General features: G+C 39.2%; 8 protein-coding genes across 12 annotated transcripts in view; 4 read left to right on the plus strand and 4 right to left on the minus strand.

Annotated features, from left to right (window-relative positions):
• Positions 1-11,844: 11,844 nt before the first annotated feature.
• LOC114350547 (protein arginine methyltransferase NDUFAF7 homolog, mitochondrial) lies at positions 11,845-14,071 on the plus strand. The gene is made up of 6 exons (XM_028301388.1): positions 11,845-12,327; positions 12,435-12,575; positions 12,733-12,852; positions 12,995-13,255; positions 13,468-13,659; positions 13,828-14,071. Exons 1-6 carry the CDS (start codon positions 11,896-11,898, stop codon positions 14,005-14,007), a joined length of 1,326 nt encoding a protein of 441 aa, XP_028157189.1. The 5' UTR covers positions 11,845-11,895; the 3' UTR covers positions 14,008-14,071.
• A 2,068-nt stretch (positions 14,072-16,139) lies between these two features.
• LOC114350555 (RNA-binding protein 28) lies at positions 16,140-25,179 on the plus strand. Of its 2 annotated transcripts, none has more exons than XM_028301397.1 (12): positions 16,140-16,333; positions 16,420-16,684; positions 16,897-17,016; positions 17,106-17,363; positions 17,562-17,729; positions 18,325-18,505; positions 19,306-19,483; positions 19,978-20,137; positions 21,854-21,959; positions 23,237-23,401; positions 23,887-23,986; positions 24,569-25,179. In XM_028301397.1, the coding sequence occupies exons 1-12, from the start codon at positions 16,313-16,315 to the stop codon at positions 25,124-25,126; spliced, it is 2,280 nt and encodes a 759-aa protein (XP_028157198.1). In that variant the 5' UTR covers positions 16,140-16,312; the 3' UTR covers positions 25,127-25,179. The 2 variants fall into 2 exon arrangements, with proteins under 2 accessions (XP_028157198.1, XP_028157199.1); XM_028301398.1 differs by having other exon boundaries at positions 16,432-16,684.
• A 247-nt stretch (positions 25,180-25,426) lies between these two features.
• On the minus strand, positions 25,427-34,400 carry LOC114350557 (uncharacterized). Its single transcript, XM_028301402.1, has 8 exons — positions 34,084-34,400; positions 33,366-33,433; positions 32,902-33,044; positions 31,891-32,056; positions 31,184-31,311; positions 30,021-30,158; positions 29,195-29,372; positions 25,427-26,118 (listed from the first exon to the last, which is right to left on the minus strand). The coding sequence occupies exons 2-8, from the start codon at positions 33,417-33,419 to the stop codon at positions 25,963-25,965; spliced, it is 963 nt and encodes a 320-aa protein (XP_028157203.1). The 5' UTR covers positions 33,420-33,433; positions 34,084-34,400; the 3' UTR covers positions 25,427-25,962.
• Positions 34,401-35,200: 800 nt separating this feature from the next.
• On the minus strand, positions 35,201-60,385 carry l(2)k09913 (transmembrane protein 53-like lethal (2) k09913). Of its 3 annotated transcripts, none has more exons than XM_028301399.1 (9): positions 60,118-60,385; positions 59,040-59,135; positions 51,898-52,037; positions 51,109-51,274; positions 50,306-50,436; positions 48,299-48,436; positions 44,846-45,005; positions 44,275-44,292; positions 35,201-38,075 (listed from the first exon to the last, which is right to left on the minus strand). In XM_028301399.1, exons 2-9 carry the CDS (start codon positions 59,109-59,111, stop codon positions 37,935-37,937), a joined length of 966 nt encoding a protein of 321 aa, XP_028157200.1. In that variant the 5' UTR covers positions 59,112-59,135; positions 60,118-60,385; the 3' UTR covers positions 35,201-37,934. The 3 variants fall into 3 exon arrangements, with proteins under 3 accessions (XP_028157200.1, XP_028157201.1, XP_028157202.1); XM_028301400.1 differs by lacking the exon at positions 44,275-44,292 and adding an exon at positions 41,677-41,810 and having other exon boundaries at positions 35,201-37,941; positions 44,828-45,005; XM_028301401.1 differs by lacking the exons at positions 35,201-38,075; positions 44,275-44,292 and adding an exon at positions 41,498-41,810 and having other exon boundaries at positions 44,828-45,005; positions 60,344-60,369.
• Positions 60,386-60,600: 215 nt separating this feature from the next.
• Dbp45A (putative ATP-dependent RNA helicase Dbp45A) lies at positions 60,601-67,659 on the plus strand. Of its 2 annotated transcripts, XM_028301394.1 has the most exons (10): positions 60,601-60,773; positions 60,870-61,063; positions 61,240-61,451; positions 61,735-61,870; positions 62,200-62,369; positions 63,061-63,288; positions 64,561-64,654; positions 64,926-64,959; positions 65,891-66,044; positions 67,324-67,659. In XM_028301394.1, the coding sequence occupies exons 1-10, from the start codon at positions 60,698-60,700 to the stop codon at positions 67,643-67,645; spliced, it is 1,620 nt and encodes a 539-aa protein (XP_028157195.1). In that variant the 5' UTR covers positions 60,601-60,697; the 3' UTR covers positions 67,646-67,659. The 2 variants fall into 2 exon arrangements, with proteins under 2 accessions (XP_028157195.1, XP_028157194.1); XM_028301393.1 differs by lacking the exon at positions 64,926-64,959 and having other exon boundaries at positions 64,561-64,688.
• Positions 67,660-67,850: 191 nt separating this feature from the next.
• Positions 67,851-77,918, minus strand: LOC114350546 (toll-interacting protein-like). The gene is made up of 7 exons (XM_028301387.1): positions 77,841-77,918; positions 77,436-77,547; positions 76,591-76,705; positions 72,698-72,784; positions 71,964-72,012; positions 70,141-70,259; positions 67,851-69,669 (listed from the first exon to the last, which is right to left on the minus strand). Exons 2-7 carry the CDS (start codon positions 77,534-77,536, stop codon positions 69,559-69,561), a joined length of 582 nt encoding a protein of 193 aa, XP_028157188.1. The 5' UTR covers positions 77,537-77,547; positions 77,841-77,918; the 3' UTR covers positions 67,851-69,558.
• Positions 77,919-79,370: 1,452 nt separating this feature from the next.
• On the minus strand, positions 79,371-86,744 carry LOC114350545 (toll-interacting protein-like). The gene is made up of 8 exons (XM_028301386.1): positions 86,438-86,744; positions 85,205-85,318; positions 84,452-84,527; positions 84,047-84,158; positions 82,592-82,706; positions 81,588-81,674; positions 80,550-80,723; positions 79,371-79,548 (listed from the first exon to the last, which is right to left on the minus strand). The coding sequence occupies exons 1-8, from the start codon at positions 86,483-86,485 to the stop codon at positions 79,438-79,440; spliced, it is 837 nt and encodes a 278-aa protein (XP_028157187.1). The 5' UTR covers positions 86,486-86,744; the 3' UTR covers positions 79,371-79,437.
• A 4,894-nt stretch (positions 86,745-91,638) lies between these two features.
• Positions 91,639-144,179, plus strand: part of Mtmr6 (Myotubularin related protein 6) — an 89,388-nt gene continuing 36,847 nt past the window's right edge. The window contains exons 1-2 of the mRNA XM_028301385.1: positions 91,639-92,098; positions 141,219-141,335. Coding sequence (XP_028157186.1) covers positions 91,979-92,098; positions 141,219-141,335 — 237 coding nt within the window. The 5' untranslated portion in view covers positions 91,639-91,978. The remainder of the gene's footprint in view (positions 92,099-141,218; positions 141,336-144,179) is intronic.

Raw genomic sequence — 144,179 nt, forward strand, 5'->3', positions numbered from 1 at the left:
ATCATGTTGTATGACCATAACCATAAATAAGTAATTTAACTTCGGACACACTGTGGGTCCTAATTAGACTAAGTAAGCAGAGCTGTTAAATGGAGAAAAAGATCAATTATTCTTTGTTCTATTCAAGAAAATGGTACGTGTAAGAAACTACATACAATAGGTACCTACGTAAATCATAAGGTTTGTCTTTCGTTTGCGAGTTAGACCCATCTCTCCTACGTACGACCAACTAGTAGGTGATAGTAGGGTACCTACTATGTTGATAGTTGAAACATTCTTAAACAAATAAAGTAAAATAGTATTTTTCTTTTCATGTCGACAACAAACCTACACAGTGTCAGCCGAAAACACCGCCACAAGATTGTGAGTGTGAATAATACTAAGTAATCAACAACCATAACTTAAGATTTTAATTTTGTACTACGAGTAATTCACATCGTGGATAGTGAGTAAGTATAAAAATAAAATATGAGGTTGTTAGCAATGCATCTTGCCATAACAAGACATATACAGGGTGTCCCGTAATGTAACGTCAAGCCGGAACTGGGTGTTGAGGCAAGTTGCGCTGGTTATCAGAAAAATATAAAAAAAAATCTATGTGGCATATTTTAAAAATAATAAGTAGGCATTTAAAAAAAATCAAAAATTTCTACTCCAGGTGACGGTCCTTTTGCTCGTGTTGCCACAAATCTTCACTTTTTCCAAATTTTTTTTTTGTTATGTAACCCTGAATAATGCTTCTCTTAATTGTTATCAAAATTACAAAACCAGCTGCTCCAGCTTGGATGAAAAAAATACATTCTTCTCAAAAAAAATTTCAAAATAAAAATTTTGCCTAGTTTAAACTGACTGTACTGAAAAAAAAGTACTACGCGAGTGTGGCAAGTGACGTCATAATTTGGCGCATTTAATAAGGATTCCAAAGTGGTATAACACTTGGTAAATTTATTGCTGTAATTGTCGACAATTTTTGGATTTTTGGAAATAGTCCCGTTTTTAACTTTATTTACCTTGGTTAAAAATTATTATTCTAATGTGCCCAAAATTCAAGTTTCTGTGACTGACTACCGTACAGCTATCATGGCTTTGAGGCGATTTATAGCTAGAAGAGGTACCCCCTCGCTCATCTACTCCGATAATGGGACTGCTTTTGTTGGAACTAACAACAAGCTAACAGAAATATACGACTTCGCTGCTAGCAATAAAATCGTATGGAAGTTTATACCACCAATAACTCCATCGATGGGAGGAGCGTGGGAACGGCTGGTGAGGTCCGTCAAGACTGCGCTATCGGTAACCCTAAAAGAACGATCACCCCGCGAGGAGACGCTGCACACGCTTTTACTGGAAGCAGAAGCGTTGGTCAATTCGCGTCCACTTACTCATGTTCCCGTGGCGCCGCACGAAGATCAGGCCCTAACACCATTCCATTTCCTTATTGGAACAGCCACGAATGAACCAGTCCTGCGTCCTGTTTCAGACACAGACCTTTGGGGACGCACCCAGTGGAAGAAAGGGTTAAGGTTAGCTGACCATTTCTGGAAGCGATGGGTTGATGAGTACCTTCCAACACTCGTACCAAGGCGCAGCATACCCCCGCAGCCAAAGGTTCAGCTGAAAGTTGGCGACCTTGTCCTAATTGGTGATGGAGCTCTTCCTAGAGGAACCTGGCCCCGAGGCAGAGTGACCGCCGTGTGGCCTGGATCAAGGGGAGTCGTCAGATGCGCTGACGTTGCCACGAAAGGAGGCACATTACGTCGCCCCGTCAGGAAGCTGGTGCTGCTGCCGACTGTCGCCTGACTGCTTTATGGTTGCTTCACACCGCGGGGCGCCATGTTGGCGACAGACCTTTTTTATATGCGTTTTTTGTATTTTTTCTTTTGGAATGTTTTTTATATTTTGACGCTTTGTTTTTTTACTTTTTTACTTCAGTTGTTCATTAAACACCATTAGACAAAGACGTGTTTCAATATAGTACAAAGTGAACATCTCCAAATCAATTAAATATACAATAGGTATAGTAACGGGCACACCCGGTGCCCAACACTATGATAAATACCCTCAAATCATATAGTAGCAAAACGGTTCACAGATTGATAGTTTTTTTTAATCGAATTACTAATAATTAGAGAGAAAATGATCATTCAGACAGTTGACTTAAGTATAGACTTTGAAGACTAATAACTTAAAAATTACTTGTTTCTTTCAGATTTTTTTTGTTGCACATTATAATTTGGAATGTTTACTTTCAAAATTCATCAGATTTAATGCGAAAAGAACATATTTAGTTTTTCACCCTCGGTAACATTTGTCATGGAATGACCCTTAACCTATTGTACGCAAAATAATAAAGTCTGTATATGTATAATAAAAAGATGATAAATAAGCATTTTATTTAAGCAAGTTATTCATATTTTTTTTTTTTTTTAGAAAACGAACATCATTTTATAAAACTCATAGAATTACTAATTAATATTAATTATAAGCATGGATAACTTGTTACTGAAAGACAATAAAATTAAATACTTAAAAAAATATATCTGCACATATAAATAATTGCAACTGACTGATGCAAAGACATAGCATAATTTAATTGTTATTAAAATCATGGGTTCGATTCCCGCCTTAGGCAGTTCGATTTCTCAAGTTAAAATATGTTTAAAAAATATAGCACATTACTTTTATTAGGTTGTTTATGGTATCAATTTAAATCAGTACCTTTTTTATTATCCCAGCCTAGATGAAAAAAAGCTTTTTAAATTGACAATTTATATTAATTACAAGTCTTAGCTTACTTTATGAAATACTAGCTTTCCGCCCGCGGCTTCGCGCGCGTGGACTACATTATCTACATATTTTACGGAACCCTATTTTTTCCAAAATAAAATTTAGCCTGTTACTCGTGGATAATGTAGCTTTCAAATGGTGAAAGAATTTTTAAAAACGGTCCAGGAGTTTTTGAGCCTATTCATTACAACCAAACAAACAAACAAATAAACAAAATTTTCCTCTTTATAATATTAGTGTAGATTACATTAGGGAAAAAGTTAAATTGTATTTTGGACAAAGTAGGTACCTACTTAGTACCTAGATAATTGTAGCAGCCAGATTTATATTCCTACACTACAGTTTTATGGCACATTTTATTGATAAAAACAACTGAAACTTGCTTGGTTTATTAACTGGTATAATCCAAAATGTAGTTCTGATGATATGCACACACAGTTAATGTGAATGTTTTCAACCTGGCAATAGCTTGATGATTATGCATGATGATGATGATTAAATCAAGGTATCTATGAGTTTCATGAAAATCTAACCCTAGGTTGCTATAACAAACATCAAAAGTACAAAAACACCAGATAAAGTTATAGTTATGGTTAAAGTGATGCAAGTCAGCCTAAGTAATTATATTGCCTTACATTCTGGATATTGCATATTTAGATGTATTTAGAAGTTCACGGGACATTTGGACATGAAGATCAGATGTGACCAGAGGTGGAATTGTGTAAAGCAATCATAATCATTTGACAGTTCATAACGTATGATTATTCTGTCAAACGCTTTGTATAACTGACTTTATCGTATGTTATGAACTGTCAAATGATTACGATTGCTTTACACAATTCCACCTCAGATAGAATGCAATTGGTAAACCAAAATTAGTAACATTTCTTGATTGTTTATTAGAGGTGTTAGAAACAAAGTTGATTACAACTCTGAAAATCTTTGTTGCATTTACTGTGAATTTATTGCATTAAATACTAATGGCGGAATTTACAAATATTGTCCAATGATAAATCGCCAGAAATCTGGTAAAATCTGGTTCGACTCATGAGAATAATGGAAACGCGAAGGTCGATAAGAATAAAACTAAAGTGAAATCATAAACTGCAATCTGATATCGAAAAAATGTTTGAGTGCAATCAGCAATTACACGCGCTACGAGTAAATACTGAACAACAAAAGAAAACGGACGGTCTCACCTTCACTTTCGCGAAACTGTTAAATCATCCAACTGTCACAAAGAAACCAACAATACAACGGACGGTGTTCACAATCCACTGAACAGTTTGTCAATATCATCAGTTTTCATCAAGTTCATCACAACAGAATCAATTTTTTCACGATTATTGGCACGAATCCACGGCTGAATACGAAAATTTTGACACTTCATCCAGAAACAGCGTGATAATCAAAATTAAATTCCAAAAGTTTTTCCACACAAATAAAGGGAATAATCCCAATTTGCTAATTAGTCACTTCATAGGAGTCCAAAACTAGCGAAATTTTGAGATTTCCCAAATTTTACACAGTAAAAATAAAAATAATGCAATCCCATCAGCAGGCAGATGATCGACTGCATAGTGATGTTATTAAAGAATCCGGTTTTATTATTTTACACATAAAATCCGGTTTTATAATTCATTTATTTTAAAATACAATATTATGAATCGTTACAAGTCAAGAGATTAATTGTTAAAATTTGCATAAGATTATTAAATGACACAAAGTTTTTGTAGAAAGCAGTTAATTGCTTTTTAATTTATTTAATTCCTTTGAAAACCGGTTTTTAAACTTACTTTCTGATACAACTTAGCTAAACCATGGAGGTATTATCTAATACTATATAATTAATAATGAGCTAAACTATTCAATTCAAAGCGTACTATTTCAAAAATAATTAAAGTACCTAGATCTAAAATAAAATTAATGTCTTTTAATTTTACTACAATATTTATATTTTCATATTGTTTTGCTAATTTTTAAACTAAAAAAAATTTACCCTTTAGAGATAGGGATGTTTGCTTGAAACTGCCAATAAGTATCGATAATATACATAGACAGTGGTCACTGGTCATCACCATGAAAACAATCGCACGACACGACCCTCGCTCTATGTAGGCGCGCGCGAACACATGCCAAGATTCTAAATATAATATTATATTTTTTTATTAGTAGGTCCTTTTCAGGGCAATAATGTAAATAAATTCAAATTTATTTATTTTGCAAATATATTATAATAGCTCTTTTACCATAAACTGGATCTTGATTGGATGCCAACATTGCCAACCCAACCACTCTCTATCGGCTTATTAAAATCTGTAGTCTGCGAAGTGTCTTATTTAAATAGGTTTGCCTAAACATGAAACCCGGCACACCCGGCACCCGCATACGCGTATGCTCCACATCCACCACAGCCCCGATTACGGTAATTTTTAACGTCTCCAATCCAGACGCGTTTCATCGATTCTGAATAATAAATAAATAATAATAATAAATCTTTGGACAATTTCACACAGCGCCAGCTAGCCCCAAAGTAAGCAGCTTAATGCTTGTGTTGTGGGTGCTAGCTTAACGGATATACCTACTACTTATATACTTTTTTTTTTAAATACATACATATTATACAAAGTAACACCCAGACCCGTCATAGAAATTAAAATTCATCATTTCAATTTCTGCCCGGCCGGGAATCGAACCCGGGACCTCTCGGCATAGTAGTCCGCTCTGAACCACTACACCAAACGGCCGACACATGAAGCTACAGATAAAAATGGAGGCCACACTCCGAATACATACTTGAAGCACAAACTAAGTATCTCTATCTCGCTCTCTGTGGGCAGACTCGCTCTTTCTAAATAAACAAAAAATATAAAATTGCTCAAATTCAATGAAACCAATGTAAAATCTTTATTTCTTCACATAGTTATCATTAAAAATGATAAGTGTAATTACTGGTAAAACGTTTTAGGAAGAAATTACTGTAAAAAATGTGAAAAATGTTTACAATGATCCAATGTCGGAAATCACGAAACAAACACTTACGCGTGGAATCTTATGTCACTTCCAGGACACCACGTACTACCGCAACCACGCACTACAAAATTTTGCACCAATTCTTGTGATAAAACAATGATTATTTCCTGTAAACAATCTCAAACGAATTTAACTGCTTAATAAACAAAATAGTAAACAACCGCCATGATGGGCCGGATTGGGCCGATGTTGCCACATGGTACCGATTTTTTGGTTTTAAAATGTTTGTCGTAGTCCAGGGTAGGTCTAAACGGTGAGCAAATACGCGCGCGATATTGTTTTTCTGTAATAGACAAAATTCCACGCGAGCGAAGCCGCGGGCGGAAAGCTAGTATGTAATAGAAAGAGAGGTCAATAAGTCAAAATGACTAGCATGCAACTACTCGCGTATAAATTGTAATCACGCACTTATTACAATACATACATGATTAGTCCGTATGCGTACTGGCGATGTATATTTTGGAGGAAGATAATTGACCTAAGTCACTACAAAGTATACGCGAGCAGTACGCAGCGTATGCGTACTGGTCGTGTATAGTTTGGAGGAGCTTAGTAAAAAAAGTCATATCCAAACTATACTCGATTAGTTTCACACCCTTGCGTTCTGGCTATGTATAGAATGGAAAGACGCCTCTCCGTCCCGCTCATACCTTTTAAAATGGCTTCTCCACCTCACTTAAGCCAGAAACTTAAATTTTGGGCACATTAGAATAATATTTTTAACCAACTAAGGTAGATAAAATTGTCGACAATTACAGCAAGATTTTACTAAGTGTTATACCATTTTGGAATCCTTACTAAATGCGCCAAATTATAACGTCACTTGCCACACTCGCGTAGTACAATTTTTTTCAGTACAGTCAGTTTAAACTAGGCAAAATTTTTATTTTGAAATTTTTTTTGAGAAAAATGTATTTTTTTCATCCAAGCTGGAGCAGCTGGTTTTGTAATTTTGATAACAATTTAGAGAAGCATTATTAAGGGTTACATAACAAAAAAAAATTTGGAAAAAGTGAAGATTTGTGGCAACACGAGCAAAAGGACCGTCACATGGAGTAGAATTTTTTGTTTTTTTTTAAATGCCTATTATTTTTAAAATATGCCACATAGATTTTTTTCTATATTTTTCTGATAACCAGCACAACTTGCCTCAACACCCAGTTCCGGCTTGACGTTACATTACGGGACACCCTGTATACGTAGAACGTAGATAAATAGAACTACGTAATAAAGTATAGTTTTTGAGATCGAGCAGCTTCGCACTTGAAACTAAACCTTTTTGGGAAATCAGGAATCAGTACATTATTTCATGTGATAACCTTCCAGTGAGTACTTTCTGAGCCTTCACTTAAACTATTTAAATTCACTAAACTTAGCTAAAAAATAAAACTTATTTATTTCAAACCTTTTGCATTTCAGTCCACAGCATAGAGGAATTAACGGTCCACAGGCGTACATTTCTGAACGAAAATGGTTTTCATCACAGATATGGATTGTTTTCATGGTGTCACTTTGACAGCTGATATCTGTCAAAAAAGACAAGTTAGAACAAAAATAAACAGTGCATTTATAAGGAATATAATAAATTAATTAAAATAAATGAACTTGATCTAGTAATATACGTGTGATCAATAAAAAATAGGCTCTATGGCGCTCTTGATATAAAAAATCTATGCATTGGACTAAATGTTAGTTTTTACTTTGAAAATCGCACGTGGGGAAGACACGTTTTTAAATTGATTTTCGAAGCAATTATTATTTATTGAATGTTGATAATCGGTGCTAATTTCAAGTCTATTACTTACTTCAGTATGGACTTATAAAATAGATCAATTACCGATATTATTTAAATTATAACCTAAAAATTATAGACTCAATACTCAATACTCAATAAGTTTATTGCTTCGGTAACTTGTGTTCAGTTCATAATATACTTAATAACAAACACAAATTATCTTTAAAAACAGAACCACCATGGTAGAAGCTGAAATGTAAGTACCTATTATGATGATAAAATTAGTCTAGAAAGAAATAAAATATAATACAAAGTTTCATCATCCATCCTTTAGTTTTTATAAAGTTTAACAAGCAACCAAATCTTTTCTTTATATCATGGGTTTCTTCCTTGATGTGTTTTAGTATGGAGAAGCCGTCACCTAAGAAAACTGTAACAAGAAAGAGGAAGAAGAAGACAAAATCTCCCTTAGAAGAAAAGACCATGAAACTGGACGTGATTTCCGAGCCAGTGGTGCTTACAAAGCATAATGCAGGTACTGTGAAACTAGCAAAAATTATTGAGGATTGAATAAACAAGCAATGGACGGCCTACGGCTGAGATGATGATGATGATGAAAAGCATAACAATCATAGTCTGAAAAGTGTAGATATAGTACATTGTTCAAAATTGTACATTTTGTACTCAGTACTCAATACTTGATAAGTACTCAATAAGCCAAAATGACAATGTTAATAGAGTTGGTACTTTAGAGATAGGAATCTGGGTGTATCTTTGTCCTCATCACCTCTAAAAATCAAACAACATTGTCACATCTTATGTGCCTGCTTATGATGATTATGGCATTCTTCTAGCTAAAACATTACAATGAAATGTACAATTAATTAAAGTTTAAGAATTTAATTTAATTAACATCTTAATTGTAAATTGTACCTAATCTTTGCAAATAATACTTTAAGTTTGACTTTACCATTAATTTCCACAGGAGTACAGAAAACAGAATGCCCCAAAGTGATGTTCGAAGGCCTGTCAATGGATGAGATTGGCGAGAGGTATCCAGTGCTGAAGAACGAAGAGTTGGTGCAACGGTTCTTGAATGTACCCATGAATAACAATCAGAAAGGTATGTTTTCTCTATACTCTTAATTACCTATTAATCTAAATTTTTTTTTTTTTTTTTGCGCTCATCTGCAATCAGTCCCAAACTATAAGCAGATTTGTTCCATGCAGTTTTGACATGTTGAAGGAGCTCCCCAGCAGGATACTCCTCATTCACCATCTGTCACCAAGTATATCGTGGCGCTTCAGTCGTTTAGTGTAGCTGATGGTTGCCAACGCAGTAGCCAACTGATTTGGGTGATTTTCCAGTCGCGTTTTATATTTATTCCCTGTCAGCTTTAGCTCCTCCCTAACAGTTCTCATGCTCAGAGCTTCGTGGATTTCAGTGTTGGTAATGAACCATGGTGCATTTGAGATGGTTCTTAGGATGCCATTCTGCAGTCTCTGCACTATGTTTATGTTAGAGTCACTAGCACTTCCCCACAGCTGTGCGCCGTACATCCATATTGGTTTCAGGATCACTTTGTATATCAACAGTTTGTTGTCGATCGACAGTTTGGAGTTACGTGCCATTAGCCAGTAGATATTCCTAAACCGTATATTCAGCTCGTCTCTTTTTGTTTTGATGTGTTTTTTCCAGGTCAGCCTTTTGTCCAGATGCATACCGAGGTATCGAACAGATTCACTCTGTGGCAATACATTGCCTCCCATTTTCACTGGAGCGCAGCTTCCCCTCCTTAATGTGAACGTGACATGCACGGATTTAGTTGTGCTGGCTTTTATTCTCCATTTCTGGATCCATTCGTCGACTTTGTCAAGGCTATTTTGCAAGACGGCGGATGCTGCAATTGGATCCTTGCTGCTTGCTAGGATTGCAGTGTCATCAGCAAATGTAGCCGTTGTTACATCTTGTGTTTCTGGGAGGTCAGCAGTGTAGATAGTATATAATACGGGGCCAAGCACAGATCCTTGTGGAACTCCCGCCATTACATCTTTTATAACAGACAGTTCTCCGTCCTCTCTCACCTGGAAAATTCTGTTTGTGAGGTATGACTCCATCAATAGGTAAAAACTATGCGGTAGGTATGTTTTTATTTTGTAGAGGAGGCCTCTATGCCACACTTTATCAAAGGCTGCCTGGATATCCAAGAATACAGCGGAGCAGTATTCCTTTTTTTCGAAGGACTGTCTTATTCTATCACACACCCGATGCACCTGTTCTACCGTAGAGTGCTGCTGTCTAAAACCAAACTGGTGTTGAGGTATTGTTAGGTTTTCATTGAGTATGGGTGATATTCTGCTCAAGAGGATCCTCTCAAACACTTTAGACAGCACAGGCAAGAGGCTTATGGGTCTGTACGACGAGGGGTCCTCCGGGGGCTTTCCCGGTTTGTGTATCATTGTTACTATTGATACCTTCCATAATCTGGGAAAATATTGTACTCGAAGCATACCGTTAAAGAGAACGACCAGGAAAACCAATGCCTTCCTGGGGAGTTGCATGATAATTTCTTTTGTAATGAGATCGAATCCAGGGGCCTTTCTGTTTTGTAATCTGTATACGGTTCTCTTCAGTTCCCCAACTGTGACCGGTCTTGGTGGAATGGACAGTTGCAGGTCCTGCTGCAGTGTACATTCGACCTCATTTTCAAACTCCGCGTTGCTGCCTTCATTAGGTGTAAAAATGGTGGATAGGTGTTTTGCAAAAACGTTGGCTTTTTCTTTACTTGTCCTAGTCCAACCAACCTGTGCCCTTAGGGGGCATTTATATTGCTGTGGCCTATTCAACTCCTTTGTAAACTTCCAGAGAGAGTACTCTGTGGATTTTGTGGCAGTTAAATTTTCCAGTTTGTCCCTCAGTGTGGCATCATTTATAATATCTATTGAGTTTTTCAACTCTCTAATGGCTTTGTTTAGTGCAGTCTTGTCACTTTTATGCCCAGTTTGGTGCCATATCCTACGTAGTTTTCTCTTCTCTAGTATTTGGCGTTTGATCTCGAGAGGTAAGTTCCCACCCACTTTGCAATTTGATTCTTTTTTTAGGGGAGTGTTGATCCAGCAAGCCCTTTGTATTAGATTAGTAATATATTGGGTTGCGTCATCTATCTCGTCTGGTGTTTTCAGGGATACTTTTATCTCGATGCATTCGTCAATGTATTCTCTGAAGCCTTCCCAATCAGTGAGGTTGTTGCACAAGGTTTCAGATTTCTCATGGCTAATGATAGTCGTACTAATAGTAAGAAGAACAGGAGTGTGGTCGGAGCTACTGTCTAAGCTGGATTCCGCCTTCATGTAATTTGCCGAAAGTCCCTTTGTCACGAAGAAGTCCAACAAATCTGGTTTTTTATTTGGATCTGAGGGCCAATACGTTGGTTCTCCTGATGAAATGCAGTTGAGGTTGTTTTCGTCGAGGCTTAGTTTTAGTTGCCTGCCTCTAGTTGTTGTTAGCCTAGATCCCCAGTATGTATTTTTGGCGTTCCAGTCACCACCAGCCACATATCTTCCCCCCAATGTTGAGAAGTATTCCGTGAAGTTTGTTGAACTTATTGTATGTCTGGGCGGACAGTATACCGCCGACAGGTTAAGCTGTCCACAGCCGCTTTCCACCGCAATAGTCGTAGCCTGAATGTGATTCGTTTTAAATTCTGGAAGCACTTGGTGCTTGATGGAATTTCTTAAGATAGATATAAGTAGGTATTTGACTCAAGTTTTTGTTCCAACTTTGCCCTCCATTTTTATCTTTAGCTTCATGGGCCGACATCTGTTTACGTCAGCTGTTTTGACCAATCGTATCGCAGAATTATGAAGCGCGTCTGGATTGGAGACGTTAAAAATTACCATAATCGGGGCTCAGTGCCCCGATTGCGCTAATTTTTAACGTCTCCAATTCATTAGCGCTTCTTCTCCTCCAGTTGCACTCCGTTTTTTATTTCAGCTGAGGTGCAAATTCGGTATCCCGGTAATAGACGTACCTTCCTAGTATTTTCATTGTCACATGAGATATTTAGCTAAAATTGAAGGTCAATTTCAAAAAGAATCAGGGCCCAGCACAGCATTGAATAGTGATCGCTCGCAATGCTATGAAATGCTAGCTAGGTAATTAAGTACGAAAAAATCATAGTTTATTAGGAGGAAATTATATCGATACTTTCGCCCTAACCTTATAGATGCACATCACTAATTAATTATCAGCTGATTGTCATATTTGTATGTCAGTTTCATTCATTCAAATATTTATTTTCTTCTCTTTTAATTTATTTTCTTGATTTTCTTCTGCTTGAATGATTTCGATTATGAATACTAGAAATATATTTCGAATGTGCAATAAAATGATAATACCATCAATATCGTCGAGGAGCTACGGCTACAAAGTAATAAAAAGACCGGATCCTAAAACATTGAAAATGCCTGCACCGGGCTCGGCTCCTAGTTTAATGGAAATAATTAAAGAGAAGATCCGTCTAAATGGGCCTATAACAGTGGCCGAGTACATGCACATAGTGATAACGAACCCTACTGAAGGATATTACATGAAGAAGGAAGTGATTGGCGAAGCAGGGGATTTCATAACCTCTCCAGAAATAAGTCAGCTGTTTGGAGAAATCCTAGCCATCTGGTTTTATGCAGAGACGCAGAAAATGGGTTTCGGCAAACCCTTGAATATCGTTGAACTTGGTCCCGGGAAAGGAACTTTAATGGTCGACATTTTAAGGGTATAAAAAATATCACTATCATTATTCCATACTGTTAAAGATAGAAATTATAATGTAAAGTATTTCGTTTTAGTATTAATTTCTAATTGTATTGGTTTTCGTTCAAGGTTCTTAATCGTCTTGGCTATGAATCAACCAATGTGAGCCTACACTTAGTTGAAGTCTCATCTACGATGCAAAATGTGCAAGCAAACAGGCTTTGTATATCACACAGAGCTACTGATATTGAATCTCCATATAATTATGAGGTAATCATGATTTTTGTATAGTATTCTAACCCTGGGTTGCACCATTTTACTTTAGTTCGGTCTTACTGTTATGGTTAAAGCTAAAGTGGTGTAACTGAGGCTTAGTTTTGTAATTGTAACTTACATCTTACTTAATAAATGAATATTTATTTTTCAGGGTGAAACGTTAAGCGGTATCAAAGTATACTGGTATAATGACTTGAAAAAGGTGCCACATGAATTTTCCTGGTATATAGCCCATGAATTCTTTGATGTACTTCCCATTCATAAGTTTCAGGTATAGTGAAGAGATACATAAATGTTTTGTATAAAGATCATACTTAGTTTTTTTTTAAATACATGAATGTTTAGAAATTTTTGACAAGTTGCAAATATTTCTAACACTATTGGTTAAATAATTAAACTATCCCTTGTTCTAGAAAACTGAAGATGGCTGGAAAGAAATATTAATAGACATAGATGAAACTGGTAAACTTTATTATAGAATATCAGCAAAAGAAACACAATCAGTAAAGGTATTACTGCGACCACCACTGGACTCTGGAGACCGAACTGAAATTGAAGTCAGTCCAAGAAGTCTCGGTATCGCTAGACAACTTGCTCAGAGAGTTGATGAGTGTGGAGGAATAGCGTTGATCGCTGACTACGGCCATGAAGGTGAAAAAGGAGACACATTTAGGGTATGTATATTTAGTGTAATATAAAAGGTTTTTTAATAATTAGATTAAAAGTTGCAATAGTAGTCTGTCTTCTGGAAAATTTAAACCATATTGCAACCTCTCTTAGTAAATATTTTGACCATACAGCAATAGTAGGCAATTTAAGAGAAACAAATCTTCTTTACCCGGAAGCTTATTACAAAATTTACAATAACCATTCTTTAACCTTTCAGGCGTTCCATAAGCATAAAGTGGTAGACCCATTAGAGAACCCTGGTGCCAGTGACCTCACCGCTGATGTGGATTTCATGCAGCTTAGAATCGCAGCTGCCAAAACTCCAAGCGATGACAACTATGCCATAGTAATGGGCCCTGTGCAACAGAACGATTTCTTGGAAAGAATGCAGGCACGAGTGCGTTTGCAGGTGAGATTTCGTGGAAGATTTGATACCTGAATATTATTATTCATTTTCAATGGCCTCCATGGTGCATTTAGCCAATGTTGAGTGTTTAAACACACACAGTGCCAATAGAAATGTTTATAGATAAAAATTGATAAAATACTGTCAATTAATAAACAAAATATTTTACAGGTACTGATGGACAATGCTAAGACAGAAGAAGAGAAAGAAAAAATCAAAAGTGCATACGAGATGCTAGTGGATCCTAAAAAAATGGGCGAAAGATTTAAATTTATGGCATTGTACCCATCTTCCATGGAAAAGATATTGGAGCAGCATCCGCCTTTAGGTTTTTCTGTACCTAAACCCTAGTTATAAAATAATTGATATAAATACTGTAAATATTATTTAAAAATATACATAACGTTTGTTTTTATTAAAAGTTTTTTTTTACTATCAAATTACTATAATTGAAATCTTTGACTTTAAATACTTTTAAATTTACTTTAAATATTAAAAGTCAATTTAAAGTGCTATTCCAAAAAATATTTAGAAATGGACACAGAGTTTCACTCGTGTACTTTATTTTATTAATTGGGTTGCCTTTATGAATGATATACAGGGTGGAATTTTGTAATGCCACCTGGAGGGAAAGTACTCTTAATACTGTACATAAAATTAACTTTAAAAAAAAATAAAACCGACTTCAAATGCGTGAACACAAAAAAAACTGAAAATTGCGTATAAAAAAGTTCATCCCCAATTTTCCACCCTTGGGGGTATATTGCGTATAAAAAAGTTCATCCCCAATTTTCCACCCTTGGGGGTGAAATATTTTCTTCAAATTCGCATGAAACCACCCTTTTGATAATACCTATTCAACAAAAAAATAATCGTTCAAATTGATTTATAATCGGCGGAGATATTGCGTATAAAAAAGTTCATCCCCAATTTTCCACCCTTGGGGGTTGTTTTTTCTATTATTAAATTTAAATGGGACCACCCTTGAGGTATTACCTATACGCCGAAAAAAGATTTGTTCAAATCGGTTCATAATTGGCGGAGTTATCGCGTAACAAACATAGAAAAAAAAAAACATACGGGTCGAATTGAAAACCTCCTCCTTTTTTTTGAAGTCGGTTGAAAATTTACTGAAAGAAAACATTCCTTTATTTTTTAAAAGAAAGAGAGCTGCATTCAAAGATTTTCGAATTTTTTTCGAAAATTCACTACCATACCATACAATTTACTGCACATAATTAAAATAATTTAAGATTTCATGGTTTTCCTTTCATTTCATGTATCAAGTTTGTTAGAAAGATTTCATCCTTATACTTAACCATAACGATCGATGCAATAAAAATACAGGGTGTAATTTTTAACAGATTTTAGTTGGTTCGGTTCCCAGGTGTGGCAAGCAAATTTTTTTGAAATCTTTCTATTTCTTTTCAAAAATAAAGGAATGTTTTCTTTGAGAAAAAAATTCTATCTACAATATTAGGAGTACTTTCCCTCCAGGTGGCATTACAAAATTCCACCCTGTATAATGTGAATTTGTGAATGTGATGACTGATGATGATACCCCTGTCTGTGCCTCCATATCTGTGGTGCCTCCTGTTCCTATCCTGTGATTTTTCTCTATACCAGTAAAAGGTTAAAAAGTCTGCTAAACCTTTTTTCTGTGTTCGATTCAACAATTTAATTGAATTTTATAGCCTGACCAGGAACATAAAAACCCTGGCACAGAGGCGCGTCAATTGCATTTGATAGTGCAACACTGAGTACAGTCGTACCTGTGTTAAATTAATAGGCTAACTTTATGTATCAGGATTCAGTATTACGGGCTAATTTGATATTCTCATAAATTAACGAAAAAATATTATTATAGGTAACCTGATTTAAATAAATTAAATGAAACCATCAATCGAGCTAGTACAATTTATTTTATTATTCATTGATAATCAAATTCAGAACTTGAATATTCAACTGCAATGTCTGCTCATGAACGCTTCAAACTCGGTACTTCTTTCCCAACCCCATAAAATTCAACACTTAGAAAGTGACAAAAAATGTTAAAATAGGTATTTGAAACAAACCACAGCTAATTTTCATAGTGGACTGTACTATACGATAAACATGTCAGTCAATTTGACAACCTTTGTCGGAAACATTATTCAATGAAAATATTGTCCAAACCCTTAGTATTTCTCTTCGACAAATACTTTAACACATTGTGAACCACTTTTCTTTCACGACTATAAAAATATTTTAGCAATTTAATTCATAAAACCAATTGCGCACATTTAAAATATACTTTGTTTACACTTTGACAGCAATAGACTGACATGCAAGGTGACATGTCAATGAAGTTTTCAGTTACTGTTGCCATTAAAAGAAATTAGTACCATTAGTTTTCCGCAACATGGCGAGGGTTTTTATGTTCCTGGTCAGGCTATAAGAACGATTATTTACCACTGCCCCATCCCTAAAAAGAGCTGTCAAATCTAGTTAAATAATCTGTCAAATTCTCAGACGAAGTGTGAGAATTTTTATTTGCAGTTTCAATTAATTTTATTTTGTTCTTGTGTTTCTGGGAGTATACGGTCTAAATATTATTACTTACAAAATATAGTACTAGTAGTAATACATGTTGAAGAGATAGTGCGCAGTCCATGCCATGCGTTATTTTGTGGCTATGGTAGGTTATGTTTTGATTTGAACGTATACTTAGAACGTTTAAAAACCGCGTGTGGCATTTAAAAACACACTAATAAAATGACTCAGAAATTTCAACAGGAGGCAGAAGCCAGCGAAAACACAAAATATAAGGATGGAGTCAACAGGAACGCTAGGCTTATTGTTCGAAATATATCCTTCAAGGCGACTGAAGACAGTTTGCGGGATCACTTCTCCCAATACGGGACCGTGGAAGAAGTGAAACTGCTTCGGAAGCCCGACGGGAAGCTGGTGGGATGTGGCTTCGTGCATTACACACACGTGCCCATGGCCAACAAGGCTATAACTGCTACTAATAAAAAACCATTTCTAGGTAAAGTACTTATTTTATCTTGACTGTGAGTTATTTTCACTGTAAATGCCTTAAAAAAGTGATCAAAACTTAATTTCATACCTATATTAAAATACCACATGCTGCACATTATTAATACTGTTATTCTAACTTCTGATTGATTGCACGGTACAAGAAGAAGAAAAACAATGTTGTCAATCAGATGATAATATTCGATAACAAATAAATTTCAGACCGTCCCATTTACGTCTCTTGGGCAGTGCCCAGGCATAAATATGGGGAGAATGCAGAGCAGGACCAACCTCCCAAGAAGAGTGCAACTTTTGGTGATTACGAAAAAATTACAGTTAAGGGTAAGTTACGGAATACTTTCAAATATCTTCAAAATTAAATGATGATGTCTGTTAATTCAATTTGATATTTTAAACCATTTTTGTTTTAGATGAAGATCAAACCAAATCAGACAAGGATAAAAATAAACAACGTATCAACCGCAATGCACGTCTTATCATAAGAAATGTGAGCTTCAAAGCCACTGAAGAATCCTTGAAGGAGCATTTCCAAACCTACGGTGATATATTGGAGGTGAAACTTCTCAAGAAACCGGATGGCAAACTGGTTGGGTGTGCGTTCGTACATTTCAAGAATGTGCCAATGGCCAAGAAAGCTCTGTTGAGCACTAACATGAAGCCATTTTTGGGTGTGTATCAAAAATTCATCAATATTATTTAAGTTTCATCATCTTACTTATATTTTCTACATTTGATAGATAGATAGTGTCTGTCTTATCCCACTGCTGAGCTAAGACCTTTGCAGCTCCAATAAACGTAGTTTAATATCAATACAGTCTCCTCTATCTTGTTTTAGTTAATTTTCATCCTCTGCTCCATATTTCCAGGCCGTCCAATATCCGTGGACTGGGCGGTGGCCAAGGACAAGTACATGCAGCACATCGTGAACCAGCAGCTGGAGATGCAAGAGGATGTCAAGAAGGAAGACTCCGACAGCGACGAAGATGAGCCTCCACTAAACATCTCCAATGACGATGTGAAGGCTGAGATTAAAAGTAATTTTACGTTATACTTTAGGCCAGCGGTTCCCGAATGGTGGTCCGCGGAACCCTGGGGTTCCGTGGAAAGGCCGCAAGGGTTCCGTAAAAAATATTATCCCACGTTTCGTGACCGACGTTGTTCGCTCGCACCGACTTGTTTACGCACAAGGGAGGGGCAGGGCGTGCGGGCGGAGTAGTACGGGGGTTCCGCTAGGAAAAGTATAATCAATTAGGGTTCCTTGGCAAAAAAAAATTGGGAAACCCTGCATTAGGCAGTCTTCATCCATTGATTTATAAGGTTACACACCAACGCCGCCAAGACAACTAGGAGTCGGAGTGGTCGCCATGGCCGAAATCGGTCGGATGGATCACTCACTCACTCACTCACTCACTATAAGGTTACAGCCGAAAGACGTCCACTGCTGGACAAAGGCCTCCCCCAAGGTTTTCCACATAGACCGGCCCTGCGCCCGCAGCTCCCGCGACCTTCACCAGATCGTCGGTCCACCTAGTGGGAAACCTGCCCACACTAACGTCTTTCGGCTCGTGGTCACCACTTAAGAATTTTTCTGCCCCAGGCAAGATTTGATCATTTTTCAATCAATTTTAGGTGAATCAGATGGTGATTCTGTAAAAGAAGAGGATGATTCTTCAGCAGAAAGTGATGATGAAGACGATAAAAGCGATGATGAAGATAGTGATGATGAAAAAGATGATGAGGACCAGGAGGAGGAAGAAGATGATGTTGATGATGATCAAAGCCAAACCAGCACTAAACCGGAATGGAAGCGGTAAGTTCATGATCAATATTATGGTGGTTTCTTTACTCTATTGCTCTATCTTGACCTTCATTCTTCCTTCCTGGGTGGGATAATTTTTATAATCATAAAACAGTTATTGCTAATAAACATTGTGCCAAAGTTAAACAAGAACAAGGGGCTAATGGGACTTTTAGTAATTTGTAAAACCAAAAATTAATAATAATCTTTTTTTTTAAAGTGGTTGCAGGGAAAACTGTTATAATAACAGCCCCTTAATAATTAGCCCCTTTTGAGGGCACTCATACATGTCCCAAATGTAGTTTACTTTACTTTTTAACAAGGCTACTATTCCCTCCACTCATTCCCACTTTGCAACCTCTGTGTAGTCAGGATCTACAGCTTGACAGCCAATAAAAACTTAAGTGAAGGTCAAGTTTGTCCCAAAAACTACTTGCGACAACATATGGTTGGTCCTGAAAAGTTGGGAAGCTTCTCATGATACAGTAGAATCCCGATTATCCGGATAATCGATTTCAAAGGAAAATCAAACAAATATTTACTTTTTACAATAGAAAGGGTTTTCAATACATCATTTTAGACCATTGGATGAATCCATTTCTTATAACAATGAACCAAGACGACGTCTGTACCGTGTTACGGTGGCGGCGCCTTGCCGTTTTGATGGGTCCAGACCCTAAATCGGTAATTAGAACCGGGAAGAATGAATGAATCCGGATAATCGATATTCTACTGTATAACTTTTCCGACAACCACCAACATATCGGCTGAGAAGCAGCAGTAGTCAGTACCAACTATCTCTATCTCGCCAGGACCCAGCTGAACGATGCAGAGGACGGCTGCACAGTGTTCGTCAGCAACGTGCCGTTTAGCGTGGACAGCGCACAGTTGCGGGAATTCGCGGAGGGCACCGCGCCCGTGCGCTATGCGCTCGTCTGCGTCGATAAGCTCACCGAGCACTCCAAGGGCTCGGGCTTCATCAAGTTTACCGTGAGTCGCTTGTTCCTTACTAGCATCTGCCACATATCTCAACAAGTTCACAAATCATCAGATCCATCTGCCATATTTGCCACTCTCACTTGTTTCCACGGTTGGATCATTTGAGTCCAAATGGGTATGTGCAAATACTCCACTGTAAATGAGTGTTCAATTTAATATTTATATGAGAGAGGTCTCTCAATATGATTGTCTACCTAACATTATTATTGTTTTCTTTTACAAATAGCTTCGCTGTTCTTCGTTTCAATGAAGCGATTTCGAAATGGTAACGTGTACGCGGACTATTTCCTCGTCTGACGTCTACAACAGGTCATATTATTATAGCATCCTCTGCAGGGAGTACTATCATATAGTATCACGACATAAACTTTCTTGCCGCAGAACACGGCTTCCGTTCGGATCATATAGCATCTACTGAAGGAGTGCCGCAGGCAAACTTGTATACAGTGAAGGACTACCGTGACGTCACCCGTAACCCTTTGCAGAACCAGGAGGACGCGGACAAGTTCCTGGCACTGCCGGCGGCGTCGCTACGACTGGATGGACAGACGCTGCAGGCGCGGCCGGCGCTGCGCCGCGACAGCCTGCTCAAGCAGCCGCGCCAGCCCAAGGACAACCGCAACCTGTACCTCGTCAAGGAGGGCGGTGAGTGCATGCTGTAGCGACTGGACGGACAGACGCTGCGGCTGGAGGGACAGACGCTGCAAGCGCGGCCGCAACCCGTACCTCGTCAAGGAGGGCGGTGAGTGCATGCTGTAGCGACTGGACGGACAGACGCTGCGGCTGGAGGGACAGACGCTGCAGGCGTGGCCGCAACCCGTACCTCGTCAAGGAGGGCGGTGAGTGCATGCTGTAGCGACTGGACGGACAGACGCTGCGACTGGACGGACAGACGCTGCGGCTGGAGGGACAGACGCTGCGGCTGGATGGACAGACGCTGCAGGCGCGGCCTCAACCTGTACCTCGTCAAGGAGGGCGGTGAGTGTACTGCTGTAGCGACTGGACGGACAGACGCTGCGGCTGGATGGACAGACGCTGCGGCTGGATGGACAGACGCTGCGACTGGATGGACAGACGCTGCAAGCGCGGCCGCAACCTGTACCTCGTCAAGGAGGGCGGTGAGTGTACTACTATAGCGACTGGACGGACAGACGCTGCGGCTGGAGGGACAGACGCTGCAAGCGCGGCCGCAACCTGTACCTCGTCAAGGAGGGCGGTGAGTGTACTACTATAGCGACTGGACGGACAGACGCTGCGGCTGGATGGACAGACGCTGCAAGCGCGGCCGCAACCTGTACCTCGTCAAGGAGGGCGGTGAGTGCATGCTATAGCGACTGGACGGACAGACGCTGCGGCTGGATGGACAGACGCTGCAAGCGCGGCCGCAACCCGTACCTCGTCAAGGAGGGCGGTGAGTGCCCCATGCCATGTGCAATCAAACCTTTACATTATAGGAACATTTCGACATCATTTTTGTTCAGAGCAGCCCAAGGACAATCGCAACTTGTATCTCGTCAAGGAGGGCGGTGAGTGCCACGTCATGAGGCGCCAATAATCGTACCTTTATACTATAGGAACATTTCGACATCATTTTTGTTTAGAGCGGTTTATAACAACCGCATCTTGTACCCGATTAAGAAGGTGGTGGTCACTACACTAGTGTTCGGACTTGGCGCTAACAATCATACTATTATGGTACGCCGCAGGCACGGGATTCTTCTATTGGTCTACTATTGAAAATATTCTTAGCAGTCATTCCATTGATAACAGAAACCTTCAACCACACCAACGCGTAACGCGCAAGTTCAGGCGACCTGTCATTTCCCAATGATCGCGTCGGCGAAGGCGATCTGCACGCGTTGGTAAAGCATAACAGTTAGGCTAAGAACTCACGGCGCGAATTTCACCCGCGCCCGCGGCGGTTGTGGAATTGCGGTTTTATTTCAAAACTCACGGGAGCGGTTATTTGCGCGGTTATTCTAAGAACGCGCCCGCCGCGGGTGAAAATCGCGCCGCGCGCTAAGACACTGGTCAAAAATGGTCGCCCACCGATCGGGCGGTTATCCCGACCCGCGTGATTCTTCCGCGCCCGTTGTGCATTAGTTTTTACGTATCTGCATTCTACAGAAACTGCGGGCCCGCAACATGGGTTCTTAGCCTTACGAACTTAATAATGGGAGCACGTTCACATCGCCTGGCAGCGTCAGCTTACCTGACCTCTCGTGGCAGCGTCAGCTGACCGTGACTTCGTGTGCTGCGTGTCTCGCTAATGTCGTGTAGCTGCATCAGCTCTCTTGACGCTAAAACCACGTACGTAGCTTGTACTGGATGCCCTAACTGACGTGTCCTTGTGTCCCGCAGTGGTGGCAGCGGGCAGCCGAGCGGCGCTGGGCGTGTCGAGCTCGGACATGGCCAAGCGGCTGGCGCTCGAGCGTAGCAAGACCCAGATGCTTAAGAACCTCAACAGGTATGTATTGTAGACTTATACATATTTACTTTTGCTTCATAGTGAGACTATCACAACGTGATAATATTACACTCAACATCAAATAAACCGCACCTTCCGCGACGCGAACTTTAAAGATTTTCTTCTGAAACAATCATGGTGCCCCAACAATATTTGAAAGCCCAATAAATAAACATACACATTTAATTTTTTCATAAACACTTAACAGGTACCATAAATATGACTTGAAAAAAGGCCTCACTTGGGGCTCACCTATGGGATCAATTAGACCAATTTTTGTGGTTATAAAACCAAATAATCATCTTACGTGTCTTTTTTAACAGATGGATAGCGATTAATCCCAATTTAACAGTTTTATAGCCATAAAATCCTTCTAAAAACACATTTTTGGGGTAAAAACCTTTCCTTTAATGAAATTAAGTTTAGAACTAGGCTTTCAAATGGTACCAATGTTGGTGGGAAGTGGGGATGCACACGTTTGATAAGTGCTTGTCGCGGGAGGTGCGGTTTATTTGATGCCGAGTGTAGTATTTGTAAACACCTATGTTTCACAATAAATAATTTTGAATTTAAATGCACATCACCTTTACCCCAAATACATTTCATTCATACTAACCCATGGATCAACTGTAATCTGATTAATAAAATATTTGAATTTGAAAATAAAGACTGAATTTTTTTGTCGGCCGAAAGTCCTAGAGAGAAAGAGAGACTAAACATTTTTGGGAGTCTGAAATTCACTGAGATTTAGATATAGAGGTATAAACTACCAACTCATGTATTGTATTCTGTACTTTTTGCGTGAATGAGTAAAAAAATAGTCTCACAAACTGCAACACTGAATATACCCGTAAAGGGAAAAAGTTACAGAGACTGAAAACTACTTCGATTTTCAGGGCTAGATGTGTTTTACAAAGTGTCTACTACAAATGTTCAACTGTGACGTGATACAATTTTAGTCCATTTTTGACCCGGTTCGCCAGTGTCGACTCTCACAGTGCGGGTCAGAAGTGCGGCTTAGTAATTACTTTTTTTCTAAAAAAGATGTCTCGTTTACTTCTCCAACTAAGCTAAAGTCCGGTCGCCGAGCACGTAGAATTTCGCACACTCACTGTGACCGCTCGTCACACATTCGCGACAGCGATATAATTACGCGCGAGCAATAAGAATGGGTAGCTTGGGGTCATTGGACGAAATTACCCGTGTTCGGCGACCGGACTTTTAAATTATGCTTATTTTCGGAGTGGTTTCAGCTCAATAGAACATCGTTTTTTCAGGTTCGTGTCCCGCTACCGGCTGGTGGTATCCAACCTGCCTCCCTCGTGGAATGACACTCGCTTGCGGCGGGTTTGCGTGGCGGCTGCGGGACGCGCCGCCGTCGTCACGGAGGCTCGTGTGATGCGTGACCTGCGCGCGCCGCTCGGGACAGACGGACAGCACCCGTGAGTCACATTACAGAATAGATCATGTTATTCACGAAGACGCGCCCCACCATTCTTCCGCTAATGTTTGAGTGTTATCGGTAGGTACACGCTAAATCATCTATGAGTGCACACGCACACTACAATAATGACGCTCGGATTGCTCGAATCAAACTCCCCGCACCCCGCGCTTCTCTCTCGACCAAACATTGGTGGGGCGCGTCTTTGTGGATGAAACTATCTTAATAATATGTACAACGTAGTTTACAAAAGTTTTACGATTTTTCTTCGCGAAGGTATTAAAAAAATATCTACACAATACCGTCAACAATATGCTGTAATTTAGCTTGTCTCAAGAGTCGAGCACCGTTTCGTTTACTTATGTCAGTGATCGGTATAACTGTGCCGATGCGATACCGACACAAAATAGGGATTATAAAAATCTTTTTCAAATACCATTTCAATATAATTATTTGGATGTCATTAAAACTGTACGTTTTTTACAGGTCAAAAGGCTACGGCTTCGTAATGTTCACTCGACACGAAGATGCACTTACCTGCCTGAGAAAGTTGAACAACAACCCAGACATTATCGATCAGAACAATGTAAGTAACTTCCTGCCCCATACAACCAAACTGTGGAATGGACTGTCGACTGCGGTGTTTCCGGACGGATACGACCTGCAAGCTTTCAAGAGGAGAGCGTATCTTTACCTTAAAGGCCGGCAACGCACCTGTAACGCCACTGGGTCTGCTGGTGTCTATGGGCGACGGTAATCACTTACCATCAGGTGATCCGTCTGCTCGTTTGCCTCCAAAAAAAAAAAAAAAACAAGTTTATAAATATTCTTCCATGTGTAACTCTTACTGATTTAAGTTTATTTGACACAAAGCACAAAATAATCAATCTGACTGTAGTTGTTGCAATTCTCAAAGGCGAGTGAGCTTTACATGTGTGGTGGCTCGCTACTAGCGTTTTGACAGAAATGTCTATGCTGACACTATCGTTATGTGCATGTACACGTACACACACACACACACACACACACACACACACAAGTAAAGCTCACTCGCCTTCGTGAGTTGCAAGAACTATAACTGGCAATATTTTGAAGTGCTTCTTTCTTCTACTATTACCATATTAGATGGAGCTTGAGGTGGTTCTCTATCAAAAACATTATTTTCCAGAGGCCCATCGTCTCCTTTTCCATAGAAGATAGAACCGCGCTGAACGCCAGAAAGAAGCGTCTGGAAAAATCCATCGCCAACAACCCAACGGCCAACAAACCGGACAACGATAACCAATCGAAAAACAGGAAACGCAAAAACATGGCCCCGCCGGACGAGAGTTACGTGAAAAAAGGCAGATTCGATAAACCTAAAAACCATAATGATGACTTCGCTAAAAAGAGGTTAATGGGGAAGAAACATCAAAACCAAAATGAAAACAGCGCAGGGAAATTCGTAAGGAGACCAAGAAACGACGAATCTAATGAATACACTGGATTAACTGCTAAAGAGGGTTCTCAACACAAAATGAGGAGCAATCATAAATTGCGACAACAGGCGGACGTCCATAGACAACAGGTCAAAATGGAAAAGAAAAAAAGTAAGAAGGCCATGCGACTCAAAATGGCGGCCAAGGAAAGGGTGAAGCAGCCGAAACAGAAAATTAATAAAGCGCCCGGCAAGAAAAATAAAAGGAAGAAGTTCAAGTCGAATAATATTAGGGATATACTTAAGTAAATGTACATTATGTATTATATTCGTTTTTAAATACATTTAATTGTAAATATGTATTCAGTTTTTTTATTAATCATTTCTTTGGTAAGACCCGATACAAGTCATTCTTGAATATCATCATCATCATCAACAGCCCTTTACAGTCCACTGCTGGACTATGAGCCATAATCTCCACGCTAGGCAGGCGGGTTGGAGATTGCAGTTTAAAAGATTGATGTTTTTCAGAGAGCGCTGCTGCCCATTCTCTGTTTAATGTGTAGTCCCTAAGTCGCCTCTTACGACACCCGCGGGAAGAGTAGGAATATAATATTGTTTATTTAATAAAACAATTAAATAAGTACAAAATGTATTTACATGAATAATTATGGCGTCATTAACCAGCTATATTGAAGCTGTCTGAATAAATCTGTATAATAACCCACTATTTTATCTTTGTCCAGCAGTGGACGTCTCTTATTTGCTTGAAACTAACGAGCAGTGGCCGATTTACATATTTCCATCTTAGTTTTCTATCTAGTCCATCTACGCTAAGGTATTATGCTGCGGCGAGGCCACGACAAATATTTCTATGTATTGTTGTCTTTGTGTGATATCCATTTTGTAATAAATGAGTCACATAGAAGCAGAGCCAGCGACATTTTTTTTTGTTATGATACATTCAGTAAAAAAGTGGAGGCTGCTTCTATATGACTGAATCAAATGTTTTTTTCTTTTTAAATCACGGTACACACTACCGCAGCATTTTATAAATAATTTTAATTTCTATAGGGCAGAATTAATCCTAAATACCAATTTTATTGGCAATCCTATTGGTGACTGCCACTGCTCCCGAGGCCCGGTCATGACGTCATGACCGGGGCACGCGCACGCATCTTATCCGGGTGCGCGAGCAACTCCCGCGCAGTCAAATGGTCGTGCAGAAGTTGGAGGTACTCTTGCTGGTGTTTGTTGTAGTGCAGCACGTGCGGCGAGCGCTCCCAGCAGTGCCACGTGCACTGCAAGTATAATAAAGATGTTTAAAAACATAATCATCAGACTAAACCAGGGGTTCCCAACCTTTTCCACCCCGCGGCGGAGTTACTTTAGTATTTTTTTATCCCTTTGAAAAAGATACAGCCGAAAGAAATAAGCATATTTAATGATAGTAGTTAGGTTTAGGTAGATAGGAACATAAATTAAAACATCTATCTACAATATGAAATTTCTACGGCGCCGCACGAGGGCGCCCCAGGACGCACACTTTGGTAAGCCTAAACAGTTTTGTTGCATCTCTATTATAACTACGTAAAAGATAAAAAGACCTCAATATTTATGTGCTCTATTTTGTACATCCACATTCTACAGTGCTTTCAAACCTGCCTGCGAAACCTGTATGCATAGGGGTTCAATATCGGTAGCCTAACATCTTGGTGGGTACTGCACCATTCTTGGGTCCACCCCCCCATAAATACACCTATAGGGACTGCCGAACTGTCAGAGCATAATGCGTCCTGTGGATCAGTGTTACCTTGACGCCTAGGTTGACCCAGCTATCGTGCACGCTGCGGTTACTCCGCTCGGCGCCTACGGGGTCACTACGGGACAGCAGGAACAGCGCGGGCGCACGGCACGGGGTCTTGTGGAAGAGATCCGAAGCACGCAGGTAATGCGACGTCGCAGCGTCGTGGAATTTCTTCAAGTGGTATCTAGTATAAAAGTTTTCAATTATAATGCAACTCAGTGTAAAACGGCCTGGCCTGGATGAGGGCGATTCAAGACCGGTATTGTGGAAATCCTTGGGGGAGTTTTGTCCAGCTGTGGACGTCATTTGGCATTTGGATAAAACGGCACATAGCTCGTAGAGCTGATGGCCGTTGGGGCAAAAAAGTTCTTGAGTGGCGACCACAGGCCAGAAGACGTGGGCAGGCCTTGAACTAGGTGGATCGAAGATCTGGTGAAGGTCGCGGGAAGAACCTGGATGCCGGCATCGCAGTACCGGTCATTGCGGAAATCTTGGGGGAGAGCTTTGTCCAGCAGTGAACGTCATTTGGTTGAAACTAATAAACTGTATAACGAGTAAGTGCGACTGACGAGGCTGCTGCGTAAGTGCTGTTCGCACCTTGACAGTCGTTCGAAATTGTGCGAGAGAGAGATAATAATTTATGCGTTATGCGATAAAGAAAGAGGCAATATAGCAACAGAGGGAGGGCCTCTCCTGACGTAGGTAGCTACTTGTGCTATGTGGTTAAAAAAATTGAATGGTTGTTTTTCTATATGACTGTGAAGTTTATTTTAGATATGATAGATAGGTCATAAATCAGTATTGTAATTTGTTTGACAACCAACCACATTACTTACTTGGTATAGGTCCTTAGAGCGTTCTGTAGGAACATATTCTTCGGGAACACAGCGGAGGGGAAGCCGACGGGAATCTCGGTGATGTCGGCCGCCGAGTCCCACACTTGAGCGCGCACTCGGTCCAGGACAGGTTGGTATCTGAGAAGAAGTTTTATACGTCTTAAGTGATGTTTATCCCGATGGATTAGCAAGCTGAAGTGGCAATGGGCAGGGCACATAGTACTCAGAACTGATGCCCGATGGGGCAGCAAGATTCTGGAGTGGAGGCCGCGTACCGGGAAACGCAGAGTAGGACGTCCACCAACAAGGTGGACCGACGACATTGTATAGGTAGCAGGGAAGCGCTGGTCGCAGGCCGCTACCAATCGATCAACATGGAAAGCATTGGGAGAGGCCTATGTTCAGCAGTGGACGTCCTATGGCTGAAATGATGATGAGTGATGTTTTGTGTAACTTTCTAAACTAATTAAACTGCTAATGACAGCTGGAATAAACTGGATGCAAGTGACCAGGGACAGAAGTTGGTGGAAAGTTGAAGAGGAGGTCTATGTTCGCAGACGAACTCCTAATGCTATAGATAGATAGATAGATTGGCAGCAGAAAAAAAACTGAACGTAGGAAAGTCAAAACAAAAAATCTTTATTTATTCTTTAGCACTGGTCCTTGGTTCTGACGGAAGAAACTGAAGACTGGTACTGGCAAGGTACTGTACTTTACCGTCCGTGAATCGACGCTGAGATGTGCCGTTTAAAAGTTTTATTTCTTCTAGGTTGTGTGTAGGATGCAATAAAGATTTATCTTTTCTTGGATAGTAAGTATTCAACTAGAAGGCCTAAGTTAATGTAAGAATATACTGTATATTTTCCTGAAATAAATACTAAACATTGCTCACTAGTGATTTAATTTTGTTGACTTGATGTCTATTCCCACCTCTCGTTCCCACCGCTGCAACTCCTGTGTAGCCAGGATCTACAGCTTGACCGCCAATAAAAACCCAACCAGTGAAGGTCAGTTGATGTCTATAGTAGGTATTACATATGTATGCTGAGAAGATGATCTTCTGTGTCCAGTCTACTCACTTCTCCTTATCCTTCATCGCGTAGACGAGAGCCTCGGCCCAGACGTAGGCGCCGACCGAGAAGCCGTGCAGCACCAGCGGCTCGTGCCCGTTCGCGGCCATGAACTTCATGAGGCTTGCTCCGACCAGCTGAAACACGAAATTGTTTTATTCAGTATCAGGTTTAAATTTTTGACAGGGGTTCTATCTACTAAATCTAAACTAATCTACCAAAAGATGAATGAAAGAAAGAAGATGTTTTCAGCTGTTTCTATTGTCAGCCTAATGGTTTAGGCATTAGATCAGTCTCCTTTAGGCGATTATCACACTGCACCGCGCTTCACCGCGGTACGCGGGACGACAGATTTAAGGCGATTAGAGTCCTCAATGACCTTGGGCGTTTGACCTTCACGCCGCGAGCAACACCCGCGTACCCCGCACCAAAAACTCCGATTTGACACCGATCAAAAATACACGGGCATAGGTAGATACNATTGTACATCCACATTCCACAGTGCTTTCAAACCTGCCTGCGACACCTGTATGCATAGGGGTTCAATATCGGTAGCCTAACATCCTGGTGGGTACTGCACCATTCTTGGGTCCACCCCCCATAAATACACCTATAGGGACTGCCGAACTGTCAGAGCATAATGCGTCCTGTGGATCAGTGTTACCTTGACGCCTAGGTTGACCCAGCTATCGTGCACGCTGCGGTTACTTCGCTCGGCGCCTACGGGGTCACTACGGGACAGTAGGAACAGCGCGGGCGCACGACACGGGGTCTTGTGGAAGAGATCTGACGCACGCAGGTAATGCGACGTCGCAGCGTCGTGGAACTTCTTCAAGTGGTATCTAATACAAGAGTTTTCAATTATAATGCAACTCAGTGTAAAACGGCCTGGCCTGGATGAAAGCGGTTCAAGACCGGTATTGTAGAAATCCTTGGGGGAGTTTGTCCAACAGTGGACGTCATTTGGCCTTTGGATAAAACGGCACATAGCTCGTAGAACTGATGGCCGTTGGAGCAGAAAAGTTCTCGAGTGGCGACAATGGGCCGGAAGACGGAGTGTGGGCAGGCCTACCATTAGGTGGATCGACGTTCTGATGAAGGTCGCGGGAAGCACCTGGATGCTGGCAGTACCGGTCACTGTGGAAATTCTTGGGGGAGAGGAGGACTTTGTCCAGCAGTGGACGTCACTTGGCTGCAATGAAGGAACAGTAAAAAAATCTGCGAGAAAACTAGTATGGCCATATTATGTCAGTGATTGTTTTTCTATATGACTGTCGTCCTTCTTTGCATTTATAGATGTGCTCGCTAGCGAGTTCGTAAAAAAATCTATGAAGATTTTAGAACACTTGAAAGTAGCCGCTAGGGGCGCTTTTTCTTGAATTTTTTTTAGCAGTCCCTAGCGAGCATACATAATGTGTGAACTCATGATAACCACAGACGTCATAAACAGTACTGTATTTTTTTAACAACCAAACAAATTAGGTACTTACTTGGTATAGGTCCTTAAGGCGTTCTGTAGGAACATATTCTTCGGGAACACAGCGGAGGGGAAGCCGACGGGAATCTCGGTGATGTCGGCCGCCGAGTCCCACACTTGAGCGCGCACTCGGTCCAGGACTGGTTGGTATCTGAGAAGAAGTTTTATACGTCTTGACTGGTATTATGGTGTTTTGTGTGACAAAATCTTAACTTTCTAAACTATTATTATACTCATCATCTCAGCCACAGGACGTCCACTGCTGAACATAGGCCTCCCCCAATGCTTTCCATGTTACCCGGTTGGTAGCGGCCTGCGTCCAGCTCCTTCCTGCTACCTTTATGATGTCGTCGGTCCACCTTGTGGGTGGACGTCCCACGCTGCGTTTTCCGGTACGCGGCCTTTTTATATTACTGTTAAGCTATTGACAGCTGGAATATGCTGGATGCAAGTGGCCAGAGATAGAAGTCGGTGGAAAGTTGAAGAGGAGGTCTATGTTCGCAGACGAACCCCAAAGGCTGCTATATAGATAGATAGAAACATATTGAGTATTAAAATAGATTGGCTTTAGAAAAAAAAACTGAACATAGGAAAATCAAAACAAAAAATCTTTTCACTGGTCACTGGTTCTGACAGAAGAAAAAAGGTATGGTTTACTGAACTTTACCGACCGTTAACCGATGCAGAGATGAGCCGATTCAAAGTTTTATTTCTTCTATTTACTAGTTTTGTGTCAAGTATGCAATAAAGATTTATTTTATCTTTTCTCGGATAGTAAGTATTCAACTAGAAGGCCTAAGTTAATGTAAGAATATACTGTATATTTTCCTGAAATAAAAACTAAACATTGCTCACTCATGACTTGTTGACGGCTACCTAAGTAAACTCCGTCAAACGTTAGTTCGACATTACGTTACTCCGACACTAATGAATACACTACTCAGACAAAGGATATTCGCCTTTGTCTAAGTAGTATAGTGTTGAAGTATTTTATTTCCCTTTTTGACGGGACTATTCCCACCTCTCGTTCGCACCCCTGTGCCTGCAACTCCTGTGTAGCCAGGATCAACAGTTTGACCGCCAATAAAAACCCAACCAGTGAAGGTCAGTTGATGTCTATAGTAGGTATTACATATGTATGCTGAGAAGATGATCTTCTGTGTCCAGTCTACTCACTTCTCCTTATCCTTCATCGCGTAGACGAGAGCCTCGGCCCAGACGTAGGCGCCGACCGAGAAGCCGTGCAGCACCAGCGGCTCGTGCCCGTTCGCGGCCATGAACTTCATGAGGCTTGCTCCGACCAGCTGAAACACGAAATTGTTTTATTCAGTATCAGGTTTGACTTTTTGACAAGGGTTCTTCTATCTATACTATCTTTGAAATAAACTATTGTATTCTATTCTACTAAATCTAAACTAATCCACCAAAAGATGTTGTCGTCGTTTTCAACTATTGCTATTGTCACCCTAATGTTTTAGGCATTAGATTGGACTCCCTTCTTATCTAAGACTCCCTTAGACCGCTAATGCCGCTAATCTACTCCCTAGACAAGTGGCAAAACGTGACAGTTATAATTTCTAAATCGCTTACGGATTAAATGTAAACACGCCAGAGTGAAGGGGTAGTATTTATTTTTTATTGAATATTGGTTTACCAACAACTTATCCACTGTTTCGAAATTACTTCTACTGTTTTGCCTACCATCTTATCCTGATACTAGCCATTTGGAGTGGCCTGATCGCATATTTAACGACATCCGCTGAAATATTGGGGCTGATTTTATTCAACTCTGCTGGATTACTCATAATGACGATGTGTAGTGCATTACTATAACAATATATTAGCCTGAGAAGAACTCAGAAGAAGCAAAAAGATATACAAACCTGTGATCCCTTCAAGGGCCACATGAGCTGCCACGGCGAGCAGGACACGGAGACCACGTCGAAGCCTTGCTCCAGGTATAACGAGGCATACTTCTGGACGTGCTGCGGCCGCGCCAGCATCCAGTTCATGATGATACATAGAGGTTTGTTGGGCTCCTTGTCCAATCTGAAAACAAGCGCAGGTTCTTAGTATTTTCTGGCTTCTATTGAGCGTCGTTTCACGCTCAAAACTCAGTTTTGAATTGAGTAAGGCATGGATTATGTAGATGATTCGGTTAAATACATTCAACAGTCAGTTGTAAAGAGATTGAATCAGGTTTTGAACATTGAAGTATAGTTAGTAGGTACATTTTTTTTTTTTTTTTTTTTTTTTTTTTTTNGATTATTACCAATTTGTATTACCCAAATTACTAATAGTCCCATTAGCCCCTCATGGTAAGCTAAATAAGCTTGTGTTACGAGTGGGCTCACCACAATACTCGAGCGGCGGTGGGATTCGAACCCGCGTTCCTCGTATCTCGAGTCGGCCACACCGACCCCTTCACCGTTCGGCTATCGTGGTTATAATTATTTATAACTCAATGGTTTTGAATGACTTCTCGTGCATGGCGCACGAGACAATTCGAAATTGTTTTGAACAGTGTACATTACATTTACGGCCAAGGTTGATTTTTTGTTTCTATTTTTATTTTCTCAAACTTAAACCTTGTACTGTAAAGAAAATTGCAACAAAGGTAACTACATATTATGTGCAAATACAATGTCAACTATTTTTTTATGAATGCTATGAGTGAAGATGATATTTTAGCAGGAAGATGGATAATTTTACCGATTATAAACGTACGAGTACGAAGGATAAGATTAAGCGACCGTAGGTACACACAACTATGCCCTGACCTGTAAATTTTTTTGTATGGAGTTACTTCGCTCCGTGAGTGCAGGGATTCGATTTTAGGAGCAATCAAAAAGTGCCACTTGTCTAGAGCCCTTTGTGTACATGTCAGAACTTACTTCATAGTTGTAGGATCCGCAGTGAGCTTGACCTTCTCATTGCTGATATACTGCAGGTTTTGACTGAGGGCTTGCGAGTGCAGCAGCCGGCTGCCTTGATTGCCCAAAGCTGGCGGTAGAACCAACAATATTCTGGGGCATGGCTGGAAAAAAGAAGTATTTGTTACAGACAAGCACCACATAGTTTCGGGTGGATAAAAGTACATGTAGTCTTAAAGTTAACGGTTTCGTTAATACTTGGGATATCCAAGTGGAATGGAAATAATTGTTGTGTAGTTTAATATTTGTTTTAAATCCCGCGTAAATTATGCTTGCTACGTTTGTCACAATACTTAGTCCAGCGGGCGACGGGGTTCGAACCCGCGTTCCTCGGATCTCGATTCGGCCAGCACGACACCAACATCACTGGGATATTATTGTCGCTAATTTTGATTATTTACGCTAGGAATTAAAATTTTACTTACTTGACTCCTAAATCTTTTGGGCAAGGCGAATAAAGAGGAACGTAGCGCAGCCATTATTGCAGATAATCCTAGAATTAAATAAAATTAGGTATAGTAATTATTTTATAAAATATTATCTCAAATTATTATTTCTTAACTCGAAAATATCGGATTGCCGCAGTTGGGAATTTATCCTACGACCTTTCGCTTGCTGGGCGCCTACGCACCTGTCTGATTGTCTCTGCAATCCGTGGGTTCAATTCCCATCTGTAGCAATTTGATGTTTTTTTAAGTTTGATAAGAATGATGTACCTACCTACCTGTAGTTTTAAAGTTTTAGGTCATATCTAAGTGCGTAGATAATGCTACAGATATTCATTCCTTTCGTTATAGATTATTAATTCATTAACATCATTTATGCGATCAATTGGTCGGTAGCAACAATTGAAAGAAGATCTATGGGTATAGATGTCCTCATTTTAATTTAATTATAGGTAGTCGACAGAACTAGCAATAAGCAATGAATAGAGAAAAAGTTTTTGAAATTTGTATAGTCAATTTAAACTCGGCACCCGGTATATTTTTTTAAATAGGAAACTCGATTCCCATACGTATTAAGCACGCACTTAGTTTAAAAGCAATGGAAAGGTAGGTAGGTACATTATATGCCGTAATCTACTTACTACTTTAGTGTTAAACAATAATAATTATTATAATGACAACATAAATATGTACTTACATTCGAGTGTCCCGGTTCGTAATGTATGCATCTTTTCAAACATACATTGTATACAAATCAACCATTAGCATTTAGTTGAGGCATTGAGGTCATACATAATTTACCACACACAATAGTTAGTTGTTAAGCGATATTTAGTGGTTAAATTGACGAAAACAAACTAAAATGAACACGCGCGTTCTGTGTGTTTTACAAGAATAAACTGACTGTGTTTATTGGTAAGCCGGCCGGCATCCACCGACCGCGATATGACATCATATGGGGGCGGCGGGTCATTCAACTGTTAGATCGATTGCGGCTAAATGACCTTTGTATATGAGCGGGAAGCTTCAAACGACCTTGCTTTTTATGTAGGTAGGTGCTGGAGATATGCAAAATCAGGGCATGGTATTATGCACCTTAATGTTAGTGCTATTGTGGTTAATTTTCTGACGATATAGTACTCGTACAAGTAAGCCAATTGACGTTTTATTTATTGAAATCTTATCAAGTAGATTAAAAGAAAAATACCTACTAGTTTTATTCCTTTCAGTTTTCGTTCATTTAACTTTGACCCGAATTAGCATATTTTACAAAGCACCACTCAGTTTTTTTGTTAATATCGCTGACGTAGGTTCTGTTACTATGCTATCTTTGAATCTTATCGCTCCAAGTGGTAGATGAGCTTTATTGATAAGTCTGCTATGTGATGTGGTTGCGCGGAATGAGGTCAAATTAGGCTAGAATTAATGGAACGAATTCCTTACAGCGTCTAGTTTTTCTGCTCTTCACGCAAAATATTGTATTTGTAATGTACTGGATTCGACTTCATTTATAAGAGGTATTCACTCAAAAAGACTTTAATTAATTGGCGTAATTAGATGGTCCGAAAAATATGTACATACATTCATGTACCAAGTACGAGTAGGTATATCAGAAGGATAGATGACATAATTATCCAAGATAATACGAGTACACCAGAGGTCACCGGTTCGATTCACGAATTAATGGGCGTTTTATATGTATATCAGTTGTCTGGAAATATGATAAAATTGCTTGGTTTTGGACTAGATGGCGCTGTAAGTGTCCAAGATAAAAAAGACAATAATCTCCACGTCCTCAATAAGAACACATTTTATGATTTTACAAAAATGTATTTATTAAACTAACTCATAGTGCGTATATAAATGTTAACTAAATATAAAAGTATCTTATAATTAAAATATTATTATATCCATCTTCGCCATAAGGTGTTAACAACCATTTCTTTCGATGACAATTTGTATACGAATTACGAATATTCGACTAATACCTACCAAGTCTTTGAATTGTACATTAAATTGACAGTAACCTTTGCCATTTAGTCTTAAATTATTAATTTATGTCGCTTACAATGTCGCATCCGAATATAGTAAGTATACTTAACAAAATACTAGTTTACGTATAGTCCACGCCGATATCATTTAATAAACATAAAATCTGTTGGTTCGACCCGCCAGCGGTTCGCGTTAAGTATTTTAAGTTGTTACAACGTTCATTTGTCTTGAATCAACCGCCATATTGATTTGCGCCATTCCCTGATTTTTCAATTTATCATAACCAATATACAAACCGCTGCCTTACCTATATTTTTTCTCACTCATATAATATCAAGCCTAAAAGTTGCACTTAAGAGTAGATCTTATTACGCTAAAAATAAGAGCGATATTAAGATCAAATGTGAAGTCTAATGTGCTTATTTGTGTACAATAATGTTTGCATTAATTTATCAATTCCTTAATACGATACGAAACAAAAGTTAGAAGAATCGCTATGGGCTGTTTTAAAAATTTTGACTAAATAAAGTGCGGCTAATTCTAATCAAGTCTTAATTTATTCTTATTGCATCTAAATCGACACAAATACACGTGCAGTGAAATATATAATTTAAATAACAATGCTCATTGTCTTGTAAATCGTTACAAATAATAAGTAAATAGGTTGAATTTACATCATGTATTTTAGTTCGACGGTCTATCTGTCATTGTCGCTCATGCTGGCATTTCGCTTTGCGTGAGAGGGATAGCAACATTCGAAACGTTTTTCGAAGTAGTTGCTTCCACTTGACACCATATAACTCGGTTCTCTATGATGGTGTGGAAAAGTTTCTACGTTTGCGCAGTCCCATAATATTAATTTTATGAGGCACGCTCAGTGACGAAGTGACGATGCATGCCATAAGAATTTGATTTCATAAACTCCAAAATAGGAACTATAAGACTAATGCTGCTGCACTAGTGACAAATAATAGAATTTCCTCCCAAAATATAAGAAACAATATAATTTTAAATTTACCTGCCATATTTAAGACACCTTATTTTCAGTCACATCAAATCAACTACGATCTCTTGTTTAAAAGCCTGCGTCCGTATTATAAATCATAATTTGCCAATGTTAAAAAAATCAGTTTTTCAAATTGTTTATTATTAATGTTCAGAATAAAGTTTTTCTAGTTTTGTTATGTTAGTAATATTGCATAATTATTCCCAACGGTATAACTTCGAATGTATCGCTTTAGTATTCAATAAAAGTTCGTTAGCAGCGATATTGAAAGTCGACGTCATAAGCAATATTACTAGAGAAGAAATATTACCATGGCTGTTTTAAGAGAGTACACCGATGGAACATAACACCGTTTAGTCCCTTAAAAGTATAAAGTTACTCGAATCGCGACACAAATATTCTACTTTGGGTTTCGATCTTTTGTTCGTTAATTAAAAGCAGGCTATACCATCCGCTTTTGCATTCGCATTCATTTCGCAGCCTTGGCTTTATGCAACATATTTTTCCATTAAGTAAGTTTTCATTCTTTTTGAAACAGTTGTCGGTAGGTAACAACTTCTTTTAGGGTTTGTTAAAAATCCATATTCTAAAACATTTCCTCGATTTCATCCAAAAACTCTCAACTCAAGAGTAAAATAAGAGTAAAATTTTGACAGATCAACTCATTATGTGAGAGTCTCAGAACCTTTCAAATGCGGCGGTTACGTTCCATTTTGTCCAGAAACCCCGCATCAAAAACATTACTTTGTTCAAAAATAATCCTTAGTGCACACCACACAAAACTGATAATCACAATCACAAGAAAGGTCAACCTTTTCTTCCATTAACTTTAGTATAAGAATACAAAGATTTCCTTGAGGATTCTTACGCTAAGTAAACCATAGAGAAACTTAGGAATACAGCGGGGTTATTACGAATCTTAGCATGTGACTGCGAAAAATGTATGAAAACTAGCGCCATCTATAATTTATTGGCGTAGCATACGCGTTGCATTCAATAGGGAATATGCATCGATTTTTAAACTTTAGTTAAATCATAGAATTTCTCAAAAACCAGTATTGAAATCGGACTGGAAACAAAAAAGTTACAAAGTTTTATTTGTATGGAAATAGCTGAGCGTGACGTCAAATGTCACCCGCCCATAGTAACTTGTATGGGACTCTGCGTGTCGCTCTAACATGACCAATGACGTCATGAGATCTCTAACGAGATAATAACTTAAGCGGCCAAGACTACTGAAATCCTACTAATATTATAAATGCGAAAGTTTGGATATCTTGATTTTTGTTACTCTTTCACGCAAAAACAACTGAACGGATTTTGATGAAACTTTACAGTATATATAACCCATAATAACATATAGGCTATAATTTACGACGATCTGTGACAAACTGAATTTCACGCGAGTGAAGTCGCGGGCAACAGCTAGTGTGAGAAATAAAAAATCCTTGCATATTCCCTATTAGCAATCGGTTGCTTATTCGTAATAACCCCGCGGGTGTACGGTTTCTGTACTACATTATGTAGCTTACAAGGTTATTATTATATTATTATAACCTCTGACGCATCTTCTCCGGCTGCGAGAGTAGACCGTAGGCGTGGAGATGGTTGTACAGGGCTTCCACGTATTCCTTCTTGTGGTAGTTGTAGTGTTGGACGTGTGGTGAGCGGTCCCAGCATTTCCATGTGCACTGCGAGAATGAAAATAATGCTTTTAGAATATTATAATCAATAAATCTGTAAGTTATGTCATTTTGGTAATAAAAGTTCTAATAAAAATGACATAAATCGTTACGGACCGCAGGGAGAACCAAAGTGACTGACAGAAGACATAGCCCGCAGAATCGCTAAAATCAAGTGGCAGTGGGCGTAGTAGGGAATTTAGTGCAAGAACCCCTCCACTTTGGTATAGAAGGCTCATTTTTGCAACAGTGGTTATTTGGGTGCTCCTGAGTGGATTTCCGTCGGTAGACATCGGGAGCCCCCCCTGTGGTAGCAGGGGGAGGGGGGGCAAGTTTCCTTCCGCCACGCTTCACTTTAAAACCCATATCTTCAAAACTATGGGTATTAGGGCAAGTGTGGTATCATTTTCGGATAATTAAAGGATGGCGAATTCAATTCTAGAACAAACTTTTTGCCTTTTGATACAAAAAAACAGAAATATTGAGTAAAAATCACAAAAACCAAAAAGTATTTTTTTAAATAAACGTCGTTTACTTTTAAACCACTGGAGATAATCTAATAAAAAAAATATGACCTGAAAGCTACATTTATCAGGATTATAAAAATATAACATTGTATGGTACTTTTTTCGCAAAAAGTAGGTGAAAAAAATTTTTTCTTCAGGACACAGCGGGCGAATTTTATTGCGCATCGGAAAAAAATATTTATTTTATCCATGAATTCATACTATTTGGTTCATAAGCAAGCAAGGATTATTATTTTAGAATTTATTTGCTGGCACATCAATCTACCATAATTTGTATTTTTTTGTCAATTGATTTTGAACTCTATGTGTGAGACATAAGCTTAAATGCATTTTAATATAGAAAATATCATAAGAAGAAAGCACTAAATAAAGAACTTTAATTTGTCTAAACGTCTTAATGATTATTATTATTTTAATTAACACTTTTATTTCTACATAGTACTATTGTACCAGTGATTTAACGGAAAGGTAAGTGTGAAGAAAATGAGGTTTCACAATCATAGTACGGGAGATATTTTTAGCACAAAGGTTACGGCTGTGACCGTTTTAGTTGTTTTTTTCAGACATCACCAGATTCTGCACTACTTCTTGCACTTACATCTCACCATTTCCAGGCAAGCCTCGGCAGCTACGGGCAAACCGGTCCATGTAGGCTCCGTCTTGCTATCGGCTCTGGTCCACCCCCAACCAGTCGGGTAAAGGGAAGACTGAGTCGGTTGCTTGCAACTAATCCTATACGCGAATCCCTTGATATACTGCCAGTAGCCAAGGCTGATACAAAGCTGCTGCTGCTGTCTGGGTTATCTTATGTAGGGCCTAAGCTAAGCTAAGCTAGGTCTAAGCGTAGTCCACAGCGACCCATTAGGATCCATATGCTCCATTTTTTTTTATCTCTATCTTCCAAAAAAATCCTATCCATTAGGTGAATTAAGCGTCTGAGTGAAAGCCTTCTAAGCCTTCTGATGCCGGTTATGCTGACCCAAGCAGACCCATCCTTACAGTATTGATTCATGGACCCCACATGTATTCCACATGCTCGAGAGCTGTCTTCTGTTGTTAGGCCCATTTTGTGAGACATGTGGTTCGTTCCATAATGCCCAGTTTGCGTACCAGTAATTGCTTGGGCTTAGGTACCTTTTATTTCTTTCAGGCTTTCAGGTCATATTTTTTTTATTAGATTATCTCCAGTGGTCCTTAAAGTGAAGCGCGGCGGAAGGAAACTTGCCCCCCCTCCCCCTGCTACCACTGGGGGGGCTCCCGATGTCTACCGACGGAAATCCACTCAGGAGCACCCAAAGAACCACTGTTGCAAAAATGAGCCTTCTATACCAAAGTGGAGGGGTCTCCATACAAATCATTGCACTAAATTCCCTACTAGCGGGGCACATAGCTCGTAGAGCTGATGGCCGCTGGGGAAGAAAAGTTCTCGAGTGGCGACCACGAGCCGGAAGACGTAATGTGGGCAGGCCCCACACAAGGTGGACCGACGATCTGGTAAAGGTCGCGGGAAGAGCCTGGATGAGGGCGGCGCAGGACCGGTCTTTGTGGAAAACCTTGGCGGAGGCCTTTTTTCAACAGTGGACGTCTTTCGGCTGAACCGAACGAACGAAATCGTTACGGGGTTGCTACGGGACAACTGTAACAGCGCGGGCGCGAGACCCAGAATCCCGTGGAACATCAGTGTTACCTTGATGCCCAAGTTGATACACGCTGCGATTACTACGCTCGATGTATACGGGGTCGCTACGGGACAGAAGAAACAGCGCGGAACATTAGTGTTACCTTGACGCCCAGGTTGACCCAGCTATTATGCACGCTGCGATTACTACGCTCGATGTATACGGGGTCGCTACGGGACAGTGGAAACAATAATAATAATATAATAATAAAGTTATTTATTCGCTCCAAAATTACAGTAAGTCTTAACCTATTTAGAGATTACAATTCAAGTGAACTATTGGGTTAGGTTACGTCGGCAGCCGTACTAGTATAAACTGTGTCACAGCTGCCTGCGCCTTCCTCCCGAGGATCTGTATCATAATTCTTTTAACAGGAAAAGAACAAAACAATCTAATTAAATTAAATTAAAAAAGTAGGTTTAATGTTTGTTTACCACAGTCAATCAAGTATGTGTGAGGTAAGTATATGTGTGTGCGTGCATGCAAAGGTTTGGTTTATGTAGGATATTGGAGAATTTTCTCCGTCTCATCGTAATTTAGATTTAATAACCAGTCACGTATTTTGTCTTTACATTCTTTCGATGTAAGGGGGTAAATATTATTTATTTTATTAGCAAAATTATAGAGAAATGAGCCCATCACATAGAAACTGCGCCCAGCTAAAAGTGTCCGGTGGGGCACGGGAGAGCATACTTTACTCTTGTTGCGCTTATATAAAGGTGCGTACACGAGGCTCTTATGTTTCCGCAGAATGGTATTAACAATAAACAGTTGTCTCACAGTCAGAACTACACATTCTTGGTAAATGAGAGATGTACTATACCTAAGTGGTTTTCCTAACATGACTTTGAGAATTGAGCGCTGAGCGCGCTCCAGGGGAAGTAATGTACTGGTGGAGGAGCCACCCCACGCAACAATGCAGTATTGGAGTAAAGATTGCACAAGAGCATAGTATACACAAACCAATGTATCACGATCAGCAGAGTTCCTCAGTTTACGGAAAATGGGCATTAGTTTTCTGATACGAGATGTTAAATTTTGGNTTAGTACTAAACAGCGGGGTGTCAGACTGAGCTAGCTAAGACGCCCCGTTGCACTACTAATATTATAAATGCGAAAGTTTGGATATCTGGATGTTTGTTACTCTTTCACGCAAAAACAACTGAACGGATTTTGATGCAACTTTACAGTATATATAACCCATAATAACATATAGGCTATAATATACGACGATCTGTGACAAACTTAATTTCACGCGAGTGAAGTCGCGGGCAACAGCTAGAGTGAGAAATAAAAAATCCTTGCATAATCCCTATTAGCAATCGCTTGCTAAGATTCATAAAACCCCGCGGGTGTACGGCTTCTATACTACATTACGTAGCTTCAAGGCGGTGTTATTATAACCTCTGACGCATCTTCTCCGGCTGCGAGAGTAGACCGTAGGCGTGGAGATGGTTGTACAGGGCTTCCACATACTCCTTCTTGTGGTAGTTGTAGTGTTGGACGTGGGGTGAACGGTCCCAGCATTTCCATGTGCACTGTGGGAAGAATAATATTTTTAGAATACTATCTAAATATAAAACTCAAAGGTGACTGACTGACTGACATAGTGATCTATCAACGCACAGCCCACACGGATCGGGCTGAAATCTGGCATGCAGTTAGATACTATGACGTAGGAATCCGCTAAGAAAGAATTTTACGAAACTCCACCCCTAAGAGAGTAAAACGGGATCCACGCGTATGAAGTCGCCGGGCGGCCGCTAGTCATTGATAAATCTGTAAGTTATGTAATTTTGCTAATAAATGTTCTAATAAAAATGGTATAAATCGCGGTACGGGGTCGCTATGGGACAACTGTATAAATCGATTCATCCACAAAGACGCGCCACCATTTTTCTGCGAATGTTTGAGTGTTATCGGTACACGCTAAATGATCCATGAGCGCACACGCACACTACAATAATGCCGCTCGGATTGCTCGGATCAAACTCCCCGCACCCCGCGCGACCGAGACCAAAAATTGGTGGGGCGCGTCTTCGTGGATAAAACGATCTATAACAGCGTGGGACTTTAGTGTGTCCCGTGGAACATTAGTGTTGAAGCCCGGTTGACTTAACTATCATGTACGCTGCGATATTAAAAGAAATCCGCATCAAACAGCGCCTATCAACCACGATTCAGTCACGCATTTTAACCTTCTTCGGCTATGTATTTCGGCGCAGTAATGACTCCATAGAGCGTCTCGTACGTAGTGCAGGGAAAAGTTGAAGGCACCAGACCACGTGGTAGATCACCAATGAGATGGACGGACCAGATTAAGGCCGCAACTAAGTGCTCGGTTAGCGAAAGTACCCTTAAAGCTGCAATCCGCGAGAAATGGCGCCGTATTACGAGGAACATCACTCTGAATCGTGATTCACAATGATGGCCACGACCACTCTGACAAGAGTGTACCGACTGAGAAGAAGCGCTGCGATAACTACGCTCGGCATCTACGGGGTCAATACTCGCTACGGGACAGTAGGAAGAACAGCGTGGGATATTAGTGCGTCCTGTGGAACATTAGTGTTACCTTGACGCCCAGGTTGACCCAGCTATCATGCACGCTGCGATTGCTACTCTCAGCGCCTACGGGGTCGCTACGGGACAATATTAACAAAGCGTCCCGTGAAATTCAATTCAAAAATTCAAATTCAAAAATTCAAAATTTCTTTATTTTCTTATAAGACACATTTACAGGGGTTGGGTGTCTCCTTTTAAGTTTAGAAAACCTGTATTAGAAGACGCCCGCTCTTTCGATCAGTTTTATACAATAAGAAAATAAATAAAATTACATGATTTTTTACTTACAAATTAATTTGTACCAAAAAGTTGTGTGAGTATGAGATATTGTGTGTGTGGGTTTGTGTGAATGTGTGCATGCGTTAGTTACCTTGACGCCCAGGTTGACCCAGCTATCATGGACGCTGCGATTGCTGCTCTCGGCGCCTACGGGGTCGCTACGGGACAACATTAACAAAGCGTCCCGTGAAATATTAGTTACCTTGACGCCCAGGTTGACCCAGCTATCGTGCACGCTGCGATTACTGCTTCCAACGTCTACGGGGTCATTACGGGACATTAGTGCGTCCCATGAAACATTAGTGTTACCTTAACGCCCAGGTTGACCCAGCTATCATGCACGCTGCGATTACTGCTTCCAACGTCTACGGGGTCATTACGGGACATTAGTGTGTCCCATGGAACATTAGTGTTACCTTAACGCCCAGGTTGACCCAGCTATTATGCACGCTGCGATTGCTACGCTCGATGTATACGGGGTCGCTACGGGACAGAAGAAACAGCGCGGAACATTAGTGTTACCTTGATGCCCAAGTTGACCCAGCTATCATGTACGCTGCGGTTACTGTTCTCGGCGCCTACGGGGTCGCTACGGGACAGCAGAAACAACGCGGAACATTAGTGTTACCTTGACGCCCAGGTTGACCCAGCTATTATGCACGCTGCGATTACTGCTTCCAACGTCTACGGGGTCATTACGGGACATTAGTGTGTCCCATCCCATGGAACATTAGTGTTACCTTGACGCCCAGGTTGACCCAGCTATCGTACACGCTGCGATTGCTGTTCTCGGCGCCTATGGGGTCGCTACGGGACAATATTAACAAAGCGTCCCGTGAAATATTAGTTACCTCGACCCCCAGGTTGACCCATCTATCATGCACGCTGCGATTGCTGCTCTCGGCCCCTAGGGGGTCGCTACGGGACAGAAGAAACAGCGCGGAACATCAGTGTTACCTTGATGCCCAAGTTGATACACGCTGCGATTAATACGCTCGGCTCTTACGGGGTCGCTACGGGACAGAAGAAACAGCGCGGAACATTAGTGTTACCTTAACGCCCAGGTTGACCCAGCTATCATGGACGCTGCGATTGCTGCTCTCGGCGCCTACGGGGTCGCTACGGGACAGAAGAAACAGCGCGGAACATTAGTGTTACCTTAACGCCCAGGTTGACCCAGCTATCATGGACGCTGCGATTGCTGCTCTCGGCGCCTACGGGGTCGCTACGGGACAATATTAACAAAGCGTCCCGTGAAATATTAGTTACCTTGACGCCCAGGTTGACCCAGCTATCGTGCACGCTGCGATTGCTGCTCTCAGCGCCTACGGGGTGGCTCCGGGACAGCAGGAATAACGCGGAACATTAGTGCGTCCCGTGGAACATCAGTGTTACCTTGATGCCCAAATTGATACACGCTGCGATTAATACGCTGGGCTCTTACGGGGTCGCTACGGGACAACAGAAACAGCGCGGAACATTAGTATTACCTTGACGCCCAGGTTGACCCAGCTATCGTGCACGCTGCGATTGCTGCTCTCAGCGCCTACGGGGTGGCTCCGGGACAGCAGGAATAACGCGGGACATTAGTGCGTCCCGTGGAACATCAGTGTTACCTTGATGCCCAAATTGATACACGCTGCGATTAATACGCTCGGCTCTTACGGGGTCGCTACGGGACAACAGAAACAGCGCGGAACATTAGTATTACCTTGACGCCCAGGTTGACCCAGCTATCATGCACGCTGCGATTGCTGCTCTCAGCGCCTACGGGGTCACTACGGGACAGCAGGAACAGCGCCGGCGCATGACACAGCGTGCTGTGGAACATCTGCGACGAGCGAATGTAGTGTGTGGTGGCCGCGTCGTGGAAAGTCCTCAGGTGGTACCTGAAAATAAAATAAAAATACTATTACAGTTCGTCCGCTAAGAGAATGCAGCACTACAATCCGGACGAGTTAGCTGCGTAACTAGCGGCTGTGACGTCACTTCGACGCTTTGGTTCGGACGTGGCAAACGTGGAGAGGTCCGCACACCTCTCCACGTTTGCCACGTAGAGTCGCATTCCATCGAGATACACACGGCCACAGTGTTAACTATCCATTACCGTTTTTGCTCCCGCTCTCATCAAATGGTGATTCTTTGCGATAGAAAGAGACGACATGGCAATGGCCAGTTAACACTGTTGCCGATAGTACGTTCGCAGTTAGCTCGATCAAGTTGTATAATCAACTCTATTATGATGATGACAGGTAATAATTTTCAGCTACAGGTCAGCAGCTGAGAGAATGGGTCCCTGACATCCTTCCTGATATTGTTTATTACACGCTCGCTACGTTTAATATCACCGAAAAGGTCACCTTTTGACATAAGCATAATTCATATTAGAGTAGGCACACACCGTTGATTTTTAGTTGGCCGATAGTTGTGCCCGATTTTAAATTGTATGAAGAATCGGCCAAATCGAATCGTATTCCCATACATGCCCATACTGATCAACTGCCCGACTAAACTATCGGCCGACGAAAAATCAACGGTGTGCGCCTATTCTTACTGTGTTCAGTAGGTAATTCAGAAAAAATCTGGCTGAATGTCTGGTCCATTCAATCCAAAGTCCATTGCCGCTTTTTCGAGTTCCGTCTAATTTTGGAAGATCAGGCGATATTTTTAGATTACCTACTCAATGCCAAAATAAAATTCGGCAACACACGTTTTTCACAAGTTTTGACTACACGTGTCACGATAAGATTAAAATTACGCAATCAAATACGTGACGATAGTATTTTCAAATTTCCTGTATCTTATTTGATTACAAATGTATTATCTTTATCTCTGAAACTAGCTGTCCCCGCGACTTGGTACGCGTGAGAATAGTTTGAATAATATTTCCAATATTTTTCTTTACTGCTCCGCCCCTATTGGCTGTAGGGTGATGCTATAATAGCCTAAAGCCTTCCTCGATAAATGAGCTATCCAACATAAAAATATTTTTTTTTAAATCAGACCAGTTAGTTCCTGAGATTAGCGCGTTCAAGCAAACAAAAACTTTTCAGCTTAATAATATTAGTATAGATAGTAATATGTATAGTATAAAATGGAAGGTTTAAAATACAAAAACAAACACTTTGTCGGCCTTCCACATGTATTATACAGTGTGAGTCACGTTAAAGTGTACACATGAAAATAGATGAAACTAGACCTATTTTTATCGACAAAAAAGAGGTCAAAAAATTTTTTTAATTTTTTTTTTATTTTTTATAGAATTTTTTTTCTTCCAATTACGTATTGTAAAGAAAACGTAATAACTTTTAAACTAAGCGGTATATCCTGATAAAATAAAAACAGTAATAATGCTAAATAACAGGCAATACTAAAAAAATACATAAAATACACAAAAAAGGCCAACAAATAAAAAAAATGATACTTTTTGAAAAAAATCTGCTTTTAAATTCGTGTTTTTTTGGTTATTTGATAAATTCCTCAAAAAAATGCCCATATAACCGGTGGTTTTTACTACTTTGTATTATTCTCTATCGTATTACCTTCGTAAAACCAAAAATCGCATGTCTCTATCCCTATCACAACATTTGCAATGATCGTTTGAACTAAGCCTCTCCGGGCGCGCTATTCAACGCTTCGTTAACAACGAAACTGAAAATGGCTCTAGATTTGTAATTTAGATAAAGACAAGTTAGATTTCAAATAGAAACAAAAGATTTCGAAGTAAAATAAGCATTTTAGTTAAAATTAAAATTTTCTCTACCTGCAGCGGAGAATAATGTTGTGGCAGGCCTTTGTTCAAACACTTATAGCAAATGTTGCGATAGGGATAGAGACATGCGATTTTTGGTTTTACAAAGATAATACGATAGAGAATAATACAAAGTAATAAAAAGCACCTGTTATAGGGGCATTTTTTGGAGAAATTTATCAAATAACCAAAAAAACACGAATTTAAACGCAGATTTTTTTCAAAAAGTATCATTTTTTATGATTTGTTGGCCTTTTTTGTGTATTTTATGTATTTTTTTAGTATTGCCTGTTATTTAGCATTATTACTGTTTTTATTTTATCAGGATATACCGCTTAGTTTAAAAGTTATTACGTTTTCTTTACAATAAGTAATTGGAAGAAAAAAATTCTACAAAAAATTAAAAAAAAATCTCAAAAATTTTTTGACGTAATTTTTGTCGATAAAAATAGGTCTAGTTTCATCTATTTTCATATGTACACTTTAACGTGACTCACACTGTATTGGGTCGATCAATTTATTGATAAACAAAGCTTAAACTTCGGCGATATCATTACTAAATCCATGTTGTTAGTTCCGAATTAATAGATTTCAGCAATATTTATTATACTAGAGATAATTTACTGATATTACTCATAGTGACAATACTAAAAAAAAGTCAGTTGTAGGTAGGTTACTGTTTTGATACATATTTTAATGCAAAAATTAAACAAAAATACCTACTTTATTTATCTTTTGTTGTGATACATTTTAAAATAATTGGTGTTTTGTCTTCCCAGGCATTTTTATTACAGAATATTTGATTCATGCAATGTAAATATTTGTGACGTCAAATGGTGGAGCGATAAGTTTGGAAAAATAAAACGTAATAGCAGCAACATATCACTTTAGGAAGTAAATTAAGATAAATCTAGATATATTATGTCTAACATGCTCATAAAGAAATTGAATTTGTGAAATGTGAAGGTAAGCATTGCTTGATTGGCTCGTTAACCCATCGCTTCCTATCCTACAAGTCGTTATGTCATACGCCTATACGACCAGCTTCGTAATGTCTAACACCAAGTCTTGAGTTTGTTCCGGCGTTTCTTCTCAGCACTTGCCATAATGTTTGTCTCGAAGCGCTAGTAGGGCCCAAAAGACAAGGAAACATAAAGTGCCCCTTAAGGGCTACCTTTTTTACTGTATTTTGACGTTCATAAGTGCCACTAGTGGTCTAAATTGAATAAAATATTTTTGATTTGATTTGATTTACTTATGTAGCAAGGCTACTCCGAATCACTGTTTACGTAGTTTCAGGTCTATCTGTCTCAATCGCTCATACCGGCATCTCGCTTTACGTGAGAGGGATGGCACATACATTGAAACCTCGGATAACGTTTATCGGAGTAACCCCGCAGCCGATAGAAGTAGTATTGACTGTATACTCACTCCATATACGCTCGGAGCGTTTTCTGCATAATCTTGTTCTTCGGGAAGACAGCAGCCGGGACACCTATGGTCAGCTCGCTGATATCCGCCGCGGAGTCCCATATCTGGGCCGACACGCGGTCCAGGACGGGTTGATAGCTGAAATAATAACACCCTTAATAAAGTCATAAGACAGAGAATACGAACAACAATATGGGTTTAAATTAAAGCCGCCGCCGGCTAAACTAAATGAAAACTAAACTCAGTGAACTAAGCTAAGCTAAACTAGAACTACGTTGTCCGTCCACCAATAAATAAGCTAAAACTACGTTAGTGATGGTCAGTTTGTGCTAGAACGTCGAGTTAACCGAACTAAGTTAGTTCCACTTAGCTGGGGCATTTCACGTAGCTTAGCTGGCATAGTTTGCGGTGGACGCACATGTATGAAAAACTGGCTCAACTATGCGAGCTAAGCTAAACTAACTCAGTTTAGCCGGCGGTGGACGTTCGGCTTAAAGGCTTCGATACGCTGATTTAGTACGCACTCAGAGGTAGACTTCAGAGGAAGTCTACCCCAGCCATACAGAAAATAAGTGTACCACCTACTACAGGTCTACCGCTAACTCAGTCAGTACCTGAGATATGGGAGCGGCACATGAGTGTTTTTGTAACGTCAAACGTCAGCGAGATTTCAGATCTCCTGTTTTCTTACAAATTATATGCTTTGTCACGTCATAATGTCAATGTAAACCTTCCCGTGCCGCTCCCATACCTCAGGCACCTCAGATCATAGAAGGGAATAGATGTGAAACGGGGGCGTGGCGCGTCTCCGCGATATGCCCAGAAACGAACATTGGCCGCGTAGCTAGGTTAGTCGCGATTCAGTCGTACTAAGGAAATGTTCTCCGATATTTTGGATAATGCGTCGTTACGTGCAATAAAACAAGTGAAACGAAGAACTACAGGAACAATGGAGTCATTTACTACATGTAAGTATTGCAAATCCATTGGTATTTTGCTTATAAATAAAAAAAACTAAACATTTTTACAAACGAATTCAGTGCCGTAACAGTTACTGCGATATCGAAATCAGTGGTGATAAAAATTCTAACACGCGTGTACATTGACGATTTAGTTAGCAACCACTTTATGTCATGCTCAACTACTGCGCAATGTATTTAATTTCTTTCGATATCCACTGTCGTGTNCTGACTGAGTTAAACGCTAGACTTGTAGTCTGTCCCAGTCATATAAAGTCTATAGAATAAAAGCTTACTACCTAGTGGTAAATACATTACGCCTAAGTTCAGAAGGTATGCCTTTCATTGTACCTTACGTGTATTTCGTCCTTTTGGTCAATGTTATTATTTTTTCGGGCACAGAGCCAATTTCACATGTTATATTTTTAATCATGACATGCAAGAAATTCCAAAACACTAATAAGCTTTGGTAGCTATACTCGTAGTAGTACTATAGCAATTTTGGAAGTATGTTTTTATGTTGCTAAAACGACATAAGCTTTTTGGGATGACTTTCAGTTCAGAAGAACATAGGAGGAGTTCGAAGTTAAAGTTCGACTTCCAGTGCAAAGCGGATGACAAGTGACAAAACACACATTTAGCCTAGGCGCAGACCTTCGACTTTTAGTTAGCAGATAGCTGGGCCCATTTCTAATTTGTATGAAGAACATTAACAGGCCGACCCACCAACTATCGGCTAACTAAAAGTCGCTGGTCTGCGTATCACACTAAAGCCTGGTCCGTGAGCACGTAGAATTTTGTCCAATGACCGCGACTGTGCAACGGGCGCCCGCAGTGAGTGTGCGAGCGCGACAGCAACATAATTACGCGCGAGCGATAAGGATGGGTAGCTTGGGGTCATTGGACAAAATTCTACGTGCTCACAGACCAGACTATAACATCAACTATGGTGGCCTATCTTGTGAGCTAATAAGCTATCTGCCAATAACTTAGCTAACTGGGATCTTTGTCCCAAATACACAATCTCAACACTTCTGGGATGACTTACAGAGCCTTATTCCTCATGACGCGGACGAAGACCTCGCCCATCATGTACCCGCCGACGGAGAAACCGTGGATCACCATCGGCTGGTCGTTTTCGTTCGCTGCCATGAACTTGATCAAGTCCTCTGCTACCAGCTGTGGGAATAAGAACAAGTCAGTTAATGTCACACCCAGATTGTCTAGTGATAAGTGATATGTACTCTTTTAACCTAGAGCTACTATTATGTATTCTGTGCCTAGAGGTTCTGGGTTCGATTCTCAGATTGAAAACCTACTGTATGATTTTCCCCAGTATGGTTAGGAGTTGATCAATCAATCAGGTTATCTAATCAAAATATTTCTGCTCAGGATGACGCCTTAAGCCGCCAGTCTGATTGAGTCGTGCTCGTGGCTCATGGCTCATTCAGTCTGTCACCAACAGTGGCGGCGTAGCATGGGTTGGCATCCGGGGCGGTACCGATTCGAAGATTGAAAGACAATCGCACCCCCCGTATCATGAGATAGACCGCAGACTTGTCATGCATATGCGCTAATCAGCTAATCAGTATTAATTTGCGCGACTTGTGTCACCCCCTGAGGCTTGGCACCCGGGGCGGACCGCCCCCTTACGCCGCTAGTGTCACCAGGTGAAGTCAAGAAGACGGGAGGAAGGGATGTCACCATTTGGTGACCAAGGAACAAATATGCGAATACTATGCCTCTCTGACCCGTCTGGCCATGGTTTGAAGTTTGAACTTAGAGGCTAGGAAAATATAGAGTCACGCTTCTTTAGTGGAGACTAAGTGACCTGATGATGCTGATACATACCTGCGATCCCTTCTGCGGCCACATGAGCTGCCACGGCGTGCAGGACACGGAGACCACGTCGAAGCCCTGCTCCAGGTACAGAGTGGCATACTTCATGACGTGTTTCTGCCGCGCTAGAAGCCAGTTAATCATTACGCAGACCGGCTTGTTCCGTTGCTTGTCCAACCTGGAAAGGGGCAGCATTAGGGTCCAGCTCAGGAAGTCAAACTGGTCTCAATTGGCAGTTGGCACCAATCATCTAACTGTAACGCGGCGCAAGCCGTGAAGCCAAACCGTGTAGGTCTCTAGGCCTTGTGCCTGTCTTTATGGGTCCATTTCCATTCTCGTTCAAAGCAGGTATTAACTGAAATCACGTGAGATGCAGTCTAGGATGGTACATACCTACCCTATGCCTATTCACTCTCGCCTTGAAGAGGCCCAGATTATAGTGTTCGGGGAAGAGCAATGAATTCCAGTCCCTAGCTGTTCTCTTTATAAAAGAGTAAGCAAAGCGCTTAGTGCGAGCTGGTGTTATGTCGACAATGTAGGGATGGTACGCTAACTTGCATCTGGTTCCCCGGTGATGGAAGGGGGCTGGTTGAATTAGGTGTCTTACGCCCGTATTCACAAACATTACTATGAGGTCTCAAAGTGCGCGTGGACGCACAGGGTGACGCACGAACCAATCACAGAGCTCCATTCAACGCAGTTCTTTCAATTTGCTGCTTCACTTAAGCAAGCATTGTTTGTGAATACGGGCGTAAGTGTCTTAACCTAGTAGACTGTGGAAAAAATGAGGAAGTAGCTCACTTCATGGTGGCAGGGTCGGCGGTCAGCTTGAGCTTGTCGTTGCTGATGTACTGGATGTTCTTGGTGAGGTCCTGCGTGTGCGCGTTGCGGTCGAAGCTGACCATCGCCACGGGTGCGCACGTCAGCAGCGGGCGGAAAGACTGGAGACAAACCAAGACAAACATTTTGGGTTAGTTACAATCAAAAGGCACCTAGTATAATACTAAACTATAAAGAACTGCCATTTTCAAACGAAACATCTACTGCTGGACAAAGAATTTGTATTGCGCAAATTACTAATAGTCCCGTTAGCCCCTCGTGTTAAGTTAAATAAGCTTGTGTTACGAGTGGGCTCACCACAATAGTCAAGCGGCGGTGGGATTCGAACCCGCGTTCCTCGGATCTCGAGTCAGCCAGTCCGACCACTTCACCGTTGGGCTATCGTGGCTATTCTGCAACCTCGATTCACGGAAACGAAAGCCTGCTTACATTACTTCTTCCGGTGTATGGTTGCCACTAGAGAACGTTTCTGTCTGATCCCTTCTAAGAACTATTGGGATAACTTATAATTGATTATTATTATTTATTATTGTTGCTCCAACGACATTACATCAAGCTTATTTTGCAACAAAAAAGTATTACGGTATCCACATTTCATTTGAAATATCCATTGCTGTGTGTAAACTGTAAATTACTAACGACCAGTGTCCTGCACACTCAATTGTAAGTCATCCGGACAGCGATCTAGGTCTCGAATTATCTGAATCCGTCGAATTGTTGAAGAAGAATCATCTTCACAGACATTGACTGTCGTTAGCACATCAGACTATACCTACTTTTGTTGCAAATCACGCCATATTGTGACGACATAAGATTCAATTTTGATTTATGCGCTGACGTCTGTACAAAATCAATGTTTTTGTAGTTGTCAAGTCATCCGGCTTGTCTTTTTTCAGTAGTTAACATGCCGTTGTTTTTTGTTAACATTTTTTAGCAGAAGATAGGTTCTAGGTGCTATCATAGCAAGGCAGGCTCTTTTTGGACTGGATATCATTACATCTTTTTGTTTGTTTGAACGCCCTAATCTCATCAACTACTGGTCCCCGATTTGAAAAGTTATTTTTGTGTTGTATAGCCCATTTATCAAGGAAGACTACAGCCAATAGGGGCGATGCAGTAAAGAAATATTTAGAAAAAACGGGAAATATTATTCAGACTATTTTCACGCGAGCACAGCTAGTCTTCTCTATAATAAGTACTTATCTCATGGGTCCTTCCTAAAAAAATGCAGCAGTATGCACTATCTATACTGTATAATATCTGTCTGCGATTGTGCGCAAATGCCGTCAAGGGCGTACACTGACACCCGATTAGTATGTTTTATTTTTACCCAACTGCGGCAGAAGGAGGGTTATTTGTTTATTTTTTCAAATAAAGAATATTCTGCTACAAGGCTGCATGTGACATGACCTTATTGCATTCTTTGTTATGTTCGATAGCACTACATAATGAATGGATTACTATTAAATTAATTTTAAAGCGATAAGTATCACGTCTCGTGCGCGGTATCGACCTCTGACCGCGGATCAACGTACCTACAGCACGTCAAGCTAAATCGATTGGATCTTATGGAGTTATAATAAGGGTTATATTGCAAAGAAAATGTGTAGTCTGATGTGATTATCTATACCTATAGGGTATCTACTCTACTGTATCAATTTACATTGTTGTTCTTTGGTATTAGCACGAGGGCCAATTATTATAGTAAGTGTAAACTCTATTCAGTTGAGATAAGAGCTGATTACGACTTGGCATAAAATTTTAAAAGTATAAAGTCGTCGACCAAAATTGACTACACTTAGGCAGGGTTGCACCATCATACTTTGACTGTAACAAACGTCAAAAATCTGTCAAACTGCATACAAAAACCACTGGATAACGTGATAGTTACGGTCAAAGTTTGGTGGTGCAACTCAGCCTTAAAGTCATGAGCTGATGATGATTCCGATATCAATAGTAACTAGATAGGTACCTACCTAATGATTTTGGATAAGTTACCAGCTAGCTAATGTATGAATTTGTGGCGGTAGGTAGGTAATGATAGTTTGATGATCTGAATCATTAGGCGAATAAAGATAAAATCAAAAAGCAATTAAACTACGATTATCATGAGCAAACTGGACTATAAATATCAAATCATTGTACGGTGTAAAGTCAAAAGTACAAAATACTAAATGGTATCTTATGGACTGATCTGCAATACAATAGTCCTTATTGGTCGAACAATTTAGAATGAGTGTTGTAAAAGTACTATTTCTTGCATCATACAACTGGCCATACAAGTTCATACAACTAATCAGGAATACCGTATTGATATGTGTACTTATTAATAAACACGAAAGTATAACACTTTTGACCGGCTTCAATGCCAGTCACGGTCAAGGTTGAACTTATAAACGCGGATGTTCCTTAATTCAGGGTGTTAGAGTTGATATTAGAACAGCTACACCACGTCCATTATGATCATTTATAGCACAGGCTGGAATTGCGCCTGCGATCTAGGTTTTAAATTGAACGCAGTGAAATCTATCTATACCTATAAAATGTGTGTTCTTCCATCTTCTGACGAGCAATAAATAAAAAAATCAATAGGACAAGAAAAAAAAATGTAAAAAAAAAATGTATGGTCAAAAAAGTAATAAAAGGAAATAATAGATTTTAAAAAATACCAAAATTATAGCAACACTAGCACCGACCATAAAAAGAAAACTAATAATAATATACCTAAGAAACTTAGGAAAATGAATAGGGTACCAAGTTAATCAATGCTGTAATAAATATCAATGATAAAAATAAGTTTACCAATACATATGGTATAATAAAATTATATAAAAATAGACACGATTACATTGGTAGGTACCTAGTAGCTGTTGCTATGTTTACTTTAAAATTAGGTAAACTACTGACAGTGGACCTTGAATGTCTGCGCCTTGTTGATAATCAGTGAAATGAAGTATGAGGAGGAGATAAAAATGATAATAAATAATAATACATTGTTTCAAGTATCCATAATCTATATTGTCTAAAAATAAACGAGAGTTGTGCTATTAGAGTTATATTGTTTGTTTTCTTAAAAAAGTAAAATAAAAATAAATAAATAGCAATATAATAGGGCTAACCGTATTTGATTTTGCGTTCACTGGTTGGCGCTACTGGAGAGTGACTGGACAGTAGCGCATCGGATTAAAAAGGACATGGTGCCTACATTTATTGGATTATAAGCACTCTTGGTAGGTAATTGACATTTTTATTCCAATGCAATTCTTTATGCGTTGTGTGATGCGTTCTGCAAACACACGACTAACGTCCAGCCACATAATAATAATAAGTAGGTGTCCAGCTCAAAACGACTTATTTGAAAGCGCCCTTAACATGACGAGCAACCGCTAATCTATCTCTATGATAGGTCATGGTCTGACATCACTATTCCTATTGTAATACACGATGCAGAGATATAGTACAGTTAACCAGACAAATACTTTTAGATTTAACTTCGTTAAAGGTTCCTTACAGTCGGCTTCTATTCAACCTTCACTGGTTGGGTGTCTTTGGCTGCTAGATTGTTGTAGATTCTGGCATTCCTAGATGTTCAGGAGTTGCCGAAGGATATGAGAGTCGCGTCGCCATATTATTTGTAACTGAAAATGATTCTTCATTTTCTTCTTCAATAAATTCAAAACACTACGTCGATATCCCAAGACCATCATCATGATCATGTCAACCGCTTCTATAATAATTTCTGCAGGGTGACGATCGACGGCTGTTAAGATATTCCAAATGCAGTGCAATTTCAGTGAAAGTACAAGTATAATTGCATTATCAAGCTTGACAATTGGCACAGATCCTTAATCCAGGGATAAAGGTCAAGTTATGCCCTCGACTGTACTGTTCGCTTGGTAACGCGGCGCATGATATAGAACGCTTACTTTGTTGCATGTGGAATTTTCCGCTGCAAGAGCCAATATACAGTNAGCCCCGATTACGGTAATTTTTAACGTCAACAATCCAGACACGCTTCTCGATTCTGCGATACGATTGGTCGTTCAACAGCGTACGTCAGCTGTTTTGACCAATCGTATCGCAGAATCAGAAACGCGTCTGGATTGTAGACGTTATAAAAGTTACCGTAATCGGGGCTCAGAAATGTTGAATCTCCCATAGGATAATAAATTAATTCATATCATTTTTTTAAACGAGCCATAGACTATGAACCATAGAGCAATGATTCTCATCGACAAAAATATCGATAGTGTCTCAGCGCCATCAGCTGTTACACAAATGTCATTACCTCGTCCCCCTCAGGAAATGGCGAAATTTTTTTGTATGGAAATAAACGCGCGCTGCTACTCCTGTTATTTCTGCTCTCTGGCTATAACAAACAATGAGGAAGCAATACTTTTTAACTACCCTAAAACGCATGTCGCTGCTCCTGTTTCCTTTATATTTTCATTTTTTTCTTAATTAAAATATATTTCAGAATATTGTTAATTACAATGTGAAAACTTTTTTTAAAATGAANAGTTTGTGTCTGTACACTCACAGATGCCTTCGGACCATCAGAAGTACGGGACCAGAAAGACTCCAAGTTGTCTTTGCTGGTAATTTTTGCAAATTAGGAAAATATTTAAAATTTCAAAACCGTGTCTGCGTGAAATCAAGCTATTCAGCGAGCAGAAAACATAATTTATTATGGATTGGACAGTTTGTGTCGCACTGTAACATTTTTGGAATCATCCGGCAAACGTCCTATCACGCTCCAACTCCGTGAATCGTCGAATTTCCTTAGTCAAACTCGTTGAACTCTGGAAGTTGAAGTGCGCAGGCGCATGGTCTCGTGGTGTGATAAGTACCTATTGATAGCACGTGCGCGCGCCGTGACTCGTGACGCCGAACCGGTTGTTGCCAAGTGCAAAGCTTAGGGTTACTATGTGCTAGACTGCTAGTAAAAACCTGAGTTACTATGGTTTTTTTTCTCAGGGTTACGATTTTTCAGAAATATCTTAGTTGTTAGTAGAGCCACAGAATAATGTCATTTGGCGGATTTACACTATGCGGAAATTAGCCGAGTCAAGACAAAAAAACAGTGGTGGAACATTAATTTTTCATCCCCACCCCACTGTTTTTTTGACTTGACTCGGCTTATTTCCGCGCAGTGTAAAAGCAGCAATTCGGTAGAGCTTTCCCTTCTATGATCTGAGGTAGAGCTAGTACCTACTAACAACCGGTTTTTCTGGGTTTTTAGGAAGGTGTTTTATCATAAAATTGTAGCAACATGATGGTGAAGATTCTACTATCGAGTGCACCGTTTAAAAAAAAAATTGCATAAATTATCGTAACTACGTACTTTCAAACAACAGTTCGAATGCAAATATTGATATTAGCTGGTAGCTCATACTCAGGCAGCGTCCTTTATGCATACCTACTACCTATCTATATCGACGATATTTGCTCAGAATGAGACGTTCACTAATCCTTCAGTCTAGCTCTTTCGTTCTTAAACGAAACAATAAGGACAGCACGAATACATTCGAACCTGTGAATGTGTGTTTTAAACTTGATGCAAACTAAAGACTCTAGAATTCAGCTTCTGTGTAATTTAACCATTCAAAAGTTTGAATCTATGCTTGCAACTCAAAGACCAGGAATCAGAAAAGGGGTTCAACTCTTGTCTAAGTTGGCTACTAGTCAATCAATGGGGATAAGACTACTAAAACTTAGCTGGTAGAGAATGCCACATGGCATTAAGTTCGCCTGTAGTACCGCTTTTTTTGTGTGTGCAATAAAATAAAAAGAGCCTGATCAATCGACTCAGTACTCGTTTTAAGTGCATACAAAATTGTGTGTATTATAAAAAAAATGACAATTTCCCTTGGTGGTCATCGCATCACGCATGAAATTCTGGACCGATTTCTCTAATTCGTTTTTTGTTGTTGTTTTTTTCAGAAGGTTCCTAAAAAAATGCGCGAAAAATATTAACTTTTCGTAAGACAGGACGTCTGTCGGGACAAGCTAGTGCATAATAAATAATAATAATATTTTTTTTAGCAAAAATTTCTTTCCATATAGTGGATATTCTTTCCATATACAGTGCATCCACCATACTTGTAAGACGCAAGAACGCAAGGTACAAAGTCCAAATGATAGCCGGCGTGCTGCGCCTGCGTCGTAGGTAATTATGCATTTCATAAATTGAAGCTGCTTAGCCACGCAGCGGCTGTATCTATGTAGCGGGACATTTCTACATAATATCTAGTCATAGAATGTTGGGATAGGTTAGGTTTTATGTAATTAAGTATGTATAATTGCGTAGTTATTAAGTATTGTTTGTATGTATAATGTAATATGTTTATAAATAGTATTTACTTATGTTAGGCGTTAGCTTCCAATTTAATTACACACCTAAGCGTTTGTTTACAAACAATCATCATAAAATAATAGTTAGGACATACATAACAAATGAATTAAATCTAATAAGTAATAATTTGGTTGATTATGTAATGACTGGGTAAGTAAGTAGGTATAAACTAAGTTCAAGTTACCAAGGTCAAGGTGTACCTTTTACTTTTTTTACTCTGATTTTTTTTTACCTAAAAGGGTGTTATGTTTTTCAACCTGACTTCTAATGGGACAATGGGCCTATTCGAGTGTCCCATAGGCATGATTACTTTATTCTTAAATTCACAGTGACTCTAATAGCTTGATCTTGAACCTTAACTTTATCACGAGGCTCTACAAGAAATTAATCTAAATCATTACCTAAATGCCACATACAAACTCAATAGAGGAAATAGGTAGGTATGCATAGCACTTAGCTATGCATATCATCTAATTAACAAACAATACCAGTCTTGACTAGGAACTCGCTTCGTAATTGACCACAAATAGTACGTAATAGGTAATAACTCAAAAAAGGTACAAAATTGTTAGATCTGGATTTGATATTTTCTCTTAGACCCAGTTTCTGGATTATTGAGATTTTTGATGGAGCGTACACATTTTCTAATCAAGTAGGTATAACCCTTCATTTGGCACTCTTAATCTGTAAATCATTAAAAAAACTGGACATTAGTCTTTGTAAATTGAGATAAGAATAAATTACTTACAGTTCCTTTGCTTTTCAGTCCCATTTTTCCACTATGAGCAGCCATTGACATCGCAGTCCGGAAAACACCCATCTTGTTACGTTATGTTTTTCCAACCTGCATAACAGTAATAATTCAATGTTTAGGGTTAATTCACTTGTATACACAAAAGGAAGTACTGTAATGTCTAAGTGTTGTAAGGGAAAATAAACATAGTTTTCATTACGGATATGAGAAAACTGGTCGACATAATGGATATGACAAAACTGCTTGAACTATCAAGGTTGAAATCCCATGAGGCTTTAAATACAAGACACAACATACACAAATTAAAAATGTACATATCCGAACAGATGCTGTTTGCAAAGTGTATGGTTTTTACTGTAAAAAGAGTAATGACCATTGTGTGTTTGTTTTTTAAGTTCCATTTCTACTAACAATGCAAGTTGCATACAAAACAAAAAAATTCATGTTTTGTTTTAAGTTATAATAATTTTAAATAAAGTCATTGAATTTCTTAAGCCATTGTCACAATATTAACATATTGCTTTCTTTTTAAAAGTGAAAAAAGTATAGAATTACTGTGTAACACACTTAAGTGAAATTTAGGTAAGGGTAAATACCTAAAACAAACCATTGTTTAGTTATGTTTGGGTTTGTTGTAAAAATATTTTTATAATTTAATTGTAAATACAAATATAAATTATTCGTAAAGAAGGGAAAAATAAATCATTGAAATGTATGTACACACGATTTCCACACAACTGCCATAAATATATTTTTTTGTGTGTTATTGGCAGAATTGAGGTTTCTAAAAAGAATTTTAGAAGAAATATTCACGAACAAAATTTCACTGTACGAACAAAGTTCGCTCGATCAGCTGATTTATGATAAATTAATAATAAAGATTAATAGTTCATAAATTACAAAAACTGTTACATTTTATTCAATTATTTTAGTTCACTAATAAATTTGTATTGTGATTACACTAATTTAGGAAGTTGGAGTGAAATCAAAATGTATGTTTATACTGTAAGGTTAATGTTAATGATAAAACCCAAAAAGTAAACAGATTCTGCTTTATGATTGCAGTACTTACCCTCAAATAGTCACAAATAGAGCAATTGCAGTAATTTTAACTGTGCGTGCAATCAGTTGGCACTCTTTTACTAATTTAACACGATTATCCGGAATTTATCCAGTGAAATAAATGATCAACTTAACATTCAATTAGATACAGTTTAGTTCTTTGAAAAATCACTATCAGAAGTTCAGTACCTTCTGCAAAAAATACAATTATTGAATTATAAAGTTCCGACAACCACCAACAAAAAACACGCACCTCTCGCGTGAACACGGCGTGAGTGGCGGAGGGAAAGGGGAGGGAGGAATATTACTTTTCTCTATGGGGAGGAAGGACAAAGGAGGAAAATATACGTTCAAAAACCGTAAAAACACAGAGTAAAAACGCACAGAAACGGGTGTTCAGTCCAAATTATAGGAAAAATTTGACGTTTGATTTTTGAACAGAATACGCAAATGTCACAAACATGTGGTCTATTTCTGACAGTGACATTATTTCTAAATTCTAACCTGTCGGATGGTTTGTTGTTGTGAAGTGATGTGGTGTTTTTTGATTCTTTCGTAAGTCTTAATAACTTGGGATAAAGTGAAATAAAATGGGTGAAAATGAAGGAAAAGAATTCGCAGCGCTGGGAGTGAAATCGTGGCTTATAAAGCAACTCTTTAGTCTTGGTGAGTAGCCTATTTATTTTACCACAACATGAATTGGTTTTTTAGTATTATAATGGAAAAGAAAGATAAAATCTTCTAATTTTCTTATTCTTTTAGGTATAAAGTCGCCTACGCCTATCCAAAAAGGTTGCGTACCAGGCATCTTGGAAGGTTCCGATTGCATAGGTGCGGCCAAGACAGGCTCAGGAAAAACGTTTGCCTTCGCGCTGCCGATTTTGCAGAACCTATCTGACGATCCTTATGGAATATTCGCTTTGGTTCTCACCCCTACACATGAGTTGGCTTACCAGGTATGTAAGCAATTGGATAAAAATGGCTAAAGAGTATTGTTAATCCTTTTTTTATTAGATTAGATTATAAGATAGAATTATTAGATAGAATTTTTAAGTATAAAAACCTATACAATAGCTCAAACTTATAAATATTTATTAAACTATATATTTTCATCTACAAAATGTCATTTCAGATTGCAGATCAGTTCAGTATTCTTGGACAGCCGCTTAATCTCAAAGTCTGCATTGTGACTGGAGGCTCCGACCAACTGGAAGAGTCGCTGAAGCTGGCCAAACGTCCCCACATAGTGGTAGCCATGCCTGGCCGCTTGGCGGACCACATAAGTGGTTGTGACACTTTCTCCTTGAAGAAAATAAAGTATTTGGTTTTGGATGAGGCAGATAGGTAAGACATTTCTTAAAGATTTCAGCTACTTATTATGTAAGGAAGGTTCGTTCGTTTCAGCTAAATGACGTCCACTGCTGGACAAAGGCCTCCTCCAAGGTTTTCCATACCTTCTTATTTATTTAATAGGAACATAAACAACACACGTTTTGTGTGTAATCATGTGACTAACAAAAAATAAATAAGTTTTTATATGACTGTACTGTCTGTATGTAGTCATAAATTACTCCTTATTTTATATCTTCTTATTTATCATTAATTTATATTTTGTCTTCAATTCCAGGCTTTTCAGTGAATCTTTTCAAGAGGACTTGGAGACAATATTCAATGCATTACCACAGAAGAGACAAAACCTGTTGTTTTCTGCTACAATCACTGAGGACGTAAGAGAGTCAAAGTTGCTTCCTCTAAATAAAGAGGTGTGTTATTATAATTAATTATTATCTTGTAAGTGGATAATAAATGTATGTTATAGAATGGACACAATATTTCTCAGACGAAAAATATTATTTGATTGTTTCTTTAACCCTCCTTAGTTGAGAGAGTTCTCTCTTAAGAGTCAACAGCAATGCGTTGTGGCGTTGCATCGCAAATATTTCGCCATATCGCAAATATTTCGCCATATCACGCTCGTGTGCCTGCCACAGATATTTCTATGTAAGACGATCGAACGCAACGAAACCGCGATCGTGATCGTGAAGGCATCGTGAGCTTTGGCTCTTACATAAAGTGAATGTTTTTTCATCAGAAACTGCTGGTATGGACGGAGTCGGACACACAACTGACGGTGTCCACGCTAGACCAGCGGTACGTGGTGTGCCCGGCGTATGCGCGCGACGTGTATCTCGTGCAGACGCTGCGCAAGTACCGCGAGAACAAGCCCAGTTCGCACATCATCGTGTTTACGGATACTAAGAAGTGAGTTATCTTCTAAGTACTTAACCTAAGACCCAGTATTCACTTGGACAATTTTTATATAGAACTAGCTTTCCGACCGCGGCTTCGCCCGCGTGGAATTTTGTCTGTCACAGAAAAACTTTATCGCGCGTCCGTTTCAAAAACCGGGATAAAAACTATCCTATGCCCTTTCGCGGGACTCAAACTATCTCTATGCCAAATTTCATCAAAATCGGTTCAGTGGTTTAGGCGTGAAAGAGAGACAGACAGACAGAGTTACTTTCGCAATTATAATATTAGTAAAGATTTGACAGCAGTGGAGCTGTGCGGAGCGGAGAAGAGAAGTGAAATAATAAAATCTGATTGGTTATTCAAAGCACTTTTCCGCTACTCTCGGCTCTGCTCTGCCTTGGTGGAAAACGGCCCTAAGATAACATATTTGACCAGGATTTAGTTAATTTTACAAGTTACCTCAAAATCACTACCTACAAGTTTGTCCACCACCACAAATGTTTGTGATCAATATTACAACTCGGTCCAGTTAACTGCGCACTTCACTGGAATGCATCTCTCCCTCGCACATACCTGTACACCTCCCCGCATTCGCCCCGTTCTTTCCCTAACTTATTTGTTTGTTTATACTTTAGTACACCTCTCCCCTGGGGGGCGCAACGATTTCTCGGTTAATACCAAAGTTAATTATCTATTGCAGAGAATGTCAAGTGATCTCGATGATGATGAACGCCATAAGCATGGACAACGTGTGCCTACACGGGTTCATGCGTCAACGAGAGCGTAGCGCCGCCCTAGCGCAATTCCGGAGCAACCTGAAGTGCACGCTCGTGGCAACTAATGTGGCGGCGCGAGGTCTTGATATACCTTCTGTGGACCTGGTGATTAATCATAAGCTACCGCTAGAACCGAAGGAGTATGTGCACAGGTGAGTGGTCCCAGCGATCTGAAGCGCACGCTCGTGGCAGCAAACGTGGCTGCGCGAAGCTTAGACATACCTTCTGTGGACCTGGTGGTTAATCATAAGCTACCGTTAGAACCGAAGGAGTATGTGCACAGGTGAGTGAGTGGTCCCAGCGATCTGAAGTGCACGCTCGTAGCAACTAATGTGGCGTCGCGAGGCCTTGATATACCCCCAGTGGATCTTGTGGTCAACCACAAGCTACCGCTAGAACCGAAGGAGTATGTGCACAGGTGAGTGGTCCCAGCGATCTGAAGCGCACGCTCGTGGCAACAAACGTGGCGGCGTGAGGCTTGGACATACCTTCTGTGGACCTGGTGGTTAACCACAAGCTGCCACTTGAGCCGAAGGAGTACGTGCACAGGTAAGAAGTTTAGAGTTATCGTAGCACAGTTCCGAAGTAACCTGAAGCTCACGCTCGTGATAACAAATTTTACGGCGCGAAGCCTTGAGACATACCTTCTGTGGTTACTCGTGGCAATTAATGTGGGCGGCGCGAGGTCTCGACATACCTTCTGTGGATTTGGTGATTAATCATAAGCTACCGCTAGAACCGAAGGAGTATGTGCACAGGTGAGTGGTGTAGTATTCGCAGTTCCGGAGCAACCTGAAGTGCACGCTCGTGATAACAAATGTTACGGCACGAGGCCTCGAGACATACCTTCTGTGGTTACTGTGGTGCAATGACGCACGCTCGTAGTAACTAATGTGGCGGCGCGATGCTTGATATACCTTCTGTGATCCTGGTAGTTAATCATAAGCTACCACTTGAGCCTAAGGAGTATGTGCACAGGTGAGTGGTGTAGTAATACTGTAGTGCAGTTCCAGATAAATCTGAAGCGCACGCTCATGGCAACAAATGTGCGAGGCCTTAATATACCCTTAGTGGAACTGGTAGTGAACCACAAGCTGCCACTCGTGCCTAAAGAGCACGTGCATGGGTGGAAACGTTTGCGCTTCCATACTTGAAGAAACTGTATTTTAATAGTTCATCAAAAGTATCTCCATCAATCTCCATGGTTTTGGTTGACGTCTCCAGTTCGCGATTGTGTACGGTGCAACTTTTTATTTACTTCTAAATTGCAATAACCATACAACTGTATGGTCCTTCGAGCCGGGTTGATATTGATTTCAAAGTTACTAGAATTTTACAGCATTCGAAAACTAACACTAGAGGGGCTAGGAATAAGTGTTTTTTTAAGATGTGTCTTGGAATGACTACCCTCCGTTTGTCTTCAGGGTGGGCCGCACGGCTCGCGCGGGCCGCAGCGGGCTGGCCATCTCGCTGATCACGCCGTACGACCTGCTGCGCCTCGGCGAGATCGAAGCACACATCAACACCAAGCTCACCGAGTACAAGATCGATGGTATGTTCCGACATAAGCGAGGCTAGGATGCGCGCTTTGATAAAACCTTATCGACAGTAATCACTTACCATCAGGTGATCCGTATGCTCGTTTGCCTCCTGTCACATAAAAAAAAGATGAGTTTAGATGACAAATGTATGGGCTTATCGTGAAAAATCGATAAAATGCCTCGATAAAAGTTTATTGTAGCGCGCATCCTAGTACGACCTGCTGCGCCTCGGCGAGATCGAGGAACACATCAACACCAAGCTCACGGAGTACAAGATCGATGGTATGTGTCGACATAAGCGAGGCTAGGATGCGCGATAAAACCTTGTCGATGGGTTTAGGCGACAAATGTATGGGCTTATCGTGAAAACTCGATAAAATACCTGTGGGCCGCACGGCTCGCAGCGGGCTGGCCATCTCGCTGATCACGCCGTACGACCTGCTGCGCCTCGGCGAGATCGAGGCACACATCAACACCAAGCTCACCGAGTACAAGATCGATGGTATGTGTCGACATAAGCGAGGATAGGATGCGCGCTTTGATAAAACCTTATCGACGGTAATCACTTACCATCAGGTGATCCGTATGCTCGTTTGCCTCCTGTCACATAAAAAAAAGATGAGTTTAGATGACAAATGTATGGGCTTATCGTGAAAAATCGATAAAATGCCTCTATAAAAGTTTATTGTAGCGCGCATTCTAGTACGACCTGCTGAGCCTCGGCGAGATCGAAGCACACATCAACACCAAGCTCACCGAGTACAAGATCGATGGTATGTGTCGACATAAGCGAGGCTAGGATGCGCGATAAAACCTTATCGACGAGTTTAGACGACAATTGTATAGGCTTATCGTGTAAAAATTATAAAACATCTTGATATAAATTTATCATGGCACGCATCCTAGGCCTACTGGACATTTCGATCAGCCTTTTTAGGGTTCTGTGTCTAACAAAGGGTAATGAATGAAACACAAATGTTTACTTCAAATATATGAGAACCGATTCCGATTTGACATTCCATTTGCGCAAAAGTTATAGCATCTTCCAATATTATGATTCCTTTTGCCCCACCCTGGCTTTAATGATTTTTAGATGTTAGTCCCAAATAAAAAGACGTAGTATTCGAGCACCAGAATAACCATCATCAGATAGGTTTTTTTACACCCTGCATAGTAAAATAATAGTATTAATTAAAAGCTATTCTGTTTCCAGACGACGAAGCAGTGCGAGTATTCACGACAGTCAGCGTGACGCGCCGCGAGCAGGAAGCCAAGCTCGACAACGAGGAGTTTGAGCAGCGCGCGCGCAACTACCGTGTCAAGCGCTGGCGCATGGCCGGCGTGGATCCTGACCTCATGCAGGAAGGGTCAGTATCGCCAGAATAAGAATAAGAAATTTATTCATAATGTTCATTACATGTCAAATTTTCAATATATTTTCTTATTAATAATAAACAATAGTAGTATTAATAAGAAAGAAATACACATCATGTCCAAATAAATTAATAATACAAATAGAATTAATGTCAATTAAATGTCAAAATAAATAGTGGGTAACAGTGTCAATAATAATTAAATAATAATAAATAAATAATAAAATGTTTCTTGCCATTNAGTACTTATTATTATTCTGTGGCTTTACTTAAATCGATTTAGGGCTTTGCCACACTGGCGGATAGCAAGCGTTTTCTGGGCGGTGCAGCGGCGCGGCGCGGTACACCGCGGCATTTTGCAAGCATTTTGGCGACCGCGGCGAGCCCGCCGCGCCGCCGCTTCGCTTGTTATCTGCCAGTGTGGCAAAGCCCCTAGGGTCAATCAATTTTGAACTGCTAAATTCTCGGATGTCTCGACCTTATGCAGGAAGGGTCAATATCGCTTGGCACTTGACTTTAGTGTGGACTCAATTTCAACAGNTTTCAAACAGATTTCAACGAGAGACAATTGAAATTCCAAACAGTTCGTCAATTTTATAGAACGCCTGCTCGATCAACCACTTTTTTAATTGAAATTTGAAAGAATGGAGTGATACCGCTTCATTCACTATTTTCATATAAACGCATCGAGCGCGGTTTGTATGTGAGCGCGCCAATACGTATGCGGCGCGCACGCACACACTGACAGAATTTAGCGTGGATTAAAGGGGTGTTGTGCCGAATCGGTGCGTTTCTATGAAGATTACCTACTCATTTGTATTTACTCTGGTATGGCTCAGCACTTCACTTTAGTGTGGGTTTACTTAAATCGATTTAGGGCCTTGCCACACTGGCGGATGGCAAGCGTTTTCTGGGCGGAGCAGCGGCGCGGCATTTTTCAAACATTTTGGCGACCGCGGCGTGCTCGCCGCGCCGCCGCTTCGCTTGCAATCTGCCAGTGTGGCAAGGCTCTTAGGCTCAATAATTTTGAACTGCAAGATACTCGGAGGTCGCGATCTTATGCAGAAAGGGTCAATATCGCTTGGCACTTGACTTTAGTGTGGACTCAATTTCAACAGGTTTAGGGTCCATTTTGAATCGCCAGATGTGTTTCCATGAGACAATCAACATTCTAACTAATGGACCCAGACCCTGTTTATCCAAAATTGCGCAAATACATAATGTAGCTAGGTATTTGAATATGAAATAAATGTGATATTTTTTACATCCCTAGATTGGAAGAAATGCGTCGTAAGCGAGTGAAAGAGGCCAAGAAAGCTAAACTGGAGAAAATCAAACAACTGCAGGCACAAATGGCGAGTAAAGAGGAAACGGGACAGAGCGATGGTAACCGCCTGCTACCGAGTGAGAAAGACATAGACGCGAGCATCAAGGAGGGCCTGAAAAAAGTCAATAAAGGCCTGATGAAAAAAGACGACAGATTTAAGAACGTCATAGGAAAGATCAGCAAAATTAAGAGGAAAGCGGAGAATGTTAAAAACCAGACGGTGGATAAAGAACACAAGAAGAAGAAGAAGAAAGTTGTTAATAAATGATGTATTTAAAATGCCTTGAGTTTTTCTTCTTAAACACATTTATATTTATTTTATACATACTTAATATATTGAAGCATAGAATTAAGTCTGGGACTTTTATAAAAGTTTAGAAATGCATTTTTTATGTAAAGAAATACATAGGTACTAAAATTCTAACAATAAAATGATTTGGCCTTACCAAATTTTGAAGGTAAAGAAAACAATATTTAGTCAATAATTTATTTATTAATACATTGTAAAATTACAAATAAATACAACAATAATATACTTTGTTTAAGCGAATGTAGTATCGATGGCAAATGATTTGGCACAAAATTTAGCCGATAAGCCTTCGTGAAGTCTACTATCTTTGCAACTTTGCTCTCTAATACCTAAGAATTGCGGCTTCATTAAGAATTATCTAAAAAATTATATAAAATATGAAGAAAAGGCCTTGGTGAATACAATAATAAAGTGAATAATTTTTGTGTTCTCTAGCGATTTTACTGTGCAGACTATTGGTATCAAAATTCATTATTTTTTAAGACAATACAATCACATTATATCACGTTTGTTTGTAGACTAAAAACCAATCGTAAAATTAAAATTGCGTTTTGAGCAAACAATACAAAATTAAAGATAAAACCATTTGGTTCAGGTTTAAGAACAATGATAAAAAAAATTGGAAAATTCTCCATAATAACCCGTGGAATTATTTATTACTCAAGAATAGTAAAAGGAGACCGATAGGCTGATAACATGTGAAATATATTTTTATAGTGAATTAGATAAATTGAATCAACACTTGAGAAAGGTCATGGTTCCACCTAATTGTGAAAATACTAATGGTTTACAAAATGATATCACCATTAAGTTATTAAATAACTACTCAAAAATCGAATTGAAAATTATTTTTATATACAAAATAAGTAGATTTAACAGCGTGCTCGTCCTATAAATGCTCTGCTATTAATATAATATAACATTTTGTGTGAAATATACTTTCGATCCATAACTAGATACCTATTGGTCCTACTAATAATAAAGAGGATATTTTGTAAGTTCTTTTGACAGGGTGTTTAAAGAATTTATAAGCCACCATATTTTAAACTTAATTGAAATGTAAAAAGATTCCAATTTAATGAAAACTATTTTTATCTTAGTTGGCAATTAGGGAATGAATTGTACTGCATCTAAACGTAATGTCAAAAGAACTAATAATTTTCCTATAATCCAAATAAGTGGCAACAGCGTAGTGTACCACAGAAAAGCCATAGATATCAATAAAATAGAAGACTTATTGAGTCCATTTGAAAATGTGGTTTTGTAGAATTTAAATTGTATAATAATACAAACATTTCTCTATGAACAAGATGACATAATAGGATTTCGCCATTTCTAATAACTGACTGAACGGACCTATAATAAGTAGATCGAAATGAAATAGTGAGTGTACGAATGTATTTTATACAAGTACGATGTGGGTCTTAAGCTTATTATATGTATAGTATAAAAGCCACTGTTGCATGGCATATGCACATACTTTGACGGGCTAATGCTTACAGCACTGATTTTTAATGCGACATATCAATTCAGAATCTGAATGTCTAAAGCTAGTTTAAATACAGACAGTAAAATGTTTTAGAGTTTCAGAATTATTGATTAAATGGTAATAACCAATTTGATTAAGGTGTTTGTTCATTGGATTCGAATGCACTCAAAGAATCGAAATTATTCGATTCTGTCTCTTATGAGGTCGTGGTTACACCTTATGGGTGGACGTCACATGCTGAATTTCCAGCTGCGATGCCTTTTTTTTTCGGAGCGAAGGCCTTTCAAAATTGCAACTGTTACTTTTTGCCATTTGTCTAGGGGGTCTGAATTGATATGCCGCAAACTGAACTAAGGTTAAGTAGACTCGTATATCTGACGTTCTATTCCGACATTTGCAGGAGCGAGTTGATGGTGGCGTCTTTGTTGCCGCGGTTCGCTTCTAGCACAGACCTGATCACCTCTTTGTCAATACTCGGGAACATTTCTTCGATCTGAAAAAGAAAGTGCAGCATTTTAATTACGGATTTATTGGACGAGTGTATTCGGGGGCGCTGTTTTTTTTGTCTTTCTACTGTTTTTTGGCTCTAAATAGCCCTACAATTTATTGCAAATTGTGACCTCATCAAGTGATGATCTTTCCCGTTTGTCCTTTTAAGGCTGCTTTTCCAACAGAGATGTGAGAGGATGCGTAGCGAGGGATGTGTTTGTAAAGAACCAATAGAATCGCTTCATTTACTTCGCCTCGGTAAATGAAGCGGGTCTCTCTTTAGTCCCCAGGATGCAGGCCAGGGGGGTCTCTCTTGACCCCAGACCAGGATTGAGGCCCTAATGCAGCCCCAAGATACTCACTAGGGGCTTCTCTCGTTGCTCCAGGTGGGAGCTCTCTCGTTGCGTCAGGTTTTGGACTTAGGGGTCTCTAACAAGCCCCTAGGATTTGGACCAGGAACAGAAAGAAGTAATACCTGCTGCAGCTGTTCAGCAGTGACCGGCGGCTGCTGCGGCGGCTGCGGTTGCGGCTGCGGCTGCGGGTATTGCGCCGGCGCCGGGTACACCGGCATCGCTGCGTAGCCCATGCCGGTACTTGGGACTACTAGCACAGTAATATCAAGGCTGGGAAGACAGCCAGGACTTGGCCTGGGGGTCTCTCTAGACCCCAGGATGCAGGTGAGGCCCAGAAGAGGGCGAGGATAATTTGCATCGATGTGGTGCAGGCCTACATACTAGCCTGGGGGGTCTCTCTTCGCCCCAGAATTTAGGTCTCATGCAGACCAGGATTGAGGGCCCCAACGCGGCTCCAGGATATTCACCGGGAGCTTCAGGTTTTGGACTTATAGGTCTCTAACAAGGCCCCTGGATTTAGTTGGAATGCCGCCAACTGACCCACCTGGAGGAAAAAAGTATGTCCTAGCGAGGCCATACCTGTTACAGCTGCCCGGCGGTGACCCTTTAGGCAGTCTGTGAAAACCTCTAAATATGCTCTTCTAGATACGACTAATTTTGTTTTTAACCACTTCTTGCTCAGGACCACCTAGGGGAACAGAGCAAGTTCATACCTGCTGCAGCTGTTCAGCAGTGACCGGCGGCTGCTGCGGCGGCTGCGGTTGCGGCTGCGGCTGCGTGTATTGCTACTTGGGACTACCAGCACAGTAGTGGCCAGGATCAATGGGAGACAGCCAGGACTTGGCCTGGGGGTTTCTCTAGATCCCAGGATGCAGGTGAAGCCCAGAAGTGAGCCAGGATATTTTTCATCGAAGTGCCAGCCAGGATTGGGGGTGTCTTTAGGTCTCATGCAGACCAGGATTGCGGGCCTAATGCGGTCCCAGGATATTCACCAGGGCCCTGTATACTTGGAGCTTTCTCGGAGCCATAGGGGTCTCTAACAAGGTTATGGGCCATCGACGGGAACATCGCTGGATCCACCTGGAGGAACAAAGCAAGTCCTATCAAGTTCATACCTGCTGCAGCTGCTCAGCGGTGACCGGCGGCTGCTGCGGCGGCTGCGGTTGCGGCTGCGGCTGCGGGTATTGCGCCGGCGCCGGGTATACCGGCATCGCTGCGTAGCCCATGCCGGTACTTGGGACTACCAGCACGGTAGTATAAAGGCTGGGAAGGCAGCCAGAACTTGGCCTGGGGCTGGGAGTCTCTCTCTTGTCCCTAGGATGCAGGCTAGGCCCAGATGTGGTGCAGGCCTACGTCCCGTTTAGGTCTCATGTAGACCAGGATTGAGACCCTAATGCGGCCCCAGGATATTCATCGAGGGCTTCTCTCGTGGCTCCAGGTGGGGGCTCTCTCAAAGCCTCAACTTTTGGACTCTTGGGTCTCTAACAAGACCGAAGTAATTATGCAGTATAAGTAAGGTCGTAAGTCCTATCAGGGTCTGACCTGTTGCAGCTGCTCGGCAGTGCCCTTGGAACTTGCTGTAGTGGCCAGAATTAAGGGGAGACAGCCAGGACTTGGCCTGGGGATCTCCAGACCCCAGGATGCATGCCAGGGGGTCTCTCTTGACCCCAGACCAGGATTGAGGCCCTAATGTAGCCCCAGGATACTCACTAGGGGCTTCTCTCGTGGATCCAGGTGGGAGGTCTCTCGTTGCGTCAGGTTTTGGACTCAGGGGTCTCTAACAAGCCCCTAGGATTTGCACCAGGAGAACAGAAAGTAAGTCATACCTGCTGCAGCTGTTCTGCGGTGACCGGCGGCTGCTGCGGCGGCTGCGGTTGCGGCTGCGGCTGCGGGTATTGCGCCGGCGCCGGGTACACCGGCATCGCTGCGTAGCCCATGCCCGTACTTGGGACTACTAGGACTGGTGGGAACGCCGCCACCGCTGCCGGGCCCACCTGGAGGAATAGACGCATTAGATAATACAAACTGCGATCAAGTACCTGCCTTGTTAAGAAAGAATGACAAAATAATTATTTCACAACTAAATTGCACACAAACATTCATCAAAAAAAGAAAACAAAATTTGTCAAAGAGGTGACCCAATGAGTATCATCTTGACATGTTACTGCCAAGACACTGGTTTTCAATGGGCGCCTTGTAAAAAAGGCACCTAACTCTTTTCTAATGTGAACAATTTCTTTTAAAAGGCCTTAAGTAGCATTATGGATGCATTGGCGTATCTAGGTCATTTTTCAAGGAGGGAATAGCCCCTACATGCCATGACTCTTTTATAATGCGAACAGCTAGGAACTGGAATTCGCTGCCTGGTGCTGTCTTTCCCGAACATTAATCCGGACCTTTTCAAGGCGAGAGTGAATAGGCACTTACAGGGCAGATATATGTACCATGCAGACTGCATCTCACTTAACACCAGATGCGATTGTGGTCAAATACCTGCCTTGTTCTGCATAAAAAAAGCGATACGGCGATTGGTATCGTGGCATGTCCCCCTGACATGAAGTAAGTATCACAACTCATGAAGTAAGTATCACAACTCATGAAGTAAAGAGCACTATCAACAATCATCTTTGTAGTTGTGGAAACCCTGCAGTGGACGGAATTTGCTCAAAACGAACTCACCGAATAACTGAGGACGAGGTTGATCATGCCCTCCACTCCATCGCCTTGCTTGCCGTTCAGAGGGTACCAGTCTTCGTGTGTCTCTCCCTAGAACATACAACCATTTAAATTAACAAGTCGACGGTTAAGAATCAATACCATCTATCTCAAAAAAGTCAACTTTACAGGAGATAAAAAAAACGTTTCATTGCTTCAGCTTATAAGTTACTAGAAATGTTAAAATCGCTAAAAAAGGTAAATAAATACTGGAAAATGTTATGTAAACTTAGATTGACGTAATATTGCCATATACCAAGATAACCTGAGTTAGATGGTATTGGTTCAAAAGAGTTAAAAAAAATATATTTATCTACTAGATAGGTGCTTTTGGACAAAAATAACTAGTAAAAAATCAAGTAGCTTATTAATCAATAACATGAAAAGAGGTTGTTAAATAACTTACATTAATTTGTATTTTACAAATGAGGCAAAGAATCATACAAGTCATGGCATTCTGCTGGTAGAACTAGTTTGAATTCTTGCAGATGTTGGTTTTTTGACGCAGTTATGGCTGTGGCATAAGGAATATCAAAATCTTAGTCAAAATTGTGTTTTACGTTAATAACATTTTCATCCGAAGACCTAATTGTTGGGAAACTCGATTAAGGTCTTTAAACATTGTGTAGAGGTCTTCCAGCGAATGACCATAATATTTTCGGCAAACCGAAGGTGAGTGATGTACCTACTCGCCATTAATTTATATTTATGCAGAATCCTTTCCAATTCTGGAGTTTGGAAACATTTTGTACAAGCACCTCGATGTACCGATAGTCGATACGGCACCACTGGAGAGACTACATGCAGCAATGCCCATGTCTCGATCGAATCGAAGTCTACGAACGCCAAGCAAAGGGCAACTTATACTCCTCGGTCTTCTGTATACCTGCCACAGCGTATGGATGTGGTCTTTGCGAAAATTGGCTTGTGCCTGGGAGGCTTAAAGTCATCAAACCTACGCGTGAGACGATTCGTGATGACTCTTGAAAACAGCTTGTAGACATAGCGCATTAGGGAGATGGGTCTGTAATTCTTCAGTAAGGTGTTATCTCCCTTTTTGAAGAAAAGCACCACCATGGTTCTGTTCTATGCCTCTGGCGCTATTCCCTCGTGTAAGACGAAATTAAAAGCCTCTGAAGGATCATCAGTATCGGTGTTCCAATCGCGTTCAGAAGTTCCGAGGTTATTCCGTCATCACCTGGTGCCTTGTTGTTCTTAAGCTGTTTGAGTCATTCTAATTAGGGCTTGCAATATCGGATAGTTTTCAACTCCGGAACTGATTTCCGATATTGGGCACTCAACTCCGGAATTCCGGTTCTAGTTCCGGAGTTGGTTAAAAAAAGAAAGCGCCTCCCGAAAAACACGTACACGTATGTATGTAGCCTCCACTTCAGAACCTTGCCCCATCGGCCGTCTGTTCTACGTACTATGTGCCCTGCCCATTGCCACTTTAGCTTGCTAATCCGATCGCTTTATGTCAGGCGACNTTTCTTGAAGAAAAACACCACCTAGCCTTTGTCCAAGACGGAGTTACAGTCTCTGAAGGACTTTCAGTATCGGCTTATTACCCGCCGCGTTCAGAAGCTCCGAGGTTATTCCGTCATCACCTGGTGCCTTGTTGTTCTATAGCTGTTTGAGAGCCATCCTAATCTCGTAAGGCTGTCCGGGATATCTTCGGTATAGTGTCGAGTTAGCTTAGCTCTTGGAAATATCCTGTGGCTGAGCTATTAACAGGTTTGGTGACAGAGTTATAATATAGCTGTCCATAAAAACTTTTCGATCTCACCAGAACCCTCAGCTTTTGTTGAATTTACACTATCATCCGCTGTCTTCAGTCAGCTGACTTCGCCCATTAGTTGTCTTTAGCGAACATTTCGGAGCTTTGGTTCCGCTCTATTGCCTCTTTAATATTATTAGTAATACAGTTGCGAATACATATATTAAGGACTTCCTTATCTAAGGACCTATTTTGATACTTAAACGTTTTCAAAACTTAAAATAATTTATGAAAAATTTCAATATCGGAATACGATATTGGCTTCAGTTCCGGAATTGAAATATCGGAAAAAATCTATCCGAAATTCCGGAGTTACGAAATTCCGGAATTCCGGTATTCAAGCCCTAATTCTAATCTCGTATAGGCTGATATCCGGTATATCTTCGGTATATTGTCGAGTTAGCTCAGCTCTTGGATCTGTGGTTTACATATTAACAGGTTTGGTGACCAAGGTATGCCTGTAAAACCTCTCAGTCTCACCCAGAACCTCGGTCACACTACCGTACACCGTCTTTAACTTAGTGAGCTGGCTTAGCTTAATAGAGTTGTCTCTTGTGAACACTTTGGAGCCTTGGTTCCGCTCTATCGCCTTTTGAATAAGAGTACTATTAGTTAAAGTTGTGAACATTTTGTCAACTTTATCTCATGTATTTCTGATTTTCAACTTACAATTATCAAGTTCTCATACGCTATAAATATAATGAAACACGTCTACTGTACAATGAAAGTAAAAAATACTGAATAAAGTAACTTTTTACCACCTTTCTACAGGGTGGAAACGATAAGTGATCTCACTCCATTATTTCTAAACTATACAAGATATCGAAAAACTGGTTACTGGTTCTGAAAGTGCTTCATAAGCTCTTTCAAACGGTACCAATAATAGGTTACAGAATAAACTGGAACTATCCCAAAATTCAATGTTTCCAGCTTCCATACTAAATGTATGCCGACGACACAATATTAGAAGTGTAATTTATTTTTAAAATAATAAACTTAAAAAGTCGGTTAAGTAAACTCGTAACTTGCATCTTATTTAAAATTATTTGTGAAAAACATTAGTTTTAAGCTTTACTTGCTATAAAAATTATCAAGAGATTAGTGCCATGACTGTGATTGTACGAAATGTATGGAAGACGGAAAAATTGAATTTTAGGATTAATCCAGTTTATTCTGTAACTTGATATTGATACCTTTGGATAGAGCTCGTGAAGCACTTTTAGGATCAGTAACCAGTTTTACGAAATCTTGTGTAGTTTTTAAAATTATGTAACTTTACCAAATGTATGGAAGCTGGAAACATTGAATTTTCGGATAGTTCCAGTTTATTCTGAAACCTATTATTAGCACTGTTTGAAAGAGCTCGTGAAGCACTTTCAGGATCAGTAACCAGTTTTTCGATATCTTGTATAGTTTAGAAATAATCGGGTGAGATCACTTATCGTTTCCACCCTGTATAATTCTTTGAAGAGAGATAGACAATATTGGCAGAAAATTTTTCGTGCTCTTAACATAGGTGGTATTTCTATAGCAAATAACTTTGGAAATACTGTGAATATTGAGATAAGAGTGTCAACAACCTGTGCCAAATTGGACTTTAAATCTATTGGCATTAAAAAGTGAAAACCGCCAAAACTTGAGATAGATGGTATTGATTCTTAACCGTCGAAGTGTTACAATACACTACTGTACTTTACTAAATACATTGAGATAAAAGGCAGCATAATTATTTTAGTAACGAATTGATTAACCCCCGATAACATTCAATTAGTTAATAATCGTTGATTAACAACAACAAATGAATTTCCCATTTATTTTGTATGGAATAGATAAGGCGTAACTTTTTGTCTACTTAATAGACACCATTATTTGATTGATGTATGTATGTATTTTACGTACAGTGGTCCACAGTTCTAGAATCCAGCTACCCATTTCCGTTTTTTCTTTCGCTCTCATCAAATTGCGATTCTTTGCGATAGAACGAGACAACATGACCATGATAGTGCATACCATGTTTGGTAGTCTGTAGCTGTATCTAAAATAAATAAATTAAAAAATCACAGTCTTGTATGTTACTTACGTTGAGCACAGCTTGCGGTATGGTGATGTGGGACCAGGCGATCAGCTCGTCCATCGTGAACGAGCATTCGTCGAATATCTCCAGGTATATTGAGTTCACGCCTGGCGGCAGGAGGCTGCGACAAGGGCAATCAAGGTTATCATTTGGGGAACAGACATTAGACTTGATGAAGACAATTTTATCAACGGTTTAAATAACCTCACAACCTCGCCAGAAAATAAGAGAAAATGATAAAATTACACACAATGGCCGGACAATAAAGTTAATATTCCTTTGGAATAGAGTAACAACCTGTCAAACGAAACCGATTTTAGGATGTCACTGGATGTCATTAATTTGTGTGTCAGTTTTCAGGATTATTTCACTGTTTTGTACAATAATCACCACATTTCTGATAAACATCCACGATTTGACTCACGTAATATCTGAAAAAATGTCAGAGCTCAAATTTCCAGATTTTTAACGAACTGTCAAATAGTTGAAAAAACGGTTCTGTTACGTCGCATCACGCATCTCTTTTTATCACACAGAGTTGCTGCTAGTGACATCTTGCTCTATTCCGATAGGTATATTAACTTTATGGGCCGGACGTGTTTAGGAGGCCTGATGATCGCGTATTTTTTAACGAATTAGAAAATCTATAACATAAAAATGAATCGCAAAATGTGTTGGTAAGCGCATAACTCAACAACGCCTGGACCAATTCTTTTTTAAAAATGTTCGTTGAAGTCTAAGGACGGTTTTTACGGCGAAATTTGCAAAATTTAACCCCTAAGGGGATTTAAACGGTGTCCACGCGTACGAAGTCGTGGGCGGCCGCTAGTAGTAAGATAATAATGTCTCACCAGTGGATGACTTTGTTCCACCTCGGCGTCTTCCCACCGCTGGGGTCGGTGTGTGTCTCGTATATGCAGTGGCCCACTCGAAGACGTACGTACGGGTCCATTCGCGTAAGACCTAAAAATAACGCAATTATTTTTTACTTTTGCACCTATTATTTGTTTCTAATGACCTTGTTATAAATCGTTTTATCTAAGAAGACGCGCTCCACCACTTTTTGGGCGAGGGTAGCGCGAGGTGCGGGGAGTTTCGTAATGTAAAAAGCCACCAGAAACTTACAGGAAAGCGAATACTGCAGGGTTTTGTGCAAAATGGATACGGGACTAACATTTTCGGTATAAATGCCAAATTAGAGAACCTCCTACTGTTTTGAAGTCAGTTAAAAAGTAAAATAGAAGATAAGTCCTTACCATAATTTTTCACAAGTTTCGCCTGCACGATTGTGATACTTAGTCGGGCTGTGAGTGGAGGCCCGGCTGGGGGTAGCTGCAATGGTAAAACGAATTTTATTAAAAAAGTATTTATTAACACCACTGCATAAAATAACCCAGAGGGATTGTCTTTAACCTACTGCTAGGGTGTGAGCCGTGATAAAATATTATCGATATTTTTAGACGACAAATGTATGGGCTTATCGCGTAAAATCGACAAAATGGCGCGATAAAAGATTATCGCGCTTATGGCCCTGGGCATTGGACCAAATTAATGTATAAAAAGGGAAATATCAAAAGTGCGCGCTACGTTTCATCCGAGTTCGAACCGCATCCGTTAAAATACGGATCCATTTAATTACATAGCACGTGGTTGCAAGTTAATTTACTCTAACAGGATATCTTCAATCCAGTAATATCTACTATGTTAATAAGCATCCTTCACTAACACAATTTATTTTTATTTTATTTTATTTTACTTTATTCGGAAAACAAACTGTGTTAATTGACTTATTAACTATCTGAATATAAAGCTTTACACCAATTATATGTTTTCGCATACAAATGGTAGATAAAGTGTTTAGTTTTATAGTTCTGTTGCTGATGGAAGTTTTGGGTATAACTGTAAGTCCACAGTAAATTAAATTTAAAATAAAAAATAATAATAAACAGTGTATTGAAACCCATATTGGTACATTCTAAAACTGCCCCTAAAATATTATTGCAGATTAGCTAAACTATTGTCCAGCATAATAAGAAAAATTATAATTAGGTTAAATGAATCAAACAGATTCATTTAACCTAATCATCATTTTACTTCAAATTATTAGATGAGAATTGAGTTACAGAAGCATTATATCTAAATATTTATTAAATTCAATGAGGATCAGTACTGTTGTAGAAAATTCAATAAAACTAGTATCTACGTTAATCTTTAAGACATAAGAAAGAAAGATATATCTTTTTGAATTATCCAAATCGGACCATTACTTACGAAAATATNAATTTAAATACATACAGTAAAATGATTTAAATTTCGAGTAATTTTATTACAGAATTATTGATTAAATGGTAACCAATTTAATTAAGGTGTTTGTTCATTGGATTCGAATGCACTCAAAGAATAGGAATTATTCGATTCTGTCTCTTATAAGGTCGTCGGTACACCTTATGGGTGGACGTCACATGCTGCATTTTCCGGCTACGTCGCCATTTTTTTTTTGGAGCGAAGGTCTTTCAAAATTACAACTGTTACTTTTTGCCAGGGCAGTCGTTCACCTTTAAGTCACGAGGGACCGTTTTACCAAATTTCTGTCTTGTCAGGGACCACTTATTTTTTCAAATCCTATGAAAGGGGCGGTCGATTTCTCGCCCACTATGCGCCGATTGCATTGTGTTGACTCGACTCATCACGTCATGTCACTTGTTTATTACGATGTCTTCGTGGATCACTTGGAATGCCTCCAGGGACCACCAGTGGTCCGCGGACCACTGGTTAAGAACCACTGGTCTAGGGGGTCTGAATTGATATGCCGCAGACTGAACTAAGGTTAAGTAGACTCGTATATCTGACGTTCTATTCCGACATTTGCAGGAGCGAGTTGATGGTGGCGTCTTTATTCCCGCGGTTCGCTTCTAGCACAGACCTGATCACCTCCTTGTCGATGCTCGGGAACATTTCTTCGATCTGAAAAAGAAAGTGCAGCTTTTTTAATATGAATTCAATTTGTATGAGGGGGGGCGCTGTTTTTTTTTCATCTTCCCTGTGTTTAGATCTCTAGGGGAGACAGCTAGGACTTGGCCTGGGGGTCTCTCTCTAGAACCCAGGATGTGTTTTCATTGGCAGGTCAGGCCCAGAAGAGAGCCAGGATAATTTGCATCGATGTGGTGCAGGCCTACATACTAGCCTGGGTTGTACATACTAGCTTGGCTCTTCGTCCCAAGATTTAGGTCTCATGCAGACCAGGATTGAGGCCCTAATGCGACCCCAGGACATTCACCGGGGGCCTCTCTCGTGGCTCCAGGTGGAGGCTCTCTCAAAGCCTCAGCTTTTGGACTCTTGGGTCTCTAACAAGGCCGAAGCAATTATGCAGTAGAAGTAAGGCCGTAAGTCCTATCAGGGTCTGACCTGTTGCAGCTGCTCGGCAGTGCCCTTGGAACTTGCTGTAGTGGCCAGAATTAAGGGGAGACAGCCAGGACTTGGCCTGGGGATCTCCAGACCCCAGGATGCATGCCAGGGGGTCTCTCTTGACCCCAGACCAGGATTGAGGCCCTAATGTAGCCCCAGGATACTCACTAGGGGCTTCTCTCGTGGATCCAGGTGGGAGGTCTCTCGTTGCGTCAGGTTTTGGACTCAGGGGTCTCTATGCAGTAGAAGTAAGGCCGTAAGTCCTATCAGGGTCTGACCTGTTGCAGCTGCTCGGCAGTGCCCTTGGAACTTGCTGTAGTGGCCAGAATTAAGGGGAGACAGCCAGGACTTGGCCTGGGGATCTCCAGACCCCAGGATGCATGCCAGGGGGTCTCTCTTGACCCCAGACCAGGATTGAGGCCCTAATGTAGCCCCAGGATACTCACTAGGGGCTTCTATCGTGGATCCAGGTGGGAGCTCTTTTGGAGCCTCAGGTTTTGGACTTAGGGGTCTCTAACAAGCCCCTAGGATTTGGACCAGGAACAGAAAGTAAGTAATACCTGCTGCAGCTGCTCGGCGGTGACCGGCGGCTGCTGCGGCGGCTGCGGTTGCGGCTGCGGCTGCGGCTGCGGGTATTGCGCCGGCGCCGGGTACACTGGCATCGCTGCGTAGCCCATGCCGGTACTTGGGACTACTAGGACTGGTGGGAACGCCGCCACCGCCGCCGGGCCCACCTGGGGAGAACAGACAAATCAGTGTGCTTACCATGAGTTTACAATACGTGTGCTTGCTAACCACTGCTTAAAAAATGACAAATTGTACAGCGCCCTTAGCGGCTACTTTCAAAAACTAAAATCATCATACAAAATCAATCAAAATCAAAAATATTTATTCAGTTTAGACCACAAGTGGCACTTATGATACATTTTTGTTAGTAGTAGTGATACATTTTTGATAGCGAGCACACCTAACGTAACTCACGATAAGCGCACAGATAAAGGCCAGAGCAGACATGCTACTTTTCGACGCCATCGGCGATCGGCGTTTTTTGCAACTCTAGCTATACAGTATCGGGATTTCGCGACTTCATGCGTTCGGACGCGGTATCAGAATCGCGCATTTTCGCACTGTCGCTGTATCGACCTTCCGAAAAGTGACTCAATTGCCGCGTTGACGTTTTTATCGCTGCATTTAGCTTATCGCCGATCGCCGATGCTAAAGTAGCATGTGTGCTGTAGCTCTAAGATAGCAAAAGAAGAACAGATATAAATCAAACAAATAGCAAAAATGTTTATGTCAATAAACCAAAGATTTTCGGAACTGTTAGAGTAGGCCGCACACCGTTGATTTTTAGTTGGCCGATAGTTGTGCCCGATTTTAAATTGTATGAAGAATCGGCCAAATCGAATCGGAGTAGTGTGCGCACTCCCATACATGCCCATACTGATCAACTGCCCGACTAAACTATCGGCCGACGAAAAATCAACGGTGTGCGCCTACTCTTAGATCAAAAATGCTTTTTATAAAATTTGCTCAAAAAAGTTCCCTTCGCTGTTTTTAAGTGTACCTACATAGAATAAGTGTTCATTCAAACTTACGGAATAACTGAGGACGAGGTTGATCATGCCCTCCACTCCATCGCCTTGCTTGCCGTTCAGAGGGTACCAGTCTTCGTGTGTCTCTCCCTAGAACATACAACCATTTAAATTAACAAGTGTTACCATACACTACTGTACTAAATACATTGAGATAATCGGCAGCATAATTATTTTCGTAACGAATTGATAAACTCCCGATAACATTCAATTAGTTAATAAACGTTGATTAACAACAACAACCAAATTTCCCATTTATTTTGTATGGAAAAGATAAGGTGTAACTTTATGTCTACTTAATAGACACCTTTATTAATTTCATGTATTTGATGTATTTTACGTACAGTGGGCCACAGTTCCAGCTACCCATTTCCGTTTTTTCTTTCGCTCCCATCAAATTGCGATTCTTTGCGATAGAACGAGACAACATGACCATCAAATCAAATCAAATCATTTATTGCATTACATGTATTTACCAAGTGTTATACCATTTTGGAATCCTTACTAAATGCGCCAAATTATGACGTCACTTGCCACACTCGCGTAGTACAATTTTTTTTCAGTACAGTCAGTTTAAACTAGGGAATTTTTTTATTTTGAAAATTTTTTTTGGGAATAATGTATTTTTTCATCCAAGCTGGAGCAGCTGGTTTTGTAATTTTGATAACAATTTAGAGAAGCATTCTTCAGGGTTACATAACAAAAAAAAAATTGGAAAAAGTGAAGATTTGTGGCAACACGAGTAAAAAGACCGTCACCGGGAGTAGATTTTTTTGTTTTTTTTTTTAAATGCCTATTACATGGACAAAATGCCACATAGATTTTTTTTTATATTTTTCTGATAACCAGCATAACTTGCCTCAACACCCAGTTCCGGCTTGACGTTGCAATACGGGACACCCTGTATATGATATGATGTATGTATGATAGTGCATACCATGTTTGGTAGTCTGTAGCTGTATCTAAAATCAATAAATTAAAAAATTACAGTCTTGAATGTAACTTACATTGAGCACAGCTTGCGGTATGGTGATGTGGGACCAGGCGATCAGCTCGTCCATCGTGAACGAGCATTCGTCGAATATCTCCAAGTATATTGAGTTCACGCCTGGCGGCAGGAGGCTGTGACAAGGGCAAAAAACTCAAATTTTCAGCGTGCCAATGAGTGCTAACGAATTGTCAAATAGTTGAAAAAAAGAAGGTTCTGGGGGATTCTACCGTCACGGGTGGGACACTTGTACCTTCATTTTCAGTATGTGTAAGTAATTTAGGGTAATCATTATCAATGATATCAAATTGGATTATACACAAAATAACAAACTAACCTATGTACTTTTATAGTAACAGTAGAGACGGGGATAACACCATATAATATTAAATAAAAAAGACAGTAAATGTTTGCCACGGGTGGGACAGAAATGTGACATTCTTGTTAGACATTAATCATATTCAATAAAACTCTGCTAATTGATTAAACTTTTTAATGCAAATTACGATATTTCTTTGAGATAATAAACTGAACATAACATATGAATAGAAAATAATGCCCTATGATTCAGATTTTTTTTTACAAAAATTTAATAAAGTGTGTCACGGGTGGGACTCACAATGTCACGGGTGGGACACGTACGATTTACTAGGCAAAATAAGCCGCATATAAGTTTTTTTTCTTAAAAATATGGATGCTAAAGTTTCATAATCAGAGTCACTTCAGCTGCTTGAGTCTGTATCAGAGTATATATTTGCTTAATAGCTTTGCATCTTGTCTGATCTGAATCAGCAGTAGTAATAAATAAGTCTTTGAAAAAGTGGAGCGACTGTATTAAATTTTAAGAACAATAACAGTTGCAAGTTCAAATCACAACTGACGCACAGTGTTGGCAACTTTACGTAAGTTTCGTTTATCAATGTTTGCAACTTAATAAAAAATTAAAATAAATAAATATAATAATTGATAATATAAAACAAAACTTTAAAAAAAAGTTCAAGGTTTACTTTCTCGTAGAATCCCCTTCTGTGACCTCGCATCACATATCTCTTTTTTATCACACAGTGTTGCTGCTAGTATCAAAGGATTTGAAACAGGCCCAGCTGAACGAAGAGACAACCCAGGATCGAGCGATCTGGCGCATGAGATCGAGGAGGGCCGACCCCAAATAATGGGAAGAGGCACGGAAAGAGTGTTGCTGCTAGTGACATCTCGCTCGCTCAGTCCTTTGTTGCCCTATTCCGCTAGGTATATTAACTTTATAGGCCGGACGGGTTTAGGAGGCCTGATGGTCGCGTATTTTTCAACGAATTAGAAAATAGTAAAATAATTATGCTGAACGGGAAGGCGCTGGATGCAGGCCGCCACCAACCGGCCATTGTGGAATCATTGGGGGAAGCCTATTATGTTCAGCAGTGGACGTCCTATGGCTGAAATGATGATGATGATGATGATGAAAATAATAATGTCTCACCAGTGGATGACTTTGTTCCACCTCGGCGTCTTCCCACCGCTGGGGTCGGTGTGGGTCTCGTATATGCAGTGGCCCACTCGAAGACGTACGTACGGGTCCATTCGCGTAAGACCTAAAAATAACGCAATTATTTTTTACTTTTGCATCTGTTATTTGTTTCTAATGACCTTGTTATAAATCGTTTTATCTAAGAAGACGCGCAACACCACTTTTTGGGCGAGGGTAGCGCGAGGTGCGGGGAGTTTCGTAATGTAAAAAGCCACCAGAAACTTACAGGAAAGCGAATACTGCAGGGTTTTGTGCAAAATGGATACGGGACTAACATTTTCGGTATAAATGCCAAATTAGAGAACCTCCTACTGTTTTGAAGTCAGTTAAAAAGTAAAATAAAAGATAAGTCCTTACCATAATTTTTCACAAGTTTCGCCTGCACGATTGTGATACTTAGTCGGGCTGTGAGTGGAGGCCCGGCTGGGGGTAGCTGCAATGGTAAAACGAATTTTATTAAAAAAGTATTTATTAACACCACTGCATAAAACAACCCAGAGGGATTGTCTTTAACCTACTGCTAGGGTGTGAGCCGTGATAAAATATTATCTATATTTTTAGATGACAAATGTATGGGCTTATCGCGTAAAATCGACAAAATGGGGCGATAAAAGCTTATCGCGCTTATGGCCCTGGGCATTGGACCAAATTAATGTATAAGAAGGGAAATAGCAAAAGTGCGCGCTACGTTTCATCCGTGTTCGAACCGCATCCGTTAAAATATGGATCCATTTAATTACATACCATGTGGTTGCAAGTTAATTTACTCTAACTTAGCATCCTTCACTAACACAATGGTAGATAATGTGTTCAGTTTTGTAGATCTGGTATTGGAACCCATATTGGTACATTCTAAAACTACCCCTAAAATATTATTGCAGTTTAGCTAAATTATTGTCCAGTGTAATACGGAAAATAATAAATATGTGACCACTGTTTATTGGGTTGGTTAGTCAGATGTCAAGTGCCTTAATAATTAATCTGTTTACATTATTTTCGTTTCGTTTACATTATTTTACTTCAAAATATTCGATGAGAATTGAATTACAGAATATAATTACATAAAATAGTTTTTCAAACTCAAGTCATAATAAAAGTTATTAAACTCACTGTAGAACCGCTCAACTGCTGTTGCAGCGCCAGGGCTGCTTGGTAGTCCGCATCAACGTTTTCCGTAGTCCCGTCTGCTCTGAGAAAACCAGACGGCAGGGGACCGAGCAGCACCTTTGAATATTGTATAAATTATATAAAATATCGACCCAAAAACCGTGGGCAGTTAGAAACCTAAACAAATAATGATAAATTAAAATATGTATAAAAGATCTTTAACTGAAATAACATTAATTGATTAATTACCTACTTCAGTTTTGTTTAATTGAAGATCTATTTAACTTATGCTACACAACATTTTTGTAGTTTTATTCACCCTTTTTAATCAATTTTAGAGGAGATGATAGATAGATACTTTTAATTGCCTACTGTGGTGTGTAATATCATAAGTAGTCATATCTATCTCTTACATAATTAAAATTCCAGTTTCTTCTAATTGGTAACAATTTATCAAAATATAAGTCAAATCCAAGAAAGGGTTTATAGTAATATTCACAATCTATGGTGGAGTCAAGAAATAAGAGGTTAATCTTATCTTTAATCTTGAATGAATGAGTCATTGTTATTATTATAAATGATATCTATGCTATTCTGGCAAATTGATAATTTTGATAACATCAGTTGTTAACATTTTCTTAATGCAAAAACAAAGACTTGCAATAAAATAAAATAAAAGGTATTTATTTCAGGCATAGCCCATAAAAGTGTTAGTAACAAAGGTCTTATAAACTATGGTTAGTAAATTACACAGTAACCTATAAATAAATAAGTTACAAATTTGTTAATAAATAAGTAACAAATACATATAGGATGTTAAATAATGATCTATCTCATCAATGTCATGATTTCCAGTGTTAATTAGATTAACAAAAGCATTTTTACAAATAGTTGGTTGAAAAATATGATGAAATATGTGCTTAACTACCAGTTCGTACAATTACCCTCTGACCATCATATTTTATGTATGTGACATAGGTACATGACTCTTTAGGTTAGCAAACATCTCTGGAATTTTCCAACCACATAAAATTACATCAATACATAGGTACAATTACATTAATACATTCCAAAGCAGACCAAAAAAGGTTGTTGAGTTACTTATACCGGTCAAGAAACTAGTTTACGGTTTTAAATATAGATTTAGAATTAATTAAAAGGAGTAAGCCGCGTGAATCACGCAAAATCTACGTTTTATTATCGCTATCTTAGTGAGACACATTCAGCAACACTCACCCTTCTACGGCGCTCCTCGTTTCTATCATCAGGCACAGTGGAAGTCATTTTCGAATTTAGCACTCTTATAATCAACAGCAATTAGAAATTAATGCAGATTTCGTGCAAAAATATAATTATTGCAGTAGTTCAACAATTTCGTCTTTCAGCAGCGATGACAAACAATACAACTTTGACAGTTGATTGTCATTTTGGTCAATGGGGGCGTTTGGCCGAAAATATAATTTTTGAGAAATTGTTAGCAAAATGGCGATCGCCCATGGCAATCGCCAAAAACTTGAGCATGTTTTCATCAAGGACACGTATGCTAACTTCAAGTGACGTTTTTCAATACATTTTATTAGCAGTGATAATAGCACTTTTACCACTAAAAGGACGCTATAGCCTGACCAGGAACATAAAAACCCTCGCCATGTTGCGGAAAACTAATGGTACTAATTTCTTTTAATGGCAACAGTAACTGAAATAAAAAAAAAACTTCATTGACATGTCACCTTGCATGTCAGTCTATTGCTGTCAAAGTGTAAACAAACTTTATTTTAAATGTGCGCAATTGGTTTTGGTTTTATAAAATATTTTTATAGTCGTGAAAGAAAAGTGGTTCACAATGTGTTAAAGTATTTGTCGAAGAGAAATACTAAGGGTTCGGACAATATTTTCATTGAATAATGTTTCCGACAAAGGTTGTCAAATTGACTGTCATATTTATTGTATAGTACAGTCCACTATGAAAATTATTTGTTTCAACTACCTATTTTAAAAAAATTGTCACTTTCTAAGTGTTGAATNGTAATTATTGCAGTAGTTCAACAATTTCGTCTTTCAGCAGCGATGACAAACAATACAACTTTGACAGTTGATTGTCATTTTGGTCAATGGGGGCGTTTGGCCGAAAATATAATTTTTGAGAAATTGTTAGCAAAATGGCGATCTCCATGGCAATCGCCAAAAACTTGAGCATGTTTTCATCAAGGACACGAGGACACGTATGCTAACTTCAAGTGACGTTTTTCAATACATTTAATTAGCAGTGATAATAGCACTTTTACCACTAAAAGGACGCTATTTATCTTACTAGCCTTAACAATGCTATTTTCGGCCAAACGCCCCCTGTAATTTTTTTCAAACTGGTTGTGTTCTTTTCTTAAATAGAGTTTTATAGTTTTGATCATCATTCATTTCTTGAAACCAGAAGTCCGATTTTTTTGGTCATGTTGACTTTGTGAAAATTTGTTTAAAAATAAGAACAGTCCACAGCTGACATTTGTCATTTTTTACGTCAAGTCAAGCTTCAATCAAATGCCAAATTTTTCTAAAGTTTGGATTGTGATTTGTATTTCTATTTAATTTACTGTTATACCTACTTTCTACAGCTAAAGTGTTTCGTCTCCGTTTGTTACCTTTATTTTGAGTGCTAACCTGTGTTTTGAACTGAGACTGGCGGACTCCAAATGCGCTAAAAGCTTTTAGTTGCAAAGTGTGTTTGGCTACATTATCGATTACCTACCAGTTATTTTGCCATGGATATCATCAAAACTCCTAAGGTATGTAAATTATTTTGAGGTAAACAACTGTATTTAGTGCCATACGGGTTCATAATGGTTATCGGACGATACTTGTGTGACATTGGTAACGCACTCAATAATGTTTTTATCACGCTTTGTGTCGTGAAAGCGTATGGTTTTTTGTGATTTATTTCTGTACTGAAAGCCACGACGTGACAGATGTTACAATATGTTATAGAAAACGGAACATTTCAGTTTGATTTTGTAATGTAAAATAGTTTGTTAGGGACCTGAAGTTTTCAATAAAATTTCATATTATGAAAAAATGGCAACTGTAGTGTTGATAAGGGTGACTGATAAGAACATTATGTAGCCAAAGCCACCCACTACATGATATGACGTTTGTGTTTGGAGCTTTGACTAGCTAGCCACCACACCTAGTATCTCTAGTAAAAAAACTAAAACCAGCCTTAAATCTTACATACAAATAAACAGCTAATGAAGTTATAAAAGCCTATTAAAACAGAGCTCAATTTTCTCTACAGATAATGAGGCAAATATCGTACCACATTTTATTAGATTTAATGTAAACAAATTGACATTGCAGTCTTCATTTACATCTGCAACTTAGTTATAATTACTTCGATAGCTAATACACTCAATGTTTCATGAGAGTATAGAATGATATAGTCAACATAGTATCCTTATCAATGTTTTGATTAATATTTAACTATCTTCATAAAGCCAAGTATATGTTAGGCATGGTTTCATTTACCAAATAAAGCATATTTTACTGTATACACTCTTTCTCTACATGTTCATTTAATAGCTTAAGGAAATATTCTAACCCACAATAAGATAAATGTACCTTTATGTTACTGAAATTAAATTGGACTATCAAAATTAAGTTTAATCATACACCCATTTATTGACTTTGTAGAAAAGGCTAATTTCATCTCATTCATTTTGTAAACAGTAAAGTACTGTTTGTTTGCTAAGTGAATGTAGTTTAACCTCATGAACTTCAAGATAAGGACTATTTTCAATGCAGTTTACTCTGTCTTATCTCAACTTAGATAGCTCCTGTTATTAAATTTCTCACTAATGATTGGAGAAGTGGTCAGGTCAGTCTGTATAAATATAATTACTATTACTATAATATCTAATTAGTCTAATACTACTTGTTAATTAATGCTCATAAATTTTTTAAAGAAAAACTTTGGTAACATTTTAGTAGAGATGAAACGGATAGTTGTTTGGCCGGATACCGGATACCGGATATCCGGCCAGCTGCTAGGCCGGATAGCCGGATATCCGGCGGCCGGATAGTTGGCCCATTGTCTCGTTGCATGTCGTGACGGTTTTAGCGTCGCACAGGTGCTTCGAATGCGATCAGTGAGTCTAGTACACTAGACAAGCCACATTTTTCGAAAATCGAATCCGTCCGAATCCGAATAGAATGTCAGATTTTGCAACTTGTCTAAGGGGCAGAATCAATGAAGAATGTTCACTAATTTTGTTTTTTAGCTTTCTGGATTCTCTGTTAAAAATAAAAAATACACGTGAAAGAATTATTTCGATACGTCGATTAGTTTCCAAGATATTGAATTTTAAAGGTGCGGGCGGCGGCCGGCCCGCCATTTTATGCGCGTGACGTCATATTATAGTCACTGGCTCAAATTTATATGGGTGGAATCTTGCAAGCCTGAATTAAGACCCACTTCCGGACAACCGATTCAGCTGAAATTTCGCATACACATGTAATTTGGATGACCATGCAATATTATGATGACATGGAGCTGATCTGCTGATGGAGCTGGAAGGTGGCCATAGGAACTTCATAATAAAACGACTTAACTCCATCGAGTTTGGGCTCGTTCGTTTTGTATTGATTGACGAGTACTTCAATTCTATACAGGGTGTTAGGTAAATGGGTATATGAGCCGACACTAGCCCATGGTAACATGGTCATATAAATGGTATGGTGAAGTCAGAAAATTCATATCTTCATTTTAATTATTTTATTTTTCATACAAATCGGATTTTATAAAATTTATTTGTATGAAAATTTAAAAAAATAAAATGATGATATCCTGACTTCACCACACCATTTATATGCCCGTGTTAACATGGCCTAGTCTCATATACCCATTTACCTAACATCCTGTATACTATAGTAATCAGGGTCTGATGATGGCTCTGGAAGGAACTTCGCAATAAAACGACACAATCGCATCAAGTTTGGGTTTGGTTCAATTTTAATTTCTGTGATGGGTCTGGGTGTTAATATGTATAATATGTATGTATTTACAGAAAAAAAATGTATTTAAGTATGTTTAAATCCGTTGTCAAGTGAGCGGACACTGTAAATGTACTCGATATTTAAGCGAACTTTGAATGCCTATAAAATCATAACTACTTGGTATTTTTGAATGAAATAAAAACAAATGTATTTGTATATGTAAAAGCTTAACTGTAACAAAGGTTTCAAGTGATTTTGCATACCTAGTAACATTCTCAATTCGGGCGATTCCGGTTGCCATCGTGAGTGTGTGATTGAATAGCGAAAATTAAATTAGTTTACTTGCTGCGTAATCTGACTGAACTACATCATGTCATCAGACCATGAGTGAAAAAAAATCGCCTATTTTAATTGGTTATATTTCGACATTAACAGATATTTACTATTTATGTATTCGTCATTACATAGAGTGAGTAGCCCAGAAAAATATATTAGTATTTTGAAAGGCTTTTTTGTAACTTTTTGGACTTTAAATAAAAGCCGTCATTATTATAAGCCATTTTATTGATATTTACCTCAAAGATTAATGCATTTCACATTATTGTCGTAGTTTTTTAATATCCGGTATCCGGCCGGATAGTGAGTTACTATCCGGTATCCGGCCGGATAGTAAATTTAGGCCGGATATCCGGCCTACCGGATAGTTACCGGATATCCGTTTCATCTCTACATTTTAGTAATCCCATCTTTTTGTTTGATCCATGGAAATGGTGATTTTCTGCACTTTCTATGAATAATCAGTGTATCTTTGCCTCAGTTCACTTTCAGATTAGGTTCATAGCAACTTTTTATGCTCAATTATGAGAGGAATATAAGTTCCACTAATTAGACAGTCATCATTGCAGTTAGTGGTCAGTTTATGTAATCATTACATAAAGAAAAATCTCCATTACCATTCAGGTTCTATGTAGTTATGCTCTACTAACAGACTCTGCGGTAAAAGATAAAACTGATGTGAAATCAGAATAATCTCAACCATTTTCCCTCTTAAAAGATTATATGCTTTATATCAGTGTGTGTCTGTCTTATGGCGAGGGTCAGTAACTAAAATAGGTCAAATAAATTCCGGAAGTTTTCCATGAGTGCGACAAGAAATCGCAGTTTTATTGCACGTCGTAAGATTTGTAGCCCGTGATACGTCACATAGAAATGAGTACCGGAACACGTGTGTTTGGTGGTGCAAATTAAAACAGCTGTCACCCTTTGATGTACTGCGAACCGGTACATTCCGTCTCGCTTGTGCGCGCATGCTCTGTGACCGGGACTCCTGCCCCTTGGCATTTGAAAATGGGGCGTAATTGAAGACAATAAAGCGTAACATCGTTCAATGCAGCGGTTCCAGGTTCAAAATGCGAATATTGCGATGGCGGAGCACAGATTACTGTCAGACTCAGTTCACTCAGTCGCTGTAGCGGCGTCGCGGGGTTACGTCGTGCCTGACCCACGCGGGATTATCCTCTACTTTTAGCAACTTCACTAATGAGGTTCTAATTGGAAAAGTTTCTTTCGGTCACCTTCTTGTCTGTTAACAGCTCCCGAAACTTGTGACGGTTATTAAGAAGAAGTTGCGTAAATATTGCCGAAGTTTGAAGTGGTAGTAACATAACTTTAGTTTATTGCTGTGATAAGATTAACTTAGCGTTCTTGAGTTACGCGGTTTATTTTGTAACTGAGTGACAGTTTGGTTTTTGAAAGCAAATGAGAGTTTAAAAGTTAAGGGTAGTTAAACAAATAATGGCGCTCAGTTCTTTGACGCCGTCAAGCATGCTGGGCGAGTTGGGTCGCCTGGCCAGCTGGTTGAAAGGCGACTGCATCTCCGCTGAAGAATACGCTGGATTAGCAGTTACAGAAAAGGTGAGAAGATTAAAAAGCAGCTTCAGGAAAAATATCACGAAAATACAAAGCACCCAACCAACACACTTCAATAGTTTACTTCGAGCATTCGAGTAACGCATTTATTAGTAGTTCCATAAAGTTGCAAGCAAGATGAACAAGTAGATCCTTGTCACACAAAAAAGTGGTCTTAAAAATTAGGGCCACCGGTGTTAATGCCGAAAACTTATGCCGGTTCAAAACTTTATATTTCAAATGTTTTCCAAAACTAGGATTGGTATTGATCGCACCAATCATTATTCTGCTCCAACGAGTCTGAATAATGGCAAAAAATATTTGAAAGGGCTCAAAGCATCGCTCTTCTTGATCTCAAAAACACTTTGTTCTTCAAAAGACTTTATCTCGAAGTAATTAAGGCGCAGATCCTCTTTTGATTCAGGAAAACCGCTTTGAAGACACTGCACTGATTCCAAAGGCTCATTACGAGTACTGGCTCTGAACCATTCATTAATGGGAAGGAACACTAACTAGCTCGTCGCGTGATCTCACCAGTTCATTTTCAGTAGAACCGAGAAAGAAGACAGTGAAAAACAGGTTAATTGCTATTCGGACCCTCACACGAATACTTCTGTATCTGAGCCATTGTAAAAGTTATCCTTTTGATAGATTTTGGGCACAGAACCCTACAAAGTACAGACAAGAGCACGTCAAGCTAAACCCTGCCATCTATGCAGCTGTAATAAGTGTTATTTTTCAACAAAAATGCAGTCTGTTATGCTGCTGTTGACTGTACAAAGATTGGGACACATATCAGTAGACCTTTGAATGTAGGTCGTCAGGACATGACCTTGACCGAATTCGGCTTCCCATTGCAGTCACGTCGACTGCATCCCGATAACTTCCCGAACACGTCACGTAACTCATCCCGTCCCGTCCGTGACATTATTTGGAATTGGAATTCTTTAAAGTGGATACGTTATTTGGCTGACAATCCTTCCTAATGTGGTATCTTATAGAAATTTTAAGTTAAAGTCCTATATTCCATTATTATGCCACTTTTCATTCCCACTGCAACTATAGATCGTTTCATCCACAAAGACGCGCCCCATCATTCTTCCGCCACTGTTTGAGTGTTATCGGTATACGCAAAATTATCCATGAGTGCACACTCACACTACAATAATGATGCTCGGATTGCTCGGATTAAACTCCCCGCACCCCGCGTTTCCCTCGACCAAAAATTGGTGGGGCGCGTCTTCGTGGATGAAACGATCTATACTCAAGGATCTACCTAACAGTTTGGCCGGCATCAAACCCAGTTAAAAAAATTCTTGATCTTGATTAGAAGCTGAATCCAGCTCGATATCCCAACTTTTTCTATTTTATAAAATAAAACCAATATTGATTCAGTTGTCTCCCCAGATTCACATACTCAAGTCAATACATATCTATGACGAATAGGTATTCTCTAAGGTACATTCTTAAGTCTTTTCTTTTTCAGTAGGTACTCGTATTCATCATACTGACCAACTTATTAATATGTAGCTTTAGTAGAAAGAAGGTTTATTATGCATGAGTATGAGGATTATAAAGTTTCACAGCGAAAGGTCAGGGTTGGGAAGTTACGTAATTTACAACTGTCAAAAGGACTAAAACAGTCAAATCTGCCCCCGCAGTCTTAATGTACTCGTATTAATGTGATGTTATGATACCAAACTACCTCTAAATATCTAGCTCCAAACAATTCCATGCTACATTTGGTGGATTTCTTTTCTAGAATATGTATCTTCCACAAGGTTGAACTGTCTCCATTATAGACTATATTTTTTGCAGTCAAGTTACGCAAGAGTTACTTTGGCGTGCAAAATTAGTTCAGATTCCGTTTTTCGGAATATATGCCAGTTGGAAACTTGGAATGGTAAAGGTCAACTGTAAATAGATCGAGCTCACAATTACAAAATTGATATATCTTCTAAAAGCCACATTAATATAATCTCTACATTTCATACTGGTTTCTAATTTTACTTAGTTTGTTATTTTTGATGTTTACTAAGTGGTAGGTAGGCGTATCTAATATTAATAATGTATTCGATGTCGAACAACCATTTTATACAGTTTGAATGAATCTAAATGATACCTATTTAAATCGGAACATGATGGTCCATTGTTGAATCGCCAACCAAATTTATAAGCTTAGCCCACGGACTTCATTCCAGTAATTGCTCAGGGTCTTAAGGGAGAAGAGACGAAATTGAACTTACATACATACATATAGATGATGAATAAAATCCTCTGAGGTGCCGTTGAAACCGACGCTGTAGCGCTGCATAAAAATCTAGCTAGGCTTTACATGTATATTGTCCAATTTACTGAAAGTTTATACAAATAAATTATCCAAAGGAGATTACAGAAACGGGAAACCTCCGCTTAAAAACTTGTAAAGAAAACATCTGCGTTCGGCGTAACTAAATTGATTTTCTTGTCTGTCCTAGTATTAGTTAAGTTCTAATAAAATTACCTGATAAAACATAAGGCTGATCAAATCAAATCGTTTATTCATTACTTAGGCCCTTAGACCCTTTCCAGGGCGCCTATGGCTACACACGTCCCAAATATAGCTTGCCCTACCACCACTTCGGGACAACATGTGGGCTGATGCTGAGAAGAAGGATCTAGAGATCCTAGGGTTAACGTGTATTATTTTCTATGTCCGTTTTATTTATTACTAGCTTTCCGCCCGCGGCTTCGCCCGCGTGGAATTTTGTCTGTCACAGAAAAAGCGTATCGCGCGCGTCCCTGTTTCAAAAACCGGGATAAAAACTATCCTATAATGTCCTTTCCCGGGACTCAAACTATCTCTATGCCAAATTTCACCAAAATCGGTTCAGTGGTTTAGGCGTGAAAGCGTGACAGACAGACAGAGTTACTTTCGCATTTATAAAATATTAGTATAGATGTATGTACGTCGTAATGCGTAAATCTGACCTCTCGCTAATCGTATTCAGGACACGTCGGAGGCTACGGAGCTGAAATTGTGATATATTGTGTTGACAGATAAAATATACTTTCCGTTCGCGTTTCTACGTTGTTTACATTGTGGATTGGAAGTGTTGTGTGTTTACTCAATTAAACGAACAGGAATATGCCTTGCTTGTATGTGTCTACCATCAAATCTATCTTCGTCACTTCATTAGATTATCTAAATGGTTAATAAAGGCTTAAAGTATGTACCTATTTCTGAAATATGTATAAAGAGATCTTGTGCCGCCGACTGCTAAAGTCACGTCATATAAAATATCACAAATTCTTTTCTTTTTATACCACGGCGAGTGCTCTTAACACAAAGGAACGATAAGGACTTCATAGACCGAGTCCCTTTTTATTCTAAACGGCTTCTCTAGCGTGAATCAGGCAAAGAAATCTTGAATCGGATCTGCGAATATAAATAGAAATTCGCGTCCTTAAAATACAATAAAACTTGCTTACTTCATAAAACATATTCCATTGTTGGAACGGGATCGGAAAAATTAGGCGCAACTTGTTAAATTGTGCGTGAAAAGTACAGAGATATCTTGAGACCTAAGAAAAACATGGAATAGCTTTTATCTCATTTTTGGAAAATAGGGAGATGCTCGCAACCAAGTCGTTCTACGAGAAACTGGAATTCTAAGTTAAAATCTAGGTTAATTATTATGCAACCACCCAAAAACGCTTAAATGAAACGTGCCCTGATATGTTTCCTGGAAAGTTAATACCTAGCCTCCTGTGTCAAAACAGCAAGCTGTTTGGGCTTCCTCGCAGTTCCAATTTCCTCTTTGGAATTGTGACGTAACGTCAATAGCGACCTAGAATCGAGGCATGCAGTGTAGTCTCCGATCACAACCCACATACCAGTGCATTCATCAGCTGTTCGGAGAACTGCATTATATGCGACAGAATTTCTGCAATATAAATTGCTGACTGAAAATATGGTATCGACTATACAATACTGAAACCCTGATAATGTATGAACCTTACTGCGAATGTCTTATGTGTTCTGCTGTTGTGTACCTTTATTAATGAATAAATGAATAGGGGAACCAGAAATCATTCTGACTGTAGGTGGCCTATCTACCATAACGAGAGTTACATTGGCCTCTTTTATTTTCTTTATGAGCCACCTGTTTTAGGCTGTAATTTTTATAACAAAAGTGAGGATGAATGTAATTTCGTCAAATAACAGCGGTAAAACTTCCAAATTGCGAATAGAGTTCCTTGAAAAGAATTTGGANCATTTGGAGACTCCAAGTGACCGAGGGTGTTCATTGTAAAGCTCTCCCTGAATCCATTTCACTCAAATACTTCCTCAAGGGATATTAGGGAATTCATTAAGTCAAATTCCTTTTCACTGTGAATATCTAAAGTTCTTTCCAGGGATTTTAAATATGAAAAGGGTCAAACACCAGAAAGTGTTTACTTGGGAAAATCCAAGTGGGTATTAAATTTTACGAGTAAGAACAAGTTCGAATGGGGTAGGCTAGATTTTATGGAATAATATTACGTACATAATTGTACGTAATATTATTCCATAAAATTTAATAATTTTGATATGCTCTATCTAGACTAGAGTTTAGAAGAGTCTAGCAGAACTCTCAATAGGTACATTATGACGTTTGCTTTAAAAGGTCAAAATAAGATTCTTTGAAGGATTTGATTTCAAGTTATTCATTGTTCGACTTTTCTATTATTTTCTTAGAATAGAAATCGGGTATTAGCTACTGACACCTTAAGACTGTTTATAGTTTTATTGCGAGTAAGTTTCTGACGTGAAAGATATAGATTCAATATTGAAGTTACAAACTTCTGAGCTCATGTGTGAAACTTGGCCCCAAGATATTTATGGCGATATGGAAGACAAAAACTTTGACAGCCTTATTACCGAAAATAGAAAAGTATTTTATTAACAAGCAAAAGCCAGAGGTTCTCTTTCAAAAAGTTTGGCGTTGGATTTTCAATTACTGTAATGTTAAACTTCTTTGCTCGTTAAATCTTTGTAGACAGGTTCAGAATTCAGTAACTTTCTTTGACGATAATCCGTTAATAAATGAGTTAACATAATATTAACTTGATATGATTTGACAGAAGCGGGAACATGACATTAATTAAGAAAGTTTTTGTTAAGGTTGATATCAAAGACAATGTCTCCCTTGTTTTGATTAAAAACATTAATAAAATGTGTTTATGATTTATTTGCTAAAGCAAAATGAGCCTTTTGATGAAGCGAATTAAAGATACTGAAAAAGAATATAGTTATTTAAATTAGATTTTAAATATTGGAAAAAGATTTGCAGGCATTATAGCGAAAAAAACGCGCGTTGTGAGAAAATTATTACGCAAAAAGCTGAATTGTTCAGAACCGTGTTCATTAAAGCAGCAATTGATGACAAACCGCGAAAATTATACAGTTTTAGCGAATACCGATTCACAGAACAGGCAAAAAGCTGGGTCGATTAAATCACATAAGGAGAACGAACGCGGTCTCTAGGAAATTACTTTGTGATAAAATAATATATTCTAGATTATTAAAGATTTTTGAATTGCAAATTGTGCTTTGATCCAAGTCTAGTTCAGATTTTGTCTTGTGAATGTGATTAGTGAGGACAATATTCTTTAAGAAACATTGTTTTTGCGGCTACTGAGGAGTTTCTTCACTTGGACATGCGTTATTTTGTCCATTCCAAATGTCACAATTCACGGCATATCCTTTCGTTCCTTCATTTACCCCACTGCTCGAGCTGTCTGTCGCAGTTGTTCTGCGTAAATTCTGACACAAGAGTTACTAGATCTTGAACAAAACTAAATCGTTAAGATTTCATCAGTGATTTCTGAGGCCGAAACGATCAACCTACATTAACATCCTTGTCAGTGGCACGCACACAGCCCAGTGGCTTGGAAAATGCTTTTACATGAGCCTCTGCCATTGTGGCGCGTCTTAAATATCAGAGGTGCAAACCCTCGGGCTAATCCCTTCAAAGGGTTCCTCCTTAGCATAAATGCCTCTTCATTTCGTGTTTACCTCGACCGTATGGTGATAATATGGGTATTTTGGCGGAACATGCCATACAAATACATTCTATACAATACAGGCCGTTTTGATACGAGGATTATATGTCTGCACAGTAAAGGTGGGATCAGGAGAGGCTGATCCTAATTCTATTATCAAATTCAAACAACTTACACATAATATTGTTGTAAGTTGTAACATACCATGTTTGAACTGCATGCAATCAATCAGCATTGCAAAACTGATACATAATAATGTTTAACAATATGTAAACTTAGGTCATTATACTTACACAATCATGGATCCGACGCGCACGCAACTTAGAACTTACAGAACGAAGCTTTATACTCTGTCCTAACTAATCAATTTTATTGCTACTGGCAACAACGTTTCTTTGATAACGGACATGAAATTCTGAACAAATATACTTGTAATGCCTGACGGCTACGGCCTACTGGGAATATTAATTTGTTATTCTTTTCGTTACCCAAATTCCATTAGGTTGTTATGTTGGAAAAATGTTTTCCATTATTATTTTAATGAGAACGCAATCTTGTTAGCTTGGAACGCATTTTGGGATATGAAATTATGAATATTCCGTAATAGCAACAAAATGCGCCAAAAAAACAATTTAGGCGTTAGAGATGGCTTAGGTTATGACGCCAATATGCCACGGTATCTAAAACTGCTGAAAATTAATTAAATGCGAAAGACTAAAACAGAGCTAAAAAGCGTCGAAAGATAAAGCTTTACGACCGGAATCATACTGCATCTATCTGGCGCCATGACCACCAGTCCAGGACCGACGTATCTACGGACGGAATGCATAGTTTGAGTTAAAATTTATGAGGGTTTTGACACCATGTCAAGGCCCATAGAACCAAATGTAGTGTACTGCCTTGCCCCAATGACCTTTCTGTGACGCTACTTTCTTTTCCAAAACGATCTATCACGTGTGGAAGAATAAAGATAGTTCGCCGATTGTTTATCGTCCGCCGTCGAACAAATGGGTACAGTTTCTAGTGATCTATGTTGTTGGCAAGGAGTTCTTCAAGGGTCTATATTGAGGCCGCTAATTTAGATGGATGCGAAACTGGAGTCTGCCGACCAGAAAACACTTTCACGGACTAATTGAAGCGGAGTCTGTATTAAATGGAGCTATTCGTCTAGGTTTAGTGGTAATTGATTTATTTCTGGGGAATTAATACGATACCTAAGTTTGCTTGTTAATGTTATTAGGATTTCTTTGCGCTACAATTACTATACTATACTCTATCTATACAAGAATATGTTTGATTTCATATCTAATGCTCCTGCTAAGCTAATATTTCTATAATGGCATCGTAGATATGCTTATTGCTGTTTAGTTTATTTGTTATCTCTCTACCTATTGCTTTATGTAACCATTCTAACTTACTATAAATATTTATCCATTGGTTAACGATATTGTCATATTTATCCCCGGATAACAAAAGACGTATAAATAGAAAGTCATACATCATTAGCCTTGCTTGTGATATAAATAACGTCATGGAAATGGAACCGCGACCTGTGATCCGAAAAGTTTCCGATATCCTAAACGCCATTATTGCTATTTATATACTATCGGTTTGTGTAATTAGTGCGATAGTGCTACAAATAGTTAATGAGTGCGCATTTCTTTGATCAATTTCTCTGCAGTGATTGCATGCATTAAGTAATTAAGTCGCTCATAAGGTGAACCAACAACCTCATAAAGGTAGCAGGAAGGCGCTGGATGCAGGCCGCTACTAATCAAGTCATTCTGGAAATCATTGGGGGAGGGCTATGTTCAGCAGTGGATGGCTGATATGATGATGATGAAGCAATTGGAACCAAAACCCCTCTGATATTTTATATGTATGTCATAAGGTTTCAAACCTCTGCATTTTACACTGGAATGCTTATGTATAAAACACGAGAACACATCATAAGAAAACGTCCCTTATTTGTGTCATTATGTCGAGTGACTTAGGATGCGACGGGACGTGACAGGAGGCGGAAGTATGACGAACGATTGTAGACAACTTATGGAACAGAAACTGAGAACAAGGGTCTTATACATCTGAAACTTCAGCCAAACCAACGTGTGCAGATTGCGTCGGCGATGGCGGTCACTGCGCGTACGTAAGTAGGCCAATGAGAGGACGCGATCTACACGCGTTGGTTTGGCTGAAGCTTTAATAATGCCTTCTTCCCTAAACACGAGAAGACACAGTGTAAGCGCTTTTGTAATGATACTTCTATTGACATAAGTTGTCTTTGCAAACGACCTGTTTTTGCTTCAGGCAAAAAGTATCCTGACTGATGCTTCTGATATAAAACTTAAGTATGTCCCTTGACTGCTTTTAATATCTGACAGAAAATATTCTGATAAAGAAGCAATTTGAAAAATGACCTACAAATTAGAACTTGGGCTTAATTCCTTCCTTTTGCTCCAAAGTTTTTGCAAATCATCAAAGCAATTTACACTAAACTTAAGATTACTTTAATAGGCTCTTAATTGCGTCTTACCCTTTCGATATTAAAGGCTTCCTTTAAACTTATTAGCTTTAACACGACGGAATATTGAATACCAAGAAATGAGATATTTCATAAAACTGGGTCGGCGAAAAAGGGCAAGGAGCAGTTTGGAGTGGAAACTTAAGATTACTTTAATAGGCTCTTAATTGCGTCTTACCCTTTCGATATTAAAGGCTTCCTTTAAACTTATTAGCTTTAACACGACGGAATATTGAATACCAAGAAATGAGATATTTCATAAAACTGGGTCGGCGAAAAAGGGCAAGGAGCAGTTTGGACCTCGTTTATCTGGGTTAAATGATGTTTTAAAGTAGGTTTTACAGGTAGGTACAGTTTTTAAGAGCCGCTCGTCACTTCTGTATGTATGAGTAGACTGCCTATGTCAGGGAGATTTTACTACAGTTGTTTATTAACAAGCTAAGGTCCGTTTTGTTGTCTAATCAGGCGATTAGATGTAACGGGACTATTCCCACCGCTGCAACTCCTGTGTAGCTAGGATCTACAGCTTGACCGCCAATGAAAACCTAACCAGTGAAGGTCAAGTTTGTCCCGGGGAAAAGTTAAACTGTCATTGGACCCGCAACGAAATTAATCAGAAGAACGTAGGAGGAGTTCGAAGTTAAGGTCCGATTAGATGTAGACGAGGCTACCACAAAGGCGACAGTTTGTTCCGCCACTTCTTTTCATCACCAGCCCATAAATGTTCAAAGTGGTGGTAGGGCAAGCTAAGTTTATTGAATAAGTGTCCTGAAAAGAATACTAATTAAGAATTTGAATTTTAACATGATAATTATTTTGTAGGAAGTTTTGTACTTCTATTTTTTGTATTGAAAGAGTTTTGAATCGAGTTTTTTGTTTAGATTTCATTTAAGCTGATCCCGTTTGATTACAGTAAAGTTTTTATCGCTGGTTTTACGGTTCACTGCCACAATTGTTCGGCGACCTGACCTTATTGGAACTGTCTGTTACACGGGCTATGCCAAATCGCTTTGGCTGCGGTACTACTTGGCAGTTTACTTTGTACTATGTATCTTATTCCGTAATTTGTAGGGTATGTGATGACGAGAGTTAAAAGAAAGAAAGAAACATTTATTGCCATGGGCATCACAAAAGACAAAAGAATTGGATGTCTTCAGACATACATAGATTGATCAAGAATTTCCATTTCCACCCATTTGTGTCTACAAATATTCTTTGTATAATGCAAAATTTCTTTGTATAGTCACGTATGCGATCATCCTACTTGCATATTAGAATTTAACTTACAGTGTGATAGAGTACTATGGCGCTAAGAATTGTCTCGAACGGAATATGTGCCAAAGTTTAAGAAAAATCTTTCATAGCAAGGATTATCATCCAATCTGCATTATCACGCACATAATCGTTCCCAGAAAGGTGTTTCAATAGCAATATTTTCTTCTTATGAGTATTTATTGTGTGCGTGGAAAACTTTTCTTATTACTATTTCCCGAGTGCGTGTTTCCTGTAATAACATTCGGTACTTTACTTACCTTAATAATCATTTGTTAGTCGGAATTCGTAGTACCATACCATTGTATGATATTTCTAATATGTTCATGTTTGTTAATCTCTGTGTGGTTTTTTGTACAAATTCCAAAATATCGCACGAAGTTAAGGTGAAGGTGAACGATAATATGTATAATTTTAAATGACAAGATAACATTCTAGATTTTATAAAGATTTGGTTCTTATATAGGCTTTCAAATCTGCCTTAGCGACTTACGATCAAATTTCAGGTGAGCTTATGAATATGTGAAGAAATCGTACTAGAAGTCGTTTTCTTGATCCGATAGCATCCATAACGCTTGTATTTTTATATCCGTCTGCTGCTGCTGTTAAAAATATGTTTAGCCTCACAGTTAATAAGATTACACTAAAATATACACTATGTAATTAAGTTTTGTATTCACTGTATTGTAATCGCATTATCCTATTTGTGGTTGTTATTGTGAAAATACCAATTTATTATCAGAATTCAGGCAATATTGAGCCGTGGTTACGGAGTTGTCTCTATTACACTTACTTGATTGTGCCCTGCGGAATAAACGTTACGCAACACAACGCCTGAATCACTAACTTTATTGTTGGTGCACTCAGTCGAATTCTCCTTGTCTTGACTTTTATCTTTTCGTTTTGCACCTTGCGTCTTGATTTATTGATACTCAATCAATAAACAGAGCCCGAATTTGGTTTGATGTTATGTGCAAAGCGCATGGAACATGCAAGTACTGGCAGCAAACCTTCAATACCTCTTTTACAAGTGGAAACACTAATCATAATTAAGTTTATACGCTGCGGAATAAATGTTACGCAACACAACGCCTCAATCCCTAACTTTATTGTTGGTGCACTCAGTCGAATTATCCTTGTCTTGACTTCTAACTTTTCGTATTGCACCTATAGATTTTCTGTTACTCAATAAACACCGGTTTTGGTCTAAGCTCTACTTTGATGTTATGTGCAAAGCACATAGAACTTGCAAGTAATGGCAGCAAACTACATGAAGACTTCTTTCCTTTTACAATTCCCTGCGGAATAAAATGTTACGCAACACGACACCCCTGAATTTCAAACTTCTTGTTGATGCACTCAGTCGAATGGTTCTCCTTGTCTTGACCTCTGACTTTTCGTCTTGCATGTATCGACTTGCAGTTACGAGAGTCGTAACTCAATAAACAACGAACGAGTTTTGTCTAAGCTCTATTCTGCTTGATGTAAATGTGTAATGCACATGGAATATGCAAGTACTTGCAGCAAACGACTTCAGTACGTCTCCTTTCATGTTTGTAGATACAATAAGAATTGACTTCGCTGCCAGCAGCTTCGATCTTCTATTATTTTGTTTACATGATGAGAATGAATGGATTGAAAGAGATAGGTACTTGACTATACGGATAGTTTGACGGGAAAACTTTCCGCTCTTATCCATCGTTTATTCAGCTACGGATATCCATAAAAGTATGGTTATTATGATGTGTTCTCCACATTCAAGATAAAAGTTATAACTCCTTTACGGATAGAGCTAGCTCAAGCAAACGTTTGCTTAACTATCTCTATCTTCCTAGTACTTAACAGTAACGTTACTCTTAATTGGCTCAAGCTAATTGAATCTGGAAACTCGAGATAGACTTGGCAGTACATAAACATAAGTAAGAACTCTAGTTGAAGAAATACATAACATTAACAAGGTGCACTACCCATTTGGGGGTGTCATAGTTGTTAGAGACTGGAGGTTTTAGTGGGTAATCTTAACAAACTTAAATAAAGATCACCTTTATCTGCAATGGCGACTTCTTCTTTAGCCTAGGCGCAGACCACTGACTTTTAGTTGGCCGATAGTAGGGCCCGATTCTAATTTGTATGAAGAATCGGCCGATAGCAAATCTATGTAATGTGCGCAATTTCATACATCTCCACTGATTAACAGCTTGATCCAAGTTTAGACTTTTTCAATTATCCTTCGAACAGAATGAAAACCTAGTCTATGTATGAATTTTAAGATCAATTTTGCATTCTGGCAGTGTTTGACAGCTTTATTTCTCCTTTTGCTGAACATTTCTAACAAACTTCTGACTCGAGTCCAGATGTTCGTAACTTAAAATACCAAGTTTGCTTCAAGTTCGGAACTTACCGCTTCGAAACTGCAAGTAGCGAATAAACACGGCTATATAATTTTGACGTCTTCAGAACTGTAACAAGCCTTTGTATCGGCACTTCAGGCTATATTTTTGTAGCAAAATTGCACCTATTTACAACTAAATAAGATGATCTACAGTATTTATAGATCGTTTCATCCACGAAGACGCGCTCCTCCATTCTTCCGCTAATGTCTGAGTGTTATCGGTACATGCTAAATATTTATGAGTGCATACGCACACTACGTGTTGCGTGTATGCCGTGTATGCGTGTTGCCAGTGATGGTATACGGATCTGAGACGTGGTCGCTTACTATGGGCCTCATAAGAAGGCTCAAGGTCACCCAAAGGGCGATGGAGCGGGCTATGCTCGGAGTTTCCCTGCGTGATCGAATCAGAAATGAGGAGATCCGCAGGAGAACCAAAGTAACCAACATAGCTCGCAGAATTGCTAAAATCAAGTGGCAGTGGGCGGGGCACATAGCTCGTAGAGACGATGGCCGTTGGGGCAGGAAAGTTCTCGAGTGGCGACCACGGGCTGGAAGACGTAGCGTGGGCAGGCCTCCTACTAGGTGGACCGACGATCTGGTAAAGGTCGCGGGAAGAGCCTGGATGCGGGCAGCGCAGGACCGTTCATTGTGGAAAACCTTGGGGGAGGCCTTTGTCCAGCAGTGGACGTCATTTGGCTGAAAAGAAAGAAAGAAAGAAAGACGCACACTACAATAATGACGCTCGGATTGCTCGGATCATACTCCCATCATAAAGGTAGCAGGAAGGCGCTGGACGCAGCCCGCTACCAATCGATCAACATGGAAATCATTGGGGAAGGCCTAAGTTCAGTAGTGGATAACTGTCCAAGTTTTATGCTGACAGTTTGTTAACCTTGGACTATATTTCTGATAGAAGCAAATTTTGCAAATTATTCAGCATAATTTCGTCTGTGTTCATTGAAGCCTTTTGTGACGTAAAACACGACAAGCCTTTCTCTACATAATTTATATCGTATTTATTGTAGCAGTAACATAAGAGACAGCCGACAGGTGACATGATGAAGCAGCGACAGCATTAATGGTTGTGCTGTCAGTCACTCTAAGTCCACCTATTACCACCGTGCTCTACCGTTGTTTTCGTGACGACTATATTACGTCCAATGTTCTACTATTTATCAAAGTCAGCATTAAGTAATACCTACATACATATTTAATAAAATAACACATGACAAAATGAGCTTTGATTCTTGGCGATAACACAGTGAACCTTAAGATTAAGACCCATAGTTTAAAATATCAACTAAAAAGGCTGCCAATCCTTGAAGGGAGATCGTCTTTTAGGCAATCTAAGTTAAATTGTCAGGCGTGTCTTGTGTATTTCTTTCTTTTCTTGTCTTGTTTGATGTACAACAAAGTTACCACACTTTATATATCACTTCATATTTCTAGTTCTAGTTCTTTACTGTATTTGTCTGTTTAACCTCAGTTGACTCAGATTTGGTCCATTTTTTATTTTGATGTTAGGTATCTTTCCCGTGCGTTACACATTATTTTCTCTATACCAAATGAGCAACTTCTCTACTTGATCAAAGTATTTAGTACACTCGAGAGAAAGTTCAAGAATCAAAATACCTAATTCTTGTATTCCTTTGTTTACAGGTAAGGACGTCATCGGCGCTTCCAACAGATCGTTTTACGACTTTTCTGACCTTGAAATGTTTTCAAAACAAATTACTGTCGCGAAGCACGAACCCAAGTTGATGGTAAGTCGATATCCGAGTGTCTACTATTGGGTCAAAGTTATAATGGTGGCGGAAAACCTGATTTTTTCCTGCATAAAGAATGAATTCGCATTCTCTCTCGACAGTATTATGATTAGTTGATTTGTTTGATGCACTTAATTTATACAAAGATGCTCCACAACGTCATACAACCACATAAAGATGGCTAGAAGGCGCTACCAACTGCCCAATCTGGATCTGGGTCTGAATCTTCGGCCTGATCATCACTTACCATCAGGTGAGATGCAGGCCAAGAGCTTCCTCGTTGTGGATAACAAAATCTTTAGAGGAATTCAAACATGGTATGTTCAGCAGTAGACATCCTATGGCTGAAATTATTATTATTAATAGAAAATGTCGCATATAATTAATACAGTGACACAACCTCTGAATACATTACGCTTGTCAAATTAATTCAGTTTCCCTGCGGCATCGGATCGCGGCTGGCAACGCGTTGGGCGCCATTATTCGGTACATTCGCATATCCGCCGCGTCATTTGTCACGCCCGTCCGGTTCAATTAATACCAGGTCTGCTGCTTCAAATTAAAGTGAACAGTTATGTAGTGCAGTAGATAATTTTACGGTTACATTTAAATAAATATTATTTTAAATATCTTTGAAAATCGAGACTAATGCTGAGTTTGATGCGTACATTATTGAAGGCAAAGTCATTTGTCTAATCTTACTAATGACTAAGATTTAATTGTCATCCTCAATGTATACTCATTTAGAGAATAAGATTCCGAATAACATTTTAAAATACGCATTTCTAAGATCAAGAAGAGTAATTTGGATAGGAATAGAGAAACAATTACATTTTATCTGCTAGACTCACTATAAATGTTTTATTATGATCGTTTCTAAACTGTTCTCATCGGTACGTGTTAAGCCATTTGCCCCAATTTAAGTGTTCTATTATGATGCAATTCCAGAAACGTGCGTTGAAATACTGATTCAATGTTTTTGAATCACTTTGTTTATTAACACGACTATAATATTGAAATATTCTGTTTAGCCTGTAACACTTGTTTTCTTTTACGATGAAATTAAACATTTGATTTGCGAACACACAAGCACATAACACAACAACGCGTTGGGCGCCATTTTGTCCGATACATTGTTTGCATCTGTCATACATCATAGCCCATTCCAATTTAATTAAGGTCAGATTCGTCCTTTGAAATTGTAAACCATTATAATTTTTTATGCCGGGAATATGTACAAATCCTGAGGGATACAAATCGTTATTAAACTTTAAAGTTAGTATGGTTATTCATACGGTGTTTTAATTCATATTACGTACTATAATTTTCCCTTTTAAATGGAACATAAGCAAGTAGTTAATGTTAACATAACTAAACGGAGCGGAGACGAAAATTCAAAGTTTATAAAGACATTTTCACAAAGAGCTCTCCACTCCGCTTTTCCAGCGTTTAATGTATACGGTGAATAACTTGCATAGTATATGTAGACAAGTATGCATCTTATGTAGAACAACTAAGTACTACCTACATTGTCATATAACGCAAGCAGCTCTTAACAGTGACGTGACATTCTCAAATTAACTTCACCATATCTCAAAAGAGACGAATCTGGAAGGTGAAACCGCAACGTCAGAAGTTACGTAAGACTTAACTTAAAAGTTCTTAAAAGTATTAAAGGATGGTAAAGAAGTTATGCTCAGGAGTCTTAGAATAGTAGATCGCAATTTTAATCATCAAATTAAATTTTTTAATCTTCTACATAAATTGTTTGGCATGAAACAACCTAGTTATGAATAAAAATGATGGATAGTGGATAGGCAAGACATGTCTTTAAGGTCCGACAAAAGCAGCAGTGTCGATTTCTAAAACTTTATCGTCCCGAACTTGACTAAGATTCACCAACACTACTGGTTGGGGTTGTGAAGGACGAACTTCTAATTAAAGCAGGGATGTTCCTCCCACACTCCTTATTAGGAGGACAGAGACAAGCGTACATTTTTAATCCTCTTCTAATACACAGTCACTTAAGGCTCGGTTTCCCTTTCCACCAAAGCGGAGAGCGTATTTTCTCTCTTTATAAACAGTATAATACCATAGTTATTTATTTGTCTACCTACAAGAGTAAAAACCTCTTGTTTAAACGTCTGGGACGATCTTTCAACATTGAAGACATTATTTTCTTAACTGTAAGTGCCTTTTCACACATTCCGGTTGCCGGCTATCCGGCGCCGGGTACCCGGTCGTGAATGTATGGGTATGCCGGATTAATTACGCCGGAACATGTGAAAGCTACGTACCATGCCCATACACTTCACCACCGGGTACCCGGCGCCGGATAGCCGGTAACCGGAACGTGTGAAAAGGCACTAACACTGTACTATCGGCCACAGTGTTAACTGTCCATTTTCGTTTTTGCTCACGCTCTCATCAAATGGTGATTCTTTGCGATAGAACAAGACGACATGGCCGGCAATGGGTACTTAACACTGCCCATAGTACGTACAGTCAGCGTCAAATAGTTCATGTCACAAAAGTTCTCAAAGTGGCCAAAAAGTTGACAACACAACCTTATTCCAATTGTAAAAATATGTTTTGCGAGCATTTTGGCTACTTTGGGTGTCATGAACTATTTGACGCTGACTGTACTTATATCGGGACACTAGATTGAACACATACATCACTACTAGTCTAGTACAGAATGCTTACGTTAGGCGGTTATCACACTGCGCCGCGCTCCGAACGCGGTCCGCGTGATTTCATATAAAAAACCCCGCGCGCGGACGCGTTGACAGTGTGTTATGCCGCGCGTGTTTTCTATACAAATTGAGGTACTTGCATACAATGATTAAATCAGAATCAGATTCTGTCGTCCCGCGTACCGCGGCGGAGCGCGGCGCAGTGTGATAATCGCTTTAATCATTACAAATGTACGGGTTAGCTTACCACACGGCACTTGCTTTGTCACCTACATAGCTCGGACGCTTGTCATGCGTTAATTAAATTCAATTAATGCTGATTTTGGGGCATTCATATGTTGTTACATACGTGCTTGTTTAATTGCCAATTAAGTAAATTAACATTATGTTATAATAATTCTGTCTGGCTGTCTATGTTAAATTTTCACGCTTAAATCATTGAACAGATTTAGGTGAAAGGTATTGATCGTTTGAGACTCAGGTAAAAACATGGCATAGTTCAAACTAATTGAATTTTCGTGTTGATATGAACTGATAATTCTTTGCAAAAAGTAGTTCGACAGCACCTTATCAGTACAAATCCACAACGATAAGTTAATTTCAAAGTTACTAATATGTTTGCTCTATACCAGGGTTTCCCAAACTGTGCGCGGCATTATCCCAAGACAAGCAAGGCGATCAAAAGTAAACGTAGTGAAAGAGATGAGTGTCAATTTCCAAAGAACTCCGTTTTTAAGGGGTTTCAAAAAGAAATAGCAAATTCCCAAGGGTGTCATCTCAGTAATGGTCTTCCAGTGCAGCGACTTGGGCCCAGTGTCAGAATAAAATATTTAAAAATTCAAACCGGTGACTTGGCCCGTGGACCAAGCTAAAAGTGGGCCAAGTCGCTGGAAGACTCATAGTAATAAAAAGTTTGGGAAGCTCTGCTCTATACAATATTAACAATTTCTACGGAAAACGTTATTTGTTGCCAGCGGCAATATGAGTCCATCATGGCTGTCTGAGTACACAAAGCTTTATTGGAAAATTGCGTGTCAAACTTTAATATTATCCAAATTGGTTTGCCTTAGTCCGATTTTATTCTGGTGTTAGTAAGTCATAATTTCCATTAAGGCCCGATTTGACCAAACTTTTATCCGAGAATAACTCCTGGTATAACTGGCACATTGACAGTTTCAGTATGGGAAATATGTCAAAGCTTATTCTGAGATTAATATTTACTCTTGTTGGGTCGAATCCACCCTAAGTACTCATTAAAACAGGTATTCTCCGGTAAAATCTTAGACATTTAATAAAAGAAACTTCATTACTCATTAAATAACACGAAGCTAATTAAAATATACTTTGAGCAGGGACAAAGGTAATGAAATTATTTATCAATCTCTACGCTAATGAAATGCTTTTATTTGGACACAGAGTCAAAGAGAAAGCCATAATAAGTAGCTTATTAAATACATCCAAACGAAAATTGTAATATCCACCCGAGAATTGGGTTTTAATATACGTACATAAGGACGAGCTCTATTCTCAGAAAACGTAATAAGTTAATATCGATTATAGGAATTATGTTAAACATTTTGTAGATCGACTCCGTAGAGACATTTTGACAGTGAGAATGTACAATCGACAATATTATCGTAAAACTGTAGGGGAGACCGAGGTGAGTTGTAATAAAGTCAAACTTCGCGAATTCGTTGTTCGGTGCTCTTTTGATACATTAAGGGCTGATTTTACAATCGTCAGATAACTTTTAACTGAAGAATAACCTTGTCATTTTGACATAATATTTCCCATACTGAAACTGTCAATGTGCCAAACTTATTATTCAGTTAAAAGTTATCTGACGATTGAAAAATCAGCCCTTAGTCAATTGTCAGCCCTCTACTATTATAAGTGCAGATAAATCGGCTTTGTTACAACTCTCCCCGGTCTCCCTTACATATTAAATTACACCCTATGATTACCTTATTAGGCTCGAAAATTATGTTCGAGATGAAAACATTTTTTTTTACTGCTAATGTTGTAACAAATTTTATCTCGTGGTAGATAAGCCTTTAAAGATAATAGAAGGCTTCCTTTTCAACCGAAAGAAAAGACGTCCACTACACTGGACAAAGGCCTCCCCAAAGGATTTACCACAGAGCAAATAATCACTGGATTTCGCTACGTACTGCTCTGGCCACATCCAGGGGTTTCCCGGAAAAGGCTTAACTAGACCATCGGTTCCCGAATGGTGGACCGCGGAACCCTGGGGTTCCGTGGAAAGGCCGCAAGGGTTCCGTAAAAAATATTATCCCACGTTTCGTGACCGACGTTGTTCGCTCGCACCGACTTGTTTACGCACACGTAGAGATGTGCCGCTGAGAAACTTCTCGTTGCCGGCAATATTCCCAGTGAGAATATTCTCGAGAACCGAGAACGCTCCCGGGAATATTCTCAGTGTTCTCGCTAAATAAATTTAGTTTTAATTTTAATTTTTTTGTTTATAATGTATGTGAAATTATTTGTAATGTTTCGATGTTTTATTAACTGGGCGTTAAGACTAGTCGTTATAAACAAGGCATGAAACGTGTGAGTGAGATGTTGCTGTCTTGCTCAATCTTTTCGTAGCAAACGCATACCGCGGCTTTAGGACTCGGCTACGGTATTTGAACATGAGTGTGCCTCTGAGTTTTAAGGCCCTTGCCACTCTGGCGGATTTCAAGCGGATTCAAAGCGGATTTAAAGCGGAGCGGCGCCGCGTTAAAATATCGTGAAGCTTCCCGAAGGCCGTTCAACCGAGCTGGATTCGATGATTGACCATTTTTTTTCGAAGTTAGACCTACCTAACTGGACTGTTTGTCCCAGGTATACATTGTTGTCAACAACTTCGAGTGTAGAGTCTCCAACTTTTAGAGGAGTGGGTGCAACACGGTTTTTAGACATGATTTTTAAATCTTGTCCATGGTCATTTTGAGACCCACTTGTTGAGAGACTCTATTGAGCCCAGCGAGCATTGTGCCTAAATCTTCCTGCTAAATCCGCTCCAGCCCAGAAGCTTGAAAACATCTTCTAGGGCGGTGGTGATGACGTCTCCCTGTCTCACCCCTCGCTGCAACTGGATAGGTTTCGGGTCCTGATCTTGAAACGGACTGTTGCCATAGTAACAGTCCGTTTTGTCCGTCAGTTCCGTGTTTGTACAAGCCTTTCAACACTTCAATGTATCGATAGTCAATTTGGCACAGTTGGAGAGACTGCAGCACTGCCCATGTCTCAATCGAATCGAAGGCTTTCTCATAGTTCACAAACGCAAAGTGGCTGATTATATCTGATCTGCCTTAATCTTCCGTATAATCTGCCGTAGCATATATTATTATGGTCTATGGTACTAAAGCCTTTTCAGAACCCGGCTTGTTCGGGGGGCTGAAAGTTGTCAAGCCTGCTAGCGTGACTATTCGTAATGACTATCGAAAACAGCTTGTGGATATGGCTCAGAAGCGAAATGGGTATATAATTCTTCAACAAGGTTTTGTCGCCTTTTTTGACGAGGAGTATCACCATACTTCTTTGCCATGCCGTAGGCGTAATTCCCTTGAGGATGACGGAATCGAACAGCTTCTGAAAAGCCTTTAGTACCGGCGTTCCACCTGCTTTCAGAAGCTCAGCCATGATTACGGTGCCTTGTTGTTTTTCAGCTGTTTGAGAACCATCCTAATCTCGTACAGACTAAGATCAATCTAGCTAGCACGTATTTTCTATAAAAATGTGTCAAATGATCCGTCAGACAGGCTATCCACAACTTATCCAGAAGTGGCGAAACAGGCCCTTACTAAGCGTTTGTGAAATATGCCCTTAATGTCAAATAAGAATAGTTTAAAAAACTAAAAACACGCTTTTGATTACTAACAGGAATCATCAGGACCCTGGACATCATCTAGCATTAAAGTGCTCGAAAAGAGAAATCCAACGAACCCAAACTTGATGAGTTTCCGCCGATTCGTTTAGGAGTTCCTATGGCCACCTCCTGACTCCATCATTAGGACCCTGGACATTATCTAGCACTTAAAGATCTCGAAAAGACAAATCCAATGAACCCAAACTCGATGTGATTCCACCGTTTCGTTTAGGAGTTCCTTTGGCCACCTTTGGCCACCTTCCAGTCCCATCATCAGACCAGCTGGTACTACAATATTGTATTGTCATCTAATCTGCATAAAGTTTCATAATGATACAAGACTTAGAAGTGCATGTAATTCAGATTCTAAGATTCCATTACATAGTTAGTTACATACACGACGACTTAATAAAAGCGTGTTAAAAACGAAAATATGGACAGTTATAAAATATTATTTAATTGCAAGTAAAAAGAAATTTCTGTCATCTTACATATCATTAAAACGACATTTCACGACGAAAAAAATAAAATATAATAAAGGAACAGTTGCCGAGAATATTGCCGAGAAAGTTCCCGAGAATATTCTCGGGAACACTGAGAATATAGCCTTTCTCTGCAAATAGAGTGTATTGTTTAATATACACTTATCTGTCGACTTAATTTAATACTATTTTACTTCAGAAAGTTTGTTTATTTCCATTTGATAAACATGATTCTCAACCTTTCTCACTTAGGAGAACGCTCCCGGGAGCGCTCCCGAGAATATTCTCAGTGAGGAGAGCGTTCTCGGGAACGGCACATCAATACGCACACGTTACGGGGGTTCCGCTAGGAAAAGTATAATCAATTAGGGTTCCTTGGAAAAAAAAATGTGGAAACCCTGAACTAGACTATACTTACAATCTTACGTATCAGCACAAAATAAGTAATAGTACAGGTACAGAAGGATTACTCCGCAAGACGATTTAAATAAATGCGAGTCTTGCTACGACGCGATACAGTGGAATTCAGCTCGCACAGCACTACGTACCTACAATTTTATTCGCCTACAAGTTTTGTCTCTTTCTATCGCGTGCCTCTGAACTCTTCTTACGCTGTTAGGGTTGCTGACTAGTGAAAAAGTAAATAATCTACTTATTTGTAATGAGGTACGTATNGTCAATTGTCAGCCCTCTACTATTATAAGTGCAGATAAATCGGCTTTGTTACAACTCTCCCCGGTCTCCCTTACCTATTAAATTACACCCTATGATTACCTTATTAGGCACAAAAATTATGTTCGAGAAGAAAACATTTTTTGTTACTGCTAATGTTGTAACCAATTTTATCTCTTGGTAGATAAGCCTTTAAAGATAATAGAAGGCTTCCTTTTCAACCGAAAGAAAAGACGTCCACTACACTGGACAAAGGCCTCCCTAAAGGATTTCCCGCAGAGCAAATAATCACTGGATTTTGCTGCGCTCTGGCCACATCCAGGGGTTTCCCGGAAAAGGCTTAGACTATACTAAAGCGTGGTACCTATATAATCGAAATCTTACGTGTCAGCTAGCAACTCGCTACGGATTTAATCCATTTGCTTAAACTAGTTTTAGAAGATGTACAAGTAAAGGTAATAATCAAATCAAAATTAAATCAAATCATTTATTGCATTACATGTGTGGTAAAGTAAAAAAAGGAATCTTGGAGCCCCCAGACTAAGAAACCTAAGCTAAGAAAGAAGATGGGTAAATTAGTCGTAGGTAATACCTGCTTGGTATTAGAATTTCAAAAAACTTCTTGGGGCTCTAGAATCTTGATTATCTTCTAATCAAAGTAGTGGTACGAGTAAACCCACACCTATGTATGAGTACTTGACTCCCAATTCCCATCCCCACTACACGTACTACGTGTACGTTCACCTTTATAGCGAGCTCTCAATCAAGATAAAATTTCAGTTTATTTACTGGAAATTGGAATTCTGCACTGCAATGCTTTCTTTTTAGTAGATTTTAAAGCGTATGCACCGGTGCACGAAGCAGAAAAATAGGACTTAATTTGCATTTAAATAAAACCCAAAAATCTTCACCTTAAACATTGAAGTAATATTACTACGTAGTACATTATAACTCAATGACCTTAAATAATTATAATCTCAAAGTTTGTACGTTATCATATCGACATCTTCCTAATTATTCAGAACAAAGCGAAAGTTACACGAAACTTTGGAATTGTTTTAGGATGAAGAGTTTTCAGAACCTCGAAATTACAAAGTTATATCGAGTGAAAGCCGCGGGAATTCTTTAGAGAGTGATGATACAGTTCAGTTTCTTTGTTATGGTATCTTCTATGTCATCTACATCTTACGAAAGGTGACTGATGCCCGTTTTCACCATCAATCCCTAATTTCTAAGTGACCCCCATGGTAACACATAACAGGCATTTTGTTTTCATAGGTGTCACTTAAAAATTAGGGATTGATAGTGAAAACGGGCATAAGTTTCTTCCGCCACTTCTTTCAGCACCAGCTGGAGGTATGTTGTCCCGAAGTGGTGGTAGGGCAATCTTTATTTGGGACGTGTGTAAGTGCCCTGGAAAGAGCCTATGTACTGAATAAACTATTTCATTTCATTTCATCATCATGCTAGAATTACAATAAATCCTCCTTGAGATTTAAACATAAATTCACACTAGGATATCTTTTCATAAAGATTGCCTTACTTCATCGTTTCACATAGACTTCCCTCATTGGAGGCCACTGAGCTCGTTCTGAAACGACGCCTAAGACGTGATCCAAACTCAAGCATAGACTAATTATGTTAATAAAATATTACCAATGTTTGAATTTGGACTGATCATAGGTTTGACCGTGTTAAGACCGTGTTTCCATAAAACCGGAGCGGAGAAAAGAAATGTTTGAACAATCCGATTCCGTTATTTCCACATTACCTCTCCAATCAGCTTCGATTCAGTATCCAACAAACTCTCCTCTTCAGCTTTGATGGAAACCTGGTCTTACTAAAACCTATTCTTGAGTGCAGATACAGAATTGAGCTTTACATTATCCGGGACAGGACTAAAGTCTAGTCGTTACAACTCAATCAGATGCTGGCTTAACTATAATTTGTTCCTTAAGCATGGGATGAAGATCCAGATTACTTCAATGGATTCAGATCAAGCCAATTTGATTCCTACGATTGACAAGATAAGTTTCAAACTTGAACTGGAGGAGAAATAATGGTGGATAGACTTAGGTAAGTATTACAAGACAAAGCTCAGTTACTAGATTCGATGTTATGCGCAGATTGAGGGTTTTAAAAATTAAAAAAAAATCAAAAATTCAAAAATTATTTATTTGCATATAACATGGTACATTTCAGTTATTATCTTGTTACGAGAACAACATGTTTCATCGACATAGCGATATGCAAACATTTAGTCGTCATGCAGTATTATTATTAATTTCATTGGTTGCATTTAGTAACTCTAAGGCCCGATCCGGTTATCAAACCGGTTTCAAACTGGTCGCGTCATGTGTGGTCTCTCAACGGAATCTATGGCAGAAACTTAGATGCAACTCAAAAGTAACTAGAAGTTGCAGTTTCGTTGCAATTGCGTTTCACCGTGTGTTCTGGGCCTAACTGAGATTGAATCGAGTTTTCAGCGTTGTTTTGTAAAGCTTCAGCCAAACCAACGCGTGTTAATCGCATCAGCGATGGCAATCATAGGCCAATGACAACGCGCGACCTGTCATTGGCCTATCTATGCACACGCAGTGATCACCATCGCCGACGTGTACTGCACGCGTTGGTTTGGCTGAAGCTTAATACGGACGGACCTAAGAATTCATCGGTTTAAATTGCTTTTAATAACTATTGAAGCCCTAATTCATTTTTGACGCACACAATGGTAGCTAGATGGATTTTCTAAGAGTCTCCGCAAATTATAGACTTTTTATCAGCCGATAGTTTGGTCGACTTCTAATTTGTATGAAGAATCGGCCTTGGTGGCCGATTCTTCAGTGTAATGTGTGCAATTTCATACATGTTCAATGTTCTTAATGATTAACTGCTCGATTAAAATATCCTAACCTTAACTTCGAACTCCTATGTTCTTCTGATCAATTTCGTTGTGGGTCCAATGACAGTTTAACTTTCTCCCGAGACAAACTTGACCTTCACTGGTAGGGTTTTTATTGGCAGTCAAGATGTAGATCCTGGCTACACAGGAGTTGCAGTGGTGTGAACGAGAGGTGGGAATAGGGTATGCNGGATGTACCGCGCGGAGTGAGCCAGGCCTGGTATCAGCTAGCAGTTCGCTTGCTTAAACTAGTTTTAGAAGATGTACAAGTAAAGGAAAGAAAGTAAGATCTTACATTACTTATTTTAAGTACCCAAAAAAGAAGAATAGTGGTAGTGGTGGTATGTACTTTAATTAAACATACACACTACCTGCTTGGCTGAGGCCTGGCAAGTGGTAATACCTGCTAGGAATTAGAAATAAAAAAAATGACTAGGGCCCTGGAATTTTGATTATCTTCTTACGTGGAAAAACCCAGACATTTACACGTATACAGTATTGCTGTCATTGAATTTCATAATTACTCAGTCGTACATGGTGTACCTACACCTTTATAGCACGCTCTCAATCAAGATAAAATTTCAGTTTATTTACTGGAAACTGGAATTAAAATAGTGACTGAGTTTCTTGCGCTGCTTCTTCTCAGCACTGGCCCATTTATTGTCCCGAAGCAGTGGTAGGGTTAATATTGGGACGTGTAAAAGCGCTTTTTTAAAGCCTATTTGCAAAAATAAATGAATTTTATGAATTTTATTTTATGAATTTTTAAATTCTGCACTGTAATGCTTTCTTTTTAGTAGATTTGAAAGCGTATGCACCGGTGCACGAAGCAGAAAAATAGGACTTATTTGCATTTAAATAAAACCCAAAAATCTTCACCTTAAATAATTATAATCTCAAAGTTTGTACGTTATCATATCGACATCTTCCTAATTATTCAGAACAAAGCGAAAGTTACACGAAACTTTGGAATTGTTTTAGGATGAAGAGTTTTCAGAACCTCGAAATTACAAAGTTATATCGAGTGAAAGCCGCGGGAATTCTTTAGAGAGTGATGAATTGATGATACAGTTTCCTTTTTTTGTTATGGTATGTTCTACGTCATCATTATGCTAGAATTACAATAAATCTGGGAGACTGAAACTATCCTTGAGTAACCATAGATTCATACTAGGATGTCTTTTCATAAACATACGACACCTAAAACGTGATCCAAACTCAAGCATAGACTAATTTTGTGCAGGACGACTACAAATCGGCCGAGCGGAACCCTAAAAATATCAAAAGAAACCGCAGTAAATACATATACGCACCTATAGCTATAGATATGTAATAAATCATCGGCGCTCGGCAAGTACATCAAAAGACAGAGACAGCGCGAGAAATTTCAATACACTAAGTATTACAGTAATAAGCTTCTGCAGATATCGCAAATAAATGAGATTCAATGTTCAAAACAATTCAGAAATAAAAACTGTTCAATTCACTCACACATAGGTTAATTATTCACTGCAATAATCATCAGGTGGCGCGCGCGGGCGGTACGAGTCTTAAATAATTATCGGGGATTCCCCGTTCAAAGGTAAACGGCGGAGTAACCAAGTGACAATGTTGCCAAGTTATTGTAAAATAACCAAATATTCGTCAAATATCAAAATACCCAGGTTATATTATAATAAAATGATATTGCTTATTTATGGAATTTGTTAAGTGTATACAGATAGAAAAACCGATTTAAATCCGGGTTTCGATTTCTAAAACCGGTTTTAGAATTCGTCGAAAAAGGGCGGTTTTTCCGATTTTTCGGTTTCCGATTAACCGGTTTTGCATTCCCTAGGTGGGAATTGTCCCCGGGCCCGTCTAAAGTATCGGCCGATAAAAAGAGTAGTCTACTTACGGGAAAAGACTGCAAAATTGGACGTGCCTCCAGACAATGCAGGTGGATTATGAACATTAAGCTATTGTGGCCTGTTTTCTAATTTGGAGCCGGACTCATTGTCTCTGGGGCTAGGTAATTAAAAACAAAAGCTCGGAGATAACAAAACGCTGTTCCGTTCAATATAGGGTTGCCAGCTGCGATATTGTTTAATGCTCCGTTGAATTTATGTCTTCTCATACACATTTGTTATATTTGTTACTTATTATTGACTAGCTTTCCGCACGCGGCTTCGCCCGCGTGGAATTTTGACTGTCACAGAAAAACTTTATGCTCGATAAAGCGTCCCTGTTTCATATACAGGAATAAAAACTATCCTATGTCCTTTCCCGGGACTCAAACGATCTCTATGCCAAATTTAATTAAAATCGGTTTAGTGGTTTAGGCGTGGAAGAGAGACAGACAGACAGAGTTACTTTCCCATGTATAATATTAGTATGGATTTAAGAATTAATAGATTTTGTACCATTATTAGAGCAAATGGATTAATTCTTACCCGATGACCACTGCTGAATTACTTAAAAAAATACAATCCGGTAAGAATATGGCGCCACGTGAGGCTTGACATCTTCTTAAAAAAATCTGTTGTAATCGTATTTTGTTTGTATCTGCTAATAATGGGTAGGTTACTACTACAACTATGTTTATATTATAGAAACTTTGGTTATTCGCAAGATTGCCAGAGTCTATGGCCGCGAACTATGTGCATATGCGTGAGACGTCTATTCCATTATCTATCAATGGAAGCGAAGTTGCGTCGCGTTCACGTCGCATTACAGTCACGCTGGCGTCGCGTTACAGTCACGCTGCACGCTGACCAGTGTAAAAGATAGCTTATCAGCCGCTCAGCAACCCTAGCTCTCACCATGATATGATATATTTGTAGGCCCACGCCGCAGCATTTGAACGCTTGTCTCATTTCATTTAAATTTTCATTTCGGCACGTTCCTCCGAAACTGAAACGAAAAGCCGTTTCATGTAGCCCTAAAAACAAAGAACAATTTAAATTGGCCTTATTTATTTTTTGTAAATTGCGTGGTAAAAGCCGGCTCAGACAAGATACTGTTTGTTTGTTTTGTACTGCTGTTAATTAAGTATGTTATTTTTTTAAACCTATTGTTAGCTAATCGTTTAATGGTACATTACTGTAAAGTGGACCGTTTAAAAGTCGACCATATCTTTCAACAGACACTTATGTTTAGTGTAACATAGGGATAGGGTATGATCTAGTAAATAAGGTGACTAGACTAAACCCGGTTTCTCGTTTAGATTTTTAGCTAAGCGTCCTCATTTTCTTCGGAAACTTAACTATGAATTTAAGGTTCAAGTATGTAATAGTAAGATCATTTGACCAGAAAATGGGAATGCTCAAGCTAAAAATCTCTATTCTGAAACCGGGGGTGTGTTTTCAGTGAAGTGGCAGTAGACTCAGTAGAGTCTATGTATAAAGAACCCTGAAAAAGACTAGGCATGGAAATGATTGCTATTTTTCATTTATTTTCATTCTATGAAATGATTATTTTTTTTTCATATGATTTCACATGCGAAATTTCACAGGCAATGATTTTTATTCGCAGTGTTTTAATGTAGCTCTTTCATATAATGTGCTACTTTTAATGAAGTATGAATTATGATGAAGGATTGCTAATTAGCTAAAATATGAAATGTAACAATATATGTTTCATTTATGTCGCACAACAAAAAACAAACAGTTTCACAGCACTTTGATAACCGCGCGACTAATGAAAATCATTCATTTCATCTGCCTGCTATCTAATGAAATCACACGAATCATGACATTATCATCTAATGGTAAATTATGGCAACTATTTCCTCATAATTATTTGAAAATATAAGGCAAAAATGTTTAAGTTTTACAAAACTATGAAGAGCAGATATCTCGAAAACCATACAAGATATTATCGAAAAACTTGACTGAAAAAAGTAGTAAATTAAATGAGTTTTCATTTTGTTGCAATAGTTATATCGCTAGGACGCATAGTTATTTATTTACACAGTTTCTGAGATATAAGCGAAAAACCCAAAAATGGGACCTTCAAAGGCTGCGATCGAGAACTTTTGTCATTCACTTAAGTTACACGTGTTTTATAAGTTCGGCGATTTTTGTTTGTTAGGAAAAATGGATCAAAAAATCAAAATCAAAAATATTTATTCAGTTTAGACCACAAGTGGCACTTATGAACGTCAAAATATAGTAAATAATAAAAAAAGAAAAGGTAGCCCCTATGGGGCACTTTACATGTCTCCTTACCTTTTGGGCCCTACCAGCACTTCGAGACGAACATATTATGGCAAGTGCTGAGAAGAAACGCCGGAACAAACTCCTTACGATCAAAGAATTTAAATCAAGTTTTGCTTATAAAATGAAATGAAAAGTGTTTGAAATGTTAAAAATGGTCTTTGGTGAGTCTGCTGTAGGCATGGAAATGATTGCTGTTTTTCATTCATTTTCATTCTATGAAATGATGATTTTTTTTCATATGATTTCACATGCGAAATTTCACAGGCAATGATTTTTATTCGCAGTGTTTTAATGTAGCTCTTTCATATAATGTGCTACTTTTAATGAAGTATGAATTATGATGAAGGATTGCTAATTAGCTAAAATATGAAATGTAACAATATATGTTTCATTTATGTCGCACAACAAAAAACAAACAGTTTCACAGCACTTTGATAACCGCGCGACTAATGAAAATCATTCATTTCATCTGCCTGCTATCTAATGAAATCACACGAATCATGACTTGATAACCGCGCGACTAATGAAAATCATTCATTTCATCTGCCTGCTATCTAATGAAATCACACGAATCATGACAAGGAAATCTAAACCTTACACCTTTGAGTTTAAAGTTCATATTTAAAATGCCCAGATTCGTCCGTCATCACATCTCTTGTCCTTTTCTAACACGCACATGATCAAATCATTCCTTCTTACTCGCTCGGTCGCTTCGCAGAGCTGCGCTCACGAACTTCGCTCGAATGAATGAATGAAATTCATGTGATTCGTGATTTCGTTGACTGTGAAATTATAGCAGTCTATGTGAAGTAAAATAGCAGGTGTGATTAATGAAATTCATTTCATATGATTTTTCACCTGCTATTCATGAAATGTTCCATGCCTAAAAAAGACCCACAGTTCTGAGTACCTACTTGTCCTGTTGCCATTAACCTTAGTGTTCTTATTAAGTACATAGATAAATTATATCTTTTATTACATTCGTAACAAACGCGGTCTGGCGTAATACTCATATTGATACTAATTTATTCAAACTCAATTTTTGTACTACAAAGTAACGCCGAAAACCAATTTAGTATGTGTAAATATTAGCAGACAACGCAAATACCAAAAACTCTCCAACACGGTTCAGCCACAGTAAAATGGAATAGAATAACAGCTTTATGTTTTATCATATCAATTTTGATCAAAAAACACGTGTGCATATGGATTCTAATTGGTGAATCCCACGTTAATCGTTAAGCCTGCTATACACGGACAGCTAGAAACAGTTAGTGTCGGCAGCTTCAAGCNAGACTTAGGTAAGTATTACAAGACAAAGCTCAGTTACTAGATTCGATGTTAAGCGCAGATTGACGTTTTTCATTGGTTGCATTTAGTAACTCTAAGGCCCGATCTGGTTATCAAACTGGTCGCGTCATGTGTGGTCTCTCAACGGAATCTATGGCAGAAACTTAGATGCAACTCAAAAGTAACTAGAAGTTGTAGTTTCGTTGCAATTGCGTTTCACCGTGTGTTCTGGGCCTAACTGAGATTGAATCGAGTTATCAGCGTTGTTTTTGTGGGACTCTTAGAAAATATTTCTAAGAGTCCCCGCAAATTATAGACTTTTTATCGGCCGATAGTTTGGTCGACTTCTAATTTGTATGAATAATCGGCCACCAAATCAGTGTAATGTGCGCAATTTCATACATGTTCAATGTTCTTAATGATTAACTGCTCGATTAAAGTATCCTAACCTTAACTTCGAACTCCTCCTATGTTCTTCTGATCAATTTCCTTGCGGCTCCAATGACAGTTTAACTTTCCCCCGGGACAAACTTGACCTTCACTGGTTGGGTTTTTATTGGCAGTCAAGCTGTAGATCCTGGCTACACAGGAGTTGCAGCGGTGTGAACGAGAGGTGGGAATTGTCCCCTTGCCCGACTAAAGTATCGGTTGATAAAAAGTGAAGTCTACTTACGGGAGACTGCAAAATTGGACGTGCCTCCAGACAATGCAGGTGGATTATGAACATTAAGCTATTGTGGCCTGTTTTCTAATTTGGAGCCGGACTCATTGTCTCTGGGGCTAGGTAATTAAAAACAAAAGCTCGGAGATAACAAAACGCTGTTCCGTTCAATCCAGGGTTGCCACTGTTGCCAGCTGCGATATTTTATAATGCTCCGTTGAATTTATGTCTTCTCATACACATTTGTTATGTTTGTTACTTATTATTGATTTAAGAATTAATAGATTTTGTAGCGTTATTAGAGCAAATGGATTAATTCGTACCCGATGACCACTGCTGAATTACTTAAAAAATACAAGGCGGTAAGAGTATGGCGCGACGTGAGGCGCCTTTAAAAAAAAATCTGTAGTAATCATATTTTGTATCTGCTAATAATGGGTAGTTTACTACTATCTATGTTTAAGAATTTGGTATTCGCAAGATTTCCAGAGTCTATGGCCGCGAACTATGTGCATATGCGTGAGACGTCTATTCCATTATCTATCAATGAAAGCGAAGTTCACGTCGCATTACAGTCACGCTGGCGTCGCGTTACATTCACGCTGCACACTGGCCAGTGTAAAAGATAGCTTATCAGCCGCTCAGCAACCCTAGCTCTCACCATGATATGATATATTTGTAGGCCCACGCCGCAGCATTTGAACGCTTGTCTCATTTCATTTAAATTTTCATTTCGGCACGTTCCTCCGAAACTGAAACGAAAAGCCGTTTCATGTAGCCCTAAAAACAAAGAACAATTTAAATGGGCCTTATTTATTTTTTGTAAATTGCGTGGTAAAAGCCGGCTCAGACAAGATACTGTTTGTTTGTTTTGTACTGCTTTTAATTAAGTATATTATTTATTTAAACCTATTGTTAGCTAATCGTTTAATGTTACATTACTGTAAAGTGGACCGTTTAAAAGTCGACCATATCTTTCAACAGTTTTTACACATGTTTTAGTGTTACATTATTATGAAGCAAATAAGGTGAATAGACTAAATCCGGTTTCTCGGGTAGATTTTTAGCTTAAGCGAACTCTTTTTCTTCTGAAACTTAAGTATGAACTTAAATGCTTAAGTAATATTGTTTAAGTAGAAAATGAGCATGCTAAAATCTCAATTTAGAAACGGCGGGTGAGTTTTCAGTGAAGTGGCAGTAGAGTCGTATGTATAAGAGCCCTATAGGACCCACAGCTCTGAGTACTTGTCCTGTTGCCATTAACCCTAATTAGTGTTCTTATTTAAGTACCTACATAGAGTAAATTATATCTTTTATTACATTCGTAACAAACGCGGTGTGGCGTAATACTCATATTGATACTAATTTATTCAAACTCAATTTTTGTACTACAAAGTAACGCCGAAAACCAATTTAGTATGTGTAAATATTAGCAGACAACGCAAATACCAAAAACTCTCCAACACGGTTCAGCCACAGTAAAAGGGAATAGAATAACAGCTTTATGTTTTATCATATCAATTTTGATCAAAAAACACGTGTGCATATGGATTCTAATTGGTGAATCCCACGTTAATCGTTAAGCCTGCTATACACGGACAGCTAGAAACAGTTAGTGTCGGCAGCTTCAAGCTGCGACTGCATAGCAAACTACGGAAACAGTTGTAACTGCTCGAGCGGTTCCGTGCATGTGTGTACGTAGTGTACTGTAGTTTGCTATGCAGTCGCAGCTTGAAGCTGTCGGATACTAGCTACTTCAAGCTGTCCGTGTATGGCGGGCCTTAATTCTGACGAAACATATCACGATACGATAACTTTTAATATGACAATCTGTTTACATGTGTACATTTATCAATGATTCATAAGAAAAAGTCAAAACAGTGATATGTTTCGCCGCAGCAATGCCAATGGATACTGAAATAAGTGAAATACCTACTCAATTAGTAAGTCCGGTGTGGTGCATCATGAAAATATTCGAGAAATATGTGCGTATAAAGAAAGATGTTCTACTATTCCCTTTGCTATGTCAAAAAAACGAACCATGTTATGCATCTCAAGGACGATTTCGAATAAATTATGTTAGAATCCCTTGTGTTCCATAGGGACACATACATATTGATGGACGAGTTACTACAAGTTTTAGGGTTAGTCCAAATTCCACCAAGGACTGATCTAGTACTTACATTGAAGATATCCATATGTTTAAAAGATATTTCTGTGTATTTTAATTTTAGGTTATTATTTTTGTTTAAGATAGGGAATGGGATTTCCCTTTTTTTTTTTTTTTTTTTTTATCCACAACGAGGAAGCTCTTGGTCTGTATCTCACCTGATGGTAAGTGATGATCAGGCCGAAGATTCAGACCCAGATCCAGATTGGGCAGTTGGTAGCGCCTTCTAGCCATCTTTATGTGGTTGTATGACGTTGTGGAGCATCTTTGTATAAATTAAGTGCATCAAACAAATCAACTAATCATAATACTGTCGAGAGAGAATGCGAATTCATTCTTTATGCAGGAAAAAATCAGGTTTCTCCTCAACCACGTAGGAACTGGCTATCTTACCTCTAACTGCCGGAACACAACAATGCTGTTAACATTGTTGTTATGGCGGCAGACTTAGGTAAGATGGTGGTAGCTAACCAGGCGGACTTAGAACAAGCCCTACCACCAACCAAACCGAACAGAAGAATCTGCCCCCACTGGGAATCGAATCCGGGACCTCTGCGTCTGAAGCAGGTGGTCTTACCACTAGACCACAGAGGCGGTTGAGGCGCTTTATCATGGGGTAACACGAATGATTCACCCGTAGAACGTATATTGCTATGAGTTGTCGCTTATCAATTGGTAATCTGCGATATAGCCTGACCAGGAACATAAAAACCCTCGCCATGTTTCGGAAAACGAATGGTACTAATTTCTTTTAATGGCAACAGTAACTAAAAACTTCATTGATATGTCACCTAGCATGTCAGTCTATTGCTGTCAAAGTGTAAACAAACTTTATTTTAAATGTGCGCAATTGATTTTGCGAATTAAATTGCTAAAATCTTTTTATAGTCAAGAAAGAAAAGTGGTTCACAATGTGTTAAAGTATTTGTCGAAGAGAAATACTAAGGGTTCGGCAATATTTTCATTGAATAATGTTTCCGACAAAGGTTGTCAAATTGACTGACATGTTTATCGTATAGTACAGTCCACTATGAAAATGAGCTGTGGTTTGTTTCAACTACCTATTTTAAAGATTTTTGTCACTTTGTAAGTGTTGAATTTTATGGAATTGGGAAAGAAGTACCGAGTTTGAAGCGTTCATGAGCAGACATTGCAGTTGAATATTCAAGTTCTGAATTTGATTATTGATGAATAATAAAATAAATCCTACTAGCTCGATTGATAGTTTCATTTAATTTATTTAAACCAGGTTACCTATAATAATATGTTTTCGTTAATTTATGAAAATATCAAATTAGCCCGTAATCCTGAATCCTGATACATAAAGTTAGCCTATTAATTTAACACAGGTACGACTGTACTCAGTGTTGCACTATCAAATGCAATTGACGCGCCTCTATGCCAGGGTTTTTATGTTCCTGGTCAGGCTATACAATATTTTCATTGAATAATGTTTCCGACAAAGGTTGTCAAATTGACTGACATGTTTATCGTATAGTACAGTCCACTATGAAAATGAGCTGTGGTTTGTTTCAACTACCTATTTTAAAGATTTTTGTCACTTTGTAAGTGTTGAATTTTATGGAATTGGGAAAGAAGTACCGAGTTTGAAGCGTTCATGAGCAGACATTGCAGTTGAATATTCAAGTTCTGAATTTGATTATTGATGAATAATAAAATAAATCCTACTAGCTCGATTGATAGTTTCATTTAATTTATTTAAACCAGGTTACCTATAATAATATGTTTTCGTTAATTTATGAAAATATCAAATTAGCCCGTAATCCTGAATCCTGATACATAAAGTTAGGCTATTAATTTAACACAGGTATGACTGTACTCAGTGTTGCACTATCAAATGCAATTGACGCGCCTCTATGCCAGGGTTTTTATGTTCCTGGTCAGGCTATACATAGGTCAATGCTCGATAATTTTTGCGACGAATTGAAATCCATACGATTTTGCCACAAAATTTTGATACTAATTTAAACTTTAAACATGAAACTTTACTTAAAATGTAACACAATACGAGACAATCTTGGAAAACTAGCGTTTGGAATAGTAGGGTTTGGTCACGTACGCGTCGCAATCCCAGTAGCTATAAATGTTGATATAAAACTTTTTCGGGCATTTCTAAAACCCAATCTAGAAGCTCATTTTTCTCGTATTTATGGGTTATACAAGTAATAAATACCTTCGGTTACCGTATAGCAAACTGTAAGCGTGCTGAGAAGTTGTCTATGATATTTAGTGAACGCTTCTGACACGTACTGGATAGGACTCCAATACCAGCTGTGGTCGGGGAGTTCAAATCTCGCTGGTGGCAATTGTTAGTATTTTGTAGCATCATAAAAAATAGAATCATGCAATGTATTGAATAGATAGACTTACTTTCTACTTGTTTAGTGAATGCAACCTTTTTTGGATATCCAATAGATAAAACAATAATACCATAAATTATTTTGAAAACGTCTGTCTATTGACAGAAGTCATTTACCAAAATATTTTGTAATCAAATCAATGAATTTTTACAGAGCACAATCATGTTAAAGAGTGAAAAACAATCTCATCATCGACGACATTGCTGTAGTAATATACGTACAAAGAAAAACTTAGTAGCTGCTCCTGGCTGCACTGACGATGACGCCGCCGTCGCTGCTTTGCCCGAGAAATGGGTACCCAGGCATGCAGGTCCTGTACTCGCTAATTACCTCAAGTCTCAAGAGCAAAATCACCACAAAGTCCTCGAAGACATATCAAAAGCGTCGTCAGAAATCAATGATGGTATCGATTCGAAAATTCGGAACCTAGCTGAGTCTCTACTGTCTCATATTAAACAAAACGAACTAGATATGAATTGTGTGATCGACCAAGCAGAAGCTCTTTGCATGCCTCTCACCCCGGATGGCCGTACCGAAGCACTAAGGGATATTGGTAAGCTGCATGCTAAACGAGTTGAAGATATGGCTGCATTTAGGAGAGAGGCATTAACGTTAGAGAGGCAGCGAGCGGACGAACTCAGAAAATTACTGCGCGAGCAATTCCAGCGTTTAGTCAAAGTTGGCCATCGTCCGCCCAGAGATTTGCTGCATGAGTTTGATCAACAAACATACGACATCAACCAACAATTGCTGAGTAATTCGAGAGCATATGCAGAACTGGAAGCTGAACTACATGCCCAGGCCGATGCCAGTTTGGTTCAGGCTAAATCAAAACTGAACCAGATGTGTTTAGGTGTGGCAACGAACAATCGCAGACATAGTGCGCTTCCGTGGGGCGACGACAAGCAACCTCAAGCTCGCCCTAGATCTGCATCAAATGAAAAGCCTCGAAATCCGTCAGAACCTTCTATCGGTCGTATCATTGGCGAAGTAGAAGAATTTGATGAATGTTTCTCGCTCATGGTACAAGCTTATCGAAGTGCTGTTATGAAGGTATTCACTGGTTTCACTGGGAAGTTATTCGACTTACAGCAACATTTAGGTTGCTATAGCTATCTTGAATTAGAACCTCAGGCAGCGGAATCCACAGACATACAAATGATGATTGAACGAATATTACGAAGATTATCCAGTAATATTCAGAGAAATACACCTCACGCACCAGAGTTGCTTGACATGACACGATTCAGCACTTTAAAAATGCAGAAAAGTCTCTGGTCCTTGGGAGAACGTCTTCGGGAAACCTACACTATTTTACATGATTCTGGCCATTTATGGGACGCCCATATGCTTAGGTCAGGGTTAGCTCAAAATCTAACCATGGCGTGTGTTGAAGATCTTCTAACAAATAATGATACGATGGAGTTAGCCAACGAAGTGACGTTTAATGTAGCTTTGGAACAGTTACGTTGTGCGTCTGACCCAGAAAAATTACAGCAGTTGTATGAAGGATTGGTTCTCATGCTTGAACGCACCGCTGAAATATACAAACAACATAGCGAAGCTGAAATAGGAAAATTGGAGGAATTTATGAACTTTCCAGAGACCATGGCTAATATATTAATGTCGGAATTTCATTGCTTCCTAGAAAAAAATCCTAGAACTCCTCCTCTTAAAATAAACAGTGCGATGACCCAACCAGGAATAAATTCACCGAGGTTAGAGACGAATACTCTACGAATGCCACTTCCTCGCGTAATATTACAAACAGAACTGCAAGAAACAGCTCTTTTGAACTGGAGAAATGGGTTCCTTGAAACCTTTGAGAACAATGTTTATGTTGTGCCCGATGAATTGAGGCATCATGCTAGATTATGGGTGGATGAAAAGGCGCGCGGATTGCGTATGCGGTATTCTATGAAGCTTGTATCTCACAGCATTCGTTTGGAGCGGCTGAAGGCGGCGCGAGATAAACGTTTAGCAGAATTAAAGTGTCATGAGACCCGCCTTGATTCTCATCTCGATGCTGTTTATGACCTGGTGGAGCGGCTGCCCGCCGAAGCAGCGGAGTTCTTGTCCTTGGATGCTCCGGAGCTGTATCCTTTCTGCGAGTGGATAGATCGCATTCAAGCAAATATAGATGCACTTTTAGTTCAGGACCCGCTTGACCCCGAAGTAAAAAGGCTGAAAATGTGCAGCTATGCGCCACGTTTGTTGAAACACCGGACTTTGTTTGAAACTTCGCTGAATGGGGCAATGGATGCTTGTAAGAGGCAGGTAGAGAATCGTGTTCAAGAGGCTCGTATATCGAACGTTCGTTTTGTGTCTCAATTGAAGTTGTTTAGCGAGGGAGGTTACTACTCGGCGCAGGAAGCGACCAGGACGTGCACGTCATTGTTGCGAGGCGCAGACGCCATCGAGGCGTGCCTAACTCGATCAATTGACGCGTTGAACCACCGCCGCTCGCAGTTAATGGCACAGGCGGATCAGAGATTAGTGCCACTTCAGCGGGTAGTCGATGAGTTTGCGAAATCTGGAGGCAAGGGCGGTGGATTGGACAAGAGAAAACCGATGCCTGGGAAGAAAAAGTAAACCTTTTATGTATGTTGTACAGCATTTTATTGGTTAAAATTCTATTTCGTTTAAAATTGTCCTTTTTATTTACAACCATTTAGGCCTATTAGATACAGCTGCTAAAATGAATTTACGTATCATAACAATACTGTAAAAGTAAATTGATCAAATTGTAGCGCTAAACGCCTAAATGTGGCGCTCGTTCATACATGAAACCGTTTACATGAATTAGCTATTGTGCCTATTCAGAATATTACAAAGGTGTTGAGCTCTTTGTAGTCTCTGGGGAAAATGTGTTTGGGTTTTGTGGCGGTATCTGAAAACTGAGAGAAAGCAGTATAAGTTTTTTTAGTTACTTATTATTTATACTGCTTCTTATCTTAAAATGTTGGTCTCTAAAAATATACATATTTAAATACTTGCACTGTAGATAAGTATTGTTGTGAATATTAAATTAATTATGTTTTGTAAACCTGCCTTCTAATTGGTTCAAGCGATGCGCGAGGGGCTAATGCCTAATGACTCGGAGGGATTAATGCACTCACTTCATTATAATATCTAATGCGAGGTACACGTGTGATAAGATATAATTAACCTGTGTTCTTTGAATTGTAGAGACTGTACAATTTACGTAGAGAATTGTTTCAATCAATTTAATTAACGTATTTTTTCATCACCATCATTTTAGCGACAGGGCGTGTACTGCTGTACACAGGCTTCGCCTATGGTTTCCAGATTGGCCGGTTGGTAGATGACCTACCCTAAATCGTCCCAGCTATGACATTGTCAGGAGAACTCCGCGCTCTATTTATGCTGGATTCTTAGTTCCGATTATTGCCGGATATTTACGGGAGGACGCTACTGTCAATACTGAGTACTGAGTTGCCAGTTGACGTTTTAAAATCGTTGGACTATAGCGGCCTGTAACCAGCACCTCTATGTAAGGAACCGGTTCAGTTCTGATGCGTCACGACACCATCACTCCAGAAAATAAATCCGCCTTAAAAGATTCTAATGACAGGCCTTTCCAAAATAAATCCGCCTAGGTTTCTAGTGGCTTACCGTCGTTAAAAGTAAATTGTCACTCAAGGCGAGTGGATGCGGCGATGAGTCTGCTGTAACTGTAATCTCCGGGGGCGGAGTGCGGCTTTAGCAATAAATTCTACGCCCCCGTGTGTACACAGCCTTACAGAATTATGTACCTTACCACTTTGGCTTAGGGAACCTGAAATAAAAATTTATGATGTAGTCCTGTTACTCTGTCAGGTCACAAACGGCAAGTAGTATATATTTTTATTTGATATTTTCTGCTGAATGAGTGTGGCAGTGAATCTAGCATAATAAATGGTTATATTTTCTTATTCCTCATTATCAGCCCACGTCAGTCCACTGCTGGACACAGATATCGTCTTGTGTAAGTCACTGAGCCTCTTCTTTATAGGTACACATGCCATGCCACTGAGCCTCTACACGTTACACTTTTACACATGCCTTTTTAGTACGGTACAGTATGATCATAACAAATTGTTGTATTTTCTTATTCGTTTGTCATTATCAGATCAGCCACTGTTGGACAAAGAATGATAATGTCGTCGTCCTGTGTATGACACTGATTGTTTGATCTAGCACCTTGAACATGCTTTAGGAGTTGGCGCACACCGTTGATTTTTCGTCGGCCGATAGTTTAGTCGGGCAGTTGATCAGTATGGGCATGTATGGGAGTGCGCACACTACGCCGATTCGATTTGGCCGATTCTTCATACAATTTAAAATCGGTCAACTAAAAATCAACGGTGTGCGCATACTCTAAGAATTAAATGTTAATTTCCTTTTTGAAAACTAGATGACACTGTTCGTACTTAGCTCACGATATCAAATTTTTTTTCCGGCTTTTAAGTACTTCAGTCTGATTTTTGAATAAACTGTCTATGCTCTGGAATTGGCTTTTTTTTTCGTTGCCTAACTCGGCATACCCTCGGACACTGATCCTCCATACACATGCCGTTTTAGTACAGTCCGGTATAAAATTAAGACGTAAATCTGTGGTCGACGTTGCCTCATATCGGTTTCAGGCTCCAATGCCGCGGGTATCTTGTTTTACTGCGTACTCCGAGTGTCTCCAATTTGCGATTTTATTGCCAAGACATGTTAATGATGAACCCTTGACCTTTATCCTAAATATTTTAAGTGTAAAAGTGTCCGAGGATGGATGTATGTTTGCTACTCTTTCACTCTTAATCCACTGAACCGATTGAGATGATAGTTTGAGATCCAGGGACAAACATAGGATAATTTTTATCCTGGTTTTCGGAAGAAGGACACGTTAGCGATAAAGACCCTGGACAATGAGTTTACCATGAGTTTACGTTAGGTGTGCTCGCTAGCGAGTGCTTCAAAAAATTCTATGAAGATTTTAATTCTTGAAAGTAGTCGCTAGGGCCGCTGTACAATCTGTCATATATTTAATGTAATTTTTTTTCGCAGTCGCTAGCGAGCACACCTAACGTAAAGTCATGGTAAGCACACAGGTCGAAATATTTAGGTACGCGGGTAAAGCCACGGCCAAAATCTAGTTGTGACATAATATGTTCCAACAAGTTCTCTTAGGATATAGTGGTGTGTTGATACTTGATACCTTTCCAAGTACTTTGTAATCTTGCGCTGTCCCAGTTACGTGAGTGGATTGCCGGGCGTGCGTCCGTATAATGCCCGGCTGCCAGACATGTTTAGGTTTTTTTAACGCTTGTCCGGGATAAGTTAGTACTCGGTCAGCAGACGTATTCAACATAATTCCACATTCACCCCATATAACCTTTCTATTCCCTTACTGCTTCTACCAGGGCTGCCTAAACTTGATACGATCCCGGGCCAAAGCAAATAAAAAAAAAGACTTAACTAAAAAGAATGTTCTACGGCTATATGAACCAGATATTGTAAAAGGCAATTATTTGTATTTGGGCTAGATACTAGACACGGGCATTAGTTTACCTAGGGTTATTTTGCATCTTAAGCAGCGCGTGTGTGATTTTTAAATTATGTACCTTATTTATTTCTAAAGTCTTGAAACCCTCCATGTAATACGCGCATGGATACGAGTCCACATGCGGTCCGTTGTGCTGTGGACAGCCCTGTCATACATACATCCCAAGGGACTGGTAATGACCCGCTACAGACCACATAATTACGGCAAGCAGTATAGTCCGGGCTGCAATGTGAACTACCCTACCAAATGTTGGGGAATCCCGTAATTTGTTCGACGTAGTACCAAATGGCGTGTAAAATAATGTCCTTTGTGTACAGAGGACAGCACATCAAGTTAAAAACCGTGGGATCTTATTAGTTGTAATAATTGCGTTTTTGCTACGAAATGTGTAGTCGACAGTTGGTAAGTACAGTCAGCGTCAATTAGTTCGTGACACCCAAAGTAGCCAAAAAGTTCGCAACACGTCTTTGTTACAATTGGAATAAGGTTGTGTTGTCAACTTTTTGGTTACTTTGGGTGTCACGAACTATGTGACGCTGACTGTACAAAGAATTTACTATACATACACTTTGCAATTCACATTTATATCTATTTCTTTATAATATTTGCGTCGCAAACCTCGGAGTTACTCGTATCGTGAGGGAACTACTATACAAAGTGATAAATGACTTATATCTCTCTCGGGAATCTAACCCTGGACGATGCTGGTGGAGACTTTATAGGTACATACATAAATAATAATACATAGTATTCTAATTCTAAAGGGTCGGGGCAAAGAAATATGTATTCAAATACAGTTTTCTTCATTTTCTTTTTTTCGTGTAAAGGGCTCTTGAATGAAGTCGTAATCTTTAACGAGGGGGGGGTGTTTTATTGATTGTTTAGTATTTACTAAGAAACTTCGTATTTATTTGTTAAGCCAATTTTCCCCCGACATTTTCCTTATACTTAGTTGTTCATTTTAAAAGATTTCTTCAGAGAAATTCCGCAGCATTTTATTTACCCCATTTTTTGTCGTTTGATGTCGACACACAGCGCCGATAATGGTTTAAGATGTTTTTAACGGTTTTATTTTTCTTCCGTTTCCTTATTTCACTGTTACTGTATTAGCATAAGACGGAAGAAAGAATAACACGAAAATATAGAAAAATTAACAGCCTGTCGTTTCGATGTTCATCATATTTAGGAAAGTGACACGCTGTGAAGTGAAGTAGGTGTGAGGCAATTCAAATGGAATATGAAATTACGTTTAAGCAATATTTCTTCCAGGACAATAGCTTTTCGTACTCCATAAGGCGTAATTTTGGAGCAAAGGAATCCATATTTGCATATAATATTCATGGTATATGCCATTTCACATTTAGTGAATTGAAATTCTAATGCTTTAAAAATACGTCTCGAAGTCGTATAATGTTAAATTCAATGTTTCATATTCATATCATTTTGGAATGGTAATATCGTAAATGTATTTGGTTTATGTTAGCCCTTCGATTTGACAGCCGAAGGTTGGGCTTGGGAGTATGTTTGGTCAGGTCAAACGCAAACTATCCAAACATTGGATGTTTGTGCGGTCTATTAAACGGATATTCCATAAACCACACCGCAATAATAGCAAATACTGAATGAACCTTAATAGGTTACAGATATACTGATGGCTATTCGAATAATATACGTACTCGTAAACAACGATATTCGCCATCATCATCATCATTTCAGCTACAGGACGTCCACTGCCGAACAAAGGCTTCCTCCAATGATTTCCACATCGCCCTCTTGGTAGCGGCATGTATCCAGCGCCTTCCTGCTACCTTTATGAGGTCGTCGGTCCACCTTATGGGTGGACGTCCCACGTGGATTTAATCAAGTAAAACATTTTTAACATTAAATCATGCATACATTAAATAACTTCCAAGCTCTGGTTACGAGAACTGCCAGATAGTCATTTCGGTAATTAGTATTGTTCCAGAACTAAATTAGTTTATGGCTACGTTTCCACTAAGTCGCAATTGAACAGACTTAAGGCCTCGTTTCCACCAAAACAGAGATTTGTTAGAATAACCAATCTGTTTTCGTTATTTCCACATCAACTCTCCGCTCGCCTTCGTCGGAAATCTGACTGGTATACAAACACATCTCTTCTCCGCTTTGGTGGAAACTGGGCATTACACTTTGACGCGTGGTGTCATGTGTTCAAACACCGCTCTGAATCGCCTAGCTTTATACCTTTGTCGACATGGACTCTTTTGTTATATGAAATCTTAAGCCTACATGATTGAAAAAACATCTCTCCTCTCGACTCTGGAAAAACATTTGAATACTTGGCTATTTTTTTCTTCCATCAAAATCTGAGCTATAGGCAGCAATTGTATATTTTCTTTTGCTTCTCTTTGTCCTTTGACAACGTCGGCACACAAAAGATAAATAACTTGTAACACGGACAATGGTACCGAGCTTAAAAGCTTGTGAGACCTGTATCAAGTAACCGGCCGTCTTTGTGACGCTTTCAGACGTTGTCAGGGTAATAATATGTTGCTCACCTATTTATTAAGACTCCCTACAGACTTTTTTCGGCGGATAGTTTAGCTGGACTGTTAGTCAGTGACAGTTAGAAGTCGTCTAAACTATTGGCCGATAAAAAATGTGTAGTTTCTGGGGACTCTAGCTTAGTCTTTATTAGTTGGCGTTTGGGGTTATATGCGGCCAGGCTGGAGATGCTGACTACACAGATATGCATCTGGATTGAGGATCCATTTTTTAAATTCTTGCGAAACAAATTGCGATTTTTTAGGTCATTAGAAAAAAAAACATATTAAAGCCGAGGTCTAAAATGTCTTAAACATAAATTAAAACTGTCACGATGATGGGTCCTCCTCACTCCAATTCTAGTTGGGGAGGTCTGACGTTCGCATATTCCCTGTTAGTCGCCTCTTAAGACAGCTACGGGCAGAGAAAAACAGGAGGGAACTGAACTGTACAAGATGATCCACATGACTGCGTCGACTCGTATTACATTTCATTTCTAATTCGCAAATATATCCGGGAAACATGAGCGCTGCTGACTGAGCACTGAAGTGTTTGATGCATGAGAGCATCCTCATTGGTTAATTTAGTGATGCCGATATAGTCGAATATCTTGGTCTTAATATCGTCATTTTTTAGAAAATATTCTTGTGCTGTTCAGCATGAGCACTGCTAAGAATTAACTATACATATTTACTTCAAGTAACCTCTTCGAAATTTCTTCTATAGCAGCTTAAACCAACATTTTATGTAGTGAAACTATAAGACTGAAAAAATATTGGTGACTTCGCTCTCTAATTTCGTCCTGAAGATATTGTATTAAAACAAGTACTTAGTATTTTGTTTCATCCTTGTTTCCTAATTCCTCTCTCAATGCTATCTTACCATCAGAAATGTTTAGTAGCTCTTACGAAAATAGGATCATAATCCATACCGAAATCCTCTTAGTCCTATTCGAATTTGCTTCGCTACATTAAGTATAATCTCCTTATACCTTTCAGGGTACACTAATCTTCATAAACGTGTAAGTAATATTAATAAAATACCGAAAACCGTAGCATTTTCTTCGTTTTATCGTCTGGGAATGGAAATGACTGGCTTATCGTTCCTTTTTGCTCGCCTATCGCCCTTGACGTAGGCAGTGGTACAATCATAAGTCATAGCGATTTTGTCATGAGTCATAGGTGGTTTTCCCCTTTTAATTACCATTGCCGTACCGTATATTTGACTATAACTGCTGAGTACCGAAAAAAATGTAATAACTAGCAAATTATGTATAGAATTAGTTTGATTGTGGCAATAAAGGTGTTTTTAATTTCAGTAGATTTGAATATTTACCAATGCGTCAAATACACTGGTCATCACAAAAATCGGCCCACCTACGTTTTACAGGAAAACTCGTTTCTACTGACACAATCATGGTGCCCCAACAATATTGGTGTTATTTGAAAGCCCAATAAATAACCTTAAAGAAAAACACATTTAATTTCTTAATAAACGATTAACATAAACGCGATATACAATAAATGTGACTTAAAAAAAGACCTCACTTTGGGCTTACCTCTGGGATCAATTAGACCAATTTTTATGGTTATAAAACCAAATAATGATATCACGTGTCCTCTTGTCCAAAGTGGCCTAAAAGTTGACAACACAACCTTGTTCAAATTGTAACAAAGACTTTTTGCCAAAAGTCTCTGTAAGCTCACTTGCATTTTAATTAAATAAATAAAGCGTCTTTAAGATACCAAAACGGTTTTGCTATCTTTTTGGTTACTTTGGGTGTGACTATTTGACGCTCACCTTACGATAACTCAATTCACATTTTTAGGTAGAGTCAATCTTGCAATATCCTTGCAATGCTTTTATCTTATCGCTTATCACTTGAAATTGGNAAAATTGGACTAAAAAGAGAAAAAGACCCCTTCGCTGTTTAAAAGTGGAGTCAATTTCTCATGACACGGCCCAAATGTTTTCCAGCTCGCATTTGTCTCTGTCAGGGCGAGAGGGCACCCGGCTTTTACCCATACATTTAGGCTGTCCTGATTGCACCTGTGATTAGCTGATTGGCGGTACGCCATTTTTATACGCGAACGTTTGCTTTATTGACCGAATTGACGGACAAATTGGATCTATTAACGTTGTGGCGTATGAGTTAATGTGATTTTGGTTTTCGTTTATGAATGCTTGTAACATACAGGGTGTGTAAAAAGGAACTGTTACTAAAACATACACGTTAATATTTACGGTTATGGTATCCCACTAAGATCAGACATGATTTTGGTCGAAAATCATGCCTAATCAATCATAGTAGGTACCTATCGAAAGCTTATTTTGAACTTACTCTTATTAAATAAAAATTATATAAACACTAGCTGACCCGGCGAACTTTGTTCCGCCTTAATGGCAATAAATAAGCAGACTTTTTTTTTAATTTCGAACGGGATAAAAAGTATCCTATGTCCTTCTCCTGGCTCTAAACTACCTCCCTGACAATTTTCAGCTAAATCGGTTCAGCCCTTCTTGAGTTATAAGCGAAGTAACTAACACGACTTTCTTTTATATAGGTATATAGATAATAATTACTTTACCGTATTTTACTCGTCCGTGCTATATGGATATGATTTGGGTGAGACTTGGTTGACTCGCAAATAGGCAGATACGAGTATATTCAAGCGCTGATTTTTTAAAATTAATCCAGTACCAGTATCAAACAGAAAATAAGCAAATATAAAGAAATAACCACACAAATCTCGATGTAATTCTCTCAGTCTGAATAATGAATGGATGTGCCGAAGTTCTGAAACACGATCCATCCACCCTTTTATAAAAGCCAAAGCCAAATGAAGCACCCACTCGTGATGAATCGAGTTGCCGTACCGAACGTTACTCGTATATTTTTACTGTCGCTTTTTGCTGTACAAAAATAGAGGCGAAAGCTTTTAAATATTGCATGCGAATGGATTCACTTTGTTTCGTGTAAATTGATATTTTAAAACAGTTGTGACTTTTTTATTTAATCCTACTTATTTGCTTAGATTCTATGTTTATAGATAGAGCACTACTAATAGTTAGACTGTTATGCTATAACTATACAGGGTGTTTGGCGAAAGATTAGAAAAACTTCGCGTGTGTATAGGTAAGATCATTTTAAGAATTATTCTATAACTCGAAAAATTCGTGTTTGGAGCTTTTTTATATCGAAAAAATTAATTATTGCAGTTTGTTGTTCAACTTTCGACTAGTCAAATAGTCATTTTGCTGTGATGAAAAAAGACAAAATGTTGACAAAAATGGTTTCACAGGAAAGGTGCCGAATTCTGGCGATACGTCCCTTAAACAGTTATTGTGGAAATGTGGACCCAGTGGGATAAAAGAAATATTATTCGGATATCGGGCCGAGCATAGGCAATTTACCCCTCGCTAGTTCAATAAAAACGGGAGAAAAGGGAATAAGTAGGGAATCGCCGATGGGTTCTATTTACATCCGCTTTGGAATTCTATACAAGTAGGTATTTTTTGTAGTCCACTTTTACGTGCAGACACTTTTTTAGAGTAACAAATCGATTTAGTTGATGTTGATAAAAAAAGTGTGTTTTCATCTAAGGGGCAGGGGCGACTTGGTGTTCACGTGGTCGTTAATTAATATTTATTACACAAACCACAAAATAATAAAATGTAAAATGTACAGAAAGTTTTCAACAATATCCAAACGAAAAGGGATTAAAAAATTTAAAGCCATAAACGACTTTAAATTTCTTAATCTTTTGTCATTTAAAAATGGTCGCCGATTTCCCAACCTTAGAGCACAGTGTAACTCTAATAGAGCCGTGACTTTTTTACGTCCGAGCAGCCCAAGGAAACTCCACAGATATTTTAAGTAAAGAAAATCGTGCCCCTGAATTAAATATTAAGTAGTAAGCTCTTTGAATAATAAATAATTCAGTGAAGTTTGACTAACACGAACGACCCTTAGACCTCGATATTAATTCTGATGACCCGTCAGTCCAGAGATAGTGGCGCCCTCTTTGTCAATGTCTTTGTCAATGTTTTGTTTAGTGTTATTTTTTTTAATTTAAATGTTGGTTGGAGAAGAGGCACCCGCTGAAAACCAGCGTCGGGGCACGCGTGCATGCACGCGTGGCTCGATTAATGCTGAGCGAGCGCCTTTTTGACACAAAATATGCATGTATAGTTTTAAGTTCCTTTGTTCTATTTTTTCTTTTTGTGTCAAATAAAGTTTTTCTTATCTTATCTTATCAGTCCAAAGCTTGTAAATCATTATACTTAATAATCAATAATAAATTGTCCAGATAAGCAAGCAACTATGGATAGATTTCCTTTTTTCAGTCTAGGTGGTTTTGTTATACACTAACATTCGTTTGTTTGTCCACTACTTGTGGGATTCGAACCGCAAGTGGCGTATAGCTAAGTGCTACATATTGGCCTAGTGGCCTTTTCTTTAAAGTTTCTTAAATTGGTTTGTCACCTGTCATTCGCTTTGCACTGGAGGGAAGTCGATCTTTAATTTCGAACTCCTCCTATGTTCTTCTGATTAATTTCGTTGCGGGTGCAATGACAGTTTAACTTTCTCCCCGGGACAAACTGGCTTTTACTGGTTGGGTTTGTGTTGGCGGTCAAGCTGTAGATCCTGGCTCCAGCAGCAGATTGAAATGGTGGGAATGGGAATGACACTTGGGAATAATTCCGAAGGCCAAGCGGGTGTATTTTTCGTTTATTTTCTTATTCAAATTCGGTTTCGTTTTCAAATTATGGTCGGCCTGATTTCCTTGAAATTCATATCACGACCTCAATCCAGTGTAAGGAAAAGGAATAAATCTCAATTTTAATAAAAAGACTGAGGGAATAAACAGGACATGCTGTAGGGTCTGTTTTGCATTTCGCTCCAAATACATAGTATCATTGTGGCTTGGCGCAGACCATGAGCTTAGATGGTCATTATCTCATATTTCATACACATTTGAGTATCACTCGTTGGTTGATGAGTTTTGAAAACATCAAATTCGATTAGGTTTTTTAAAAACGTGTGCGTCATATTTAAAGACTATTATTTGTTTGATTCGTTTTACCATAAGGCGATTTGATTGATCAACGATACCGAGACCTGCAGCCGGGCTAGGATGCGCGCCATGATAAAATCTTATCGACAATTAAATCGATAAAATACCGCTATAAAAGTTTATCGTGGTGCTCATCCTAACATTATAAGCTAGTGACTTGCACCAAACTCTGCCTCCCTTCCACGTAGCTGTGAAGTGGTGGAAAATTAGCCCCTTTTATTGGCGGCCCGTGCGAAAGTTTGCGCGCATACTTCCTAGTCGGAATTCCTTCGCTATAAAAGTATTTTTGTCGAAATAGGCATTGTTGGAATATGCGCATACGTTTTGAAGGGCATGATAATGATGTTTTGAGTTTTATTAAAATTGTACCGCGCTCGCTGAAATTCTCTGGATTTTTTAAATTATTATGACGTAAAAGGTCTAGGTCGTCATTACACGTCCCAGTATTAACCCTATCACTGCTTCAGGACAATAAATGGGCTAATCTGTCCTAACTCTATAATTCTACATGATTGCTTCAATTCATTTACTCTCTAGCTCGAATTTTTTTCTGCTTAGCCCGGAGGTAAATTGGCAGGGAATGCCTTTATGGCATTAAGTTCGCACATTATTATTATGGCATTAAAGCTTAAATAAATAAATTGTACTTTATTGTTTCAGTTGGAGAACGTGCAGCTCCTGGACAAATACAACCTGCGGAACCCGTCGAAGGGCACGCTGTACTTCGCCACCACACACCTCATATTCGTCGACCATGAGATGAGGAAGGAGACATGGGTATGTATTTCTCAGACTTTTATGTTACAACCCGATCAAGCTAAGTGCGCACCTCGCCAAACTCTGGCCGCCGAGCAGATAGAATTTCGTCCAATGACCCCAAACTGGACTTTAGAATGCGACTCACCCTCGCACTCTCCGGCACACCTCCCCGCGTTGCCCCATCCGTACCAGAGCGTCGATGTGACGTCACGGCTGCCAGGTGTATGGAATTATTGTTACATTATAGGATACATGTAATACATTCTCAAAAAGTTTATGTGATTAGTCAACCAATCTAGCACATAGCATGGCTAAGCTAAGATGCGCGTCACGATATCAACGCATTTTATCTATTTTAGATGATAAACGCATAATCCTAAAGCCCAAATCTAAAATTGTCGATAAGATTTAATCGTGGCCTTACTTAAAAACCATCAGATTTACGGCAGGGAATTGCCTCTAACTGTTCAGGAGGCCTAGGATGTGCGCCGCGATAAGATTTTATAGCGGCATTTTATCGATTTTACGCGATAAGCCCATAAGTTTGTCGTCAAAATCATCGATAACATTTTATCACGGTGCGCATCCTAGCCCGGCAGGTTGTCTTTCTCGGCTGCGGTTGAAAAGGGTCGCTGTCAGGGTCGGGATTTAGGCTTGAGGTAAATTTTTGATTGGCCGGGAAAGGGTGGCGCTGTTTTAGTTTTGTTGTAAAAGTACCTACAAGATATTAAGTCATTGAACGCCGAGACGCTGGACACAATGGAAATTGTATTGTTCGAGGCTCACCGGTGAGCCGCGTGGCGTCCAACGTGTTAAGTACGTCATGAAGGATAGAATATAAAAAATATTTCATAAGTTACTGAAGATCAATATAATTTTGTAATTTCATAATTTAGAATGGGCAAAAACTGTGTAAAGTTGGCCAAAACGGTGTTAAGATGGCCAAAATCGGTATTTCTATCTATCCTATCAAGCCATCTCTGTAGTTTACTAGACAATAAAAAATGCAAATCATGAATGAATTACCAAAATTTAACAGAAAACTGACTAACGAAAAATCATGATGTCGTTATCATGTTGATGAGTATTTCTGCATTTGAGTTTGAAGTTACGAATGGTGTTAGGTGTAGAATAATTAAATAATATAATTTTAACAAAAAGGTACTTGCCGGTGTTAAAATGTAAATGAGATTCTTACAACACCGCCGGAACGAACCCTAAAGTTCTAGGTGCTGTGGTTAGCGGCTTACTGCTGAACTAACTTTATAATCAAGGTTTAACTGAGCCTAGTTTAAACCCTTATTAATTATTGACCGGATTTTGTTGCTGCGGTCGGCTCATAACTTTGTGAGAAGGTAATCCTCTCTGATGTATTTAGGCCAAGCATTATTGACCTTTACCAACACAGAATACGTAATACTTTTAAGTTAAGGGATAGGTAACTCACCTCTCTTATTTTTAGTCGGCATTTACAATTGCTGCCTTGGTTAGAGTCTACAATACTTGAGTGGCAGATTGACACACGCGAACCAATCACAGAGCTCTATTCAACGCTGTGCGTTCGATTTCGCAAAGCGTTGCTGCTTCACTTAAGCGAGCATCATTTGTGAATACGGGTGTAAGTTTCAAAAGAAACCGATCCGAATTCGCTTTCTTACTTTAGTGACACGATTCATGTCAGAAGGGGAGCCTGTATGTCCCGAATGACATTGAAACGGTGACTGGATTAAGTAGATTTATCCACGGGCGCGGCGCAGCGGACAGACTACAAATTGTCTAAATTACTGCCACCTCCTGTCGGATATAAATTTTCACTTGACAGTTGCTTTGGACGTAAACAGGGCTACCGTTTAGGAAATAATCTCTCTTAGACTAGGCGCAGACCACCAATTTTTAGTTGGCCGATAGTTGTGCCCGATTTAAAATTGTATGAAGAATCGGCTAAATCGAATCGGTGTAATGTGCGCACTTCCATGCATGCCCATACTGATCAACTGCCCGACTAAACTATCGGCCGACGAAAAATCGATGGTCTGCGCCTAGGCTTACTCTCTCAATCTAATCTAAATCGTCAGTTGTGATTGCATTCAAATACATTCCAGTATTAAAATACTCTTCAAAAGAATTCTAACTCATAAATACGTGGCGTTTTTTTGTACAAATGGCTGTGCGCAAGTTTACGCCTGAGTGTTTAGTTCAAAACGTTGCATTTAAGGCGCCAATAAAATTGTATGAATATCTCTGAAAACAAACATATCAAGCATTGAAATCAATCAATTTTATAGGGCAGCAGTATTCTATCAGGCGCCTTTTTAAGCCCCTTATAGTCTCTAGGACTAAAGTCTGTTTGAAACCACTTTTGTCCTAAAAATCAGAACAGTTGGTAGCCCTAGTCACAAGCGACATTGTTATTTACGGCTACACGAAATAAAGAATTGTATTAAAAGTTCGCCTTTGTTTTGCGATGGGGAAGAATTAGTTTCAACTTGTAGCTCTATAAAAATGTTTTGAACGTGTGAGCAACAGAGTTTGGCTGTCCCATTAAAAAAACTTACAATGAAATAGGAATAGGACAGCCATGTTTTGAATAAGTATTTATAATTAATGTAATTAAGATAGCACCTAGTCCTAAGAAAAATATGTATGTAAACCCCTCTGCTTGTACTTGTGTCTGTCTTGTTGGTTGTCCTAAATAAATAAATAGATAATTTATACCAAGTAACTCTTAGATGAAGGTCGCAAACACCTGGATGCGGAGCGCAGGACCTGTAGTTATGAAAATCGGAGGATCCCTTTGCTCAGCTTTGGGCGTCTTTTGTTTAAAAATGTTGATATGACGCACGGCGTAAAAAAATTACTATT

This window comes from Ostrinia furnacalis, unplaced genomic scaffold (assembly GCF_004193835.3).
Source record: "Ostrinia furnacalis isolate ACB-3 unplaced genomic scaffold, ASM419383v2 OfSCF0918, whole genome shotgun sequence".
Lineage (NCBI taxonomy): Eukaryota > Metazoa > Arthropoda > Insecta > Lepidoptera > Crambidae > Ostrinia > Ostrinia furnacalis.

Coding starts and splice junctions, on each gene's coding strand:
- LOC114350546 (XM_028301387.1), bottom strand. CDS start 77,536: ATGGACCCGTACGTACGTCTTCGAGTGGGCCACTGCATATACGAGACA. Junction 76,706..77,435: donor TGGAACAAAGTCATCCACTG/GTGAGACATTAT, acceptor CCCTTGTCGCAG/CCTCCTGCCGCCAGGCGTGA. Junction 70,260..71,963: donor ACCAGTCCTAGTAGTCCCAA/GTACGGGCATGG, acceptor TAGTAGTCCCAA/GTACCGGCATGGGCTACGCA.
- LOC114350555 (XM_028301397.1), top strand. CDS start 16,313: ATGCGTTATTTTGTGGCTATG. Junction 21,960..23,236: donor ATGCTTAAGAACCTCAACAG/GTATGTATTGTA, acceptor TCGTTTTTTCAG/GTTCGTGTCCCGCTACCGGC. Junction 23,402..23,886: donor GGGACAGACGGACAGCACCC/GTGAGTCACATT, acceptor CGTTTTTTACAG/GTCAAAAGGCTACGGCTTCG.
- LOC114350545 (XM_028301386.1), bottom strand. CDS start 86,485: ATGACTTCCACTGTGCCTGATGATAGAAACGAGGAGCGCCGTAGAAGG. Junction 85,319..86,437: donor ACGAGGAGCGCCGTAGAAGG/GTGAGTGTTGCT, acceptor CAATATTCAAAG/GTGCTGCTCGGTCCCCTGCC. Junction 84,528..85,204: donor AGCAGTTGAGCGGTTCTACA/GTGAGTTTAATA, acceptor TTACCATTGCAG/CTACCCCCAGCCGGGCCTCC.
- LOC114350547 (XM_028301388.1), top strand. CDS start 11,896: ATGATTTCGATTATGAATACTAGAAATATATTTCGAATGTGCAATAAA. Junction 12,576..12,732: donor AATCTCCATATAATTATGAG/GTAATCATGATT, acceptor TTTATTTTTCAG/GGTGAAACGTTAAGCGGTAT. Junction 12,853..12,994: donor TTCCCATTCATAAGTTTCAG/GTATAGTGAAGA, acceptor CCCTTGTTCTAG/AAAACTGAAGATGGCTGGAA.
- LOC114350557 (XM_028301402.1), bottom strand. CDS start 33,419: ATGGCTGCGCTACGTTCCTCTTTATTCGCCTTGCCCAAAAGATTTAGG. Junction 31,312..31,890: donor GGCCCTTGAAGGGATCACAG/GTTTGTATATCT, acceptor TTCGTGTTTCAG/CTGGTCGGAGCAAGCCTCAT. Junction 26,119..29,194: donor GGGTCAACCTAGGCGTCAAG/GTAACACTGATC, acceptor TTATACTTGCAG/TGCACGTGGCACTGCTGGGA.
- Dbp45A (XM_028301393.1), top strand. CDS start 60,698: ATGGGTGAAAATGAAGGAAAAGAATTCGCAGCGCTGGGAGTGAAATCG. Junction 61,064..61,239: donor CACATGAGTTGGCTTACCAG/GTATGTAAGCAA, acceptor ATGTCATTTCAG/ATTGCAGATCAGTTCAGTAT. Junction 64,689..65,890: donor CACCGAGTACAAGATCGATG/GTATGTTCCGAC, acceptor TTCTGTTTCCAG/ACGACGAAGCAGTGCGAGTA.